Source organism: Saimiri boliviensis, chromosome 5 (assembly GCF_048565385.1).
Source record: "Saimiri boliviensis isolate mSaiBol1 chromosome 5, mSaiBol1.pri, whole genome shotgun sequence".
Taxonomy (NCBI): domain Eukaryota; kingdom Metazoa; phylum Chordata; class Mammalia; order Primates; family Cebidae; genus Saimiri; species Saimiri boliviensis.
In genome coordinates, this window is record NC_133453.1 from 58,978,085 (window position 1) to 59,122,263 (window position 144,179).

A 144,179-nucleotide genomic window follows, 5' to 3' on the forward strand; every position below is an offset into this window, starting at 1 on the left:
ATGTACATCAGCCTATTTCCTGGTTTTCTCTTGAACTTCAACCACTGGATGGAACTTCTTTACACTATTGTTTACAGCTTCATTATTCCAGCGAACAGGCAAGGCTGAAGAGGAGGCATTCTGGAAGCTGAAATAAAGAAGTTATATTTATACGGCTACGTGCTTAGCCTCTGGTTCTGGAAAATCCACCACACCTCTTCCAAAAAAAAAAGGGTGGGTGGGGAGCAAAGAAAAGTGAAAACATCTTATTATTGGCCTGGAGGAAACACGGAACTAAAAGAAATCCTCAAGAACTAGGAAATGTGTGATTTTTCTCTTGAGAAGAATGTGTATGATGTTGTTCCCGCCACACCCAGAATGCTTCTAAATTCAATTCATTCTTTCAATTATGTCTGGAAATAAGAGTCATCCAGAAATGGTTAGACCAGCTCTCCAGTGTAAAATCCTAAAAGAATATTTATATTCTTTTTAAAATAGGGTCTTGCTCTGTCACCAAGACTGGATACAGTGGTATGATCACGGCTCACTACACGCTCGACCTCCTGGGCTCAAGCAATCTTTCTGCCTTAGCCTCCCAAGTAGCAGGGACTATAGTTGTGCTCACCATGTTTGGCTAACTGTAGAGACGAAGGTCTTGCTATGTTGCCCAGGGTGGTCTTGAACTGGTCTCAAGTGATATTCCTGCCTTGGCCTCCCAAAGTGCTCGGATTACAGGCATGGGCCACCACACCTGGCCCTAAAATAATTTTAAGGCAGCCATGTTGCTTAATTATAACTAGATGTCCTTAAATAAATATGTATCCATTGTCGGTATTGTTAAATTTTTAAAAAAGAAATATACTCACTTATTTCTTTCTTGGCAATTAATAAACTTCAATCTTCAGAGCCCAGAGACAAAAACAAACAAACAAAAAAACAACAAAAAAAGATGCGACACAACCTATTAGCACAAGCAAAAACAATGTTCTAACAGTGAAGCTTCATACTGCACTCAAATGTATAATTATCCATACAATTTAAAACTGTATATTTTACTGCTTTAAAAAAAAAGTCTTTCAGACACTTTACCTGCCCATTGTTTCACCACTAAGTAAATTTTCCTTTCACTACATTTCTGCAGTTGTTCATTGTTTTTAGTTCAATTACATAGTTGAGAAAATTCTGGCCCAGAGAAGTGAAGAGAAAAAGAATTCCTCGCTACAGAGCAAGAAAGCAAATAAGGCATTTGAAAGCTTATTCTATTACAGGCTGGTGGTTAAATTAATTAAAGTATTCTAGCTCTGGAATTCAGTATTGTAAAGACTCAGCAGTCAGATTTAAGATATCAATTATTATTGAAGTGTTTTACTCACAAAGAAACTATTGTGATAAATCAATGACCATAATTACTCCAAAAATACAACATTTAAAAGTTGTGATCTCCATACTCATTTCTTTCAAGAGAAAGTGTCAAAATGTGTCAGGCCACAACCCTTGGTAATTGGTTTTTGCATAAGTGTAATATAGATTTTATTGGATATGTTCTACGGATGGTGATTTTAAAGATTTCCCAGTAGAATCCCAGCTTTAGAACTAAGGCTGCTGTCCCTACTGGCAGAAGCAGCAGGTACCTGTGATTCTCAGAGAAGTCACTAGCTTTTTTGGGGGGGTAGGGTGGGGACGGGTGTGTTTCTGTGTCCTCCTAAATCAGTCTTCTAGTTCCATTCTCCCAGGATATGCTGCCATGTCCTAGACAGGGAATGACTCTTCTGGACATGTCCAAAATTGCAGATTCTAAGAAGAGGTGGCTATTCAAAGATCGGTCCATGAGCATGTTACATAAAATGAATCTAGAGATGTGGTCAGAGTACCTGTGCACAATACATTCAATCTTGAAAAAAGAATTTACAGTAATATTATGGAATCAATACCGATATTCCCACCACCACAATCAACCAGTCTTTGTGATCTTGGCTTCCCTGAAAATGTTAAGAAAATAGAGACAAGTCTGACTTAGAGAATCTGAGGAAACTTTATTGATCTTTTTATCCTTCCAGCATTACGAGAGCAGGCAAATACAATGTTTTAACCCAATCAAGCTCAAAGGAATAAACCTTTTTTCCAAACCTAAATGGGCTGGATGTTTCCTCCACATTATAGCACCCTCTCCTAAATCAGCCTTTATTCACCTCCATGTCAATGATAACCCACAACTCAGTGCAGGATGGAGATGCTTTTGCTGTTTCTCTTCAGAGGTCCTCACCGGAGTGTTCTTATCTTCTTGTAGGCTCTGGGCATCCTATGATATTTAACACTCAATGCCTCCCAAATGACAACCACAGAGTTACATATATCCTTCTTTGAAAATACATGAAGAGAAAAAATACATTTCTAGCTAATGACTAAGAACCCTCTAACAAGCTGCAAGTCAAAAGAAATACAAGTGATTTCTAATGTTAGTTAACAAAACATATGATATCAGAGATGCTATTCTCTAGATACAGACTTCAGAGATACTATATTCGTGGCAATATTCTAGCCTGGCCTTAAATAAGAAAATGCTGTTTTAGCAAGGTGCCTGAGAAGTATTAACCTGGGAAACAACATGAAACAGGAAAGGTGAACAACATGAGATTTAAAATTCTATGGTCTCCTAAACTTACTTCATTGAAAAGCCTTCCTTCTGAGCTTAACTAACATTAGCCTACCTAACTTTTAAATTAAAATCTGAAAAGTTTGGGCCCATGTTTAAATGTGCCAAACCACTGACCCTTGAAGAACACCACAGGGGGATGATCCCACACGGTGCAAAAACTCACATATAACTTTTAACTCCCCGAAAGAAGTAGCCTACTGTGGACCAGGAGTCTTACTCATAACAAAGTTGATTAACACATAGATTAATATCTACATGTGTTTTATGAATTCATAACTATTTTTTAAAATACTTCTAAGGTTCGTGGTTTGCAAGTTTTTTCAGATTGTTAAAAATTTCCAAAAATTTTCTGATACATTTATTGGGAAAAAAATCTGCATATTAAGTGGACCTGTGCAGTTCAACGCTGTGTTGTTCAAGGTTCAACTGCACTTGGAAATCTTACTGGAAACCTATCACTATAATAAAAATAAAAGCGAGTGGCACCATATGTCAAACTGACATACAGTACTTAACCCCTCATTGTGTGTACTTGCCTATGCCTGTAGTGTCATTTTTTTGAAGGTACTTACATATAGCTAGTGTGTAAGCTAAAACACTTCCAATACTCAAATTCAGAAAAAAAAAAAAAAAAAAAACTCAAAAAAAGTATAAAGTTGCCCACTCATCACTGAATTATTTTGAACTGAGCAGAAGGCTCAATCTCAGTACTGCCAAATGCTCTTAGGCACAGAAGCAATGCACCATCTGTCTTGAAGCACCAACTATATCAATTCACATTTAAAATACTGGTGTGCCTAGCCAAGTATCTTAAGCAATCCATTTTCTGATGCTTGATTGAAACTTAACACGGCTAGCAACAAGGTTACATGCATCAATACTTTCAACTGCTAGCAGTAAAATTATAAAAAAGTCAGAGCACCAAGGAGTTGTAGTCCTATGAGCAGAAAACCTTGAAGAAGTCGGTGAATTAAGGAAATGTTCTCAATGAGTCACTATCGCTTTCCCTGAGGAAATATTTTTCAGTGATAAACGGAATTGCTGCCATTGGGAAGAGTGACTCTGGTATTTTGCTACAAAATGAGTACTTCCAAAGCTCCTACTGAAATAGACGCTGCTGCTTCCAGGGAGTACACTGATGTAATAACAGAAAGTCAGCCTTCTAGGGAGTTTAGAGTTTATTCAGTAAACAACCGGCAACCATTGAAGTTTAAGCAGGAACTATCCTGATAAAGTGTTTACTCTGGGAAGATTAATGTGATATTAGTGTGAAGAATGGAGTTTTATGGATGAACAGAGGGTAACTTTAAAGGTTCCTTTAGATAAGGAATAACTAAAGGCCTGAATGAGACAGTAGGAGTGGAAGGAAGAGAACAAAATCAAGACATGATTTCCTTCAGAAATAAGAAAAAAAGCAACTACAGTACCAGTCTATATGCAACTACTAGAAATATTCTAAAGCAAGCTTATCAAACCTGTGGCCCACGATGGCTTTGAATGAAGCCCAACTTTCTTACAACAGTATGAGCTTTATGCATGGACCATTTCTTTAGCTCATCGGCTACCATTACAGTGTCAGTGTATTTTATGTGTGGCCAAAGACAATTCTTCCAATGTGGCCCAGGAATGTCAAAAGATTAGACAACCCTGTTCTAAAAAATATTTATAATCCGCTTACAAAAGAAGAGTCATATCCTATTTTTTTTCAGATAAAAAGAATAATTGGGCTTAAATGTACAATAATTACAACAAAAGTATCATTCAGCAAGACCCAATCAGGAAAAAAAAAGTTTTCACTTCGAAGTATTTCTTAACTCTTGACTTTCTAAGTAAAGTAGTTGAGCTAATTAAAATTCCAACCTCTTTGCTGACCAGTTTTTCAGAGAAAATAAGCACAAAAAGGCCCCACTTCTTACCTATCAATCTTGGGAGGCAAGAAGTCAGGAAAATAGCAAGGAAAGGTATGCAGAATAAAAGGTATGAACCTTGGTCATAAGCTGTGATTGCCCTATGGATTTTCTGGAAATGAAACCTGATCTTCAGATTCCCTGCTTACAGAGTGAGGTGCCATGCAAAGGGGGAGAAGGCTTGTAACTGAATCTTGCCAGGGGACCAATGATGGAAGTGAGGATCACAGAAACTGGTGTCACTATGTCCTTCTCTGACCACCACAATCCATAAAATACTCAGTTTTCTAGTGTTATTTTTCCTCTAGCAAGCTCAGGGACATTATCTGCCACACCATCCACTGAGGCTTTTTCAAAGCTCTGTGTCCTTGGACATCTCTCTTCCTGACTAGACTATGATGATCTCCTTGGGAACACAGTGTAACTATCGTTTGTGTCCAGCATTTAAAACAGTATTAACTTTCCGCAAATAATTGAATTTCGCTAGTCCGGTGTCAAGGCAGATTATTCAATGACTTCAGGAAAATCTTGAAGTGAAACAAAAATTGATTCAAGAACAAACTTCAATGAAACAAAAATCACAGTGCTAAAGATTCAAAGAAATGCTAAAACATAGCTGATGAAAAAGAGTAGCCGTATCTGAGCTGATATGGAAATTTTAATTGCATGCTCCTTAACACATTAACTATGAAATAAATGAAAGGCTCATCCAGGTAGACAACTCAATCATTCGTTTGACAGTAAACGACTAGTTACTCTGCTGGACACTAATGGGTCACACAGATATATAAATTTGTGGTCTCCTCATTCACGCTTTCAGCCAATAACATGTTGTTTCATGGAGGGGTAGAAGTGACCAAAGAACCTTCTACTAACCACATCTACCCCTCAGTCTGACCTACGCCCTTGTCCTCTGCAAATTCACAACAGGCCAAACATCCCACTTGTGCTACATCCTATCCCCTCCTGCTTATCTAGGGGAACTGAAGAATTTATGAATGACAATGCTGCTCTAAGTGCTGGATGCTGCGCTTCTCAATGACCCGTCAGACCGAAAGACAGATGTCCACGGTAGTGCACAGAGCTTTGAAAACACCCTGAACAAATGAGGTAGCAGATAACTTTTTCAGGGACACTCACTGTCCCTCCTCCCCTACACCATCGACTTCCCCTCCTCTAATCTTTCCCATCAAAATACTGTAATTTCTCCCATTTTAAAGAAACTCCAACTACTCCCCACTTCTCTATTTCACTGCAAAATGGTCAGGAGTCTCCAAGTTCTCTATTCCTTGTTACTTTCTTCAAGCTTTGATTTCACTGCTCCAACAAAACTGTGCCTATAAAAGTCAACAATGCCTATGACTCCTAAGTTGCTAATGGCTATTTAGGCCCTCATCGTATTTGGCTCATCAGTAGTATCACAGGGCGGTAGACCATTCCCATGTCCTTTAAACTTTTCATCTCCTTTTCAGGTTCTTAAACTCTACTGGTTGTCCTTTCACTTCTTGAGCATTCCTTCCTGAGTTTCTTTGCTGACTCCTGATCTCTCCTCAGTCTCCTAATGCTGGGAGTGCCTAGGCTTTTCTTTCTAGCAGCACTCCTTCCCTTGAATGAGTGATCATAGGTCTCACAGCTACAAACAGCTGATGTCTCAAATATACATCCCTGGCCCAGAACTCTTGAAAGCCAAATTTGTACATCCAGTCTCGCACTTCCATTTGGATGTTTAATAGGCATTTCAAACTTAATCTGTCAAAAATTAAGCTCATAATCTTTCTCTGTATCCTGCTTCACCCTCAAGTTAATGACACCTTGGTTAATGACAACTACAGTCTTCTAGTTTGCTCAGGCCCTGAAGCTTAACTCCTTCTTTACATCACATATTCAATCTATCAGCAAATCTTCTTAGCTTTCTCTTTAACTAGAACGTGACCTTTTCTTACTACTTACACTGCCACAACCCAGGCTGAAGTCACTGGTATCTCTCACCTGGATTACTGCATTAGTCTCCTAACTCATCCTCCTGCTCCCAAATCCTTAACCTCACACCAAGTTTTTTCCCTGACTATAATCAGAGACTCTAATAAATCATGTCCTGTTGCTCTTTGGCTAAAAACAGCTTCCAGTGGTGTCCCATCTTATTTAGAATACTAACCAAACTCCTTAAAATGAAATACAAGACTCTATGTGATCTGCTCACCTGTCATCTTCTTGACTTGGCTTCCTATTCCTCTCCTAGTTGCTCACCTGCTCCAGCCCTCCTAAGAATTTGCTGCTTTTTGAACGCATTGGGCATGCTCTTGCCACAAGATTTCTTAAGTTGGTATTCCCTCTGCCTATAATACTCTTTCCCTATGTGGCTTATTCCTCACCATCTTCAGCTCGACTCATCTTTTAGGTGAGGTCTTCCCTGACTACCCTTGTTGTAACTGCAATTCAACCTCCCCTTTCTTTGTCCCTCCTGCCCCGCGTATGCATGCATGTGCACGCACACACACACACACACACACACACACACACACACTTTACAAATTTTTTGGCCTGTCTCCCAGCAACTGAAAGTAAGGGCAGGGATTTTTGTGTGTTTTATTAACTGCTAATCCTAAGCACCTAAATCAATATTCCAGTGTACACAACTAATAACATGTTGAAATACATTGGATCCCTCATTTTTAGGGGCTCATAATTGAGATATATGTATACAAGCAAAACACTATATGTGTCATTAAAAAAAAAAAAAACATGGAAGAAAAAACACGGGGTCTCATGCATATTTAAAATGACCTTCACCATTTGAGAGTTGTGCAACCACAGCAAGAGTTTAGCAGAAGGCTAAAAAGTGCTCTTCAAACAATGATAAAGGAATCGGGTAACGGGTGCCAGCGAAAGCCCTATAGCATTATCCCCTCATACCCTTTATTCCGTTAACGATTACTCTTCGTCATCACTTTGTAGATGACAACTTGAAATGCTCATATAAACACTTAAGTACCCAATCTGAATCACTAGAGAATTCCTGACTCTCCTTACACACCTGGGCCCCTAACTGTCAGAACTTCTGAGTACCACACACCTCTCGGCAACCCATTCCTCCACAGATTTCCCTTTCCCTTCTCTTGAATTGAAATGGGAGCAGCCAACGTATCTGAGTTTGCTAAGCTGACTTAAGAATATTCATGGTATGAGACAAAATAGAAGTTGCCGAAATTATACTTCTGAAACTAGGGTGCTTCTTACCCAGTTACCTTTCCATTCAACCTACTAGCAAAGAAAGAACATGGGGCAATACAGAAAAAAATGACCATGTGCCTCTTCATCCTATTCCATTTCCCTTTCTCACAGAAGCAAGTGAAAAACACACATGCACACACAGAAAACAAAGACTTGAATAGTAGCCTAATAAATGACTTACAACACTCCAGAGTAGCCCCTTCCACCTTACCAAATGGTACACTAGTTCCCATGCCCTAAAATATTTCTCTTAAAAGATTTTCTCAAAGGCCATCAGTTTTCGTTTCTTTACAGATCTCCCTAAAATACTGCAGGCAGATACATGTTATTTAGTTGTCTTCTTTTTACCAATAAAAAAGAATAGAAGAAATATCAATTAAGACAGCAATGATTATGAGAAATTATGTAAACTTTGTAAGACAGAAAGTATTCTGGAGAATTTAAGGACTTTTAAATATAAGATTAAGTCAGTCTATTTTAAATACATTGTCATTAAGTAGGTTATATGAATAGCCCATTGCTATTTCCCGTATTTCAATTCAACAGTTTCAATTTAACAACTTAAATATATGAGGCACTGACCACATACAAAGCACTGAATCAACATGGGGAACCAACAAAGACATGACTGATACGCTTCAAATGGTCTCTGGATAAACCTATGGAGAATACTTCCCATGATATAATTATCATTCACTCAGCAAATATATATGATGTTACATATTGGAATAGACACTGAGTTAAGGAGACATGAAGCATAGATATTAACTTCCAAAAGCTCATTATCCAGAAATATGGATATGGAATAAAATTGAATAAAATGCCAAAATGCATGCTGCAAACATGGGGTACTAAGAGGAGTTTAAGAAAGAATAATTACATTAAAAGCATTAAATAGTATTAAGCATATTCAACATGATATATAAAGTAAAACTTACTAAATATTATACTAATATTTTCATTGCTAACTCAGCAAGAACATCTGTTCAGTTTCTTATTCAACAAAAATGGAAATACATTAACAAAGATGTGTTGTCCTCTGCTAATATGAGGGAAAAGTCTATCTCAATAGAGAAATAATACACTATTTAAGGATGTGAAAATGTATTCATCTCTGTATGTACCACACTGCCAGAAAGAACTTTGAAATTAGCAAACACATAGTATTTGTAGAGCAGATAAACTCAGGGTGAAGATCAGCTAAGGAGTTATACAGCATAACCACCTTTCATGTCCCCCCACCGCCTTCCAAAAAGAAAAAGGAATAATAATTCTTGGCTTTAGGGCATACGTTGTCGAGGAAGGCACCTGACTTCTTGTTGGCACTTGGGAATATGCATATGCTTGATTTCCTTTTATTATTTCTGATGTTTGTGAAGAAGGCATCTCAGAGAAACAGACCAACAGGTACGCGAGGACAGCATAATAGAAAGGTTTCCATCAAAGGAGCTGGGCTTGACATAAACTTTAGGTATTGGAGATTGGAGGATTTGGGGGAAAAATTGCTTTTAGTGACCTGTGTTGGGAGGACTTGAGTAACTGGCTCTAGCCTCACCAGATTTCAACAAGGTAACCTACAGATATGAAAACAATGTGAATTGAAATTTCTGTAAATACATGTCATTGATAATATCTATATTTGTCAAACAATTCCTTTTGCTATGCATTGGAATATTCCAGAATATATCCAGATATATTTTAGAATATACCCAGGACTAGGTTCCAAAGCTCTTCTGCCTAATCATGGTTTCTCATGTATAGTTAAATTAACAACAAAGACTATCAAAGATTACTTATACTGTACTTGTGCCCGAATTAATCTATTGCTTTTTTTTCTTTTCAAAACTTAGCTTTTCAATATATGATCTTATTAATATATTGGATGCTGCCATTTAAAAATGACCTTGGGCTTCCTGTGTCACAAATTACTAACCACAAGAAGCTGAGAGCCCAGCAGGAGGTAAACTGAAGTTAAGAGAGACACTGCTGGAGTTCCAGGATATTCTCTTAAGAGAAATGCTTATGGGTTTAGGAGAACTCATAAGACAGGAAGAAAAACAAGTGAGGCTGGTGTGCATATGCCTTAGATATGATAGGCATACATCTTAGAGGATCACTCCTCATTTCTAATTTAACAACATTAATTCCGTTTGACAAACACAAAGGCTTTTAACACTACCTATTACTGTCAGCAATGCAGTTATAAATGCCACTCCCATTCATTGTACAGCCATTTTAAAAGGACTACCAGTTTACTATGTAGAAACACGCCATTACACACTGCAGAGATATGCATTTAAATCACTGAAGAACTTTACAAGAAAAAGTTGATAAACTAGTTAGAAAAATTTTATTTCATTTCAAATAATGTGTATCTACTAGAATGTAATTGTAATTTTTATTTGGCTATTACCTGAGAAAATTTAGTAATTTATTTAAATATGAAACAAATGAATTTATCTGTATGTTTTATTTACCTAAAATAAAGACCACGAACTGGAATATAAGTAGATAATGTTTATGTAGAATCATTATCTCACTCTCTTAAGACAATTTATAAAAATTTGAGAAAAATAATTGATGTTTCACATCATGTCATAATTCTGTCCAAAGACCACAATGTAAATGTTAACAAAAATGTGTTAATGTACTGCACTTACATCATTATAACGTAAGTTCCTATCTAAATTCACAGGACTGATACTGACTTAAATTTTACCATACAGTCGCATCCTTACATGGTTGGAAGAACATTTGGACAAGTTAGTGGGGCTAACTACAAGTTCTTTAAGTATGCATCAGAAAACAATACCTTAAATTTCGTATTAGAAAGAGTGGCATACACATGGTCAAATTGTAAGCATCACATGAATTTTATTCCTGTGATTAAAATTTCCTTATTAAAAAAAGGCAATGTCTAGATAACTAAAACAGCCGTTTTGAAAAAGGTATTCCATTAAATGCTTGCTTTACTTATCAATGTAAATTTTCTGATGTGGTTACACAATATATGGTTAAATAAGTTTAAAATAATATTGTTTATCTCATTTTCCAAATTAATAAAGGGAAATCAGTGATGTTAAAAGTATTCCTATGACAAATCACTACGGGAGAATACAAATCTACCTACCTCATATTCATTGCAAACAGTCATATTTTGTAAGGTTCCATTTGAGACTAAAATAAAATATTAAAACAAAGACTTGCTAAAATGCATTACTGTACTTTATAATTTCCAGAAGTTATCATCTACGAATATCTACTTTCATAGGGAACAGTTATAACTTTTGTGTGTGAGTGTGAGTGTGTGTGTGTGTCTGGGTGCACGTGTTCAATATAAAGTTGTGATGTTATAAACAAAAGCTCTTTGCCTAGTGGGAAACAATGGAGGTGCAGGGGGAGAGGGAGTATTGTATTGGCTGTGTAATATCAAGCAAGTTATTTACATCTGTGTACGCACACTGCCAGCTGTCAACTGAGGATCATCAGTGTCTGCTCTCCTAAAGCTCTTTAGGTGTCTCCAATGAGGTAAGGCACATCTGTGACTGAACAGTGCCCTGGCATGCAGTAGCTCTCATGTCAGAGGTTCATCTATCAATTTGAACACCAAGATACTATTAGTCCATTTCAAAGAGTAGCCTGTTCCCTCTAGAGAAAGCAGGACAAGAGCAAGAAAAATTTACAAGATTGAAATTATTGAGCTTCAGGGCTAGTAGAGAAGAGGCAAATGATCAAACTGACTCTTCTGTATAAACAAACTAAAACTCTAAGAGTTAAAGTGTCTTATTTAAGGCCACAATGGTAGTCTGTGAAAGAGATGCAAATATTTTAAGTAACCAACTCCCTCCACTTTATCCCAAACCAGTATAGAAACAGCCTACAAGTCAGCAAAATAGGTTGGTGGTGGTAATGAAGCTCATGGTAACTAAAGGAAGTCTAATCATAGCATCCCTAAACATCCTAACATTCAGTATGATAAAAGTTTTTCTAGCACCAAGACAGAAGTTTATTACTCTAGGATGCAGAATGTACAATTTTGGCAGTGGAGGAAAAACTACTTTATACAGCTCACCCATGGTTGATTTAAAAAAAAAAAAAAAAAAAAAAAAAAAAACCTTATAGCTTAATAAAAGGTCTCCACTTTTATCACATTGACTTGGACTCCATTATAGATTATTAGTTAGGTTTTCATAGATGTAAAGTCTGAAGTATTCAAAATAGTTCCTTTGCATGGTGTTCCTCTGTAATAGTGTTGGAGGGCGAAGTTTAAGTGAAAAAGAGATATATAAGTGTAATTTTAATTTTACTCTAAGACTTCTGACAAACATTCAAGTAGGAGTCTTCTAGTGATGCACGCAACTACACATTTCACTTATCTTGAAGCAATTTTTATGTTAATATTTTCACTCTATACATTTTAAGATGATACTTCATTTCCATACTGAAGACCGACCGGAGAAGACACTTGGCCCATATACCACAACCTTGGCTATATGACCAGAGATAACTGCCTTAGTCATAGGGAAACAAAACAAATAAAACCACACACAATTATACTCTGTTTAGCAAATCTAAATATTGCAAAGTAATTCTAACTTTCCAAAAATCTAACACTTTACAATTACAACTAGGAAGAAGAAATTTAACCTCTAAAACATCTTACAATTTGGCATTTTATCCATTGAGAAATAATATCACATCTGTACACTAACACAGTTCTATTCTACCCTCAAGGCAAACAAAGATTTCTGTGTTCAACTCTGCCTCTGGCTATATTTGCTGGCCACTTGCCATAGTAAGAATGGTTATACACACCATGAAAATTCAAGAGCAGGATTAGAAGTAAAAACTGCACCATAAGCTAGCTACCACTTCAAAGTTACCAACTGACAATACTGCCCAATGCTGAACAAAAAACACCAATTTGGAAGCAACATGTTCCATAAGACATTACCAGACTCCTAAGTGAGTGAGCCAGGATTTCATGTTCTTTTTGGCTTAAACATCGTATTATCAAAGTACAGTGTTATGTGTTTCAGACCACTGGGTTAAAATCCCTTTTTGAATATTTAAGGTTATTCTTTCAATAAAACACATTTAATAAGATTTTAAATGTTTTCAATTTAAGAACCGGTTTATTTGTGCTAGTCTGTAGTAGTCAATCTTCATAGCCACATTTTTATTTCATCAACAATCATCTCAGACACACCTTCTAACAAGACTGACTTAAAATATTACGACAGGAAACTATGCCTTCAGGAGCATGTTTATTGTGTTTGAGATGATACATCAGGTGCTCTCTGAGCTACAAAGGGTAAAAGGAAATCCTCTCATTACAAACTGACAAAGGTAAAAGGTAAAACATTTTTCACAACAGCATGAACCACATACTCAGATCTGGATTTAATACAAATGACATAATTCCTAGTCATCTACAGCTACTTTTATAACTTCATACAGATAATGAATTAGGCTAAAATGCACTATAATATTTGGTAGACTTCAGGACCAGTATCCTTAGTACATCACAAAATACATTTTGATATCCCAAAGAAGCAAGACTTGCAAGTAGGCGTTTTAAACATAACTAATCTACAGCTACAAAGTTCTACTCTTGATAGCATTTACCTTTTTGGGGAGTCTCCCAGGCTCCAAAGGATAAAAGCAGAGTAGAATCAGTATAACATATACACAGAAGTCCGTATTGTAAAGGCTATAAAGATTTGCAGCACAGTGAGAAGATGCCTTCTGCTCCTTCACACTGCATACAAATTATATGAATTATGTTGCGTATCTCTTGGTCCACTGTCTGGCTATCCTGTCGTGTTCTGCTCTGTTGGTCAAATACTGAGTGGCTATGCTTCCAACCAGAGGATCCGCTGGAAAAGTGGAAAGAACATTAAAAGCTATTTTGTGGTATCTTCTTCAAAGTATAGTTCTAATAGTCTACTAAAATGAAATGCTTATTTTTCATCAGTATCTTCTGTTATAGATAGATTTTCAAAAGAAAAAGTTTAAAGTAACATAATCATATGTATATTTTAATATTCAAGTTAGGAATACCCTCTTCAGCAAAAAAAAAAAAAAAAAGAAAGGAAAAGAAAAGAAAAAAATTGAATTTTGAGCTGTAGAGCTACATTTGATTTTTATAAAAGATACGCCTTCAATAAACAAAAACTATTTTGTAATTTTGGCCTTTCATTCAACAATGGAAGTATGCTAGGTGGTTATATTTCTGCTTGTGAAAAGTTGAAAATGGTAATTTTTAGATAAGACCCCAATATTACAATACAATGCTGCTTCAAATAAAATGCTTCCTTCATCTGTGCCCAATATGACTCTAATCACTATCCATAGTTCCACTTGAAAACTTACTTGCCATTTTGTTTTAAGTATAATTCTGAACTAGAGAGTGAATCTGACATAAATTTTTATTTTGATTTTTAAGAAGAAAAAAAATATGTACATATGGTACAATATTTTAATTAGCCAGTAAAAAGAAACTCTTCCTTCCTGACTCCAACTATCCAGAATTTTCTTTCCCTGGAAAACAATTGTTACAACATTACTTTCCAGAGTTCTTACACGCATTGACAAGCATTTAGAATATTATGTTGTGTATACGCATTTTTTTTTTTTTTGAGACAGAGTCTTGCTCTGTAGTCCAGACTGGAGTGCAATGGCAAGGTCTCGGCTCACTGCAACCGCTGCCTCCCAGGTTCAAGTGATTCTCCTGCCTTGGCTCCCCCAAGTAGCTGGGAATACAGGTACCCACCACCACGTCCAGCTAATTTTTGTATTTTTAGTAGAGATGGGGTTTCACTATGTTGGCCAGGCTGATCTCAAACTCCTGACTTTGTGATCCTCCCACCTCAGCCTCCCAAAGTGCTGGGATGACAGGCATGAGCCACCGTGTCTGGCCGTGTCTATGTATTTTTTCCATTGCTTTTTATATTTAATAGATCTTGAAGATATTTTCCTATTAGTTCATATAGAGTTGTCACATTCTTTTAAGAAGCTACTTCTATTAACGGGCATTGAGGTTATTTCAAATCCTCTGCTTTAATAAATGATACCACAATGAATATCCATCTCTATCTATTGCATATGTATCTCTGCTCAGCACAAGGTAACAACTGTAACAGTCTTTAGTGACTTATCAAATACTTAAAAAAAGGAAGTGAACTTAAAAAAAATGGCCACACAGTGAAATAAAATGTGTGTGAAATTTCAGGTCTAATCATCACTTTATCAAGTCAGTTACCCAAGTTTCTAAAGTTCACATGTGGCAGTTAGGCATTTTTTAGAGTTATGAATTATACACAAATGATTTTATCTCTGAGTTGTTATAATCTAGTTCAAGTCTCACTATCATAATATCCATTAATACTATGCCTAATATAACTAACTAATTCAAAAAGGAAGGGAGAGTAAGAAACCCTTCATTATTAAAGTAGTTGCCTAAAAGCATATGGCAGCATAGAAGAAGCAGGAAAAGGAGGCATCGGTGTCAAAGACATTGCTTCACTCTTGTTAGATGTGGTCTGTGCACCGACATAATTTTAAAAGCAGAGATTCCATTAATGATGGTGACAAAATAACTACAAAGTGCCACGCTATTAACAAATTAAATGAGGGCATTGAGAAAATTTGGCCTAGTCTACTTGAAATGGCATAGGTAATTTCCTCACAAAATGTTTTATGCTGATCTTATCTATCAATAGCATTCACCTCTCAATCTACATTTCAAGCCAACTAAAAAAAAAAAAAATAGTGTGCTGGATTTTGTAGCCTTAGCGTATGCGTCAATAAATATTTGCTTACCAGGGTTGCAGTCTGTCAAAAGGGAACAAATAGACAGCAAAACCTTTGAAATAGTCAAAGCGGGGCTCCAGTTGTCTTTAAGGATGTCCAGACAGATGACTCCCTGACTGTTGATGTTGCAGTGATAGATTCTGGTGCGGAAAGTAACCTAAGCACAGTCACATTAAAAACAGAAGGAAAATCAATGTTTTATTAACAACTAAAACACTTAAAAAAAAAAAGAAGGGTAATATATCATAGTTGAATCTAAATGATTTAACTGGAGCTAACCTTAGATTAAGTTTAATAACAAAATTAAATAGTTTTATTTGACTCAGTTGAAAAAAGTTTGTTTTTACTCTGTATAGAAAGAACTAAAGTGAGGAACTGATCAGTTATACTTAAATAACTGATACAGTAATTCTATTTATGTGTGTGGGTATGTGTGTTAGCACACACACCCACATCATAAACAACTGTGTGTGTACATACACATACAGAAAGACAGAAAGTGAGGAAGAAGAGAAATGTTTTGGTGCCAAAGGTAAGAGAAACTGATGACGATTTTTTTAAAGCATAAAAGTTACATCAGTTTCTTAGCTTAAAAGATCAGTATCAACTCAGCTAATTTCTTACCAAACATTAGAAAATATTGGAGGATTTAGAAGGTTAGTAAAATCATTTACACTACCTGCCTTTCTGTTTCTTAGCCTTTCATTTCTACACCTGGTTCACTGTCTTGTTAGACTAAATTATTAAAATAAAATAAGCAAGGTTTGTAGCTACTGGATAAAGGAAACTAATATATCCCTGAAATGTGTAAGAAAAGAAGGTAAATCATAAGAACAAATACTACCAAGTCCCAAAATAATCACAAACACTAACTGGATAGTTAATTCGTAACTGGGAGTTGCCAAAGGAAAAAACAGACAATTTCTGATCATTTGACACTGTAGGGTCTGTGAGCACAAAAGCGGAATCTGGGAAGAAAACATTAAATGCTCTCAAAAATGTCCTCCTGAAAAGAATGCATGATGGCGAGGGGTGGGGGAGCAACACACAAGTTTAGTAGAAGAGGAAGAGAGCATGCCCCTCTGCTCTGACCAATGCAGCATATATGAGTTACTTGTGAATATACGACTCTTAAATTGTGGTGAGGTGAATGAGACGAACTAAAAGTGTAAAATAAATACCAAATTTCAGAGTTAGTACCAAGAAGAAAATGTATAAGATTTCACTAATAATACTCTTATATTGATTACATGTTAAAATGACAATATTTTGAATATGTTAGGTAAATAATATATTATTAAAATACCCTATTTCTTTTTACTTAATGTGGCTATTAGAAAATTTAAAATTATACAAGTAGATTTTACTATATTTCCATTAATGCTGCTCTAGAATACAGAAATAATGTATGTTCAGATCACTGACATGACAATACACGTGATTTACAAATATAGTATTTTCAGCTATAACTAGTGAACAGAATAGCATTCATGAACAGATTTCTATTAAACTTTTATCCTTCAAGAAGTTCACCATTTTCCAAACTTCAAAAATATTTAGCACTGTAGAGAAATAATTGTTTCAAACACCACAATCACACCAGAAATCTTATTTTTCACTTGTCCAACTATAGATCTTAATAATGCTTAATACTATATATCTTAGCAACAGAGTGAACCAACACCAAAGAATCAGAAGCTTAACATACTGCAATTTCAGCGGAAAACATGCTAAATTTATAACCATTAGATGAATCAAAATTATTGATAATCATATACAGTATTATAGTGTGAAATTCTTATATTAGTCAAGTTCCACTTTCCATTAAAAGGTGTCCAGAAAAATTTAAGAGTCGTCTTCTGCAATTAATCTTCTGCCATATGCAAAAAGAATTTCAAGATCTTAGATTCTGATGGGACCACACAGTAAAACACTTTACACACTAATAGCTGTAACTGATAGTAAATACCTCCAGGTGTAAGGGACCTTGCTGTTTGTGATTTGGGGTAACTACCACTAGATGGAACTATTGTTACCTTGTTAGACAATATCATCTTGAGAAATAATCCTCTTTTATTCACAAAATACACCCTTTTTTATGCACATACATACATACATACACAAAGGCTATATAAATTTTAAATGTTATAAATTGCAATATAAATTTTAAAAACATAGAAAGAACAAAAGTTACCATGTTGAAAAGAAAAACATTTTACCACTGTTAAGGGCTAAGGACTTGAAAATACACTTTCCCCTCTATGTCAGACATCTGTGTTTCAGGAGCATAATGATACTCTATGCTTAATTCCAGCGGTTTTTACCTGCTGGCTTGACCACTGTAGACACAGAAGTTAGGGGAGGAAGCCACTCAAGTAATTGTTATATTTAAGCTTTGCAAGGTTGAAGGTCATTACAAGGCACAACTCACCCCGTTCTGTGTTATCCACCTAATTCATACTTCCAATGAACTCAGAGCCAACAAAGAGACAGAAGGTACTCAGGCACTCTGTTTCCATTACTACATCATACTCACAGAGGGTACAAAATGAGTTTACTAAATATTATTAGTTTCCCTCTTCTTGGCTATGAAGTTTTTGCTTATCTATAAAGATAAGGCATTCAGCACAAAATTCACATTAAACCCTTCTGGAAGCTGTCAAACAGCTTTACTTTTTATCCTAATAAATACCTCCATTAATAATACCTTAATTAACTATTAAGATATTTTTATACATCAGGACAATTTTATACTTATGAGGGAAAATACCCTATGAACCTTCATTAATACCTTCATTAATAACACCTTATGAAGGTATTAATGAAGGTTCACAGGGTATTTTCCCTAAGTGTAAAATTTATCTGCTTTATTGATGTGCAAAGTATAGTTTTATTTACAATTAAGAATTAAACTGTCTGTTGATTACAAATTATTTGTGAAAGGAGTCAGTTACTTTCAGTTTTAAAATTCTTGATTACGTGAGTTTCCATATCAATCCATGAAAAACAATGAGATAAAAATAACTGCATCGACACACATTTAAATTCTGGAATAACCAATTTTGAAGGAGAATAATAATTATTAAAGAATGCACTTCTAGCTTCTTACCTTTGGTGGCTTAAATGGATAATCTGATGAAAATGTGATATCCAGAAAAAACACACCACCTTCATATACAGAACCCGGTGGACCAAGTATAGTTGACCTCCATTCATAAATGTTATCTCCTTTAGGCCCAGCACTATTTAAAAGAAATTAAAAATCAGTATGTACATATATTAGCAATGCATGTTAATATAATAAAACCAGGTAAGTATTAAAGGTAAATTAGCAACCCTAGAGAAATAAGTGAAATAAGCATAAAAGAAATAAGCCCCAATGTGTTTGCACATGCGTGTGTGTATGAACTTATTTGGAAACATTACAAATTTACAGAGGAAATGCAAGGAAAGTACCAAGAAAGTTGGTGTTGCTTTGCTCAGTCTCCATTAGCATTCTGCCCCTTCTGCTCCTCTCTCCCACTGTAACACGCACCCCTCTAGCCCTGCAAGCGTGCACAGAGACATGCTTTTTTCTGTGTCATTTGAAAGTTACACATATCACAGCCTTTTCCCCATAAATACTTCAGTGTGCATTTCCTAAAAATAATTTCCTATAAATCAAAACACAGTTTTAATTTCAGTAAATACATTAATAGAATTCTTTAAACTACAATTTGTATTATAATGCTGTCAAGTGATTCTGTAATAACCTTTAAAAATTAATTTTCCTCCAAACGCAGGACTCAGTCTTGGAACCATGTATTTCCCGTGTCTTTATTCTCCTTTATTATGGGTCCTTTCCACCTTTATTTAAATTTTATAACATTAACATTTTTTGCAGAATCTAGTCATTTTTTAAAAAAAGTTTACCATTTTGAGCTTGCCTGATGTTTCCTCATGATTAGATTCATGTAACGCATTTCTGGCTGAAATAATATGTAAGTGATGTGTCCTTCTCAGGGTATCACAGATCTACCTACCTGTACCTCACTGGTAATGTTAAATTTCATCATCCAGACAAAGTACTATCCAATTTTCCTACTGCATACTTACTTAGTATCTTTTCCCTGCAACCAATAGCAATCCTTGGGCAGACACTTTAAGACTAGACAAATATCCTGCTTCTCATCAAAATTTCTTCCCAGTATTTAGTATCTGTTTGTGATTGCTATGGTTTGATTTGTCCCTGCTAAAATTCATGCTAAAATCTGACCTCCAAATGTGGCAATGCGGGGAGGTATCTGGGTCAGAGGGGTAGATCCCTCATGAATAAATTAATGCCCTCCCTCCGGGATGAGTACTCACTCTAGCAAGAAACAATTAGTTTCCAAGAGAACTCGTTGTTTAAAAAGAGTCTGGCTTTCCTCAGTTTCTCTCTCTTGCTTCCTCTCTTGCTATGATCTTTGCACATGATGCTTGCCTTTCCACTTTCCACTGTGAATTGAAGCAGCCTGAGGCCCTCACCAGATGTAGACAGATGCCCTTCAAGTAAACTGAATAAATATCTTTTCCTTATAACCTACTCAGTCTCAGGTATTCTGTTATAGCAACAAAATCATGATTGTTTACTTCTAGAACTTTCTCTACACTTAATAGTTACCCCTTGAGACCTTTCTCCTGACTGTACGTATAGAAGTGTTATTGGTATGGTCTCATTTTTTGTCCCAACGCTTTATAAGTCATTACTGCCTTTAATTATTTTGATGCCCAAATTATCGTAGATTTGGCCAATGGAGAACACTTTCAAAATGACTCCTATATCCTTGCAACATGCTAGCATCTTTTTTTTTCTGAAGCATTTCCTTCCTTTGTCATAAAGAATCCCATCCTTGGAATCAGCCTTTCTCCAAAGAGCCCGGGTTCCTTTCTGTGGGAATATTGTCAGAAAAACCAAGATCGGAGTCCTAGGTGCTACTAAGTCTTAGTTACGTTTTGGTGCAATGTGCTCAACATCATCACTTTATAAAATACAAATGAGATATAATTCAAATAAAATCTAAACTCACAATTACTTGTTGGTAAGGTGACTCTAATATGCCTTAAAACTCTTCTCAAATTCATTTTACTGCCAGTTGGTAGAAGAGCTTGGACTCTCCACACCCAATTCTTAGTTCTCAAATGTGCTCTCTTCTCACTTACCATACTATTTGCCATAGTGAGGGAACGTATTCTCTTACCCCCGTCCACAAGGGGGAGTAGCTTCAAAGGCAAGAACTCAGCGCCGAACCTCCACCCGTGTCTCCATCCGGGAACTTAGAGGTCTTTAACTTTTGTGCCCGCGGTAAGAAATCAAAGATCAATCACCCAGGCAGAAGTTTAAAGGAACTCCTTTCATAGGCCAGAAAACTTAAACGGGGCAGGAATTACTCCCAGGTTAAAAGTCCCCTTCTCTCTCATCCAGGCCGGTATCTGGATCCTCTCCCACGACCTCGTGGGAGCTCTCGTGCACGCGCTCGCTCTCTCGCGCGCGGGCTCGCTCGCTCTCTCTGCCTAAATAAATCACTTTTTGAAAAACTCTCTGGGGTCCGATATTTACTCAACTGCTTACCGTGCGGTGTGTGTGTGTGAGGTGGGGGGGAGGGGAGTTCTTCCCTCCCATTCTTGGGTGAGGGACCAAGAGTAAGTAAGAACACATCCTCTCGGGGAGCTGAGCCTCCCCGCGACCTAAACCCGGTCTCAACAGGACAAAGTGTACATTTAACTACTACAGCAGGATAGTAAATAACTTTTCCTATTGTCTTGGATTAAACTAAACAGAGAAGCTATAGTATTGTGATTACTTTGCTATACCCAAAGACACCTAGCTTAAGGCAAGTAAGGGCTAAAAATCCAATCCTAAAATCCAGGCAGTAATGGCTACCTGTCTGGAGTAAGGGGCCTCTTCTCGTTCTCATAAACGTACCATCTGTTAGTGAAAACATGGAATGAGAAGGGAGGGGGTCAGGAAAGGACATGAGCAGCTGCAGGACTAAGTCCACTCTATTTTAAAGAAACCATATTAGAGGTTAGCAGATGACTGACATAAACTCTGTCTCTGCCTCTTTCCAATGTCTTGAATCATTAATTTTTCCTTCTCTGGTGAGTGATGCCAACAAGAATCCAACAATGCTGTTTCTCCCAACTTTATTATAATTTTTAAATCTCTTATTTCTCTACCCCTTCCAGCTTCCATCTCAATCATCTTTCCTTTAAAGCAAAACTCCTTGGAAGTTTTATCTACACCTGCTATCTTCAATTTCTCTCCTCCATTGTTATTTGAACTCTTCCAAACAGGCATTTCCTCCTGTTACTCCACTGAAACAGCTCTTATCCAAGGTCACCAATGATCTACCTAATCACTAGACCCAATGATCATTTCTGAATCATCATATTATTCGACTGGTCCAGCAACATTTGACACAGTCAATCACATCCTCCTTGATACATATTCTCTTTCATCCCTAGAATAATATACTTTATTAGTTTTCCTACATTTCCTGACCCCTTTCTCACCCTCTATTCCTATTCCTTATCTCTCTAAGCTTTAAATATTGCCAGTCCTCCAGAGCTAAGACCTAAATAAACTGTTTTGTTATCTTATGCAGTTTTATGGCTCCCAAGGGCACCAATATGCTCTTAACTTCCACATCTGTAACTGGCCTAGATTTTTTCACACTGCAAGACAATGTCAAGAGAATAAGAAGACAGGCAACAGTCTTGGAGAAGATATTTGTAAAAGATACATCTGATAAAGAACTGTTATCTAAAATATACAATAAACCATTAAAACTCAAGAAAATGAACCACCTGTTTATAAAATAGGTGAAATACCTGAACAGATACCTCACACCAAAAATGAACAGTTTTTTGTAAGCTTATGAAAAACTGTTCAGCCTCATGTCACTGGGGAATTTCAAGTTAAAACAAGAAAAACATACCACTACACACCTATTAGAATGGCCAAAATCCAAAACACTAAAAACAAATGCTAGCAAAAAATGTGGAGTAACAGGGACTCTCATCCATTGCTAGTAGACAATACATAATGGTACAGGAAACGCAAAATATCTAGATTCATTTGTATGCATCTGGATGTCCAATTTGGAAGGCAGTTTGGCAATTTCTTAGAAACATAAACATCTTACCATAAGATCTAGTAATCACACTCCTGGGTATTTACCCAAATAAACTGAAAACTTATGTCTACACAAAATCCTGCATGCAAATGTGAACAGCAGCTTTATTTATAACTGCCAAATCTTGAAGGTGACCAAGCTGTTCTTCAGTAAATGAATGGATATCTAAACTGCAGTATTTCCAGACAATGGAATATTATTCAGTGCTTAAAAAAAAAAAAAGATGAACTATCAAACCATGAAAAAACATGGTTGAAACTTAAATGCATATTACTAAGTGGGAGAATACAGTATGAGAAGGCTACATACTGTATGACTCTATCTATATGATATTCTGGAGGCAAAACTATGGAGACTCCAGAGTATAAGTATCAGTGGTTGCCAGGGGTTACAGGGGTGGAAGGGATGAACAGGCACACACGGAGGATCTTTCAGACAGTCAAACTATTCTGTATGGTATGACATGGTGGATAATGGCATTATACATGTGTAAAACCCCATAAAATGTACATCAAGAGTGAACCCTAATGAAAACGAGGGACTTCGCATGATAATGATGTATCAAGGTAGGTTCATTGATTGGAATGTAACAACTATACCCCTGGACAATGATAGAAGGGTGGTTGTATGTCTGCATGGGGGCAGAAGAACAAGGGGTTTTCACTCAATTTTACTATGAACCTAAAACTGCCAGGAAAAAAGAGATTAATTTAAAAAAATAAAAATAAAGTTTAGAACAAGCAAATATATATATATGTGTATCAAGCAAATATTTATATATTAAATATTTATATATTAAATCAAATATATATACTAAAATAAGAAGTCAATGTTTCTCTAAGTATTGGTTTATAAAAAGAGTTACTAACTTGTATAAACAAGTATGTTCCAAAAATTTGTTTTAAAATCAGGTACTTTGGAACTTAGAATACATTTTGATCACAAAAATAAGGTGGATTAAATCCTGGTCCACAAAACTTACATAAACGATTTCTTCCATAACATTAAATAAGGTACTGTGTATCTGTGGTAAAAAAATGGTGAAAAGCAATGCTATATTTTATTTATCATGGTAAATGGTTAGACATTTTAAAAATACATAACCCAGAGTGCCTTCAGCTTGACCACTCTGGCTCTCAAAGTTCATGTAGTTGGCAGGTAGTCACTCTGGGCTCTGATCTTTTCCTACTCTTTCAAACACATCTTTATAAACAAAGGAGAAAATAGATGTAAAAATAAGGAAATTCTGGTCACAAAGAATGAGAGGAAAACAAAAGGATTATTCCTGCTTAAAGGGTGCTGAAATGACCAAGAAATGGAAGACAGAGGAAATAACTGTAAAGGTGATGGTGAGGTGTCCTGTACACCGGAAGGCACCTGGAAAGCCCACCAATCAGCCAGATAAAAGAGATGTAAGTGACGGGGGATGAAGATAGAAAACCAACAATCCTGCACGATGTGCACATGTATGGGAGACGGGGGGAGGGGGAGGTAAGAATAAAAGAAAATCAAGGTAGGAAAGTGACCAGCAAGCATTTCACAGCAGATAGGAAAACAGAGACTTTCCTGGAACAGAAGAGGCAGAAGAACAAAGGAAATAAAACAAGAAATCTACCCTGGCCTTAAAAAGTGAGCAGACCTTTTATCAAAAGTGGTAAGAACTAGATCCTGATATGATCAGAAACTATAAACCAAGAGGTAAACAAGAAAGGAGAATTTCTGTAGCTATTACTAAACAATAAAATAACCGGCCAATGCTGATGGTGTTAAAATGTGTGAATGTCAGGTGTTCTACTGATAAGCGCCTGCATTGTTAAGTTTCAGCATTCAACCATTTTCAGATATTTTTAAAATTCAGAATTTCTGAAAAGCAATGAGCGTATACCTTGAAGAGTTGGGTAGACAAAGATATTTAAATGCCACACAGACTCCAGCAAGCTTGTCTAACCTGCCTTAGCTTGCTGCCGCTGTTCTCTTTTGTGCTACGCTTTTAGCAGTCTAAAAGCCATGGTGTTTAGTTTCTGGCCTAAAGTGATATGAGGAAACAAGGATGAGGAAGGGGCTTTACTGGTTTAACCGGAAACAGAAACTTCAAGAAACTATGACCATATTTTCTCCCCTGGACACCCCTGCCAAATGTTTACATTAGTTCTTGACATCACCAACATGCTAATTAAATGTGAGAATTAGTTACACCTTAATGATTATAACTTAAGCATTACATTTTTTATAGGATGTGGCTGTGTCAGCCACCTTTCTTTTCTACAACCTTAACAATTAGATAAGATTCACTCAGATTAATAACATGGCTAATGAAAGGAGACATTTCAGCACTATGATTCTGTCATAATTAAGTTAAATCACACAATTTTTACATTGTGCCAAACTATACGGAAATATCTCAGTGATTCAGAAATATCTAGTGTCTGCAGACTCTATACGAAATGATTTTATATAGAAAATGTATTTTTGACTTAAAAACAGAGATACGAAATTTCAGGTAAGATGCCATCCCCCATAAAAAAGAAGCAATCTAAAAACATAAAGAATAACAATTATAAAATGAGCTCATCTATTCACTATAAATACATTTAAAAATAAGTTACATACAAAAGTTTATTCCATTAAGTTGGATTAAGTACTGTAATAGTCATAAGAATATGCATGCATATTCTATTGCAAAAAGTATGCTTTAGAATTCATATACTTAAATTGCATAATGTTAAAAATTAAAAACAATCACTATTAATATCGGTAAAATAAGCAATAATACGACTTTTCCCACAATGAGGTTATAAAGTTAGCATCTCAGTATGAGTACAGGGAGATTAGAAAGAGGAGTCCTTAAATTAGACCAATCTTTAGAAAAGACTGGAATGAGTTAGGTAGTTAAGATTATAAATAAGTTCATTTATAAATGAACTTTTAAATAAGTAAGTGCATTATAAAATAAGTTCATTTACAAATAAGTTCATTATAAACATTTGTAGGTCAGTAATGCACATTTCAGGGATAAAGATGGGACTCGGTAAGTATACCTGGGTTCTAAGAAGAATATTAAAAATACAAAGATATCCAACCTAGCATTGTTTAAAATACTGAACACACGCATAAAGTCAATGTCCACCAATAAGGAGATAGATAATTATACAGCAATTAAAATGAATGACGTATATTTTTCAGCAAGGGATCTGAAAAATAATGCTAAGTGAAAAAAGTTAAGTTGTAGGATTAAACATGTAATTGAATACCATTTATGCAAGTTTTAAAAACACAAAAAAGATCCCACATATTATTTATTAATGCATACATACACACTGGAAGTATGAAAACTTACACAGAAATCATGGACAAATAATACAGGATAGTTATTGCCTCTGGGGAGGAAGGAAGAGGAATGAGACTGGGAAAAAAGTATGAAGAGACTTCAACTATATGTAGTTTTCATTTCCTTTAAAAAAATACGTTCAAGCTAGAACATATGAAAGAATTATTATTACTTAAGCCTTATCTACTGCTGTACACTGAAACAAAAAAGAAGGATGTTTCAAAGTATACCAGAGTTCTATTTCACTATTAACATAACTAAAGAAAGAAAGAACATTTTATGGAGTGTCAACTCTAGGCCAGGTGCTTTATATCTTATCTAACTCGGTAGCAGTAATCCTGTTCGAATATTTTCATCAAAATTTCATAGATGAGAAAACGAGACAGAAAGGTTAAGTGACTTGCCTAGGGTCATATATGCAGAGCTAAGATTCTTTTCTAAAATATCTTCATCACAAATTTTAAAGCAATAAATCCATACAAATATTTTTCATTACCCAGCTCCTGCCAAAAATTAAATGTTAACAGATTCAGAAATAAAGGTATCTAATGACGTACTAAACGTGATTCTGTAATGGCTTCTACTCTACAGACATTTAAATGCTTCATATAATTTGGATTATTGATCCTCTGTTCCATCTCTGTTTTAAGTGTCTACTCTAAGAGTCCTTCCTGAACTTTAGGGATCATATTTCTGAAGAGAATCCTGTTGAACAAAACAGCAGGTGACAAGATGAGTTTTAGTTTCTTTATGTTTAACACTTAGGATATGGGGATGGGAGGAAAAACAAAATGATATTAAACTGAAGTTTTTAAAGAGTAGAAGAAAACCCACAAGGTTTTCTTCAAAACAAATATGGTCATTTGCATTAAAACTCTATGCTAGAACATAACTCTTTCCTGAAACATCTTCGGTAACTGTTCAGGAAATAGAGATCAGAGAGTACTGTCCTGTAAAGAAGTGAATTCTTTTCCTAACATTTGTATTAAGTAGATTCTGATTCTTAAGTTTTTGAACCATTCTTTACCAGCTTCACATCTTTTACACAAAGTACTACAAATGCTTGTGTAACTTCTTGGCCCTTTTGTAAATTACTGTGATGTGGCCGGGCGCGGTGGCTCACGCCTGTAATCCCAGCACTTTGGGAGGCTGAGGCAGGCAATGAGGTCAAGATAGAGACCATCCTGACCAACATGATGAAACACAGTCTCTACTAAGAAATACAAAAATTAGCTGGTGGGGTGTGCCTGTAATCCCAGCTACTTAGGAGGCTGAGGCAGGAGAATTGCTTGAACCTGGGAGGTGGAGGTTGCAGTGAGCAGAGATGGCACCACTGCACTCCAGCCTGGCACCTGGTGACAAAGCAAGACTCTGTCTCAAAGACAAGCAAACAAACAAAATTACTGGGATGCTTCAAAGTATGATTTTTGAAACCCACTCTTCTTTTCATATACTGAGGGTATGGCAAATAAATATATTTTTCTTTGTGTCCAGCCCTAACAACCTTCCCATATGGTCTACAGAAAATAAGTAGTATTTATTTTCATAGTCTTTGGTTTAAAGGAATTAGATTGAACACAAATTTAAATTAGCTGGGTGTGTGTGCCATATACATACAGAAATTGAGCCTGCAAAACCATCTTCATTAAAGAATCAATAACTATTTCTGGCAGTCAGGTGTACATATGAAAATACTGATGAAGTAAAAAAATTATTTAAGGCATCTGCCTAAAGACTTCTGTCTGCACAGATAATGCAATAATGCTTTCTTGATCTAGTAATTACCATCTAGTCTTTCTTCAAAACTACTATAAAGTTTGTGCTTTGTCTACCTTAAGGCCTATTATGACATTCATCATCCAAATGCAGTCAAGTCTATTGTGTATAATCATAAGAAACATTTCGTAAGAGAAGAATTCTGGTACAGGTATTTTTCATTGCAAAGTACTGTACACTTATCTAAGTGTAGGTGAAATATTTCTAAAAGTACAATCGTATACAAGTGAAATAATTTAAAACACACACGCAAACACACATCCAAGTAAGTCCAGTCAGTTAAACAACATTGTAAACAACAACTATGGACCAGGCACTGGGATGCCAAGATAAACTGTGGGTGTGGTGAAATTAAACATCAACATCTATAAGTATATTGTCTTTAGCTAATACTGTGGTCACAATTTCACACTTAAATCCCTTGTTTTTTATATTCACATTCATTGTGGTGTATAACACCAGACTTAGCTTAAATACCTACACTCAGAAAGTTGTTCTGTCCAGAATATCCTTGATTTCTGTTAATGGTGACATAAAGAGTATCTTTATTCTCTGAAGCTTCTCTATTCCCTCAGCTGAAACCTCCAAAAATCTCAACCCATCACCCTTTCTTCTCCAAGTCACCTCTATCCTCTCTCTCAACTGAATTCTATCTTCACTGCCCAAGAGAGAGAAACAAGGTAATGTTAAAAATGAGTTGCTCATTTTAACATCATCATCAGTGGTGGCTGGGGCTTAGGAATATCCTTAGCATGCATAACAAATTTAATTATATGAAGTTCATCAAATGCTAATGGGCATGTGTCAACTAGGCTGAGAACGTAGACAACTTCTGTAAATTTTTCTGAAGGAAAGCCATACTTCTATATTGCTTTCGAAACTTCAAAAACTGTTCATAAGTGGACAGTTGTTATTCCTGAATGTTTTCGAAAAAAATCTTATTTATTTAGGTCGAAAGCAATTAGGAGTTCACAATTTATTAGGGAAAGATATAATACAGAAAATTAGGGTGAGAGGAATGGCTGGGGAAATAATACAGAAAAATAATTTTACTAACTAAAAGGGTAGACCTAGGTATGTGCTAGCAGGTCCAATGATTTTATCTTCCTATTCTTCTCCCCAAGAATGGCCTCTTTTTGGTAAACGTGTAAATTCTTCAGTAATCTCTATTACACCAACCAGGAAATGGTATTGCTTATGAATCCATACTGTGCCTTGTGAACATATGAATTCACTTTGAATTAAAAGTATTTACAATATACAAAATATAGTACTTGTTAGATTCAACAAAGAAAACATTCATTCACTAAAGAGTTGAGTGTCTACGATTTGGGGCTAGGGATCTGTACAAGAAACTAAAGATACAATGGAGATTAAAGCCTTGCTGAGGGTATAGATCTTAATCAAATAAACTCACAAAAAAATATAAAACAGAAAGTGCTACAAAGGCGAGGCATTCTTTGTTGAATGCCAGGGAAATGTTAGAGAGATAAGGGAAGAGTCATAGAAAGCCATACTTAAAAGATTATTTGAAATACCCCGTGGGGGTTAATCAGGAGAAAGTGAAAGGGCTGGGACAGAGGACTTCACAGCATATGCAAATGCCCCGAGGCTACTGGGAACAATGTCAGTAGCAGGGCCTGGAAGGACAATGTGGCAGAAGCAAAGAGAACATGGGAAGCACAAGGAAACATGACCTGATGAGGGAAGCCATAACAAATGTCTTGGCAGGAACTTGTCAGGCTACATGAAAGATACTTGTCTTTAGATTAAAGGAATAGGCAGCTATCAAAAGATTTTAAGCAACGAAGGGAAGTATTAAACTAATATGGACATTTTGCAAGGCCTCCTCAGGTTGCTCTGTGGTGAATGGTCTGGAAGAGGCCCAAGGGGCTGTGGGTGGACCACTGCAGTAATCTAGGTGAAAGATGATGACAGACTAAGGCCATACCAGAGACAAAGAGGAGACACTTGAGAGTTATTTACGAAGTAAAAGCAAAAAAAAAAATTAAGCAGACTTACGTTTTGAAATAGGGCAAGAATAGCTTACAGTTTTTGGATTGTAAGACTGAGATAATGAATGTATATACCATTAACTAAGATACGGATGTTGGAAAAGAAAGTTGGTTTTGGACACACTGGGACTAAGAAGTTTTTGAGATACTCAAAAGATAAATATGCCAGAGACAGACAAATAAGGTAGAGGGGCCTGGTTCTATAGATATAAATTTGTGAGACCCTGATACACAGGTCCCTAATGTCCTGCAGGTGAGATGGGCCAGGCTAGGCAAAGAGTACAGAGTAAGACGGCGAGATGATGCCTAAGATGAGACCACCACACCTGAGTCCCAATACTGTAAGTCAGACCTGTGACAGGTGTTTAACAGAGGGACAAAAAAGTAAATGGAAACAAAGCAGAGGAAAGATTAATTACATGAAGAGATACGGAAAGAAGTTGGGTTTGTAAAGTGTGTTAGAAACTAAAGAAGACATCGTCTGGTGATGTGGGGATCATACCAATAAACTACAGAAGCTACCTGCATGTGTACACCAGCAATATAAACTAACTCTTTCTGGAAAAACAGAGAAGGAAATGCTAATCGTGGTTACCTCAAAGAAGGATGTGGTACTCTGGAGTGAAAAGGAAACCTAGTTTTCACTGTATACTCTTTCTACTCTGAATAGTTTTCTGTGTAATTTTTAATTTGAAAAATAAGAGAAATGGAGGCCCAGTAAGACAAAACTAGGGCTACGGCTGAAGCACTCGAGAACTGTTGCAAAGGCACGACAGAAGAAAATCTAAACCATAAAGGATTTTTCATAGGCAGAGTAATTTCTATGATATGCTTTCCTGTCAAACCCCAAACTGGAGAACTCTGACAACACAGACTTCCTAATTCTGAAAAATCAAATTATGAAGAGCTTTCAGATATCTTAGCTAAGATTACTTACCCCTTCTTAGGTATCTTCCTTCCCCCATTCTTTGAACACTGTACAGTTTAAGGGCTCATCCAAAATTCAGGCCATTTTGCCAATATATTATAATCTGAATTACAAGTTAACCATATGTGACAGAGCATCTTGTTCTCATTTTCTACCTTTAAGACAGGCTATGATTAGGTAAAATACAACAGTTGATAAATGTGTCAAGCTCTAGTCCAGTTTATCATGAAGCTTAAACTAAGCATAGATTCTAAAAGCACCCATTTGTTCATTAGTTTTTTTCTGTACGTTTTGCAGTTTGATATACGAGGGCAGGTATGGAAATATATCTTCTACCAGGAAGTATTTATGTTTTGTGCTACATTTTTGTTCAAACCCTTAATGCCTACACAGAATCCCTGACCTGCAAAAGACTCAAAATTCAACAAATCTATTTCCTGCTTATCTTTGGCTTTATGGAAGATCTTTTTCCTTGATGGACAATGTAATTACAATGGTTCATAATACAGCTGGTACATATGTGAGGTACTCCCAAAACTCAGTGTTAATGATTCACTCTTCTAACATTTACTGATTATCCACCATGTACGAGGCACTCGTGGGTACTGAAAATACAGTGATGAACAGAACATACAAGGTCTTTGCCCTCACAGTGATTATGCAAATACTGAACTAACAACACAAAACTATCCACATAAAATAATGCTGGACAAATACAAAGTCACTTAAATAAGCAGGCTATATTCAAAAGAGTGTAGGAAACATAATACTTAATAAACTGATTGTTGTCTTTTTTTTTTCTGTCCCAACTTGTGTGTGTGTGTGTGTCTGTGTGTATGTATGTATTCCCATCAGTTAACACTGGTTCACTAAAGTAATAAAGGTAGAGGGAGCAAGAGAACAGCGTGGAGAAAATCTTGCAGGTTATTCTAATGAGCAACCTTCTTAAAAGGTACTAAGTTAATTGATGTGTGGTTATGACATCTGAAACCACGGGTCCCAAACTTGGCTGATCATCTGCGGTGTTTAAAACCTTGCCCAACACCAGGTCCCACCCCTAGAGATTCTGATGTGTTAATCTGGGGCTGGGTTTGAGCTTACAGAGGTTTAAAAACTCATCAGGTGATAAAATGCTCAGCCATGATTCAAAACAACTGGAGATGGGCGAGAGCAGATGTGCAGAAAGAATGAGAAAAAAACAGAATGAAAATAAGAAAGTATTCCAATCCTCAGATATGACATAATTGCCTGGGCTTTGTGACTGTTACTAGTATTGTGCAGAAAGCTGTAAGAAGGTATTATAACTTTTGCCAAAACTCATTAACATTTTTAAGTTGTGGTGAATTTACTAAGGTAATGCAGCTTTGTTGGGCTCAGCCACAAGCACGTAAGCCTTCTTGGAAAACTTCCCTATCATCACCTCAAAAAGTTGTAATGATAATCAGCATAATGTAATAGTTTTTTAAAATTGATCAAATGAGAAAATGTATCTACAATCTTACTCATACACAGCATAAGTAATTTTGCCTATACATTTGTCTTTAAAAAGTAGATTATGACAGTTTTTTTCAGCTCTTCCTGCTGTACGCTTTCTTGCCATTTCCCTACACCTCTTTCCGATTATAAAGCAGCAGACTTAAAAGCATAAACACTAGTAGTGTATGCTATTTGGAGAAAGGTAAAATCTTATTTTAGTATCTTGTATAAACATTTAGTAAGTTCTCTGACTTTAAATTCTGGCATTTAGAAAATTCTACATAATAAGAAAATAGGAAAAATATTATTCATTATCATTAATTTTAGAACATTAACCAGTGCACCACTGACATTATATGACTACTATGCTGTAAAATACTCTTAAAACAGAACTGAACAGTTCCTGGAGAGTACAGTAAGCTAAATCAGAAACTAGTAGGGTAATTAGCACTTTTAACATACTGGTTAATATAAGAATCATTCACAGGGACTTTAGGAATTACGTTGTCATTTATAAGTATGCAAAAGGTGCATTAAAAAGATCAATACACTAATCTAGTGACATAAAAAATTATATCGGCATAATAGTGGAATTACATCACAAATCTTGAAATTATAAAAAGTAGTTTCTACACAGTAAGTTAAAGCTGAATCTTCCTTAGGATAAAGCCTTATAGAAAATGTAATCTATTAAAGTAAACCTTCATTCCATCACCTCTAGTATTCTCTACTACAACTAAAGACTTTTTTTTTTTTTTTTTAAAACTTCTATCCCTTATGAGCTGGGTTTGCCCTGAAGTTGTCTTTGGCATCCTTCTTGCTATACATAATACCATAAATAATACAAACTATGCGTATTTATTGCTTAGAGACTTCATCCTGTTTTACATAAATGTCGATTTCTAAGTCTTTAGTTGTAGCACTATATATTTTGTACTATTCACTTTTTAAGTACTTATTGAACATTATACTTTTCTGACCAACCATCACCTCAAACTCAACAAAATCAATATAATCTTTAACATAAAACCTGGCCCTGCCAAAGAACAGAAATTGTAGTACTTGGGGAAAAAGGTGGAGGGACAGTCATGCTCAAATACTACTAGATCGGAGGAGAAACACTACTTTTTAAAGATTCCTAGCCACATGTATCAAGAGACATTTGATCAAGTAATCCCACATCCAAGAAGCTATCCTAGGACAAAAAAAAAACAGGTATGAATGAAAGATTTTGTATAAGGAGGCTCAAAGCAAAATAATAATAGTGGAACTCAAAATAGTTTAAATGTCCAACAAAATGATAATGGTTAGATCACTTATGGTTTTTAATCAACCATGATGTAGGCACTGAAAAAAAAAAATCAAGATTCTGAACACTGTTTAATGACATGGAGAAATGTTATTGACAGATTAAGATAGAAGAGTAGATCACAGAACTATACACACAGAGTAGTAATTATATCACATAAACGATTTGTACATGTGTATACAATATGTCTGTGTATTTTAAAAGAGGATGGGTAGAAATAACAGTGGTTGGTTATGTCTATGGTGATTATCGTAAATTATTATATTGTACATTCTTGTGTTTTTGTCTTATCAAGCATTCTATAGTAATTCAGGTTAAGTAACCTTTATCCAATTGCTTAGGACCAGAGTGTTTCCTTTTAATTTTATTTTATTTTTATTTTTTTGATATTTTCTGTGCATGAAACAGGTTTGTACACACTAAACCATCAGAAAGCACTGTATCTCAGCCACCCATGTGGACAATCTGGTTGGCTGGCATCATCATCATTCCTGACTCCTGAATATATATGCTACTGGTAAGTGCTCATTTTCTTACATTTATTCACATATAAGTATTTAGCAAAAAAACAGAACATACCATAGATATAGTGAAAAAATGTGCTCATGTTAACTTGTGGCATCATGTTGGAACTCAGAAAGTTTCAGGTTTTGGAGCATTTCAGATTTCAGATTAGAGATGCTCAACCTGTTATACTTTGATTTAAAACAGTTTTTTTGAATAGGCATTTTCTTTTTCCAGTTGCACAGCCATAAAACTTGACTTTTAAGCTTCCTTACTCACCAGACATCCTGAAAGTTCTTCTGAATAATCTTTCTTATAAAAATAAAGAAGCAATAAATTTTATTGAAAAGGCTTGGAAATCACACAAGATCTAAAATCTGGTTGCCTTTACCAGATGTGTGATGTTGAGTGAATTACTCAATGTTTCTCCATCTGTATGTGATGGCACCTGCCTTTGGGGTTAATAGTGAAGTTGACAGCTCCTGTTATGTAATTTTCTTTATCACTACTTCCAACCCAGATACTTAGCGCATTTGACCTGGGATTCAATTATGGATGTTTAGAATTGACAGGTCTTTACATGTCATTTAGTATGAGTCCCTGGTTTTACAAATGAGGAAACTGAGGTCAGGTACTTGCTCAAGGCACAGAGCTAGTATGTGGCAGAACATGAATTCTAACCTGTTCCTTGACTTCCAGTTCCTTGACTTCCAGTTCAGCACTCTTTCACCAGCATCCTTAGAAGACTCCTCAGGACTTTGCTGCCCATGCCATTTCTGAACTACCAACCTAATGACTACTGCCCTCTTGCAATATTCCTTATCTGAACTCAATTAATAAATAGAAAGGTCTTCCCTAATACGAAAGGGATTTTTCCCTCTTTTTGAACTCATACAGATTGCTGTTTGGCTTTTTGACTAGGTCACACTAATGGAGAGCCAATCAGAAGAGCATAGACACTTAAAGTTAAGTCAGAAAATATGAAACATGTAAATAGCCCCTGAAGGGGACAGGATATTAACTGATGTTTCACAATATCCTTGAATTAAGAAGGAACAACTGAGCAATGCTCAGTACATATTCTCTGATTCCTAAGGCAGGCAAACATTAGTTTTCAAGAATCTGGAAAGCTTAGAATGACTGATGGGGATAGGGCAGACTTAAGAGTTGTGACAATTAAATGCAATGTGATCTCCTGAAAGGGACACCAGTGAAAAAACTAATAACGGCAAGAGTTTAGTTAATATTAATTTGCCAATATTAATATATTAGTTTCAACAAATGCAGAAGGCTCCACAATAACATCCTCATTTACACTTGCTTTCCATTGTCTAAATTAGGATATATGTTACAATATTTTTATAATCAACAGTACTAAGGTCTGCTGACATGACCCTCCACACTCTGTGATGGCAGGGATGAGGTGTTTTGACTCACACTCCACTGCTCTTCCAGACCACACCGCCTCCTGACAGTGGTTTGGTAGTCATTCAACTCACCTAGTGAAAGCACTGGCCAAAAATACACTTGTATTTGACAAAAGCTTACCACAGTTTTTGTGAGCAGTGTGCAACATCACACCTGTAATCTCAGCACTTTGGGAGGCTCAGGTGGGTGGATCACGAGGTCAGGAATTCAAGACCAGGCTGGCCAACACGGTGAAACCCTGTCTCTACTAAAAATAAAAAAATTAGCTGGGCATGGTGGCCGATGCCTATAATCCAAACTACTGGGGAGCCTGAGGCAAGAGAATTGCTTGAACCTGGGAGGCAGACTGCAGTTAACCAAGGTAGGGTCACTGCACTCCAGCCTGGGTGACAGAAGAGCAAGACTCCGTCTCAATAATAATAATAATAATAATAATAATAATAATAATAAATCCTTATGTTGCACACTGCTCACAAAAAATCCTGACATCCATTTTAACAATTAAAGTAGACCTATAATGATCATCTATATAAAAAGTAGAACATTTTAAGCTTCCATTATTGTTCAATGCCCCTATGAGGAGAGGTTTGAGTGCTATTTGACACTCTACATGAAGACTAAAAATCTATCTTAAAAAGAAAAAAAAAAAAATCCCATGGATCTTTGAAGCATTTTTTTTTTTTTTTTTTTTTTTTGGAGACAGAGTCTCACTCTGTCGCCCAGGCTGGAGTGCAGTGGCGTGATCTCGGCTCACTGCAGCCTCTGCCTCCCAAGTTCAAGCAATACTCCTGCTTCAGCCTCCCAAATAGCTGAGACTACTGGCATACAACACCATGCCTGGCTAATTTTTGTATTTTTAGTAGAGACGGGGTTTCATCATGTTGGCCAGGATGGTCTTGATCTCCTGACCTCATGATCCACCAGCCTCAACTTCCCAACGTGCTGGGATTAAAGGCCTGAGCCACCCCACCTGGCCCTGAAGCATTTCTTTAGAGAAAAGGAAATGTACTGAACCATCAGAAGGAACCTCCGAGTCTATTTACGAAAATTCAAGTCTTCTTCTAAGGTAAAAAATTAGCTCATTTACTGCACAGTTTAACTCTCTGGATCTAACAATATGACAGTAAAGAGAATGATTTTAATAAAATTCCAGGAACTGTTCATTAAATTACATTTTAAATTATGATTATTTTGAATGCCACAGCCACTAAAAAGTGATTTTCTTTGTCATCACACTGAACCATTTTTCCAGTGTTTTTTACCTATGATCCATCTGAAATCTCTAGTGATTACCCATCCTCATCCTATAATTTATAGTATACCTTATACTAAACAGAAATTACATTTCATTCTAACCTGAGATGTTTAGATGTTATAGTTCTTTTATGTATCCCAAAGCAGCCAGATAATGCTTTCCACTTGACAGTTACTCAACAAATGCTTGTTGAATAAACATCAACCCCAATAGAATACAGTGTGGCACAAAATTGATTCTATATAAAAAATTTTCCTATCCACTAATGTGTATTTTATGTACATCATAAGCCAGGCACTGTAGTAGGAAAAAAGGAATAAATGCCATCTAATCGAATGTATTGTTATGAAAATGGCTAAATGCAATACAGTGTAACATGTGCAGAACTAGAGACAGTTCAATGTCCCGTGGAAGGATGAAGAAGGATGTATCAACATTAACTGGGTATTGGGTATATCAGAAAGCTCTATGAATGCATGACTATAAAGCAATCTTCCATTTACCCACTAAGAAGAACACAAACATTTTTTCTTCCCCAATTTAAGTATATAAAGTTTTAGGAATGTCAAGGAAACAAATGGCCACTTAAAATACTTATTCGTTTAGGTATAAATATTAAAAATCACCCTATATAGTAAGTTATAAATACAATCAGCCCTCCGTACCACCCATAGGTTCTACATACACAGATTCAATCAACCATAAACAGAAAATATGCAGAAAAAAAACTAATAAAAAATAATACAATTAAAAAACCAATACAGTATAACAGCTATTTACATATAATTTATATTCTATATTGGTATTAAAAGTAATCTAGAGATTGAAAGTATACCAGAAGATACCACAATATACATAGATATTGTGACGTTTTACATAAGGGACTTGAGCATTTTGAGGATATGGTATCCATGGGAGTCCCAGAACCAATTCCCGAAGGATACCACAGGATGACTGTAACATCTTCTCTATAATCACATCTTATTAAAATTTTATTCAACTCCTAGACATCAGTGTCTTTGTCATTACAAAATTATTGAGATGAATTTTTTGACTCTGCAATTGACACTATTAGAAATTTTATCATAGCCAAAATTAGCATTTGTACACTTGTTTAGTTTGTAGCAATGGGAGTCTCACCATGTTGTCCACGCTGATCTCAAACTTCTGAGTTCAAGCAATCCACCCACCTCAGCCCAAAGTGTTGGGATTATAGGCGCAAGCCACCACACCAGTCCCTGTATACTCTTAAGACAATGTTTGTACATTTGATCTAAAAGTATATTCATTATATCTTCAATGTAACCATGTATTGTATTTTGCAAATGGTTTTAATCAGCTTTGTTGAAGTATAATTTATTTATAATAAAATTCACCATTTTCAAATAAACATTGGTAAGTTTTGAAAAATGTATACAGTCCTGTAACATCACTACAACCATGATACAGAACATTTCCACCACCCTAAAAATGTTTCCTCATGTTCCTTTAAAGTCAATGTCCTCCGTCCCTATTCCCTACTCCTGGTAACCACTGATCTACTTTCTGTTACTATAGTTTGGCCTTTGCTAGAACGTTGTATTGCAGAAGCATAGAGTACATAGACTTTTGCTACTGGATTATTTTATACAGCATAATGCTTTGAGACTTATATATGGTGTGTGTTTGATCAGTAATTCATTCCATTAGATGGATATAGCACCCAATTGCTCAGATGACAGACACTGGGTTGTTTGCAGTTTTTCACTATTATAACCACAACCATATCAACATTAACATACATCTTTGTGTGAACATGTTTTCATGCTCTTGGTAAATGCCTAGAGGTGGTACTACTGTGTTATTGGTTTCCTAAAGCTGTCATATCAAAATATCATAAACTAGATGGTTTAAAACAATCGAAATTTATTTTCTCGCCATTCTAGAGGCAAAAAGCATGAAATCAAGGTGCCAGCAGAGCTATGATCTCCGAATCACCTAGGAGAGTCTCTAGAAAAGAATGTTCCATGTTTTTTTCCTAGCTTCTGCCCTTGCAGGGAATCCTTGGCGGTCCCTGATTTGCAGCTATATAACAACAATCTCTTCCTCTGTCATTATGTGGAATTCTCTGTATTCTGTCTTCAAAAGGCCATCTCTCCTCTGTGTCCCCCTTAAGAACACAAATCCTACTGGATTAAGAATTCCCTACTCCAATATAACCCCATCTTAAACTATCTATACTGCAATGACCCTATTTCCAAAAAATGGATCACATTCTGAGGTACTGCAGGTTAGAACTTAAACGCACCATTAGGACATTATTCAACCAGTAACACTGAGTCACACATATGTGTATAATAACAAAGTGCCAAACTGTTATCCAAAGTGGCTGTCCATTTTGCCTTCTCAATGGTAATGCATGAGAGTTTCAACTGCTACATATCCTTCCTAATACTGTTTTTTTAAAATTATTTTAACCTTTCTAGTATGTAGTTGTATCTCATTGTAGTTTTAATTTGCATTTTTCTAATGACTAATGATGTTAAGCACTATTAAAACAGCTTCATCAGTACATGTCTATTCAAATCTTTTGTCCATTTTAAATTGGTTTGTCTCACTATTAAGATGTAAGTCTTGTATGTTAAGACTTGTTTGTTCTGGATACAAGTCTTTCATCAGATAGAGGTTTTGAAATTATTTTCCCCCTTTCTGTGACTTGCCTTTTCGTTTTCTCAGCAGCATATATATCACTATTGTCTTCCACCACCACATCTTGTTCCACTTAAGTTCCTCAGGAGCAATAACATATACATAGAGCTGTCATCTCCTTTGATAACAATGCCTTCTCCTAGAACACCTCCTGAAAAAAACTGCCTGAGGTGGTTTAACAGTTAACTTAAAAAAAAATAAGTAGAAGGAGTACATTCTAAAATAATAAAAAGTACAGTAAATACATCAAGCAGGAACACAGTTGTTTATTATCAAGTATGTACTATACATAATTTTATGCTCTATACCTTTATACAACTAGCAGCACAAGCTTGTTTCCACCAGCATCACCACAAACATGTGAGTAATGCACTGTTCTACAATGCTACAGTGACTACAACCTCAATGAGGCGATAGGAATTTTCAGCTCTATCATAATCTTAGGGGACCACCACCATATTTGCGGTCTGTCGTTGATCAAAATGTCATTATACAATGCGTAACTATGGATGATGTGAGGTAACAATAAAGGTTCAATACAGTAAGTCTTCACTTGACGTTGTTGACAGGTACTTGGAAACTGCAACTTTATGTGAAATGACATATTCTGAAACCAATTTAACCATACGCTAATTGACATAAACAAGACTTAAGTTCCTATATCATTATTTCTGGTCACAAAAACATCACCAAAATTTACTGAAGACCAAAATATTTCTAATATTAATAAGCACTGAAATAAATGTGAGCTACATATATAGTTAAGAAAGATTAATAAAAAAGACTATCGTTTACCCACTTATTCTAGCTCAGGGTGGAGGGTAGCTGATGAGTTCCAGCAGTCCAGGGCACGTGGTGGAAACCATTGCTGGACAGGATGCCCCTGCATCACAGGGCACACTCTCCCATAACCCTCCCCCGAACTCATTCACTCAGCTGGGGACAATTTAACACACAAATTTACTTAACATGCACATCTCTGAAATGCGGGAGGGAACCGGAATGCACAGAGACAGCCCATACAGACACAGGAGAAGCAGCAAACTCCACACAATGGCCCCTGCCAGAATCAGTGTTTTTCCTCATGAACATTATAACTACAACACAATGTTAAATGAAACATTATTCAAGAACCTTCTGTATACTGGGTATAGATAGTCAGTTATTCTAACGCTTCCTGTTGAAATACTTTCCCTACTGAATTACCTGGCATTTCTCCTGAAAATCAACTGACAATTTATGTGTGGATCTATTTCTGGGCTCTTTACTCTGTTTCACTGATCTATATGCCCATCCTATCCCAATACCACACTAATTTTGATTACTGTATGTTTATCTAGTTAGTCAGAATCAAGTAGTGTGAGTCTCCAACTTTGTTCTTTGTAAAAATCAGCATGTACAAGATGTTGCCTGTTGCCTGCTGTATCCAGGTCCTTTACTTGTCCACTTCAATTAGAAATCTGACATTTCAAACATATCTGGAAACTTAAGAAATCCGGATTATGACTCTACTGTTTGAAGAATGTACTGTACTGACATCGCTTACCACTTCGGAGGCTTACTTTAATATATATCTATAGAGTCCAACATCAAACAAAATAAATCTTAAATTCTAAGACAGCTGGCCATTAAATTATGAATAAAATTCATCATCAGCCTGTATTTCCTATTATGTGATCTTCCTCTGTTCCCACGGCAAAAACCCTTGGGAACATATGAAGTACGACTATATATCAGGGGTGTCCAATCTTTTGGCTTCCCTGGGCCACACTAAAGAAGAAGAATTGTCTTAGGCCACACATAAAATACGCTAGCACCAACAACACCTGATGAGCTTCAAAAATTGCAAGAAAAGAATTGCAAAAAAATCTCATGTTTTAAGAAAGTTTTCAGATTTGGGTTGGCCTACAAAGCCATCCTGGGATACACGTGGTCCACAGGCCATGGGTTGAACAAGCTTGTTATATATTATTATTAATATATTACTATACACTATTATTAATAAGCTTAGTATTACACATTTCTACATGTTTACTAACATATAATATTACTACTAAGATAATATGTAATGCATCCACTAAGAGTAATATACATGACTGGTAAGAGCAGTATTAGCAATAGCTATTACTATTTAAAAACTCATATTTTTTATAAATACATTTTAAAATAAAAATCAATAAAATGGTTATTATTTCCATTAAAATGACAAAAGCTGCATTTAAGTTCAAAAGGAAAAATTAGTAGTTCTTTCAAACTACTGCAACCATAAAAGGAATAGTTCAAAAAAGTAATATACAACTATAGCCCTGAATCATGCAAATCAAAGTATTACAGGTGTAGGTTGTACTTCGTAGGTTTCACTTTTTACAATTCAAAATGTTGTTGTCCCTTATATAGAACGCATGTAAATATTAAAACGAAAGTTATTCTGCTATAACGTATATTAATTTTAAAATATGAACACTAAAAATAAGGCACTTAAGTGATTTGAATAGTTTACAAGTGACATGTACATTATATATATTACATAGTTTTCCAAGGCAGATTTTACCACTTATCTCAATAGAATCAACTAAAATATTAGTTGTCTTTCTCCTTTCTCTAATAGTTCCTAAATTAAAAAGTATCAAACTAATTCTTTCCAGATGTTACTATTTCATATTCTTCAAATACGTTAACTTTTTAAATTCTTCAAATTTTTCAGATTCTATTTTTTTCCATTGCTGAAATCATTTCACCTGTTGAAAGCCATATTTTGCTCTACGAAACTTTTGTTCTTCTGAAACTTTAAACAGAAATAAAATAAAACTCAATATACACACTAATGTACACACTAAACTTTAAGCTAGGTGTAAAATGGTATTGTGACATGCTAGTTCCAGGAAATTTCAGACAGTGTTTGATAATCCACAGTTAAAGCACTTTCCCATTAATTGAAATTAATGGACAAGTGCTTTAATTGAATCAGTTGGGAATAAGGAGGCATATTTAAAAATTAAATTTTTTCAGCTTTGTTTTCTTTGCATGTCCAAGTTACAGTGGTAAAATTTACTTTTTCAAAGAGATTGCAAATTTTTCTTACTTAGAAAAAAAGGAATACCAAGTTAAAATATCTAGAGTTAATAATAAAGAAATGGGTCAAACGAGACACTACCAAATAAGAAAGTCCTAAGATATAAAGAAGATATTCAATAATACTAAATGACTCAAATGTTTCTTTGAAACTTCATCATCTTATCCATACTATCTACTATAGAGGTTCCTTTAAATAGGGGCCATTTGAATAAGTTAGTCAAACGACTTTTTTGTAATCCATATATATGAAAGGATAAAACATATTTTTATCAGATTGAAGCTTGCTCTCCAGAGGAAAAAAATCACTAATTAGAAACTAATGTCAAATGCATTTTATTTCATGCAATTGCTACCAGGTGAGTAAGACCATATTCTATTTTACGTTTCCTCTGAAATAATGATGTTCACTTTAGCTTTCATAACATAATACTTCAACAAAAAAAAGTTAATTTTGTCCTCTAAACTCAAGATAAGCTAAGCATAAAATCTGTTCAAAGCGAGACTAGAAACTTCTGCTTCTTCAGAGAATACAAACTTCAGAAGAGCAATCATCCACAGTTTTTGGTTTCTAGGTTTTCCTAATGGAGCACCGCCCTGAAGCTGGTTTTCCATAGAAGAAAACATTTAGATTATAAGAACAGGTCACAAGGCATTGCCAAAATGGCATTTGTGAGCCTAGCAAACTTTTTGAGTTAAACGGAAACAACTGGTCACTAGTCTGGAAACATTTAAATGAGGAAAGGAGCTGATTGAAATTAAACTATTTCAAAATCATTGTCTTATAGGAGAGTGAGTTAAGGTATTAACTCAAGACTTCTTTTTAAGTAAGCACAGTAAAATTTCAGAAACACTAAGAATATAGAAATAGTGTATATCCTCCAAAAATGGGTGTAAAGGAAGAATGGAATTACAAGGAAAACAAAACAAAACACCAAAACTAATAAACACACAAAAAGTCCTCAATCAATCACAAAGGCAAGGCAAGGAGGAAGGGCACAGAAAAAGTGAAAAACAGAAAGCAGTAATAAGTAAATGGTAATTAAAAACCCCTATCATAATGAATACAAACGAATCAAACTCTTTAAAGACTGTCAGACTAAATAAATAAAAACACAGAGTAATGTGGTATTTTAAAATAACAAAAAAAAAAGGGGGTAAGAACAAATGCTACTAAAACACTGCAAGCTTGCTTTACATAATAAAATAACCTCAAGGTACAGTAACATGGCAAAGATTAGACAAATACACACATTTTAAATATCTTGTTTTGTTTTTGATAACCAAGGGGAAAAATAAAGAATATCTGAACCACACCATAAATGAATGTGATTTAATGGAAATGTAGAGAACCCTATATATAATAATTACAGTAGAGATTTTTTTTCTCGGGCACACAGGAAATAGGTATAAAACCTAGCAATACATTAGTTCCAAAAGCAATTTTCAACAAATTTTTTAATTAGTAGAAAAGATTAAAAAATCAATATTGAGAGGTAAATGTAGAGCTTTAATGCTAATATTATAGGAGAAAAGCTAAAAAGTAAGCACCCAATCTAAAAAGTTATAAAAAGAACTGCATAATTAGCTCAAGCAAATAGAAAATGTAATAAAGGTAATAGTATAAACGAGTGAAACACAACACAAAACAGAGTATCAACAAAGACTGAAATTTTTTTTTAATTTTTGGGTCAAGACTAATAAAACATACAAACCTTGTGAGAAGACTGAGAGAAAACAGAAACAACAGACATAAAAAAAATAAACAAATGCTCTAATTCCTAGAAAAATTTAGCTGACTAAAAGGAACAGACTGTGAATACTGGTTATACAACAGAAATAGACTGGTAGTTAAATTTCTATCTTTTCCCTACCTTATACCAAATGAAAAACCACCAGGTCCAAATAGTTTTATAGGAGACATCTATCAAATTTCACGTAAGAAATCATTCCACTCTTAAAACGCCTCTGAGAATAAAAAATAAAAAATAATTTTTTTTTCCTCTGAAGTCAATATTTAAAACAGGCTAATTAGGTGTAAGAAAAAAGTTAGAAGCCAATCTCAAGTCATGAACATTTATGTAAGACTCTTAGCAAAAAATCACATCCAAGAGTGTTCATATTTAAAAAGGATAATATATATTACCAAACTGGAAACGCAAAGTTAGTCTGACATTAGAAAAATATACACATTCAATTTATCATATTAATAGATTAAAGCAAAACCAAATGATTATTTCCTTAGTAGATAGTATTCGTTAAAATTTAATGCCCAAACGAGACTTTACGTAAGGCCACCACCACCAACAAAGACAACCAAAATACCTTCTTGGAAAAATAGAAAAAGAAAGTGACTAAATTAACTGATAAAGAGTACTTCTTCAAACACCCACACCAAACATCAATATTAGGGATGACAAGTTTATACCACTCCATTTGAAATATGGAACAAGAAAGGAAGCTCAATTATGTCTTGGTAGCTGTTCTGGACAGTACAGTAAACTAAGAAACAGAACTAAAAAAAAAAAAAAAAAAAAAATTGTCTACATATAAAAATCAAAGAATGTATAAGCAAATTATAAGAATTAAAAAGAACATTTATACAAGGTTGTTAGATATGACAAAACATAATTTTTAAAAACTGAAGTTTTTAGATGATAAAATTTACAATTGCATAAAAAATATTAAACACCTAGAAATAAATCTGGCAAAAGATGTACAGTATGTACAGTATTTGTAAAAATCAGAATTAAAGAAATCCTAAATAAATGGGACTGATATATTATGTTCATCGAAAAGAATATCCAACATTTTTAAGAATTCCACTTCTAATTTCTCAAATTCCATAAATTCTAATTGAAACCACAAGAATACTTTTCAAGGAATTTGATAAGCTGATTATCATTTTATATGAACGAGTCAAGCAGCTCCTAATAAAAATACAGATACTTGTCATACTAGTATCAAAGACTCATCAGAATTACAGTAAATAAAACTATCATATAGTATTTGAGCAGAGATAGACAACCTGATGAACACAACGGAAGAGCCCAACACAGAACCAGGCAAAAAAACAGAATCATGAAATGACAAATGGCACTCCAGCCACTGGACTAGTCAAGAAGTTACTAAAACAGATAGTTATCCATATGGAGAAAACTGAGATTGGAATACTACCTTATGCTGTTCAAAGAATCAATTCCAAATAGATTTGAAATAAACATAAAGGGCAAGCCGTGGAAAACAAAATAGAGGTATTATCCTTAAGAGCCTGGGGCAAGGAATAATTTCTTAACCATGACACAAAAAGTGTTAATCATGTAAGAGACTGATACATTTAACTACGATTTAAATTCAGTTCTTTTCACTAATATACCAAAAAAAGAACCAAGTCATTAACAGAGACAAAATTTTTGCAACATATATAAACAAAATTGTTATGTCCACAATACATAACAATTCCTAATAAAACAAAATCAGGGAAGCGGGGAGAACAAATAACAAAAAATAAGCATTTCACAGAAACAGGAACGCAAGATAAACATAAAAAGTGTTCAGCCTCATTAGGAAAATGCAAATTAAAACCATGATGAAATACTATTTTAATACACATAGATTAGGAAAAATCAAGAAGTCTGAAAATTGTCAGAGCTGATAAACGTGTAGAGCACAAAGAACTACTGCACTTTGCTGGTAGAAATGTGTATCAGTGCATCACCGATTTGGCATTATCTCGCATGGTTGAATATGCACATCCTCTGTGAGACTCATCTATTCCACTCTTAGATATATAATGAAAGAATTTACTCACATATACTAGAGCACATGTTCAGTAATCTTCACAGTAGAACTGTTCATAACGACAAAAAATCAAAACAAACATGGAACAGCCAACATAGCCTACTATAATGCATCCAAGTATATCCACACAATAAAATCATATAAAGCAATGACATTTAACTATAGCTACATGCCAAGACTCAAATAAATCTTAAAACAAGATTCAAGAGAAAAAAGTATAATTATATAATAATTACATTAATATATAATTACATTAGGTCATATATAATTTCAAAATTAAACAACATACACTGTTCAGTAATACATTAAGAAACTATTATTTTTATAAGAAGGAAATGAATGCATCACATCTGAGTGAAGGGAAATAGGGTGACTGAATAGGGACAGACAACATATACAGAGATTCAATAATACCTTCTAGTTTCTAAGCTAGGTGAGAAATCATCAGTATGTGTGTTACTGTTATGTTTTACAAGATGTTATATGTATTCTTTTCTATGCATTATGCAGTACATGATTGATGATAAAAGTATACTTATGTAATAAAAGGATATACTTTTTTCTGTACTATCAAATGACTAGGAAAGCAGAATGCTACCGATGTTAGAGTGACAGCTGGCTATATTCACTGCCGATACTTGATTTTTAAAATGACACTGGCAGAGAATTTGGGCTTTTCTGTTACTCGCAAAGATCTTTAAAAGATTCAACATGTTGCAGCACTCTTGCTACTCACAATTATATACTGTTTTTAAGGGCCTTCAAATAAAAAACACACAAGTTTTCTAGTCTCCATAATGCTCGAAAGACAAATGTTTTAAAAACTCTACCCATAAATAAATTATTCTATTTTTAAGTCTCAAAAATTAAATAACTTCACATCTAAGAATTCCTGGTAAGATATTATTTAATGTGTCAAATAGTTCCTATTTCAAATTTATTTAGCATTTTTACTTATGGTTAGCCATGATGCAGCTACCAAGTCCCTTACACAGAAAAGCAAAAAGCAGGATATTGTAACTATAACACTTTCCCATACTTGTTGTTGTGGTCCATCTTTTAGTCAAAGATTTAATTTATGCACATATGCACACACATAAATATACAGATATATATTTTAGATATAAATTTATATCTATAAATATATAGATATAATAGATATATACATTACAAATCCAAAATTCACTTAAGTTATAAAATAGAGACCCTTTATTTAAAAGGCTATATACTATATTTTAACAATAGGTACAGATAATTTAAGAAACTAAGTAAATTTTTAATAATGATCATTAAGAATATTCCTAATAGCAAGGTAAATCAGAATAAATAATTTAGATTAGAATAAATTAGAAAAATAAGTAAGATACTCTGTGCAATTCTCTGCACAAATTTTTTTACTAATACTTACTTTCATGAAGAGACATTACTTTCTTTAGCTGGTAAGTAAAATCCACATTAAAAAAAATTTAATGCAAATTGCCTGAGTAACTGGTTATGAATCATATCTTTATGATAACCATAGAAATTACACAAAATATTATATGCACAATAATCAAAGTTGGAAATGAATATCGATCATTAACTAATACAAATTTACTGATGATATATGTTCAATAGATGTAATATTGCCATTGGCATGTGTAAATTAAACATAATCATACTGACAGGAAAGTTGTATTCAGGTAGTCCAGTTGAAATAATGAAATCTATAATGGTGGAACAAATCTCGTACACAAAAGGGCCAGAGTCAAATATTTAAATTAATGACATTACTGAAACTTGAAGAACATTAACTAATCTCCAGCTAATCCCCATTATATACTGCTTTCACCCCTCTCTCACTTTTTTCCTCAGCCTTTGGAAATCATGTATCAAGGTTTTGTTTTTGTTTTTTTTTTGAGACGGAGTTTCGCTCTTGTTAACCAGGCTGGAGTGCAATGGCGTGATCTCGGCTCACCACAACCTCCGCCTCCTGGGTTCATGCAATTCTCCTGCTTCAGCCTCCCAAGTAGCTGGGACTACAGGCATGCGCCACCATGCCCAGCTAATTCTTGTATTTTTAGTAGAGACAGGGTTTCACCATGTTGACCAGGATGGTCTCGATCTCTTGACCTTGTGATCCACCCGCCTCCAGCCTCCCAAAGTGCTGGGATTATAGGGGTGAGCCACTGCGCCCGGTCCAAGGATTATTTTTTTAAAAACCGGTTGAAAGATCGAAGAACTAGCTCACAGAAAATTCAATACACAGAGATGTCTCTGCTCTACCTTCAGACAAACAAGATAGAGAAGCCAGCAGGAATCAAAATGGTCTATGAGAGACTACAGTTGTTTTTTTAAGAGAAAGGAACTCAAAGAGTTACCAACATTTTATTCATTATCTTCTGAAATTGGAAAAAAAAAAATCAGATTACAAGAAAATGCCAAGACAATCTATAGAATATGCAATCTATATTCGCTGTACTAAACAAAGTATTAGCTTCAATCATTTTTTTCAAAATTTAACTTAATCTTCCAAAGGATTGCTTTTTTCAGCTTTTTCTGCTGTTTTAATTAAAACTATTTTAAAAGTATTCATTATCTCAACACATTTGATTCTATAGCAAAAGCCTCCCTGGATCTACTGTCATTGTATTAACTGCTCCGTTGACCCTGCAAATGAGATCAAATTGCTTCATGGTATTATTCAAAATTTAGCATATTTTTTGAACAACATTAAGAAATATTTTTACACTTTTTAGATTACATGTTTATGTGCAAATTTCCATAAATCCATTGCCTGTTCTTTAGAAAACTGCTTCCATATAAAGTACAACTATCTTACAGAGTTTTAAAAACAAAAAAGGACTATACACTGACATTAGAATTGTTCTTATAGAAGACTAGGTATGAACTCAGATTTTTTTTTCTCTTTTAAGTCTAACAAGTTGTCACTAAAATGATTCTTCACTGCTAATATATGTAGATATGACTGCAGAAGATAATAGCCAATGATATGATTCAAATACAAATTAATATAATGGCCCTGTATGTCCCTCATTTCTAAGACAAGTCTAGTAAGACAGGAAAATGGTCACTTAAATGTTAAAATAAAAGTGTGGTATTTAACACTTATGGTTAACAACTATTAACAACTTAGACAACTCTTCTAAAAGAATACCCTTAAATGTCATGTATCTCAGGCAATTCTACCTGTTTTCACAATAAACATGAAAAGAAACTATCAAAGTTATCTTACCTAACAAAGCTGAATTTATTTTAACATGAAGTGTCAGGGAAAAAAATAGGTAATATCTTCAATGACAAAATCAATGTTATGATAATGTGAAAATTACATTTATTTGCATAGTGGTAATAAAAATAAAAGCATTTCTAGAAAGCAAGACACTTCACTGTCTTACATGCTATGAAAAGCAAGGTTTCCGTGGTCTATTTAAGACAGGAGGGTAGTGGATATGATTAGGAATTCAAGTATAATTGTGCAAAGTAGTCTGATTTCTGGATAACGTCAAGACCCACCCTAATCCTAAACTTATCTCAAACGACTCGTGCCCCTAGAAATTATTTGCTGTTTTTTACTTCTTGAGAGTATTTCCAACTTTCATTCCAGAACCTATCCCCATATGACAAACAAAAGCCACATGAAAGGCTTATAGTGAATTCTAAAAACTTTTATTTACAATTTTTTAAGTTGTCTGTCCTGGCCAAGAGATCTCAAAAGTTCCTTGGCAACTAATCTATTTTTATTAATAGAGTTACTGTGAAGCAATATAACATACCAGAAAATTCTACCTTTGAAGCTACTGCATTTGAATTACTACAGTTCAAGATGTATTACCTAAGCTAAAAAAAAAAAAAAAAAAAATCCTTATTTCTGTGATGCTGGAGATCACATATTTGGTTTTTAGAGTGTATAGTTTTTCATTTATAAAGTGGTAACATCAATACCTTTATAAAAATAGATTACTCAAGGACAGAATCTAGATGATGAGCATGTAAGCAGTCACTAAAATTTTCAGCTTTACTGTATGTTTACACATTTTCATAATGTTAGAGAAAAAGATTACTGTAACACTGATTCATATCTACATAGCACATCACCATTACATCTTTATAATCATATATATTAAAAGTCAAGTTTGAAAATAAATTTAGAAAACATTCCAAGCCTAATTTACAGCTGTTACAATTTTAACAAATTTTTTACTAAAATTACAAAAAAATTAGCTCAGCATGGTGGCACGTGCCTATAATGCCAGATACTCGGGAGGCTGAAGCAGGAGAATCCCTTGAACCAGGGAGTAGGAAGTTGCAGTGAGCTGAGATCGTGCCACTGCACTCCAGCGTGGTGACAGAGGAAGACTCCATCTCAAAAAAAAAAAAAAAAAAAAAATCAAAACAAAGAAATTCAAGATAAAAGTATCTAAATCTATTTTAATTTGTAAAATAGTAACTTAACCCAATTCATTTTCTCACTATTCAGTGTTAAGTCAATTCTCATTATTTGGGGATTTTGTGTCTGTGAATTCACCTACTCCCTAAAATACAGAGACTGTCAGTCCCTGATGTTTCTACTTAATGATTTTTAGATGTTACGATGGATTTATTGTTTCTACTGAATGCATGTGGTTTCTACTACATATGTATTGCTTTCCCACCATCATAAAACACATTAAGTGGAACCACTGTAGGTGAGGGACTATCTGCTCTATTACCAGCATTAAACGGCATTTTGACTTCCAATAAGGGCTTATCAGGACATAACCCCATTTTAAGTTGAGGAGCATCTGGTATTTGTAAACCAAAAATCGATACTAGGGGGCTTTTCAAGTCATTTGCAGACAAGTACAGAGTGGAGAAAACTTTGAGTCCCAGCTGAGGTTGAACAAGGCAGCACTCCCTCTGTTTGAGCTCTCATTCTGTAAACATGTCTCTCTCTCTCTCTCTCTCTCTCTCTCTCTCTCTCTGTGTGTGTGTGTGTGTGTGTGTATGTGTGTGTGTGTTTTGCAGCCTACTTAGTACCATGCCTTTTGCATTTTTTGTGCTTTTTGTTAGTAGTTTTATTGTTTGAAATGGTCCCCAACAGAGTGCTAAAGTGCTATCTACTGTTTCTAAGTGCAAGAAGGCTGTGACACGCTTTACTGAGAAAATACATGTTAGATAAGCTTCCTTCAGGCATGGTTATAGTGCTGTTGGACATGAGTTAAATGTTAAAAAAACCAACAATATACATAAAAAGGTAAGATGTCTTTCAGCAGAAACATTAAAAAGGTTATGTATTAATTTTTTAACAACAATGCTCTGACTAGAAGATCAAAAAAGATAATCCTTTATTTCCCTTAGGAGTAATGGTTCAGTATTCACTAATTCAGTGTTTGACAACTTTATGGAACATACCACCACTGAGAATGAGAATCAACTGTGTTTATTTTTTCTAAATGTTTGATAAATCTTCCTGAAATAGAGAACTAGCAATAATGCTAATCTTATTTTCAAGACTCTTACCAAAAAGGTTAAATTTCCTATAAAATAACTATTAACATTCATAAAAAAAATGGCAGTCTATGACTCCTCAACTTAGACTATGTTTGCCATAACAATATTAATCAGAGGACATCAAAGTTTACTGCTCCATTTACGTTCCAATATTACAGTTAATGCTATTTTATTACATCTGTACTGCATTTTACAATTTCTAAAATGTTACATACATTATTATTTTACCTTCACACTTGTAAGCCAGGGAGCAGTTTTTACCCTTAACAGTAAAAAACTGACCAAAAGTGAAAAATTGGTGATTTCACATATAAGGGAAGACTAAGGTCAGGGATTCCGAGGACTTTTACTCTAACCTTTTAGATGCATTTAAAAATCACTTAACAAACCAAAACCCAGAAATATTTTCCAACCTACATATCATCCTTGAAAAAAAGATAAAAACAAATAGAAAGTCTGCAAAAGTGTTAAGAAATCCACGGGTCAAAAACTACTAAATTACTTTATATGGTTCCATGACTATAGACATTAATAAATATAGTATATTTAAAAGAAAAGTTGTAAACAGAAGAAAAAAGGAAACATTGTAATGGGGAGGTTATCTGGATAATCAATTTTTAAAACTTGGATGAAGAGAGAAAAATATATCTTGAATAAATATACAACTTCACAAGGAAAAACAATACTCCATCAGGATTAATATCTTATTTGTCAGCAAAAACATCACAATCTTGACTAATCTCATGTTTTGTAGTCGCATATGTAACTATATGTGAAGGTCCACAAAGACTGGTATATTGCTGTAGCAATTACCTCCTCCTATTCCTGTAAAACACCTTTCCCTTAAATAATTATTACTTTTCACATATAGTCGTCTAAGAAATCATTGACAAAGATGTAATAACCCTTTCATTGGTTTTAAATGCATACACAAATACTGAAACATGTCCAACTAAAATACTACAAAGGAATAATAATAAAATTCCCCTTTTCTATCCTCTACCATTCCCTAACTCTTAAAAACTTATTGTAAAAATGTAATCTTCCTAGTCATCTGCATCCATATCACTAGATTTACTTATGTCAGGGAAATCCAGATATAATGAGATGACTTTAAAGTTGTCTACTTCTTATGACTACCTTTTTTTTTCTTATGCATTACATATGAACCCCATTTTAACTGTTCACTTTCTTTCCCTTGGCTCTATATAAAGACTAGTTTAGGCATTCCCTCTAAATCTACACTATGACTTTTATTTAATCTTAGAAACAAGAAACAAAGAAGTATTTAATAACATTTGCTCAGCAGATAGAAAAGTGATAGTGGCATTATGGAAATGACAATGAATTTAAAAGAAAGGAAATAATTCTAGTTTTATTATTATTATTTAAGATCAAAATCTTTTCATCAACTGTTACAGCTTGAATTGTATGCCCCTAAAAGATAATGGTGAAGTCCTACCCCTAGTATCTCAAAATGTGAGCATATTTGGAAACAGGTATCACTGCAGATGTAATTAGTGAAGATGAGGTTATACTGGAGTATGGTAGCCCTTAATCTTTATGGCTTATGTCCTTACAAGAAGAGGAGACAGATAGGAAGAACGCAGCCATGTGACAATGTAGAGTAATGTCAAAATCACAAGCTATTACAGACAAGGAAGGATGTTCCCCCTACAGGTTTCAGAGGGAGCATGGCCCTGTCCACACCTTATACTGGAGAACTGGCCTCTAGATTTGTGAGACAATAAATTTATGTTCAAAGTCACCCAATTTGTGGTACTTGGTTATGGTAGCCCCAGGAAAATAATACATCACCTTCCCACAAAAACACATAGGAAATACAAATAGAAGCAGAGAGTAAAACAGTAGTTGTCAGGGGTTGAGATAAGGGGGAAATGGGGAGACACTTGTCAAAAGGTACACAATTCCAGTTATGCAAGATGAGTAAGTTCTGAATATCTAATGTACAGCAATGTGTCTAGAGTTAACAATATCGTACCATACACTTGAAATTTGCTGAGAGAATAGATCTTATTAAATGTTCTCAACACAAAAAAAGAAAAAAAATTAAAAGAAAATGTTAAGTATGTAAGGTGAAGGCTATGTTAACTAGCTTGACTATGGTGATTATTTTATAATATATACATATATCAAAACATATATATCAAAATAACAAGCTGTATACCTTAACTACATATATATTTATATTTGTCAATTATCTCAATAAAGCTCACTTTTTATGTTTTAAAGAAACTAATAGTAAGTAGACTTTAAATCACTGGTACATTGTGTTCTCCAATGAAAAGAATTTTTGACATAATTACAAATGAAGCTCCCATCTCCTTAGAATTCTCTATTTCTATTATTCCTTGAAAATGCAAAAAGAAAATAAAATACATACTGTGGTTTCCAAAGTAACAAGATGAAACAACCACCAAGTTAAAAATGATACTGAACACTGAAATTTTAAAAGTTGATAGTTAGAAAAAAGATTAATGCAAACTTAATATGCTTCAGAGTGACATTTACGGACAGCACATTTTGAGCACTGGCTGTCTATCAACTTAGAATTTCAGGGACCCATATTCTCATAAAATTTAGAGCTAGGTCCTGAGCAGTGGTTCATGCCTGTAATCCCAGCACTTTGGGAGGCCGAGGCATGAGATCACTTGAGGTCAGGAGTTCGAGACCATCCTGGCCAACATGGTAAAACCCTGTCTCTACTAAAAATACAAAATTAGCCAGGTGTGGTGGTGCATGACTGTAGTCCCAGACACTTGGGAATCTGAGGCTCAAGAATGGCTTAAACCCGGGAGGCAGAGGTTGCAGTGAGCCGAGATCACACCACTGCCCTCCAGTCTGGGCAACAAGAGCAAAACTTGGCAAAAAAAAAAAAAAACAGAGCTAGAAAGGAACTTAAGAGTTCTAGTATTTCCAACTTCCTTACTTTATAGTGAAAAATCTGAGAGCATGGAACCTAGATCTATCCTGACATCCAGCCCGGATAACTGTTTATGAGGAAAATAACACCCCCCATATAAAAGGCATGGGCTCTTCTAGACGCTCCAGACACAGAAGAAAATAATTATACATGTTTTTATTATACTATGGCCATTTTTTAAGATGTTACCAACTGTATGAAATCAAAGATGACAAGTACTGGTGGACTGCGAAAGTGTAAGGAAAAACCCCTAACTCCTTCAATTAAAATTACTTCCTTTAAGCTCTTCAGAATCAGCTTACTAGTGAAAAAAACACACACACGTACATGTAGAAAAAAAAAAAATTGAAACAAAATGCAGAGAGATCAGCAAATAAAAAGGCCAGTTTTACTACTATACTCCCCTGAGTCCTTGGGCACAAAAGTTAATAAAGAATAAATTATCTCCACTGAAAGTAAGATAGGTTTCTGCACCCAGACAGATATACTACACAATCTTAGGTCAAATATATACGTATACACAGATAAAATACTATCCTCTTAGGTCAAATATATATGTATATACAGATAAAAATATTAACCACATGAGTAAACGTAGGTGCTTGTATGTGTGAATGTGTATTTATGTATACATGTACATCACCAGAATGCATTCCTCCAAGGTGGACAGAATCTCTAAATATAAGTAGTGTTCTTTTTATTTTATTGGTATAAATTGCTACTAGAGTATAACCATTTTATATATTCAAGATTATTCATTTTAGAAGGTAGCCAGCAAAACACCAAGAAGAGCAAAGAAAATGAAAAGTCCGTAAGGCATAAATGAAACCAAAGTACAATCACTGTTGCAGTCTCATAATGTAGAGCTAGGTTAAAAACTACAACAAAAACAAAATCAGGGTGATCTTCTAGGTAGAAAGAGAAAGCAGAAAGTAAAGACACTGTGTAAAGAAATACAGACAAAAGTGAGTTAAGCTCAGAACACTGAGTTAGAAGATGATGGCTGACATGATGCTGGGATTCCTCTAACCAAAAAGTCCTGCAGCAACAAGGCTCTAGTCAATCATTCCCTTTTAAAAAGCATCTTAAATCCCCTATCCTATAGTTAGCCGAGTCCCATTTTAGTTCAGAGCTAAAAGACAAGGCAAGTCCAAAATATACTAGATCTAACTATTACTTAAACAAATTAGAAAAAGAAAACTTTATGCTGTTGTTAAATAAGCAACATATGACACTTCTATATATAGTTAAAAAAAAAAAAAAAGGGATCAAAGGAGAGTCCAGAGTAGGAAGGCACAGATGAATCCAGTCTAGAAAAAGCTACATTTCGCAAAAGGATGGTATGTATACTACTGCATTTCCATGAGGTGACTTCAGACAGTGCACATACACAGTCTTCCCTTACAGAAACTGCTCAGATTGTCACATCTGTAGTCCAGTTTCAGAAGAAAAAGTGTGGGCTTAATCCAGGAGGGAATCATGCTTGGTTGTCCTTCTCTCATACCCCTAACTCAAAAATTACCATCCCAACCTCAGATGCACCCATCTCTAAGGCTTCATTTCTGAGGCCCCTTCACTGGTCCTGCTCTAAACTTGCCCCACTGGCTCCTCCTGGACTTCAGCCTTCACCTTCACACATCTATTTCCGGAAGTCCTGACCACTGTGTCCCACTTTAATGTAAACTTCCAACCCCTGTGACTCTTCCATACTTCCCAAACCCCATGTCCTTCCTTCAGGCACTAACCTTCTCCTCACTCCCAGGGAATGTTCTATTCTCAGTCTCAGGCCCTTCTATAACCCGGGTTCCATTCCTGGCCCAATTCTGTCACCACCTCCAGTTTTCTTTTAAATCAAATCCAGCTGCTTCTCACTCTTCATACTTTGCCTGTGATAAGTTCTCAATCAGATGGGATCAAATTGCCAATCTCACGCACAATTCTTTGAAGTTATGGCATTTCCAGGCTCTGGCTTCTAACTCCAAGAGATTCCCTCTCTCTGGGCCCTTGGTCCCTCCTATATTTCATACATATCCACCCCACTGCCTTTCACAGAAGGAAGAAAGAGTGCCCTATCTTTTCAGACTTTCATACCCATTTTATGCTTAGTTTTGCTCTTGTTTATCAAGCAGTTTCCTTCTAAAATAAATTTAAGTAAAATATATGAATACAGATTTAAAGAAAAATCTCTAGTAAATCATAGTAGTTTTGACACTGATAGGGTGACAGTTGTTAAATCTGTACAAAAATGAGGTTTCGGACACACTGATGCTGTGCAAACAATTCCAGCTCAAGTCTACTGACTTGAGCTGGAATTCTACCTCCATTACTTATAAGCCAGGTAATAACTGTTGTTACCTAAGCTAAAGTGTAAAATAGGTCTGACACAGGCAGCCTTATAGGGTGCTAGATATTAAATAAGAAATGTTAAGAAAATGACACTACCTGCCACATAGATGGTGCCCAATAAACATGAGTTTTTTCAGACCTCTAACTCCAAACCTATCATTGTATTGATAAAGACAAACAGCATTAGTCAAGCATGGTGTCTCATGCCTAAAATCCCAGCACTTTGGGAGGCCAAGGCAAGAGGCTCGTTGCACCCAGGAAGTCAAGACCAGCCTGGACAACACAGTGAGATCCTGTCTCTACAAACACATAAATAAATAAATAAATAAATAAATAAATCCCCAAAAAGGTATAAAGAAGGTAAAGAAAGGTTAGTGCCTTGTCCAGGATCACAAAGTTAAATCAGTGGCAGCTACAGGGTTAAAACTCAGTTTTCTGACACCAGGCCCACTATATTGTTCACTAGCATTTATTTCAAGGTTTGCCATATGAATGCTAGAGGCAGCATGTGGTTATTTTATCTTTCTAAAGTCTTCTACAACTTTATAAAGCTAGTTGAATTGAGCAAATTTTAATCTTTATTGCTAATTACTCTGGTCTCAGTTTCACTGCTCTAACATGCTCTATGGTACTATACAACAGAATTTGCTGGTGAGAAGAGTACCCAATTTCTAGTTTGGACACTTGCAATATAATTAACTGTAAATTACTGAGTTAGTGACTTAAGACTTGTGGGTCTTAACTCTCATATATGGGACAAGGATAGTGTGATTATACTCTAGTCCAGGTTTCTGTGCTTTCTTTTAAGTACATCTCAATTTTCTGTTACCATTCTGCTTTGATGGAATTTGTGGGGTTTTTTTTTGTTTGTTTGTTTGTTTTTTAACATTGATTATTGCCTAGGGACTTCCTAAAACCAATTAACTTGCTTTTATTTCATTCTTATCTGTTACTATTAAAAATTCAAAGTAAAAGCTGGGTGTGGTGGCTCACACTTGTAATCCCAGCACTTTGGGAGGCCGAGGCGGGTGGATCACGAGGTCAAGAGATCAAGACCATCCTGGTCAACATGGTGAAATCCCGTCTCTACTAAAATACCAAAAAAAAAAAAAAAAAAAAAAAAAATTCAAAGTAAAAAATGCTCTTTATCATATAATGAAAATTATTCATTTTTCCAAGAATTCTGACATTGTATTTTAATACTGCATTTCCTCCAGATTATACTTTATCATTTATTTAACCACTTTGTCTTTTTAGTAAGTAAAGTCTTTTTGTTTTTCTTATGTCTTTACCGCAAAAATCATTTTTGTCCCAAAAAACACTGTAGTTCTTGACAAAATGTTCTAGATGTATTGAAATTTTTAAAAAATTCAAAAAGAAAAATTTTTTTAAGTCACCAATTTAGTTCACAAAGAACACAAATAGGCTACATACTGAAGTCTGCATACTAAAATGGCCTAGTGTGACTACATGCAGACTTAATACACAGGGCCATAAACACCATTACAATTTATAAATAGGTTTTTGCATGTCCTGAGTTTTATACTAAGTTCACATGTATAGGATTATACCCTTTTTGCTCTCTCCAAGATCCTTACCATAAACATTTAAAGGTGCTGAGAACCCTTCCATCTTAAAAGAAAAAAATATGTATTAATTAAGAAGAAAATACCCTTTACTTCATTTTTCTTTGCAGCTATTGGCCTCAATCTCTCTCGCCTGCTTGACCAAACATCTTAAGAGCTGCCTTGGCCAGCCACGGTGGCTCACATCTGTAATCTGAGAACTTTGGGAGGCTGAGGTGGGAGGATCACCTGAGGTCAGGAGATCGAGGCCAGGATGGCCAACATGGTGAAACCCCATCTCTACTAAAAACACAAAAATTTGGGGCTGGTGCAGTGGCTCACACCTGTAATCCCAGCACTCTGGGAGGCCAAGGTGGGCGGATCACAAGGTCAAGAGATCGAGACCATCCTGGCTAACATAGTGAAACCCCATCTCTACTAAAAATGCAAAAATTAGCTGGGCGTGGTAGCATGTGCCTGTAGTCTCACCTACTTGGGAGGGTGAGTCAGGAGAATTGCTTGAACCTGGGAGGCGAAGATTGCAGTGAGCAGAGATTGCACCACTGCACTCCAGCCTGGTGCCTGGCGACAAAGCGAGACTCTGTCTCAAAAAAGAAAAAAAATTTGCTGGGCATGGTAGTGGGTGCCTGTAATTCCAGCTACTCAAGAGGCTGAGGCAGGAGAATCGCTTGAACCCGGGAGTCGGAGGTTGCAGAGAGCCTAGATTGTACCACTTCACTCCAGCCTGGGCGAAAGAGAGAGAACTCCACCTCAAAAAAAAAAAAAAAAAAAAAAAAAAAAGAGCTGCCTCACCAGGCATCACCATTCTCTTCCTTCCCACTCACTTTTCATACCATTCTAAACTGATTTCACTTCCACTTCAATAATACAGTGGGAAATTATAGTTAATAATTTATTGCATATCTCAAAGTAGCTAGAAGAGAAGATCTGTAATGTTACCAACATAAAGTGTTTGAGGTGATAGATATCCCAATTATCCCCACTTGATGATCACAAATCATATAAAAGGTATCAAAATATCACATGTACCCCAAAAATATGTACAACTGTATCAATAAAAATTTTAAAAAATAATAAAACAACTCTGCTGAAGTCACCTTCAAGAGATAAAATCAATAAGATTATCCAGTACCAAACTTACGTGACACACCTATGAAACATTTTCTACCTCAGGTTTCCATGACAAATAATCTCTTTGTTTTCTTCCAATCTCTGAGGTCAGTCCTTTTCAGCCTAGCCTTCTCTAATCAATCACTAAAAGGTGACATTTCCCAAAACATTTTTCTCCTCTTTTCATCTTCTCAGTCTACACTCACCTAAGTGAACTTTATTCATACCTATTGCCATCTATACACATAAAATTCTCAACTAATTTACAACCCAGGCTGCTTCTCTGAGCTGTATCAGAATGTAGGAAAACTAGTGACATTCCATTTCCACTGAATATCCCTCAAGTACCTCAAACTCACTTTGCTTGGAAATGAACTTAAAATGTTTCCCCACCCACCACAACCACAGAAAATAAAAACTTCCATCTTCATACCCTCTGGAATTTCCTATCTGAGAATATGTCACTGCATCCATTAATACTCATGTCAGAAACCTGGGGATTATCCCTGACTCTCCATTTCCTTCACCATCCACACCTTTTCAATCAATAGATGCTATCCATCCCTGGCACACCTTTTGTAATATCTACTTCTTACTACCTCCATTTCCACTACCACCAAATCCTTCCTAGGCTACGAGAAACATGTTACTGATCTCCCAGCATGTGCTCTTGCTCTCCCTTCTGTAGCAAACTCTATTTTTCAAAAATGACCACATCGATGCTATTGGTCCAAATGCTCTTCCAGTACCTGGCCATTCCCCATTAAGAAAGACGGTCTATTTCTCCTCCCTTTGAATTTGGGTGGAGCTTTCTGACTACCTCCACCGAAAGCAGCAGAAGTGATGGTGTATGACTTCCAAGCCCAGGTCAAAAAAGGTAATGAGGCTTTCAACTGCTGCACACATAACACACCACACATGAGCTCCCTCTTTTCTACCCACTTCCCCTGCTTCAGAATATTTGTTTTTGAAACCTAGCCATGAGGTTTAGAGAAGTCCAGAGTACATGGAAATGTCCCTCCCTCCCTCCCTCCCTCCTTCCCTCAGATCACTTACTCTAGAGGAAATTAACTGTCACTTTATGAGGACATTTAAGCAGCCTACAGGTAGGCCAACATAGCAAGAAACTAAGGCCAGTTGCCAACAGCCAGTGAGGAACTGAGACATTCTGCCAACAGCTTTTTATATGACTGAGCCACCTTGAAAATAGATCTTCCAGTCTCATCAAGTCTTCAGACAGCTACAGCCTGCTGACACCTTAAATGCAATTTCATGGAAGACCCTGAACCAGAACCACCTAGCTACCAGCTTCTCCTCTCCCAAACTCTTGTCTTACAGAAAGTATGAGATAATAATGTTTTCTATTTAAAGCCCCTAAATTGTGGAGAAATTTGTTAAGTAGCAATAGATAACATAACTCCTATGGATCACTATCATAATACCCAGTATTTTTTCTTTGTTGCACTTAACATATTTGCAATTTAAAAAAATTAATGTAGCCAGCCAAGGTGGTGCATGACTATAGTCCCAGCTACTTGGGAAGCTGAGGTGGGATGATTGCTTGAGTCCAAGAATTTCAGGCCAGCCTAGGCAACATAATGAAACTCTCACGTAAAAAGAGAAAAAATTAATCTGCCTATCTTCCTGATTCCTTCTTAGAAAGCAGTATATGGGAATGAACAAGACCTGACTTTGCCCACTGGTATATTCTAAATACCAAGCAATGTCTAACACATAGTAGGGAATCCAAAAATATTCAATATGACAAATACCAATACTTACATATATCTCTAAATCCATGTCTATACATGTGTTGGATAATAAGCTTTAGTCTAATGTGTGATGTCACCAAATGGTTTAACACCATAATTCAAAACCTAGATTTTAATTACAACTAAATATCTATATAATGACAACTAGGTGTATGGGACACATGTATATTTCAAACTATTAATTTGCACAGAATATACTGCACTCATTTTACTTAGTCAGACAGTCCAAACCGGCTTCACACACAACACAGAGCTTACTTTGTAGCCATTACATGTTAAATCTCTTGTGTGTTTATGTGACAATGTGTGGTTGTCAAATAAATGACTCAAAATCAATTACACTCACACACCTAAATCCATGAGTGTTTATGTGTATACCCACCTACCTACACACATCCCTTGATCTTTTTTTTTAAATTTAAAGAGCTATTAAAGTACCTAAAATACATAATGATCTAGAAAATAATGTAAATAAGACAGCATTCATTCAAATGACAACTGTAACTGACCAATACCCTGTCAACTGCATAAGACAAAATATTTGCTTGAGTTTTATATTTGAAAATTTACAGAATATACTAGTACATGTATACTTTGTTATACATATAGATTTGTTGAAACTAATCAGTGTTGCTAATCTATTAAGTGTTGATGCAAGAAAAGGAACATGCATACTATTCAAAAATGTTATCACAACCAACAAAAATCTGGAGTTGCTGACCCACATATTGCCCTCTCTCAAAAGCAAGTATCCATTAACTTGTTTCTTCCCCACCTAATACCTAAGCCATCTACATTGCAGTAAAGCAAAGCAGAGCTGTGCTTCCACATAAAATGATGGTTTAATTATCAGACACTAGAGTGACAGGAAAATATGATACATTCTATGGAGTCCATTTTGCCTAATAACCTCACTCAAGAAAATTTAAAACAAATAAATAAAAATCACCATAATTAAATAACTGGAAAAAATGTTAACAGTTCATCCCTACCATTTGCTCTTCCTAAAAGTAGCTAAAAGGAGGACACATGGTTCATTCATTTTCAAAGCCAATATAAAAACAATAAATAATGATATAATCCAATGTCTGTAAAACTACTTGCCAGAGGACCTCAATGATTAAACTGATACAGATCACACAAGGTTGGCATTAAGCTAAAAGTTAAAAAATGGAAATGTATTACCTAGCAACTAACAGTTAAAATGGCACTTCTACACTATCATTCTTGTGCAGCCAGTGCGTTATTTTTCTTAAAATTTTTTGGCTTCGTTTTGATTTTGGTGCCCTGGGAAGAGCACTGGACTTATTATATAGGTCCTTCCCTCCTTATCAACCCCCTCTCTTGAACTTTGCCATGCGATAAGCAGCATCCTAGCTCTTGCAAGGATCTTCTTAGGCCCTGCCAGCAACCTGATACTAGATTTTCTAGCCTCTAGAACATGAGCCAATTAAATCTGTCCATTATAAATTACTGTTTCAGGTACTCCATTATATCAACACAAAACAGATTAAGACAGGACTGAAGCCTAGAAATCTGAATTTTTGTTCTGGCTCTAACTAATTAAAAAAAAAAAAAAGTCAAGACCTTGTACCCAAGTAACCTAGTCTCTCTTTAATTTTATTAAGTGAAGAGCTTATATTAGGTAAGTCTGTGAAAGCTCTGGCTGTTGTATGATGTGAAGTTGAAGCTGGCCAAGTCTTCAGCAGGAAGTTTTAATTCAAGGCACTCACTAGTAAAGAAATCAGTAGGTTCATTTTTGCAAAGAGGTACTCAACGCCCACATAAAAGTCTGAGGCAGATTTGAATGTTGTCAATAAACATAACACATCCATGTTAAAAAAAAAAAAAAAAAAGGATGATATAACAAAAACAACCAATGGTAGGTAAATATTTTCAACCTTCTGTAACATCAGACCTCTTCTTAGCAAAGATTTTTGTCCCTAAATCGATTTCATCAGCCATAGGGTGTTTTAGTTATTCTGAAATCCCACCAGAAAATACTGTTTATACAAATGTAGAAAAAGTAAAGTGTAAGATGACATTTGGTAAAATTCTGCTAGCTACTATTTTCCTTTTGTACCTGTGAAACCCAGTTCATATGTAACTTCTGAATCCATTTTTGGTAGCCATAAAACAATTACCAAAATCTAACTAAAACAGTGCCAATCCTGCTAGAATTTTTACATCATAGTAAGCAGAATGTTCAATCTGATAGAAATATTAAAAACCTGCTTAGTCTATTCAGATCATCTTTCTTACCTAAGAGAACACAGATTCAGGTAGATAGGCAGAACCTAAAAATACGCAAATATCCCTTTGATTTCTCGGATTTCTTCTACAGCTAGGAATATCGACTACGATTCTTCATATTATGAGACTGACACGCTGCCCACTGCACTAAGAGGGTGACTTGTACACCCACTACTTTTATCTGCTAAAGTGACCACCTCAAAAAAATAATCCTTCAATACAGAATATGACTGACAAGAAATAATAGTATCACAGTAACATCAGTAACGTATTAACCCTGTAACCAGCTCTGACACACGTGAAATTAAGCCTTCTGCTGATTTATCGGAATAAAAAAGAACTATATAATGACAACAACATTAAATAATAAAGCCTAGTACAAATATATATTTTCCAATTATTACACCATTACAGTAGGAGAAGTAATATGAGGAGGACTTTCATCTTATTTTGCCTTCTGGCTGGTAAAACATTTACTGTAGAGAAGAACGAGTGAAAACTTCAGGTGACTAGACTCTGTTTATACTGGCAACCACATATCTGGCTAGCATAAAACAAGGCAGAAACAGTATTTAAAATATCAGAATACAAATATGTTTGAAAATAAATAAAGAGTAAAAAAAGTATTAAAAAAACTGGAAAAGTTAGCTTATCAAGAAAAACGGGCTATACATTAATAATAGGAAAAGCATTTATAAAGCATATAGCTAAGTGCCAATGTGCTTTATTAATACCACCTTGCAATTCTAGTTATCAACAAATCCATAAAATAGTACTTTTTACATTTCAGAAAGGACTAGTATTAACTTGTACTTTACAGTACAGGAGTCAGAAGGAATTGCTACTATTACCACTTAAGGAGTTAGAAAAACAAATACTAAAAGAAACAAAATCGTATGTTCACTGACCTCAAGCAGTGAAGTATTTATTTTTATGTATACACCAAAATATATTTTAATATATTAAACAATATAATTATATTTATGATTATTAATATAATTTGATATAATTATATATTTATAATATAATTTAATGATTCAAAGTTAGTTTTATAAAGTGTATAAAAGATCACTTATTTTTCAGTTATTTGTTTTACAGTGTGCCCAATCTCTTAGTATCAAAAAATATTACATGCCTAGGGAAAACATCATATTAGCATTAATATTAACAGTTACTAAGGAAGAAAATCTGGGACTAGATAGAACATTCTAAAGTAGAAAGACAAGTGACAAAATGTAGAAGAGCTGACTAGAAGAAATAACTTCTGTTACCTTTTATTGATTTTATACAATGGCATCTGTTTATGTTGTTTTAGAATAACCGTCCTTAGCACAGATATATTTAATGCATTAAGATCCAATGATGTTTCATTCAACTAATTTCACAGTCCCATGAAAAATACAACAAATTACAGCCTGGCCTAACAAAGAAAAAGCACATACTGCAAGGGAGAATCATGCTCACAGTTTATAAAATTATTTCAAGCTCAGCTCTAAAGAAATTAAACCATCACTCTCAGTAACTATTTAATGTTTGCTTGTAGGATGCAGACCTGACTTAAGCACACCCAGTGCTCTTTGACCTGCTTTAAGCATTCCCACTGACATTTCCCTTAACTAACCCAAAGCCACTAAGGAATTCCTCCATCCTCCTCTTACCACTAGAGACTCTGCCACAGCCAGGCCTAATTCCTCTCTCTGCTAGAACCTGAGGCTGTCCCCAACAATCCCCTGAGCATGGCTTGGAACAAGGAAACCTTCCCTTGCCCAATCAGGACTGGTATATAAATATCCAGTTGGACCTCAGCCAGAACTAGGAATGCATTTTCCCCGATAGTCAGCTTCTATGCATACAAATGAAACGTCTACGACCACTTTAAGAACAACTTAAAAGACTAGTGCAGTACGGCAGTTAAGAGCATGAACTCAGGAGCTAGACTGCCTGATTTCAAATCTTGCTTCTACCTTTTACCAACCATGTGATCCTAAGGAAGAACTTCTCTCTGTACCTCAGTTTTCTCACCTCAAAGTGAGGATAATATTCATAAGGCTGCTTTGAGACTGAGAATATTGCCTGCCACATAGTAATTGCTCAATAAGTATTAGCAGAATTATGTGCACAGCTTCCATCCAAACCTCATGCAAAAGAAACAAAACACCATAAGCAAAATAACGTACCCTAATTGGCATACCCATATGTCTACACTGCAAAGACCCCATAATGTCATAGCTGGTTATTTTATCACCAAGGCCAAAGTTTAAACTGATTAAACCTCAATACTTTTCAAGTCATACTTTGTAAAAAGCCAGATTAAAAAGACAGTTCAGAATACAAAGTATTGTATTTGTTTGGCTTTAGTTTGAGTGGATGCTTGAAGAACAATTAACAAAATTTTCCTGCAGAAACCTTCCTTGATAAGTGTTCAAGATTTCATCCAATATATTAGCTGCTAGCCACAGGTAGCTATCTACATTTAAAATAATTAAAATTGAATTATAAATTCAGTTTCTCATTCACACTAGCAATATTTGAAGTGCTCCATTCCCTCATGTGGCAGATATCAAACCCTTCTACCATTGTGGAAAGTTCTCTTGTCTAGCACTAGCATAGACAGAAACCTTCAGCAGCATCTTTGGCTCTACTGGCCTCCATTCACTGTTGTGTCCCCTAGACAGGGGTGGCAGAAAGAATACACTGGTGTTCTGCCCCTTCCGGGATGGTAGAGCTGGAGACCAAAGTTCAACCAATGGAAGGTCAAATGGACCAATTAATTCCAGCTCAAACTTGCATATCATTAGAGAACAATGATCTGTAGCTATTTTCCCAGGTACTTCCAAGCACAGAGAAAGAAATAAAAGATAATCAATTATATTTAGTTCAGTTTTACTTATTCCCACTTCCCCTTCTTTCCCTGAGTCCAGTCTACTCTCTTATATTTATAAAACAAAAGTACTCACAAGGTCTGATTACCAGTAGGGAGCAACATGTAGGGCTAATTGCGTGGAAAATATGCTAGCCATCTTTCTCCCCAGGCCATAGCACCCACTGTACAGATGAGAGAAAAGGATAAGGGAGCAAGCTATCTTAATGAGGCTCAAAAGTTCTGAAAACCTGAAGGGTCACTTCTTTCTCTCAGCTTACTCAAAGGGGTGGTGGGCATTAGGATCTGATTTATCCAAATTATAATCTCACAGTTAGGAAATCACAAATAAAGTCACAACAGACTGCTAAAAAAAATATGATTAAATTTGGGTCAAAGGAGTTGGAAGACCTATGAAGGACTGTGGGATGAAAAGAGACTGAGACTGCATGGTTCAGAATATTACCTGCTCAGAAATGCCACAAGCTAAATTATTTGTTTCCTAACATTTCCAATGCAATACCTTGCTAGAAAGATTAGAATATTTACTGTTTGCATAACACAAATGTTTTGGGGTTGGGCTGCTTTACAATGAAAAAAGCCCAGAGAGGGTTATCAAATTTAGCAAATAAAAATAGAGAAAAATCTCTCTGAATTCTTTCTTACAACTACATATAAATCTATAATTATCTCAAAATCAAAAGTTAATTAAAGAAAAATAGAAATTAGTCAGTTAAATTTGAATTTCCGTTAAACAAGGAATACTTAGCATGTTCCTAATATTTAATATGCATATTAGTATGCTCCACGTACATTTGGGACAAACTTACAAAAAATTATTGTTTAATTGATCCTAAGGAAGAATTTCTCTCTGTACAATTTTAATTAGGTATCTTGTATTTTATCTGGCCATCCTAGACCTAGAAGTATTATCCTTCATGGAATCTGAAAAGGCAAAGGTGGAGAGCAACAAAATCTGAAACTAAAAACAATATGGATAGAATACATATACAATGGAGAGGGAGGTGTGCCTTTAAAACAAGTGAAAGTATGTCTATTTAAGCAAACTCTGTGCCCTTAAATCTAAGGCCAGCACAAGGGAATCCTGACAGGGAAATTTTTTCTGCACTATTTGTGCTCAGTTCTAGCTCTCACTGTTTGTTCATTTTATCCTGGTGACACGAATCCTGACCTCACAGACTTCTGCCTCCTTTCCCTCTCCAGTTCTGCCTTGCTGTCAGAGTAAGGGACTCTGGAAAAGCTTCCCAATTCTGTTCCTGCAGAATGACTAGGCTTGGACCTCCTCCGTTCCAGCTATGACAGCCTCCCAGCCCTCAGCCCATAAACTGCTGTTTATATCAGTAGCTCTTGGCTTAGCTATAACTATACGCACGACGCACAAGCCAAAATCTGGGCTACAGCCTCTTCTAAGAAATTGCCAGAAGCAGTTCAAAACTACCAGTTGAGCTTTAACCAACACATAAACCTGTGTTTGATAAAGTCATCTGAAAAAACTAATTAGCTCAACGCTTTATAAATATCCTCGCCATTTCACAACTGAAACAAATGTAGCTTCAGATTCATAAAAATATTAAATACACAGATATACAAAAGGTAAAAGCTATAAGCATAGGTCTGTTAAATAGAAAAAAAATATATGCAACTATATAACTGTAACAAATTATTCAATAGATAACAGGGAATTATAAACCAGAGGAATCAAACCCAAATGTCAGTAAAGTGCCACACAGGTAATGTAAATTAGTTAAGTGAGCCATCGTAATAGGAAGAGGTAAGGACTATGGAGAAACAGATAACGCCTATCACTACAAAAAAGATACATACTGATTTTGCTACTCAGCTTCAACTTCCCTTACTTAACTTGTGGTAACCCAGTTCACCTTTGTACCCCTTCTCATAGTCTATATGCTTCCAATGGAATCAATGCCATTCCTATCTTGGGGATAGAGCAGTAGCCTAGGCAATCACTATATAGATATAATATACCCAACTGGAGTTAATGAAATGCATTAGACTTCTGACAAAAATCTAGGACCAAGATTCACACTATTTCACGCTGCATCTCAATCTGAAGGACATAGTTGGAAGGTACTTCCAGTTACCTTATGATCACAAGGAGAAAGTCTGTCTAATCATGGAGTCAACTAAGAAGAAGGAGAGCAAGCAAATGGAAAGGTAAGTCAGACGCTGACAGCATGCCACATGCCAAATCTACTCTGACTTTATCAGTTATGTGAGCCAACAAATTCATGTTCTGCTTAAGCCAATTTGGTTTGAGTTGTATGCCACTGCAAACAAATGAGCTCTAATACAGGGATTCAAAGTCAATTTTTAAAAGTAACTTACACACACACAGTGTTGAGTTTGTCTTTTAGGCTGACAGCATGCAAAGTATATGCAAATGTAAGTTTTGGGTTTTACTTAAAATCCTTTCAAAATATTTTCTTGGTAAGACATTGTCTGTCTGAAGATTTATCATACAAACACTAGCCTTCAAAATTGCATTTGGCAAAAGGCCAAGAAACAACAAAGGCCTTGGCTGTCACTTACTACATTATATATATATTATTTTTATTCACAATATAGGAGGCTATGATGCCTTGGCCTCCTTAAAAAGAAACAAGCTGTAAGCACATGCAAAGGACACATACATAAACTGACAAGTATTCCTGACATTAAACATATTTAGCCCCAAATCAAAAGTTACTTAACACAACTGTATTGTTTAAGCTACAGCTAATCAGGTAGTTAATTTTTTGTGTACAAACAAGAAATTTAAAATATTAACATTATGTTACCAAGTTTTACAACTAAAACTACTACACACTACACCACTGGTTTCAACTCTAAAAACTGTAAGTTCTTGAAAGTTACTATGAGTCGATTAATCTCAAACTCTGTATAATAGAGAGGAAAGTGAAGAGAAAAGCAAAGTATTATGCTGTACTGATTAATTTAACTTCACAGTATTAGGTTTTTCTTAACTCCCTACCCCAACCTCGCAAAGACCTTCCTGCACACACATTTACACCAGATGCAGGCAGTGTGATGAAGAGCATGATCTTTTCAGACAGAACTATGTCTGAATCTTGCTTCCATTATTTATTAGTACATCTTTAGACTAGTTACATAATTTCTGAAGGATTTATTCTTCTGATTGCTAAAAAGATGATAATATCTTCCTGGGAGAATGCAGAAATATTAACAATACACGTAAATTACCTAGAATAGTACCTACCACACTGAACAAATAATGCAGTTGAAATTATATTCAAATGGACATATATAGCTACAATTAAGTGACACTTGTAACAATTCCTCACATAAGGAAAAAGTGGCAATGAAAATGTCCATGGCTAGAAGTCTTAAGAAATACAGTCTGGTTCCATAGTGTACTACGTGCAAATAAATTTTGTTTTATAAAGTTTAATAGTATTCAAAGTCAGTGTTCAAAACAAGCAAACTGACTTACAACATTCGGGTACTGAGTAAAATCACAATCCCAAAATCCAAAAACTAACTACATCTTAAAGTTTCTATCAAATAAAGTCCAATTGTACTTAGATTGTTTTTACTTCTCAGGACAGAGTCATCCCTCCTGGAAGTTCTTCAAAAGTAGACATAAATAATTAGACTTAAAGTTATTTACAAAGTACTTCTAGAAGTGTCTCAGGTAAGAATACCACATTTGCTCATTAGAGGTCATCTGAAACATAAGTATTGCTAATGGTAAGACTGTCTATAATGTGATAAAGCAGTTATAAATACATTATTAGCTCATGTTTGCTTAAAAGCTGTTAATATAAAAAAATTAAAATCATAACAAATAACATCTCATCTTAGATCACCAATGAAAATATACTTAGGTTAACATAAGTTCCTTACTAAATAAACTCCATCTGGGAATACTAATCAAGCCAAATATATTATACTTCTTGTCACAAAAGTGATGTTCAGGACATACCCTCCATTCTCAAAAGGAATAGAGAGACTCGCAAAACAAAAAGCACACACGTTCTCCATAAGATACCAATAACAAAAACACACGGGCAGAGAGATGTGTTTCAAAAACAAAAGCCTTTAAAAAGAACTCTGCCTTTTTGTACGGGGTGTTGAGTTTTCAGACCTTTCACGTCTAATTACCTCTGGCCAATAGGGGTTGTCCATCTTTTTACAAGCTAGGGTGTGTCCCAGTTCTTGAAATCTATGCACACTTAAAAGAGGTAAGAGAAAACAAAAGATAATCCATGATAAGTGGAGGAACACAGAGCAGCAATTGTAAATCTCTGCTGTCCAGCACAGTACTCACTAGCTACCTGTGGCTATCTTAAGCCAGTAAAAGGTGGTATATAATTTTAGTGTAAATATACACTGGGTTTCAAAAACACTGTACAAAAAAATTGTAAAATAGCTTATTAATTTTTATATTACTTATGTTAAAATTGGTAATTTTTCTTATTTGGGTTTTAACATTGAAATTCACTTTTTCATTTCAATTTCTAATGTGGTTACTAGAAAACCAAAAATTGGGGCCGGGAGCGGTGGCTCAAGCCTGTAATTCCAGCACTTTGGGAGACCGAGGCGGGTGGATCACAAGGTCGAGAGATCAAGACCATCCTGTCAACATGGTGAAACCCCGTCTCTACTAAAAATACAAAAGAAAAAAAAAATTAGCTGGGCATGGTGGCGTATGCCTATAATCCCAGCTGCTCAGGAGGCTGAGGCAAGAGAATTGCCTGAACCCAGGAGGCGGAGGTTGCGGTGAGCCGAGATCGCGCCATTGCACTCCAACCTGGGTAACAAGAGCGAAACTCCGTCTCAAAAAAAAAAAAAAGAAAACCAAAAATTACTTCTTAGGCCATTTCAGGCTCCTAATCACCTTTATTTTTTTCTGCACTTTTCTGCCTATTCCTTCTCTTGGGTTTAAGCAAACCTACTTATCTGGTGCTGTATGAATCCACCCTTTCTCCAAATTTTCTCTTTTATTGTATTTCCACTTGTTGATGCCCCGACCTCTACATTCACAGATGGGGATGGGGAGGTGGAGGACTTCAGGGACTCAAGGTAAAACATAATTGTACGTTTTTTTTCCCCAGCCATTTAAGAAGCTCGATAATTCTACTTTCAAAATGCAAGCTCTCAGCTTTCTGGAGGCTACTCTGTATTTCTCTCCTACCTCTCTTTCTGAATAAGTGACATATTTTACCTAATTTCATTTCCTCATTCCAATTTACATTAAATGTAGTAATTCATGTTTATAAAACTCTAGAGCTAGAAAGGAACTCTGGAGTTCAGAAAACCACAAATTCTTAAGCATTCTTCTGAAGCAGTGGTTCAAAACTTTCAACAGGTTTTTGAAATAGTCCAAGTAATGCAATCTCGCCCAAGTTGTTTCCAATGCTTGCCTCTTTAACAGTCAGCATGAATTCATATTCTCCATCCCATCATAGTGAATCTTAATATCTTTATTATTGACATGACTTAACGATGCGTAACATATTCTTTGTAATGTTGGCGCAAATTACATCAACATTACAGTATGATCAGTATTTGATGTGTGTTTAAAATTTTGTTCCTTTTCAAAGCACAAGAATTCTTACTTTACATAACACAATTTCAATCAATGCCTTTATGATTTGCTTATGAATTTAAAAAGTTATTCTTTAAGGTCTAATCCTGGCCACCACACTATACAACTCTAGGGACACCATTTATATTATACTTACTCTGTGTTGTGCTATGCTGGATACGGAGTACAGTGTGAATGGTACCCCCAGGAGTTGTACAATGGTAATGCTCTAGATTCAAACAGTAATATATATGCCCACTTTGCAAAGTTTTTCAATAGCTTGACCCCTTACAACATATAAGATTTTCATCCATCTTGAGCTTAAATTATAAAAGTTGTGATTAAAATTTTTTAAATCACTATTCATGTATTCCAATGTCACTTAAATAATCTTAACCTCATGTTTTAGAAAGTTACTTTAATAGATTTTTAAAGAGGTGATTTATAATATACTGAGTCATTCTGATCATCTAGTGAACAAAATTTTAAAACTGTATGTATGTCTGGAATCTAGTATGTCTAGATATTGGGTGAAATGCTAAGAACAAAAATTGCAAAAGGCATCTGAAAACACAAAATCATTATGAAGCTGTATTAATATTCTTTATTCTGTACTACTGATCATTGCTATCTGTGGGCCAAAACCACTTTCAAAAATATATGTTTGTATTTTAATTGGTTCTAATACTTCAAAATGTTCTTTCATAAACATGCCTGTTTATTTGGTCATATAACAACTGCTTTTTATATAATTATGTGTAACATATACCAGGTACATAATATCTAAAACATTTAAGAAGATTGAAATGGGATTATTATTCACATTTCTAAGAGTCAGAGGAGAAAACTTGCTCAAGCTTTACAGTTACTCAATTGTGAAGCCAGGACTTGAACTTCTATTCATCTAACCCCAAAGCCCTTTATCTGAGTCATGTGGATTTCCTGAATGTACAACAAGGTCTGTTTTGAGTTTTTTGTTTGTTTTTTTTGAGGATGGGGGCAGGCGGTACCTATAACGTGGGGCAGTGGGGGACAGAAAATAAGTATGGCAAGGATGTGGAGAAACTGGAACCCTCATAAGCTGTTGGGAAAGTAAAATGGTACAGCTTTTGTGAAAAGCAGTTCAATGGTTCCTCGCAAAGACAGAGAAATTATCATATGACACAGCAGTTCCACTCCTAGGACTATCCGGTAAAGAAATAAAAACACGTATTCAAACAAATGTGTATTCATGAATCCTTCAGAGCAACACTATTCACAGTACCCAAAAGGTGAAACAACCCAAATGCTCACAACTAATGAGGAGATAAAATATACCAAATGCTTTTTTTGGTATTGTGGTATTTCTTGAAATGCTCAAGTTTTTCTTCGTTAGCCTACTGTGTGGTATGTCAGAGTATTGGGAACTAACTTTCTTTGTGGTCTTGTAATACCCTTTGTGGAGGAGTATTACTTCGCTTAGCATAAAAAATAAATTTGACCTTTAAAATTTTAATATTCTTGTTCATCCGTGAGATTAAATAATTGTTATTTAGCAGTATTGGAATTATGCTTGGGGATTCGTATCACATTTGCCTCAAAACAAGCTTGAGGTAGCTTCCCATCTTTTCTTATGCTCTAGAAGAAAAGATACATAGGCCATTTATACTGCTTACACATTCAAAACATCTTATCTGCAGATCTATAGAGAAACTTTTAAAAACATTAAAAAGTATAAATTGAGGCAAGTTATTTTACAAATAACCTAGTTAATGTTTTCAAATAAATTATGAATCATCTGTTGATTATCTGAAGGAACTGCTATTGAAGATTTTTTTGTTTTACTTTTTTGGATAAAAATGTATCTGTTGCTTTGAGCCCCTTCAAAGTTGCATCTTATTATGTTCTGATTTATTTCTACTTTCAGCTGTTTGCACTAAAATTTGATGCTTTCTCATTAAGTCTTGAACTACACACATGCTCACACACAGGGCCTTAATATTCTTGTATAGACTCCTTCCCCACACATTATTACCAATGGTTATTTTGCATTACGATGTAGGTAAATTATAGAGGATGCTTAGATTCAGAAATGACAAGTCATTAAAATCAAGTAGGTGGCCAGGCGGAGTGGCTCATGCCTGTAATCTCAGCACTTTGGGGGACCAAGGCAGGCAGATCATGAGGTCAGGAGATCAAGACCATCCTGGCTAACACGGTAAAACCCTATTTCTACTTAAAAAAAAAATAATACAAAAAATAAGCCAGGTGTGGTGACACACACATGTAGTTCCAGCTACTTGGGAGGCTGAGGCATAAGAATCACTTGAACCTGGGAGGTGGAGGTTGCAATGAGCAGGGATCATGCCACTGCACTCCAGGCTGGGTGACAGAGCGAGACTCAGTATGAAAATAATAATAATAATAACAAAGTAGAAAACGTGATCTTAACTGTTCTTCTACACCTTCACAGAGGATAAATGGTATTTCATCATCTCCCTCTGCCCCTTCCCTACTCTCTTTATCCCACCTAAGACCACTGGTCTCAGTACTAGAAAGAGTACTGCTTCTCATACTACTACCTCAATCCTTTTATGTGCTTCTTAAAATACACGCTGACAGGCCGCACTTGGCTAACTAAATCAGAATCTCTGCTTTGGGTAATTGTTGATTATAAGAATCTCCAGATTCACCATGTCCAACCAGAACACCACCAATTTATAGCATGAGGGTAAGGTGAGCCTATAATTTATCATACAAACTTGGGTATTTCTAAAAGTGAAAGAAAATGCTATTAATATTTTTGTCAAGATAACAGATGTCAACCAAGGTGTATGGTCAAGCAGTGTTGCTGTTGTGCTCTACACTTTGAGAATCTGGCTAGTTTCAGAACTACTTTCAACTAAGTTAATTAAAATTATTACCAAGGTTAGTGCTATGGTATTTTATTGAGATGAAAATATAAAGTAACGTAAGAGTTGTAACAGGTCCTAGTGTCCAGTTCAGCTTGGAAGAAAGGGCACATGATAAGAGGCAGTAAGTACCAGTGAATTAAATAGTAGTACAAATGTCTCTCAAAAGACCCATGTGCAGGAAAGGCTTCACAAAAAGGATGTAACATTTGAAATAGGCTTTAAAAGATCACTACTACTCGAAGGATGAAAGCCATCACAGGCAATGAGAGAGGTAAACAAAGATGCAGAATCTAGAGAATCCAAGTTTTACTCAGGTAATAGGAAACAACACTTTTGATGCAACATAGGACTTTTCTACATAATGGAAGAAAAAATAAAGATGAGAAAAAAATAAAAGTAAATTAGGAGAGCCAAATACAGGCAATTTTGATGGACAACCACTGGGACTCTGAGGGAAATCCCTCACCAAAAAGCAGCTGTGATACAATGTGGCATGAGAGCCTAGGAGAGATAAGGAGGGATAAACGACACCGGGGAAAAAGAATGGATATCACAAACATGAAGAAATAATAAAAGAGAGTGGGAGAAAGAAGAGACATTTCAAGTACATCATAAAAGAAGATGGAACTAAAGAGAAGGTGGGCATATAAAACAAAAAAGAAACTAAGAATAAGTCATATGAAGAAATACTAACAGCGAATATTACCAAATAACCTTTCTAAAATAAAATAAAAGAGGAAAAGCCAGATAACAGAAAGATGAAAGAAATAAAAGACACAAAAGTGAGATGAAATAAACAAATACAGGTGATAGATAAATAGGAAGCTGGATAGTGGATAATAAGTAGAGAAAGATAAGAGAATTAAATAAGCATAAAAATACCTTAGAAAAAGGAAGAGGTTAAATGATCGAAGAGAGATTAGAAATAAGAGTAAGGATAAAGTGTAGTTTGAGGCAATGGACTAACAGAAATCCTTTTAAGAACACAAGTTTTCCTGTAAATGAAAAAAGTTATTATTAATAATATAAAGACAAACAGATACAAAGAGTCACATATGTAAAATAGCCACGTGTACTTACGTACACATTAAGCTCATGAACAAAGTTCAAATTTACTATGAGAGTTCAGAATTGTGGGTGGTGTAAAAAGCAAAAGGCTGGAGGAAGAAATTTTTTTTCACATATTAGGCAATTACATATGCAGTAAAAATTACATAAATTTGGTCATGATACATTTTATGTAAGAAATACAACCACTACAAATTATTATATATTACTCAAAGTAATGTTATATAAAATTAGTTTGTTACAGCATTATGATTTGCTATCACTGCAATGTGCAGTCTAGACTCGTAATTTGCAAGTCCAAGTGATAGTCCCTCCCCTCCAAGACATGTGGAAATGGGAGGAAGAAGCAGGTTTTGGTGGCCAGAACATGGCATTTAGTCAGCAGAGTCCAAGGATGTTCAATGTCTTCCAAGTCAAAGCACAATCCAGTCAAAAATAACTAAAATGCCCCTGATGAGAAACACTAAGCAGACAAAGGAGGCTGCCTCTTACATATTTAGATAACAAGGTTAATTTTTAAGTTCAATTATTGTGACAAATTAATTTGATTCTGATAAAGGTTTGCATTCTACTTTAATCTAGCCCCTCAGTTTAATTTGTAACTTAAAAGAGACCTATAGTTCTAATAAAGATATCCAGGTTACCCTAATGCCAAGACTTAATTATCTCTGACAACTGACAAGGAAGTGGCTTGGAGAATGTCATGTTTGAAACAACAGCTTCAGCAAGTATTCGGTTTTCAAAATAATACCTAGAGCAATGCTTAAGTTGAATGCATGCACTAGCATTGTTTTACACCAAACAGCTCCATATGATTTTTATCCTCTAAGGTTTCCTAGAGCAAAGCAGTTTCAGCTGAAGTTTTTTTTTTTAATTAAGAAGTTCTATAAAGATGGTAACAGCAATATACTGAAGTACTACAAAGGGTTGAAACACAATTATAAACTGACACTCATTCTGAAAAGGATACTAGGACACCAACTCATTATTTTGAAAAAGAAAACTGGTAAACAAGTGAAAAAATTAAGCACATATCCTACCTATACTCTGTAACTTACATGATTAGGTAACCAAGTAGGAGATGAGAGTAAGTTTCTGTTTAGAGCGGTATTACAATGGCTAACATCACCAAAAAAAAAAAAACAAACCCAAAAAAAAACCCAGATCTTAGGTGTCTTTTGATAGAAAGGCACACCACCAGGACTTTTGTTTTGTTTGAAAAAAAAATCCAGCCTGAATTTGATCAAGCCTCTTAATCTAACTCCCAAATATAAAAGAAACACTAAAGATGAAGAACTATATTAAACTACACCATAGAAATCCAGTAAGCAAAGCAGACTCTAAGAAACTCAGCCCAGTTTCTTCAATAAATAAATTGTAAAAATGAAGAAAACACTGAGGAGAACTTTATAGATCAGAAAATATTAAAAGACATAACCAATCACAATGTATCTACAATTGACCATTGAACAATGCAGAGATTACAGGCACTGAAAACCTGAGTATAAGCCAGACCTGGTGGCGCAAAGCAGGCTGAGGCAGGAGGACCACTTGAGCCCAGGAGGTTGAGGTGGCAGTGAGCCATAATTGCAACACTGCGCTCCAACCAGGGGAACAGAGCAAGACCTTTTCTCAAAAAAAAAAAAAAGAAAGAAAAGAAAACCTAAGTATAACTTCTGATGCCCCAAAAACTTAACTACAATTAGCCTATTCTTGACCTGAAGCCTTACCCATAACAAAAATATTTTGTATGCTACATGTACTACATACTGTATTCTTACAGTATAATAAGCAAAAGAAAATACTAAGAAAATCATAAAGGAGATAAAATACATTTACAATACTGTATTTATCAATATCGTAAGTTATCTGAAACAGCAGGCACTTGCAGCTACAGTCCTCAACCTACAGTACACGTCAAGCAATTCAACTTTTTCTTGTAAAGTCATGACTTTTCTCTGCTTCTTGGGAGCATTTCCAGGATCACTAGTGTCACTTCACATGGGTCCCATGGTGTTATTCAAGGGTTACAGTACTGCACTATACACGATAAAATATATACGAGAACCAAATCACTTTTTACTGCAATATACAATTTACTGGAGTGATAAACTGCTTACATAGAAATGATCCACGTCACATAGTATTTTAAGCAGATACTTGCAACACTAGAGCTCACTGCAACAGCAACAAGAAGTGGCTATAAAATTATTGCAATACAGTATGTACTACCGTTAATATGCAGTTATGATTTAAGCATCTTTACATTTGTTTACATTTCTCTTGACTCCAAATGACAACATGTATGGTCTGAAAATGTTTGTGTAAGTTTTGATAATAGATTTGTGTATATTTTATAATAGATTTGTGTATATTTCATAGCAGAAATGATAAAACAGACTAGTATCCACATGTATTTTATGCATTCATGACAAGCTTAACTTTTTCTTAATATTTTTCACTATTTCTAGGCTATACCATTCATCTACAAGTCTTTTAAAACTGTAAATTTCTAAACATTTTTCCAATATATTTATCGAAAACAGTTATGTATAAATGAACCCACTCATTCAAATCCATGCTGTTCAAAGGTCAACTGAACTTTATTTGGATCTTCATTCAAATAACTGTGGGGAAGGAAGGACAACACCCATTTGTAAACCTAAACAATGACTGATGAGGGAGCTACTGAAAATTTTTAGGCATGCTGACTGCACAATAGATAAGTTAAAAGGAGTCATATTTTTTGAAAGTGCATAGTGAAATACTTGCATGTTTTAAGATATAGATGAAATGTCTGAGATTCGTTTTAATGTAATAATGGGAAAGTGAAATGGATGGGGTGTAAATAAAGCCAGATTCGCTATCATTAGGAAACTACACATATATGTAGGTTCATCATACCAGCCTGTTTACTTTTATGTATGTTTCAAGTTTTCCAAAATTAAGAAACCTCAGCAGAAGGGAAAAGCGATAATTGCAACATGCTTATTTTAGGGTTTTCAAAAGAACAAAATGAGTATTTGGCAGTCTTCTAATGGAAATGGGGATATTAAGCATCTGGAAAGATGAGAAAAATGTCTTTTTAAATTTTACAAGAAAACTGGTGTAAATATAAAATGAAGAAAAACTAAAGGCACACTAGTTAAAACTGCCATTGAATTCCATATAGATTACATGCCTCTGAGTTTGTGTTCAGAGCCTTCAAATGCCAGGTTTCTTCTCATTGTGATACCAGGTAAATTTAGTACAAGCATATATATCACAAATCTAACAAATAATACCAATACCCTAAGAAACAAGTATGAAGCAAAAATAAATCATAAAGCCAATGCCTTATGGTACCCTCTACATTCTGTGGTTGCTACTGTTTAAATTGAGAAGACTACAGAAAGCAATAGCAAGCCATAAAAAATATGTAGCCACAATCTTCTGAGATCGATTCTCCTGGGGACCCTGAATAAATGGATTCTTGACCTACTAAAATTTAATGTGAAAAAATGATCCATTTGTAAAGGACTTATAAGACTGTAAATGGCCAAACTAACTACAAATAACCACCCTCAGAAAGGGAATGAACAGTGTTTATAAAAACTGAGACGCATGGATGTAAAGGGAGGATCATCATGATGATTTATAAGTGAGGGAAAATAAAATAAAAAGGTAACAAAATTCATGTTTCCCTAGGCCTTTCATTGAGACCAAAAGATGTGGAACTATACTCCCAAAAGCAATTTTGGACTAGAGATGTCTTTATTTTTCCCCAGACAAGCTGGAAGTTAAACAGAATGACAGAGTATATTTGCTCTGGGACATTAAAGCAACAACAACAACAAAAACTCTGGAATGGCATAGCTAGTCCTAAAGCCTCCAAAAAAGGCAGACTAAACCTCACACAAGGAACAAGCGCTACAATACGGCAGTTCCTTTCAAAGCTTCATTTGTTGCAAATAACCATAAAGTTAAAACAATTTATTATATACATGAAGGACCAAAAAAAAAAGAAACTGGGATTTTAAAAAACTGAATGACCCTAAGAACCTGATCCTTACTATTGATATTACTCTATCACCACCTATCGACCAGCACATCCAAAACAGAAGTGATACACACACACATTATGTTATTTCCCTATACACCCTTATAAAACTGATAAAATGTCAACAGAGATAAAAATCTCAAAGAGTTAGAATTTAACTTTAATATTGCATTTAGACAAGAAGGCACAGATTTGATTCATAAAACTCAATAATGTCATCAATTTAAAATGAAACACAGAAATGTAGCAGGTCACCCTGAGAACATTAGTTCGGATTTGCAAAGTGGGCCAGCCCCTCTTCCAAAGAGACTCATTGGAAAAAACAAATCCTAGTCTGAACAACATAGTGAAATCCTGTCTCTACTAAAAATACAAAAAGTTAGCCCGGCATGGTGGGGGGGTGCCTGTAGTATCAGCTACTCAGGAGGCTGGGGTGGGAGGATTGCTTGAGGCCAGGAGGCAGAGGTTACAGTGGGCCAAGATCATGGCAGTGCACTCCAGACTGAGTGACAGAGTAAGACCCTATTTCAAAAAAAAAAAAAGAAAGAAAGAAAAAGCCAATTCCCATACTAATGATCACAAGTTTATATAAATTCACAAGTACAAATTCACAAGTTTAGGAAAAACTGTTTAAATAAACTATGAAAATATATAAAATAAGACAAAATAAAGAGGGATCTAATATAAATCCAAATTTCTGCAAAAAAAAAAAAAATCAAAGCTGGTATCAATATTGAAAGATAATACATATTCATATTACTGAGATGTCAGCTTTAAAACTCCCTTAAAATTCCATGTGATTGGAGCTTTTTCTCACAAAACACAAAAATTCTTATCTGCAAAGAGATTTTTTCCAACTTCAAAGCAATTCATAAGCCTGGAGTGCTTCATAATACCGCAGAGAAAAAAGTAAAGATAGATTTAAAAGTTACTGCTTTGCCTATAAGAAAGTGATACATAAAGAACTACATGGTAGAAAACAAAGATTTACCTTTTCCATTATGATCATATTCAATCCCTCACCTTCTTCTTACAAGGAAAGAGAACAAGACAAAACAGCTGACTACTTGTGGAATGCTCCCTGAAAGTAAAACACTTCTGAATGATAATTTTTTAAAAAATAAGCATAGGAAGCACCTGCCATCCCCAAGCCAAATTAGGAAACTCTCTCCAGTTCACTGTCTGGAACCTTACTTGCCAGATTCTAAAACCCTACAGGAACACTATTTTGGATCTTTGAGAAATAAGCAAATGAATGAGATATACTTACACTAAGCATGTACTTACATATCAAAACTCTGTCTTCTTTTACCAGATTTTTCAAACAGCACTGTACAAAACTAAAAATGCTTTCATTTCAAATCAACAACTAGGTTTTTGCCCTGGATCTGTCATATATACACACTGCATGACATTTGGCAATTTTCTCAACAACACTCACATTCAGTTTTGAAATCTAAACAAGAATAATGATATTTACTTCATAAAGTTGTTTTGGGAATTAAAACAAAATATTGTTTCTTAGGTTACTGTACAGTGGAACCTAGTACAGTGCCAAGCTGGTACTCAATTATTTCCTCTTTAAGCTTTTGAAGTGAGAGTGAAAGTCACCTATTCATAGAATAGACAGTGTATGTGTATGCGTGTATATCTTCTTTGTGACATGGAAATTGGTAACTCACTGAATATCTGTATACTCCTCCACATTTTTCAGCTACTTTACAGTTACTCTACACTGGTGACTAATTCATGCCTTGCTTCTAGACCAAAATACTTGAAAGTTGCCACAAGACTCTCCAGGTGTATGTCAGAGCTACAGATACACAGATCCAAGTCAACACAGAGAAGAGCTACCCAAGATTGTCCCTGGACTTATAGTGGACTTCATGTGAATGAGAAATAAATCTTTATACAGTTGAGCTACTGAGCCTTCCAGGTTTGTAATCACAACACAGCCAGCAAAATTTAACGTCTCCTTTTATAGCCTAATTGCACTTAAATGCTGCAAGGCAAAATGCGTACATAAAAATGGCAAGTCTTACGTTTAAGTATTAAGGATTATCTTCCTTTCAGTGTAATACTGTGTATCTAGAATGAATGGAATGATTAAAAGACAGTATTTGAAAGCAAAGTGGAAAAACAACCCAGTATACAAACAACTTAAAAAGAAATGGATATTGATAGTTTCATCTTAAGATAAAAGAACTCTTAAGAGTCTAAAAATTTTCTCTAGTTAAGCATACAAGTTACAAAACAAAAAAAAGCAACAATCCAAAAATAACAACTCAGAAACCAAAATCAGCTATTAGAAAACAGTTAAAAAAGAAAGCAAAGCAAATAAGAACACCCTTTCATCATGAGTAGTAAGTAATCGCAGTCATGGTCACATAACAGAAGCAGCAGAGCAGTCCCAGCTTATCCATGCAGTTTCACTTCCCACAGTTCCAACTACTCTAGGTCAATCCCAGTCTGAAAACATTAAATGGAAAAATTCCAGAAATAATTCTTAAGTTTTAAATTGCACCTCATTCTAAGTAGCATGATGAAATCTCACACTGTCCTGCTCCATCTCACTTGGACTTGAATCATGCTTTTGTCCAGTTTACTCAAAATGTATATGCTCTAGCTCAGGAATGCCCAATCTTTTGGTTTCCCTGGGCTACAGCAGAAGAAGATGAATTGTCTTGGGCCACACATAAAATACACTAACATTAACGATAGCTGATGAGCTTTAAAAAAAATGGCAAAAAAATCTCATAATATCTTAACAAAGTTTATGAATTTGTGTTGGACCACACTCAAAGAAGTCCTGGCCACCATGCAGCCCACAGGCTGTGGGTAGAACAAGCTTGCTCTAGTCACTTAGTAGTGGTCTTGACTATCAGACTCTGCTATAAGAATCAGGAATCGGTTACCAACTATCTCAGTGCTTATTTTTAAATAACCCTCATTTACTTAACGATGGCTCCAAAGCCCAAGAGTAGTGATGCTGGCCATTTGGGTATGCTAAGGGGAAGTTGTTAATCTCTTACTGTGCCTAATCTGTAAACTTTATGTAAACATAGCATAAGTATGTATGTATGTATGTATGTATGTATGTATGTACGTACAGGAAAAAACACAGTATATAAAGGGTTAAATACAATCTCAAGTTCAGGCATCCAGTGGGGGCTCTTCAAATATATTCCCCACAGATAAGGGGGAACTATTCTATAGGGCCATAACTGCTTATCTAGAATTCTAGAATCCCAAATACCCAGAAAAAAATAAAAATCAAAGGTTTTTTAATAAGATTGTTACAAAATAATCTGGTAGCAACCCTAAATCTGAATTGACTTGAAACTATTTGTAGCTTCTATTTACCCCACTTGTATGAATATTAATACATTTTTGGTGTGGAAACAGTAATGTATAGAAACGGTAATGCTGTAGAACACAGTATACAAAGTACCACAAACACATCATATTACCTTTCTAAAATGTAAAAATTTCTGCATTCTGAAACACATCTGGCCCCAAGGGTTTGAAATAAAGGACTGTAGACTTGTAAAAATAGAAATAACTTCTGTATTGTCATAATGATGAAAATAAAACCCACATGAAGAGCACAAATCTCTAACCTTTGTGTAATTCAATGTCAAACTGAATTTTGATGATTGCCCAGTGTTATTTCTCCATGATGTTACTTTAATACTCCTAGTAGAACATAATAGATATAACCAGCCTAAAGCTAGATCATGCCGGGATATAATTAACTGGCACCAGACCTAAAAGAAATAAAAATACTGCTGTAAGCATTTCTGGTTTCAGAAGACCATGATTTAGCAGGTACTTAAGGTAGCCATTCCTACGGTTTCGTATGAAAAATAGCAGACACATACGTCAAATAACGTAAGATGCATGTAAACTATGCATAGAAGTAGCAAAAAGTGTAGGGGAAGGTGTAGATGAATATATTAAGGAGGCATCACTAATAAGACAGGAAAACAGTCAAAAGCAAACTATTCAAAATTTCAAGAAGCAAAGTACAGGAACAAATATCTATAGCAAGATCTCTCAGCTTCAGCACTAGACATTTTGGCCCAGATAATTCTTTATTTTGTGGGCGGGGGGGGGGGGGTCTGTCCTGCGTATTATAGGGTATTCAGCAGCATCTCTGACTTCTACCTACTAATGTCAGTGGTATCCCCCTTCTCCCCTTCTCCCTCAGTTATGAAAAACAAAAATGTCTCCAGGCATTACCAACTGTCACCTAGCGTGGGGGCTGGGGAAGGACAAAAACTGCCCCAGTTGAAAACCACTGATCCAAATGCAAAAGAAACACTAAAAGTTTGAAGATGTTTCAGCTTCAGGATTCCAATAAAATGCCCAAATATACTTACCTGTCAAAATTGGTATGGAAAGAAAAAAAAATCACTTTCTATTTCTCTAGATTTACAAGTGATTTAATTATGTTTTTATCTCATACTGATAGGAAAGAAGAAACTGAAAGGTCAAGTTCTTCCTTCTCAAGCTGAATGTCCTTGCAAATCTATGTAAGACTTGTTTATTTTCCTGACAATTAAATATATCCATCTGTTGTTACAGCGACTCATTTAAGGAGAGAATAAGGTACTAATTGGTTAGAAGAGGAATACCATTTGCAGCATGTAGCTGCAAAGTAACCACATAACTTTTTTTAAAAGCACATGCTGTTTTCACCGACCTTCTAATTACATTATTGGTATTGAACTTAATAGATCCTTAATAAAAATGTGAAGTTTAGAGGGAAGAATATTATTTTCAATTGGTCACTCCTTTGGAAAATGTTTCTAGTCACATAGAATACTGAGTCTGTCTGCTACACGGGCATGTATGGAGAAAATAACTAGGCCTACTGTGAGTATCAATTTCCTTTTATAAGCATAAACAGTAGCTAGGTAACCTTTGGATAGGTTATTAAATATTACGTATCATACTTATAAAAAAGGTAAAGAATATATCGGATATTTAATAAATTTTCCCTTAAGTAATTGGTTTGCCTGGAATTGCTATTTATATGTCAATTTGAGAGACTTCAATTTATTAACAGACCTTCACATGCAAAGCACCATGTGAATGAAGCAAGATACAAAAAAAAAATAAGCCAATCTCTCCCCTCAAGGAACACTCTCTCTTGCAGAAGGTAAACAAATATTATAATACAGCATGATAAAAGTACTTTATTACAGTTTTGTTGAAGAAACTATTGGCTTATTGAAAAATAAAACATCAATTTGCTTTGATCACAAACCATTTAAAATTATCAGTAACTCCCAAGTCCCCAGAAAAATCCTCATGATTTTTGAGGTCTATGCTGATGCCAAAATGAATTTATTAACAATAAAACTAACAATAAAACTATCTATCTGTAGATGATCACGGCACAGTGGGATGAAAAATACTTTGTCAGAGTAGTTCCGTACTTATCTATTTTAAAATCAAGTTTCCAATTAAGATTTAATTTTTATAAAGAAGGGGTTCCAGGATCTTTTTTTTGAGGAGTTAAAAATAAAAGGACTAGAAAATTAGTGAGACACAATCTTGTAGTACACACTAAGTAAAACAAAAACAATTAAATGTATTAAGAAGAAAAAGCAATCTATCTATATGTGTTAGTTTAAAACCAAGTACTCTATAAGCAACCAATAAAGCTAATATAAGGATCACATGTTATTTCAATTATTACCTGCTTTCATATGCCAATTAGAAAAAAGCTTTCAAAATTTCTCCATAGTTCACAGACAAGGAAAGAATGCTTTGGGATTAGGTAATCTTAAGATACAGCAATCCAGAATGTGAATTGTAACAACTACGGATATAATCCCATTCACAGTAAAATCACAAATTCTTATGGTAAGATACTTTAAAAAGGAAAAACATAATCATTAATCTAAAAATGGTTTATTATACGCTACTGGATAACCACAATATTCTCTATTGAATTAAGTATCACTAACCTTATACATATTCCTTTAAAAAGGATACAGTATTTGTTCATCTATGCCCAAAGTTTTTAGACTAATTTCCTTTTTTACACAAGTTCCTAGGAACTGCTTTTACTGACAGTAAAAAACAAATTTCTTGTTATGTACTTGTACTCAATAATCAGGTGATAAATTAAAATAAAATTATTCTTACAGTAAGCTGTCCATGCACCGGAGAAAGTGCCAGCAATAGTAAAGGCACAACACTACACTGTCTCTACACAACACTGTCTCTCCCTTGTTTATCTTGCTGTGGCCACTTTACTGACTTAATTTACACTGCTACAAAACTTACACATATTAATTCATGTAATCCTCACAATAACCCTATAAAGGGGGGGTATCATTTTAATCCCCACTTTACAACTGAGGAAACCGAAGAACAGAAATATTCCCAAGCACATCTAAGGTAACATTGCAAATTAGTGGCAGAGCATGGATCTGAATCCAGTCTTGCTCCAGTACCAGCACTTTTTACACCTACTTATATATACAACTCAACAGGAATCTTGCTAAATTCAAATTATGGGTTGGGGGTTGGAGGAAGCAAGAGTCTGCATCTCTAACAACCCTATCTGTGATGCAGATGCTGATGGTCAGCAGATCACTCCTTTAAAGCAGCAAAGTTCTAGTCTACCCTAGAAAATGATGAAAGTGGTAGCAACCATCAGAAGAAAGTAGAATTTATCCTCAATTCAGCTTATAAAAAAATTAAAGATTGCCAACTACTGATTTAGAAACAACTGCTATTTTTATGATTTCACTTTTTAATTTTTAAAGAAGTTAACAAAATTACCTGATCTCAAGTTTTGCTAATCAATGTATTAATACTATTACCTTGAAACTGTAATACATATCCCCCAATATGGCCTTTCCCACATTAAAAAACTATTTATTAATACAAATACCCACGAATATCTTCAGAACAGATACAACCTGACATACTGATGAATATTTTAAGAGTGTATATTTGTGCTTCTTTCTATATGGAAAGAAATTAAGGGTAAGTTAGAAATCCAGTATCTTTCTAAACTTCTGCTATTGCACAAGTGCTGACTGTGAGAGGACAAGGACACCCTCTGGGAAAAAGATGGAAAGTAAATGTCTTAATAACACATCACTAAACAATTCTAGTCAATAATTCTCTCTAAATACAAATAGGGAAATGCCCATAACACAATTTCCCTTCACTCTCAATGATGTATCAATTATTTATAATCTAATCTATGTAAACAGCGTAAACTGAAACCAGTAAATAAATATATCCCTATGTTTAGTACACTATGGCCCATGGCCCTCGGCCCTCCAATACCTACAACCTGAAATAACACCAAATCACTGGAAATAACATCATTATCAAAGTTTTAAACCATCGGGAAAAGAAATATCAACACTATCAAAATATATTAAAACATGTATAAAGCCATGCACGATTCAATTAAATCTATCCTAAGATCACCCTGGATGTTATGTACTAGACTGAACTATATACTAATTAAAGAACATTTCATTAATTAAAACATAGGAAAGGATTTTAGAGAAATCAACCCAGTCTGAATAATTTTGGTTTTGCTGAGTTTTCTTGTATTTCACTCAACTTTTTCCTGAATGTACACAGATAGGCTTTACATTTCTTCCTTAAGGAAGAATTAAATCTGTCATGTACTTTGACAAGCTTGTAAAAATCATATTCAAAACTGTAATGGAATTCTGCTTAAATAACTACACATGAAAGCCAAATGTATTAGGTTTCATAGATCTCAGGCAATACGAAGTCACATATTCTAGAATTTATGAATATAGATTCCATTTTTAATTACAGCATAAATTAATAAATTCAAACTGTACAATCACCATAAAGCTAAAATTCTCATTTACGCACTTGTGAATTAAAAGGACATAACACCACAATCTGTCACAGATCTGACATGAAGGCAAAAATACAATACAAATTCAGGCTTCTTATTTATCAAAATTCTAAAACACCTCTATTAAACACTCAGTATTCCAATTCTTACTCAAAGACAAAAACTAGGTCTTCTTATACCCAAAAGAATCCGAAGACACACAAAGTATCTGGACATTTTACTTGTGAGGCATATGGAAAAACAGTGCCTCCAAATAATAAGAAACAACTTACCCTGGGTCCCTACTAAGACATATTTTATGTTTGTTTTTCACATATACAGCCACACAGAAACTCATATATTAAAACCTGAGAATTGAAAGATGTCATTGGCAAGAGTTAACAGTCATCACAAGGTTGTGACAAGGGAGAGCAGGTATGAGGTGTTCCATGTTATTGTTCACAGAAAGCCCAAAGTTTTGATGTTTCACTAGTCTAATCACTAAATGAGAAGCATTATTTCAAGGACTTAAATGAAATCTGGTTTATAAAGAGAAAGAAAAGTGAAACCTCCGATCTCATTGAAAGAGTCTACTCCCTCTAAAATAATCCTCAGTGACCTTGAAGAAACATTCCCAGGGTTAAACATGTAAAGCAGATTTCTTTGGTAACTGCAACATTAGGCTACCACTCTGAGGGCACTCAACACATGTCTACTAGGCTCTCTAGATTTATGCACGTACATTAGTTTGTTCCATTTGCAGAAAATCAACAGAAACCTTTAAAAATGTTTGACCTTACATGCAATTTTAAAACATTTAACAGTTCTGAATTGATAGATCTTTACATCTTTCATAATGGGAAATATCAGAATACACTCTGCAAGTTAAGTGATTCTTCCAGGGAGCAAATTTAACTTGACCTCCCTAAATGGCTTCAGATTTGACACAACATTTAGAAGGCTGGAGGGAAAATACTTTGATTTGCTTGTTCTCTAAAGCAGCATTGTTCAATAGAAATATAATGCAAGCCACATTTGTAATTTCAAATATTCTAATAACCGTATTAAAATAGTAAAAAAGTGAAGTTAATTTTAATAACATTTTATATAGCCAAATGTATCCAAAACATCATTTCAATATGTAATGAATGTATTTTTTTAAGTCAATGCAGTATTACACATTCTTTTTGTGTACTAAGTTTTCAAAATCCAATGTATATAAATTTTACCCTTACAGCACATCTCATTTTGGACTAGCCACAACTGAAGTGGTCAACAACCACATGTGGCAGGTGGTTACATTACAGGGCAGCACAGCTCTTAATACTTTGAGATCTGACATACCACTATCTCCTTAAAATTAGTTTACATTAGTGCATCCTATCTGAACTGAAATTACAAATACAAGCAAACTGTTCATTCACTGGATAAATCAGGATCAAATCACCTTATCTGAGGATCCAGTTAACATACACAATAAGAAGCAATTGGATTATACCGTATTATATCACAAGTAGACTTCAGAGATAGGTTCTGATCATCCCAAGTGAATACAACTTGCAGCAGAAATACAGGTTAAACACAAAAACATGTTCCTATCAAACCATAAACTGCCTTATTTCTTGCAGCCACTCACATTATTGAGCACCTATCTCTACACAAATGATCTATAATATTCTTGTCTACGTGTGTTGAATTTTGAAAGCCATACAGTCTTCATTAAAAAGAACAAAGCACTATAGAAATGAAATAACAAAAATTATTGGAGAAAAAATTATCAACCAACTACTTTCAATGTATCTTATACCAACCAATAATCTTAAATTCATCTACCTGAGTCCTACTGAAATGAATTCCCCCAATTCCAATTCATTTACTGCTTTTCATACACATATTCCAACTACCAAAATTACTAAAAATTTCCCGAAGCAATTAGGACATCTGCTTAAAACGTAAATAATTCCAACAATGCCCTCTCTAAAAAACGAGGACTAAAACCATTAGCTTAGCACATAAAATCTGTCCTGAAGGCAAGTTACTGAATAAATCAAACAGAAACAACTATATGCTTGTTTACTGCATTTACATTTTGTAACACCACATTCAGCAATGTGGAAGGTCAGTTCAGATTGCACAAAAGCAGTAAACTTTAAAGCTTAAAAAAATTTTAGAAGTTTCTTCAGTATACTTCTCAATAAACACGCTCTGCAGAAATACATCAGAACAAAAATCAGTACCATTCATACGAATCTCAAGCACAAAATCAGTATATTCATAAATCCACAATGTATACTTATGCTAAAAAGTATTTTTTCTCCCAGTTTTATCTAGTTCACCTTCTACAATTTTTGTTTAATGCACTTGCAAAGCTGTAAAGAAGCAAACATTGTCTCCTCTCCTGCACACATACCCGCAGAAGATACACCAATCTCTTCATATTTTTCCATAATTTTAAACCAAAACAACAAAATTCATTTCTTACCTGCAATTAGGAGGAGGATCAAGGGTTATTTCAGCTAGTTCCTTTTGAATTCTGTTAGTGAAATGAGAACAGACAAAAAGGATTTGAGATAGTCTACAGAATAACCAGGGAATTACACTGCCCTCTACCACCATGCAGTTAAATGCAAGGCTGGCTCTGCCTTCAGTAATGCTAACATGGCTGCTTCCTCTTTGTTCTCAGAGGCATAACCCAAATCCCTTAACAGAAACTTTGCAGCTTTTTTTCTCACTTGCTCCTGCAAATAAATAAGTCATTTACACTTGATTTGAGAAATACTGCCCCACTAGTACTCAGTAAAGGATATAATACCTATTTCAAAACACTTTTTACCCAAGAAATTCTCTTTTCAAGCTTATATGCAAATGAGACAAAAAGGGAGGAGGGAAAGCACTGCATTATTTGACAAGGACTTCAAGTGACTTTTACTGAGGTAAAAATTAACAGGCTACTGCAAGAGCACATTCATAGTCCTTACGACATTTTAATCTGTCCAAAAAAAGTTTAAAATTTACAAATATCTTTATTAGTGAAAAACTTTCAAAGACTACTTGACATTCTAATTTAACCATTTCTGTTTTCCCTGATCTTAGGTACAGCACTTAAATTTAACAAATATTGGGAGAAAGAGGACAAAACATATAGGCCTGAGTTAAAGGGGAGAAAAGCAGTTTTCTGATTTGATTTCAATTTTAAGATGCTTTCAAAACTTTAGATGTGAAGGATTTTAAATTATGTCAAAGACTGGTGCCTTTCAAAAATATTCTCAAGTTATTAATAATTCATTACTGAAACAATAATGGTGAAAATCCATAGAAAAATAAGATATTTCTGAATCACCACAGAATGCAATACTTGATCACTTTTTATATTTTTTCCTTTAGTTGTGACATCAAAATTGGTTAATGCTGTAGATATTATACGTTTTACATATAATTACTAGAGTTCGTGGATATTCCACTACTACTACCATTGATGGGAGTCTCACTGACAGAATTTTTTTTTTCTCCAGCAGAAAATATAAATCAACAGGAAACAAATGATCTTTCACTTACATCCAATTAAACATGTTTCTCCTGCTGTTGAGTATTAACTTGTCAAGCACATCCACAAGTTTTAGAGTGAAGAGGCCCAAGGACAATAAAAGTTTTCTATCACCAAGTGACACCTCAAATTGTAAAGGGCTACTTTTCAGTTTGATTTGCCCTCACAAGCACAGGGAGGAATAATCATAATTTAACCACGAAAGTTACCTGTGATGCACGATTTAAAGTCATGTTTTGTAAAACTGTAAGCAGATCTGCAGCACAATTTTAAATCTGCTTTCAAATATAGCAAAGCACTGAATTTGCTAATTTCCTAGCAAATATGATCATTTCCGATAATTAAGTTTCATGAAGAGAGGCATTGCTAATCTCTGGAAGTGTCAATTTCATTAAAGATTATGACTCATAAAAGGAAACATCCCCAAAGTACCATCTAATTTGGGTTCACCAAATTTTCCTTACCAGCTCCTTAAACAATGTGTCAATGTTAGTCTAATCTCTACTCAAGGACACTCTTAACTGAAGTTACCAAAGTACAGAATAAGTTTGCTTAAAAATATAATTCTAGTAAGGCTGCTTACATACCACCTAAAGAATGACAATTCATTCAAGCACAAATAAACTGATACTGAAGTAAATATTTCTGAACTGTTATTGATGTAAAACCAACAAAAGCATCCAACCACCTGGAAGACAACCTGACAACGTGTGCTGGATCCTTCTTAGACACATTACCTTTTAGCACTAGTGGATAACTTAGCAGTGGTTTTGCTAGAGAGTTTGGTGTTTTTCTTCTGCTGGGTGGCAGAAGGTTTTCTTTCTTCTTGTTCTTCAGGCTCTGGAGCGGCTGGGTCTCGCTGGTCCGCATCTGAACTGCCACTGCTGGTGCTGGGGCTCTCATCATCGGACCTTTGCCTATCACTGGACATCTTGGTGAAGTTATCTCTTGGAAAACTTTTAAAGAGAATGGGGGAAGCAGGGGAGAAAATGTTAAATCTCGGAAATAAACCAACAGCATTTTCTTCTATTCATCTAAAATCGCATTGTTGAAAAATGAAAAAGCTTCAAAAGTGTTCACATTTAATTCATCGTACAACAAGGGTACAGGGGAGGTGATGTGTCTCACAACGCCAGCGTTCAGGGATTTGCCGAACTCAAGTTAGAAAACCCACTCACATTTTCTTCCATCCCTTGGACAATCTATCAATTGTCTACTTTCTCAGAAGGCATGAAACAGATTTGCCAGGGAACTTAGGCAACAAGCATTAATAACATATGACACACTGTAAATAACAGATCTCGCTGAAAAATGTTAAAAAGTCACTAATAACGTCTAAATATTTACACACTGACATTGGTCAAAGCTACCAAATTCCCTTTCCGAAAGGAAAACACACCCTGTTAATCGCCCATATGCTTATTTAAGGTGGTGATTCCTCCTCAGTGCACGTAAAGCCTTTAAACACAGCACTTGGAAATTTAAAAATCAACTAACGAGCTGCCCTAGCTGTTTCCACGGCCAGCAGCGAAGATTCATCCGGCCAAGACCGAGCTGCCACCCTGGGAAAAGCAGAATTCAAACTGCACCTTCTGCAAAGCTCCCAATGCCACCGAGGTTCCTCGCTCAATTTTTACATCACGGACCGACATTTTGTCCAAAATAACGAAAAGAAATTAAAGACCCAAGGGGAAAACAAACAAACAAACAAAGCCCCAAGAAGTGCAACAAATTTCCGCGCCCGCGGAGGCGAGCCGCGGCCGGCGGCGGCGGCCACGCAGCTCCGCGGCCCTTTGTGGGGAGGGCCGCGCGGGGGCCGCGGGCAGCGCTCGCCGCGCCGGGCGCCAAGTGATGCGAGCAGCTCGGCCGGCCCCGCCGCGGCTCGCGGACACCGGCGGCGCGGGCGCCCGGCGCGAACAAAGCTGCCCGCCCCCGCCCCCTCCCCCACCGCCGCCGCCGCCGCCGCCGCCCCGGCCGCCCCCCACGCGGCCCCCCGGCCCCGCCGCCTTACCTCGGCCGCCCGCCCGGCCCGCTCGCGCGCCGCTACGGTGTGGGGGAGGGAGAGAGAAAAAAACCCTTCCTTAAGGAAATGGAGGCAGCTGTGGGGGGGGGAAGGGGGGGGAGGGAAAAAAAGAAGCCGAGGAGGCTCTGGCCGGGGAGTGTGGAACATTGAAAGTCGGAGGGGGTTGTGCAGTGCCGGGCTCCGGCCGGAGGGTGGCGCCGCCCCGCGCCTTCGGAAAAAACGGGGGGGTGGGAGCTCGGCTGGGCGAGGGCGCGAGCTCCCGGCGAGGCGGAGGGGACGCGGGAGACCCCCGCGCGCTGTGGCCTCCCGCCGCCGCCGCCCGGCTCGGCTCCTCCCGGCCGCGCAGTCAGCAAGTTCCGAGGCAAGCGCGGGGGGGGAGGGGCGGGCGCGGCGGCGACGCGCGTGCTCGCCGCTTGCCTGGCGGAGGGACGCGCGCCGCCGGCGCCCGGCGGGCGCGAGCTGTTCCCGCGCGCTCCCGCGCGCGCTCTCCGCGCTTCCCCTCACCCGGGGGGTGCACGCGTCCGCCCGCGCGCGGCCAGGACAAAGAGCGCGGCGGGGACCCAGCGGGCTGGCCCCTGCCGCCCTTGGCCGCGGAGCCCGTGCCAGAGAAGGCGGGGGCGCGGGCACCGTCTCGCGGGGCCGCTGTGCCGCGGGGTGGCTTCCGGCCTGGGCCCGCCTCCGGGGCGAGGCTGCCCATTGAGCTACCCGCGTCCCCGGGCTGGCCCCATCCCCTCCGCCTGCGCGAGGGCCGGCGTGGCTCCCGGGGCCCCGGTACCTGCGCAAGGGCCCTGGCGCGTGGTTGGGAGTCCCCCGCAGCCCCGGGAGACGGGAGACTAATGGGTGTTGTTGAGGAGGCCAGGCACGCAGGCGGAGAAGAGCTGCCACTTGCCCCTCGTGTGAGCTGGAGGAAGGGACAAGTTGGGGTCCTGGGCATTGAAGATGGTAGAAGGCATTTGGGGATTAGGAGACCAACCTCTGTTTCTTTTTGGCTCACAGCTTGCAACTATCGCTGCCAAAGGGGACTGTCCTTCCGATGCTTTGAAACCTTAAAAATCCAACACGGTGATTAAAATGTCCTGCTCAACATTCTAAAAAGTGAACAAGAAGAGTTTGGGGTTGCGGGGTGGGGACGAGAGCTAAAGCGTGACACTTTTTTCGGGACTCTTCTGTCTTGCCCATGAGGTGCCAGTTCTGGAAAGAGAATTCCTGAGTGATGTTGGGTCAGAATGTCCACCCAGAAGAGCTTTAGGTGGAGATAGTGACAGTTTTGTTTGTTCTGCCATTCTTTTTGCTGTCTCCAGGTGGACTCTGGTTTTTACCCCGCGGCGCAAAGTAGCTAAAACACAAAAACTTCCTGTTTGCTGCCCGGACCTTCTCCAGCTACTGAGAACTTGTTCCAGTGATGGAGCCTCAAAGGAATTTGTGGATTCCTCTCCCACAAGTGTCCAGGGGCAGGGGTGCTGTGAGAATGTGCAGTTTACAGAGGGAGTGAGAATGGCAGAGTCAAAACAGATGTACCAGTTAAGGGAAAGAAGAAAAGACTGAGTGAGCCAACGTATTTGCTTATTATTTCTCCTAATAGAAAACTTTTGGTAAAGGCTTGCTCACAACTCTAAAGAGTAAGTTACATTTCCACAATTTTCCAAAGACACAGTCATTCAGATAACTTTATTGAGGGCCCTATGTTGCTAGGTACTGGACACACTCTCATTCAATTGCTGTGTGCCTGAAGCCAGGTCTTTACTCTGTGCTAGGAGCTCCTAGTCCAGAAGGGGAACAGTTCATTAAAGTTCAATAGATTCATAAGGAGTAAGGATATTCCACCCAGAATGAACATATAGAACTTCTCGTGTCTCAAAAAAGAGCATGGTCTATGTGTGGACAATCATTTTTATTTGGCTGGGTCAAAGAGTGCTTGTGGGAAAAGCTTGTTAGCAAAAATAAAAGCAGAATTTTCCTCCAGCTTTACACGATGTAATGTTACAGCAAAAGCCAGCCAATTTGGAGTGGAGCTTTGCTTTGTTTGGAATGGGGAGACATAAAAGGAAAGCTATGTTAAACGTGGGTTCTTTTAGGAAATTTAAGAACACAGAAATAGCCTGAAAGTCCAAAGGCCAATTGCTAATAGGATTTAGTCGGGTGAGGAGCTTGAGGGAGAAAGACATTTGCTTGTGTTTTGGTAACATCTTCTATTATTGGGTTGAATAGCAAGGACAAAGTGTATTCTAATTTTCGTTCTACCCAATTCATATGACCTCAGGCAAGTTAAGTTATTTCAATTACTCTTATGTAAAAGGAGATTGTATTAAGGGTTCTAAGTCCTCTCCTGCTAAAAAGTTCCATGATTTTTTGGTGAGTTGAAGTCATAGAGTTTAACTCAACATTCACCCAACAGAATATTTAGGACCTACTAACTGCTTGGGAAACTGGAGTGAAATATGGGTCATGCTCTTACCAAACTCAATTGTGTAGTGGGGCAGCCAGAAACCTAACCTACAGAATGAGAAGTGCTATATTAAAGAAGTAAAGAGAATGAGAATAGAGCATTATTAATCATCAATTAATTAATGATGGAACTACTAATATTAATTCAGGTTGGAGTTGTGGGGCATGACGTAAAGATCAAAGAAGGAAACATTAGATTAGTCCTGGAGAGATCATTAGGACCAGTGATAACGTAGATAATATAAGTAATACTCTTGGCAAAATACCTGGAACTTGAGTGTTCAGTAAAGAATACCTATTGTTAAAGTCACCATAAAGATAATGAAGGGCTCAATAAGGTTAGGGACAGTAGTGGCCTGCCCCCACAATGTGAGGTGCCTGGCTGCCTTCATTCAGCTGACTGAAGGGGTTATTCAAATGATTCCAGCTCACAGCTCCTCTCCCAGGTGACATGGCATCACCTCCATCAGAGGTAACTTGTAGTTCTAAATCATTTCTAATGTTTAGCTCTTCCTGGCATGACAACCTGTTTTGTAATTAAATTCTCTCTCTCTCTCTTGTTTTTGCTATGTCAATCCTTGAAATTAGAAATCATGTTTCATAGGCACTCTTAGAAGCATATAAATTTGACCTAATGCAATTATTTCATAAAATATATAATAAAAAGGGCCCTTTTCCCATAAGGTCCCTCAGAATAGTTCCACAAGCAGACACCAGCTACTACAAAAAAGATTGTTTCCTCTCAGTCTATTTTCTTTTCTTTTATTGGTCCTGCCAGCCTCTCACAACCCTGAGAATGGCAGCAGTAAGAGGAAAGATACTGAATCCAATTGCAATAGATACTACAATGATCATCTCTTGTCCCCTTATCCACCAAATGTGACAAAAAGAGAGCTGTCTAAGCGCAGATACCGCAGGCCCCAGAATCCTTTAGACCTCCCTAGTTTGGGAGATGCTTTTCCTGAGCCTTTCAGTGAGTCTCAGTGTTATCTGTTTACATAACTGAGAGTATGTATAACCAAGACTTTCACAGGATCTATAACTGTGTTACCTAAGAAGTTTCTGAACTGAATGATTATGTAAGCTGGGGTACAGACCTCAACTCATCCACCATGGCCAGCAGCATCCCTCACACATAAAAGATGTAGAATAAATATAAATTTATTTTGCTGATTTTAAGGTGCTTTGTTTCCTTCCAGTCAATAACTTTTCTCAGTATCCCTTCATTTTTACTGGTGGTTTCTGATGCTTTCCAGTTACTTGTATCCTCAGTTATCTGGCTAAGAATTTTCCTCTTTCTACCCTTGAAGACTGGATTGGTTTACTAGGAAGGCGTTTCTTGGCTGAGCTGTAATTTACAAAGCCTTGTTTGTCATTGTTAGTCCCAGTGCCTTTGGACCTCCAGAATCCAATGTGCTGCTTGACATCTAGGTGCGCTCACACTGCATCCTGGGGGGAAACCTGCTGTGTGTCTACCAAGCTCTGGGCCCTGGAGATGGAAAGATGCATAAGCCTTGGTTTGACTTCAAATACTTCAGTGATTATTTTCTGTGTTTCTCTTTTGAGATAACTCTAAGGAAAGGTAAATACGAAAAAAGCTCATGTCATGGTAAGGAGCTTGTACACGTGAAACAAAACCATGAGCACCTTAGTATGTCAAAAGGCATTACAAAAAAAATTTTAAAGAAATATTTATCTAACATTATAAAAAAAATTTAGCCTTGCTAGTTATTCAGAAAGGAAAGTTGAAATGAAACATCTATCAAAATAACTAAAACAATTTTTAGCTATTATAATCATTCCTGGCAAATTGGCTTTTAAAAAAAAATCCCTTTGTCCATTTCCAGTAGCAATGAAAGTTTATACAATGTTTCGAAAGCAATGTGGAAGTTTTTTCCGGGGCCTTAAATGTGGCTATACCCTTTGACCAGATTTCTGCATTTCAAGAAATGTACTTTAAGGAAACATTCTAAATGTGTGAAAAATGATATTGAAAAATTGGAAATGTCCAATGATATACAAATGATTATATAAACTGATTCACCCATATAATTAAATTTGCGTTATTAAAATAACAGTTGTGAAAAGCAAGCTAAAATATGAAAACAGATTATGATAAAATACACTTGAGGATAGATGTTTGTCTGTTTTAGTCACTGTGAAATCAGAGCCTGCCTCAATATCTCTCAAGGTACCCAGCACAAAGTAAATCCTCTATAAATATTTATTGAGTAAATATGCACCATATTTTTACAATAAGCAAATTTAAATTGTCTGAAAGGAAAATATTCCAAAAGGTTGACCAGTACCTAGATTTTGGAGTGTCTATGAATGTGAACAACTTTATTTTCATTTTCCTATATTCAGTATTTTTCTAGTTTTCTTTAATAAGCAGGTACTACTTTTACGAGGTGAAAAAAGATGTGAATAAATGCAGAAGTGTAGATTTGGCAAAAATGCATGCTGTTTTGTTGTAAAAAACTGTTACGTTTTTTAAATTAAGTTCTTACATAAGTTAAAAGAAATGATGAAAGTTCAAACAGTCTGTTTTAGAATTTGTCAAGATTTTAAAGTTTATGTAAGAAAAAAGAGAGGAAAACAATTTTAAATCCTGAAAAAGCCATGTGAAGAGACTCCACATTAAATAAAACAGTAAGCTCTGGCTCAAGGACAGATAGATCACTGAAAAAGAAATAACTAAATATTACACAATTTAATTATGTAACAAATGAGATTTTACCTAAAACAGAAAAAAGAAATATTATCCAATAAATGACTGAGATAACTAGTTACCAATATGGAAAAAGTTAAAATCATGCCTTATATCATACATCAACATAATTACAAGTGAGTTCAAGGGTTAACACTTTTAAAAGTCACAAAGAAAATTAGAATTTGAGTACATAATACAGAGAGAGTTATGATATACTATGCTAAAAAGCAACAAAAAAAATTACAGGAGATGATGCATTTGAGCAGGTACAAAAATTGAAGCCTCAATATGCCTCCCTAAAGGAATCATGCACGAGTCCATGTACCAAGTTGAAATCATAGGGTAGATAAAATGGTTTGGATAATACTATGAATAATAATTAATATCTAGGCCCGGCGCGGTGGCTCAAGCCTGTAATCCCAGCACTTTGGGAGGCCGAGGTGGGTGGATCACAAGGTCAAGAGATCAAGACCATCCTGGTCAACATGGTGAAACCCCGTCTCTACTAAAGTGCAAAAAATTAGCTGGGCATGGTGGCGCGTGCCTGTAATCCAAGCTACTCCGGAGGCTGAGACAGGAGAATTGCCTGAACTCAGGAGGCGGAGGTTGTGGTGAGCCAAGATCGTGCCATTGCACTCCAGCCTGGGTAACAAGAGCTAAACTCGGTCTCAAAAAAAAAAAAAAAAAAAAAAAATTAATATCTGTCACATATAATTCTGAATAGGCATATAAAAATATCAAAAGTTAAAGAACATATTAGAAATTCAAAGTTATTAAGCTGTATGTAAAAATATTTATCTTTGCCTTAAAAAATTCTAAGAAATGTATATTAAAATAAAGTACTACATACTTGCCCTCTAAATTTGCAAATCTGAAAACTATGTAATGCCAAATACCTGGAGGAGTATTATGAGAAGGGCACTTTCCTATACTGCTGATGGCATTTTAAATTGATAAAACCTTTTTGGGAAGCAATTTGGCAATGTGTTACAAGAATCATAAAAATGTTCATACTCTTTTAACCTAGTAATTCTACTTCTGGGAATCTATCCTGAGGAAATAACCCAAAATATTATTTAAATGCTATAAGCTTGACAATGTTTATCCCAGTATAATTTATGCTATATAAAAATGGAAACCACTCAAACTGTCCAACATAAAGACTATGCTTGGTAAATTATGGTTCATTCACTCGATGGAATATGATACATGAATATAAAATGGTGAGTAAAAATATAACTAACAGTTTATCAGTTCCTCCTTGTTGATAAATCCTTTTCTTTGAAATCAGCTCATGTCCTACTTAGTTAAAAAGACTAAGAAAAGTGTCATGCATCATTTTTTAACTTATATTTTTACTTAACATTGTCACTTAGATTTTTCTCAGATGCCTTACAGTATCTTCTGTAAAATCAGTTTAAATGTATTCTTTCTGCTTCAGAAAACAAAGTTGTATCCATGATGGTTGAAAAATTTTTATAAAAGAGATTTGGAAGAAATGAGCAAACAATCATTTTCAAATAAATAGACTGATTGCCTGTGATTCTGGCTACTTCTTCCATGTTGCACAAATGGTTTTCTAATTAGAAAAGCCTCAATAAGGAGCAATGTGCTTTCTTTTGGGGCTGCAAATAAAGTAGCTTAATTTGACATGATAATCAGGCGTATGTGCCAGTTGAATATCTATATAACTGAAGCAGTAAAACAAAATATTTTTACAGAATATTTCTGTATCAAGAGTAAGACTTTTAGGTTTTTTAAGGTCCATTTTAAAGGCTCGTTATAATTTACAAGGATCTCAGAAATCTTTTATGCCTAGTAAAATGTCAAAGTGTATATGATTTTAACTTCTCTGGATAATAATATCCCAAAATAACTCAGACAAAGTAAACATCGTAGAGTAATCAGAATGAGTCAAAAAAATAGTGATAAATAATTTTCAAAAAGAATATATATTCTGTGTGGTAGAGTTAAGGAACATCTCCAATTTAGATTCATAAAATAGTGACCACTTAGTATCAGTACCGATAATCCAGGAAAGGATGTTGCAGTAGTAGATTTTCTACCAATGAAATTAAGGATTAGAGACACTAAACGACTTCCCTAAAGTCTTAAAGGTAGCTCTTGACAGAACTGTAGAGAGCAGTTTGGAATTCTATGCCCATTCTGCTATACTGTCATATCCACCAGGGCAAAGAATCCAGTCTCCCAAGTCAACAGCTCCTGTAGAGACTGTCAAAAGACTGTCATCAGAAAGTTATTTTAACTTTAACAGTCTTTTTGCACCTTTGTTCATAAACATGAAAGAGACCTTCTCTAATATGGCAGTATAAATTCAGTAATCCTGTTATCATCATTCATAACATCTTACATATTTTTGATAAGACTTATCACGATTTATAAGTAAATATTTATGTGATGATTTCTGCAATATTTGTCTCCCCCTCCTAGAAGGAAGGAAGGTCCCATATCTATTTTTTGTGCCTAGGACAGTACTTGGCACATAATATTTAGTAAAATAAATCCTGAATGATGACCAAGTTACCTTCATTCACAATCAGAGAGAGCCAACGGAAGGAAATGTTATGGAATAATAACAGCAAGAAAAATTATCCTTTTACATTGCTAATATATTTATGGATTATTATATACTAGTTTCATTAAAGACAGCAGAGGCCAAGCATACAGGAATTGAAAGATATTTGGAGAAATTAAAGAATAATAATTTCATACAGTGAAATAAATTAAGATGTTTGGTATATGGCTCTAACCTCTGAGATAAATGTCAGGGAGAACAATGACCACATTTTCTCACCCAATTTCTAATAAGACCATGGTCAGAGAATAAGTACTGGACTATAGGCTTATCTTCTTTTCTAAAAGTACAGCAGGGCAGCACAGTTTTTCTAACCTGCTTAATAAAATGTCTTCACAGAAGAGATCAAGTTATGTGTTCTATAAAGCTAAATTCTGGCAGTTAAGATTAAAATCAATCACCTCAATCAATCTCAGACTCATTGGCAGAGCAATTTAAAAGAACTGATGGAAAGTAAAAATGTTATACATTTGGTCCAACTTTCTCTACCACTTAATCAAAACATCATGGTCACTGACCCAGAAACCCAACATCTTAAGTTTAAGTCTTAGTTATAATGCTTCAGCCTTCTAGATGCCAGTTTCTTTATCAGTAAAATGAGTAGCCTTAAAGTCCTTTCCAATTCTGGAATCCCTATGATTTATGCTCTTGTTTAAAAAAATAATGTTGAACACACTGAATTAACATGGTTGTTAGCATCTTTAAAAACAACAACAACAAAACTAACTGTGCTTGAAGGCATCAGTTACGCTAGTGATGATTTAAGGCCAGATGTATTCACGAGTCGATTAACTATTAAAATTCAGTTTAGCTTTTAAAAATTAGGATGTCTTTCTTATGTAAAGGATATCATAACCAGTGCCACATTTCCTCCATTAGTTTGGCTGTATGAACATATGTGTGTCCAAACCAGCTGTCAATTTAAGTGGGGAAAAATATGCCAGCAATTCGAGTTGTTTAGAATTTTGTAAAGAAAATAGTTGATGTCATTTCTCATTTTTAATAGAGTTGTTTATATCAGGTGGGATTTCCACTGTCTGGTTAGATTAATTCTAAAGTTAATTTTTTTCTTCTTCTTCTTAGAAAATTTTCTTTAAAAACAAAGTTATGACTACCTTATGGCTACTCTTGCTGTATGTACAAAAAACACTCATAAAACCGAACTTAGGAAATATAATTATGTATATATCTGAGACTATTTATTCATATAATAAATGTAATAAAGTCATTGTAAAGGACAAAGTACAGTGCTTGAGGAAATATGCCAAACAAGATATGAGGATCGTTTAAGAGGGAGGGCCTCAAGGTCTAAAAATGGGCCTTCCTACCTAAAAAACAATGGCTGAATTTCATTCACCTATTCTTTAGGTAATAAGTAGCCTCTTGGAATTGTGTTTTGCTGCCTTCCAATGCATTAGAGGGGAGCCCAGAGGATATGAAGAATGGATTTATATACTGATTCAGCAAACAAATATTGAATAACTATTCAACAAATGAAAAAAGCTATATTTTGTAATACCTACTCCTGCAGAGAGAAAACTGTATTTCTGAATGTAGGTGACATGTCCATCAACACCCACATATGCATACACACACGTGTATACACACAGAGCAGTCTCTGAGAAATAGGCACTGGTTGAGTCGATAGAAAACAAGTTCTATCTTAGGATAATTATATGGTTAAGTAGTGGCAGTTGAATTATTTTCACATTGTGGTAGGTTATCTTTTTTTAAAAAAAATAGAATTCAGAATTCAGCCTTTCAGCTGGGATACTTCAGATGTTGGACTCACTCACTCACTCCCACCATCAAAGTTGTATCCCCCGTGCCTAGCACCCTGTTGGAGCTCAGTAAACATTTATTGAATAAATACAGCAAATACTTCTATAGCAGTCACTGTCTTTTGTGCTGTCTTTTATATACATTGACTCAGGTAATACCCCCCAAAACCCCAAATTATTATATATTGATAAATACATATGAGGAAACTGAGGCACAGAGAGATGAAAGCAACATGCCCAAGGTCATGTTACATGACTAGTAAATGTTGGACTGCGACATGTTGGATTGTGCCCCAGAATATGCTCTTGGCTGCTATGCTCTGCCATATCTGAAAAAAAAAGTGGCATTCCAAGTGAAGAGATGAGAAAGAGGGGAAGAAATTAACAGTATCATTGGCCCCACAGTGGCGTGAAAGGATTGAGACGTCTAGGACAGACTGGAACTGCTGACAGTCCATGAAGAACACGGAAGTGCTGTGGTTTCAGGCATCACCAGGAGGTTCCTTTTGGACATTCTTTGGATAGTGGGATTGACAGTGACTGGCCAATAAGAAAGAAATGTGTAAAGAAGCTCCTGTAAAAATCAGAAACAATGCGTGGTCCTTCTGGGCAATTTTTCTTCTACCAAACTCTCTCTAGTTCATTCTCTTTCTTTATGACAGTCTCATTTTTTTGTCCCCTTCCTCTGCTATCCCATTTAGCCTGTTATAATGTTGACCTAAAATTTAAAATATTTATTAAATCAAATGTATATATCATCACTCACTCTCCACTCTATCAGAGGAAAACAAGTTAAGTAAATTAAAAACAATTTCTTATTGGTGAGAAACATGCAGGCCAGTGACTCTTAACAGAAGAATAGTGTCCCCAAGTGGACTAAACTTTAAAAAATCAAGAGACTATGAAAAATAAATCTTGGTACTCTGTCACTTCAATATTAGAAGAGATGGCCAAATCTTAAATACGAACCATTTCCTATTAAAATTTAACATTTTATTTTACATTTTTTAAATCCCCAAATTTAGATTTAGGAGCATTGATTAGACTCTTCACTTTATAATGGGAACAAGTTCATGTGTGCCTAACGTAGGCTGAGGGATAGTTTATAGAATGCTGAAATCTCTGAGTTTCTGTAAAGAACACTAAATCACTGATAAGCTATATTTGTGCATTTAATGGTGAGTATATAAACACAATTGTTAGTTATTTAAAGGTGCTATCGGGAAAATTCGCAGCATCACCAGGCATCAGTGCTTACTGTGGCACAAATAGTGTTTGGACTAATGACTTAATCTCAGTGTACTTATTCTAATTAATCAGAGTGCAAACATATATATATATATACGTATGTATGTATATATATACACATATATACATATATATGTGTATATATGTATATATGTGTATATATATACATACATAAATATATAAGTGTGTATGTGCACAGATAGTCAATTTGGTACAAGAACAAGCACTTGTTTGTTAAAGACACTACAGATGAGGACATTGCAGCATTCTCAACCACGTAACTTGACAAACCCAAGTAACTTGAGTGCTGCAAATAATAAATAAGTTAAAACCAATATCAGGGACTGACATTAGGAGCAAGTTCACAGGCTCTATGTTGCCTAACTGTAATGTGTTTTAGTGTGGTGTGTGCAATGTAAAATCCAGACAAAAAGGATCCCAGTTTAAAGAGATTGATTTGGGGTGAGGAAAGGTGATACGGTATTCATCTCCACACAGCTTCTTAAAACTGATTTACTGCAGTGGCTTGCAGAAGTAACAGATGTTTATTTGAATGAATATTCATTTGCTGACATTAAGTCCCAGTAGATGACACTTTCCTCTTAAGAGGTCATATTTTCCTTTTGCAGAGTATTTGCTATTGTAGTTGCCAATTGTCTGTTTAGAAGGCATAACACCAAAGGAGCTATGTAAAGTGGAGTATTGATGTATGATCTGAACCATAGGTAAATGTACTAATTAGAAACTGCAATAATGGTAGATATAAACATCATAGTGACTTACCTCACTTAACTTTCTTGACAGAATCATGACAGCTTCTCATCAACCAATCATGACTTTTCTTTTAAATTATCTTATTAGTACACCACTTGAGCTGGAAAAATATTTATTTAAGAAAGAACATTACAAGTAAGTCAAGTGACTTAGAAACCAAATAAATAATTTTATTGTAAAGAAGCTTTACTAATTATAAAGTTCTATGTGAATAGAAAGTATTATTTGGGGGTCTAGCTGCATTTCTACCACTTATTATACAAAATCTTACTTTCTTCTCTGTATATTTTTCAAGAAAACAGTAATATCAGAAGTACAGATAGCCTGTTACAATTGTTTGTTTCATTAGTTCATGCATTGGGGCCAGTTTATCATACCTAAAGTTACTTTGGCTCTGCAGAAGATTACTTTGGCAGAAGTTTTATTAGTGTATCAAATTGTCTTTTAAGAAACTTGGCCAGGATTACTGCCCAAGATGGCAAGTTATAAATTTTAAACCTTTTTACTACACACTCCCACCCATGCCCCCAAGACAGTAGTACTATTGGATTTTATGGTCCTATTATCCAAACACAAATTTCTTATAGAATTCTAAAAACAAATAAGATAATTTTAGGAGCAAAGTTATAAGAAAAAGATTTGGTTATATTTTTTTGGTTCATGAAATGCCTAGAGTATTTGGCAACATAACTAAGTCTCCATTATCTATAGTGTTATAAGAAGATACATAACATATACAAAGAAATCTGTAGCTAAGTCAAAAATATCACTGTTAAGCTATTTGAGTCAGCCTTCTTTCTCGAACAGACAGATGTGTTTTATATTATCGAACTCTTCATATTAGTGGTTGTCAAATTTGGCTGCACAGTAGAATCATCTGGGGATGGTTGAGGAGCTTTTAAAAATCCTGATGCACAGGCCATACTCCCAGTCAATTAAATCATATTCTCCGGGGTGAGACCCAGGCATTAATATTTTTTAAGCTCTCCCAGGTTATTCCAATGCATGGTCAAGTTGAGAATCACTGCTTTACACAACTTAGTGGTAGGGATGTAAAGAATCAGTGATGGAAAAATAGTAAGAAAATAGTATATACTTGCTAAATTAAAGAATGAGCATTAGTGATTGTTCAAATTGCCACAGACCAGTGATGTATATATAGAAAGAGCTTATTGGGCTGTTTTTTTCTGATTCACTGAAACATCCTAACTTCAGTTACATCTACTGTATGAAAGAATATATTTAGATTATATAAGTGTGATCTACTTATTGACTGAAACACACCAGTAAGTCACTTGCCCCTGTATTTTTATCTATAATAACTATTTTTTTCTGTAGATCTCTTCTGTGGTCATATAAGAACTATTTTTAATTTGTTTAGTTCTTTCTCAAAAAAGTGGTTTTGAAGTATAATATACACATTATTGTGTAATCATGAGGCAAAATGAATAATTTTCAAATGGGTAATTGGAGTGGCAGGTGTCCTTGGGAAATGGATTTTTAAGCCATTCTCAATTTAGGGAAAAAAGATAAATCTATGTTTCGTGCTATTACTCATTAAATTATGTTCATTTTCACAAAGTACGTTTTCCTGAGGTATCTTAGAGTTATCCAGTAGGAAAAATGAGTTATAGTAGAAATACAAATATTCTCCCCAACTTTAATGTAATTTCAGTAACTTGTACACTGAAAGTTGAATGGTACACTGATTCGACTCAAACAAACCAGGACTCAAAAAACTAGCATGTTTTGCCTCCTCCTAGCATGTTTCCTGGAGCATATCACTTATCTAGTCTAGGGTTTCACTTTTTTCATCTGTAAAAAGACTGTATTTATATCTTCTATGTAAGGTTGTTAGTTGTGGGTGATTAAATTGGGAAAATATTGACAGTGTCCTTACTATACTGCCTGGCATGTAGTAAGCCCTGAATAAATGGTAGCAATTTGTCTGTATTCAAACAGATTTTTTGAAAACCTGCTTTTTTCCCCCTGGGAATATATGTCTATTTTCTATAACTACCCATAGTAGACCTTTGTCATTCATCAGGGCTATAGGAAATCTTTGCATATACTTAAATTTAGGCATCAGGTGGCAAGGAGAGTCTGTTTCTGCATCAGTGTACACTCATGGCTGTGAGTTGAGTGCATAATCCACCAGGCTCATTCACTAACAGGAGCCCTCTCCTGTGCAACAGACAGGAAACATGTGCAATGTGTTTCCCAGCAAAGCAGAAATCATCGCCCATTACCGACCATCTCAGTTACTACTGAAGAATGGGAATCAAGAATCATCATTTTCTAACAGTCTTCCTAATACATAATGATATTGATTCTAACATGCGCATTTTAACATCTCTGAAATCAAAATATACCTTCTAATCAATGATGTCTTAAATCACTCTCAGCCAGGCAGCATTTGTGATGTAGTTGTCATTGCCTGTGACTGCATGAACTTGGCCATAGCTCTTCATATTGCTATGATATATGATAAAAATATAAATCCAAGTAAGAAAATTCTTTCAATAAACATAAAATAACAACTCTTGATTAAAAAAATAAGTATAATTTAACTGGCTGGGACTTTTCTTCCATAGTGGCACATAAAATAATAATGCATCTTAGAATCTAATTTTTAATTTCATTTAATAGTGGTCTATTGTTTGACAACAAATTTTCTTAGAAGTTTATAAAATAATGATGTGTTTTAGAATCCAATTTTCAATTTTATGAAATAGAGTAAAAGCACATAATTTTTAAGATTAGTCATATTTGTCAAACTGTTGACTATGATTGTTAAATAAACTCAGAATCATTTTAATTTAATAATAAATATTTTAAAATGGAAAACTAAAGCAGAAGTATAGAGTCAAAAAAGGAGATGTGTTTCAAGGACTCACTTGCTGTTGCTGGTGTTGATGCAGGAAGGGGCTGTAAAGTAAACAATGTGGGAGGTTTCTAGAAGCCAGAAAAGGGAAAGAGACAGTTTCTCCTCTAGGGCCTCCAGAAGCAAGTGAACTTTCTTCTGATGAGACCTATCTTAGGCAACTTAACCTACAAAACAGTAAGATAATACATTGTTGATGCAAGTTTGTGGTAGTTTGCTACATCAGGAATAAGTAACTAATACAATTAATAAGGTAGAAAAATTCTTGTGATTATCTGCATTCAGTAGATGGTTACTAAACTTACAAATTTAATAGACCAATAAAAGTTCCAAAGTGCTGGAACCAATTACTAGCTTCTAATTTTACTGCCTTATTCTAAATGTATTGCTTAAAATTATAACACAACAATAGCATATATCATTTTACAAGAGAATAATAATATAAATATAACACATAAGAGCAAATACATAAATTTAATTTTGACAAAACTCATTACATTGTCTTTATTTTTCTCATTTCATCCAAGGACCACTTATAAATATCCTATACCAATCTCATTCTATGGTCAGGCATTTGGAAACTATATACTAACTGTGTTTTGTTAATTTTAGTGTGCAGATTTTGGAGTTGCCTAAGAAGAGGGAGATTACCATAAGAACAACAACAAAACATCCTCAGATTATAAATTCCTGGTAAAGAATTCCCAGGGGCCTGGATAATTTTATTCAATGATAACATTATCATTACTTGCATGGCAACATTTTTAATTCCCCCTATCTTCTCTTGCTATGTATCCAAAACATGTTGTATTAGTTTCCCATGGCTCCTATATCAAACTACCATGAAGTTGGTGTCTTAAGTAACAAATACTTATTCTCTTATAGTTATGCAGGTCAGAAGCCTGAAACGAGTTTCACTGGGCCAACATCAAAGTATTGTTGGAGCCGGGCTCTCCCCAGAGGCTCAGGGCAGAATCTGTTTCCTGATCTTCCAGCTTCTAGAGCTGTGGTCCTTGCACTCTTTGGCTCATGACCCTGTTACTCCTTCTTCAAAGCCAGCAGCATAGCATCTTTATTTATTTTTTTAATTTTTATTTTTAGTTCTGGAGTACATGCTCAGGATGTGCAGCTTTGCTACATAGTAAATGTGTGCCATAATGGTTTGCTGCACATGTCAACCCACCACCTAGGTATTAAACCCAGAATGCATTAGCTATTTTTCCTACTGCTCACCCTCCCCTGACCTCATCCCAGGAAGCATCTTTCAATCTCTCTGTTGAGATGGTCACATGGTCTTCTCTCTTCTATGCCAAATCTCTCTCTGCCTCCCTCTTAGGAGGATATTTGCGATAACATTAAGAGCCCACTCATATAATCTAGGATAACACTCCCATTTTAAGATCCCTAATTTAATCCTGTCTCTAGTTTCTCTTTGGCATATAAGTAACATTTACAGGTTCCAGGGTTTAGGAACTAGATATCTCTGGGGACCATTATTCAGTCTACCACTTATGCTTAGTTTCTGTGTATTATTACATAGCTGTTGTATTTTGTTTACATTTATTCTGAGTTATCCATTAAAGTTGTGACACATTCTAAGGTGTCTAGATTTTGGAGAGCCACGTCTATCACTATGAAAAAAAGGGAGCTTATAACACAAGTAAGGGTTTTGATTAATATAATAACCTATTTCTTGTGCACAGTGTCTTTTATAGAAAGCCTTCTCCTAGGTAGTAAGTAAGAGCTACTGGGGATTATGCCACATTGATTTTGGAACATTCTCTGAAAACCCTAGTGTAAAAATGACACTCAGACTGCTAGGGCAGAACAGCCTACTGAGAACTCTCAACAGATGCTCAGGCGCCCCTCCCCCCGTTTCAACAGCTTATTCCTGAGATCAGCTGTCGCTGAGGCATATACAAATATAATTTAAGAGAGCTTTGAGGGCCTCTTCTTCCCTTCTCCAAAATTGCTATCAGGCAGCTGGAGGATCATTTGCACTGTGGGGAAAAAGTTATAACAAAACAAGTTGGCAAAACCAATTCTGTGGTGGACATTGGCCATTCTGTTCAGGCCATTGCTGTTGTGGTTTGGTAAACAGTGTCTGAGTGACTGTCACATATGCAGCAGCCAATTAACTGTAAGGGGGAATGTGGATGTAGGGAAGATTTGTCTTTATCAATTCCTATTAAATAAGACAAACAGGCCAGGTGCGGTGGCTCACGCCTGTAATCCCAGCCCTTTGGGGGGCCGAGGCGAGTGGATCATGAGGTCAGGAGATCAAGACTATTCTGGCCATGGTGAAACCCCATCGCTACTAAAATACAAAAAATTAGCCAGGTGTGGTGGTGCGCGCCTGTAGTCCTAGCTACTCGGGAGGCTGAGGCAGGGGAATCGCTTGAATCCGGGAGATAGAGGTTGCAGTGAGCCAAGATTGTGCCACTGCACTCCAGCCTGGAGAAAGAGCAAGACTCTGTCTCAAGTAAATAAATAAATAAATAAAAAACAAAAAATAACACAATGTCTACTTGTCTGCCTAGAAAAGGAGAGATATTCTAAATCAATGGTTTCGGATGCAGTTTCAGGTGCTATGGAATTCATAGGCACCTTAAACAAGGATACCAGGGTGAATGAAATAGAACAGACCCAGCTCTGGGTTATATGTATCCCAGGTTTACCCAGAGCAATCTCACTTGTATCTGTTTTACTTATTTGGGTTCCATGTAAGTTTTTGTTTTTAAAAATGATTCAACTAGTTTTTTTTTTTTTTAGAGTAAAAAGGAACTCTAAAGGAACATAGGTTATTTTAGCTCTTGGTTTTGTAAATACATGGATTCATGCATGCAGTGAAGGCATATGGGGAATACAGTGGTTAAGAACCGAGGTGTTGGAATCAACAGACCTAGATGAAAATTCTAGCTGTAAAACTTGAGTTGCACAATACTGGGTTTGTTTATTTCAACTCTTAGTGACAGACTGACCCTTGCACATCTACGATGGTGCTAATAACTGCCTACTTTCTCACAGGGCTTTTGTGAGGACTAAAATATATCTTACTAGTGAAACTTAGTCCATTTAAATGTAGGAACGACACAAGTTTACATGCCATCTCAGCTTGTGTTCAATATTGGGTTGGAGATTGTATTAGTCTGTTTTCAGGCTGCTGGTGAAGACATACCTGAGACTGGGCAACTTACAAAAGAAAGAGGTTTAATGGACTTACAGTTACACATGGCTGGGGAAGCCTCATAATCATGGCAGAAGGCAAGGAGGAGCAAGTCATGTCTTACATGGATGGTAGCAGACAAACAGAGAGTTTGTGTAGGGAGACTCCTCTTTATAAAACCATCAGATCTCATGAGACTTATTAAGTATCACGAGAACAGCAAGAGAAGACCTGACCCCATGATTCAAGTACCTCCCACTGGGACCTTCCCACAGCATGTGGGAATTCAGGATGAGCTCTGAGTGGGGACACAGCCAAACCATATAAGAGATTATAGCAGCACAAGAAAAAAATGTATTAGGGGTAAGAATAAGAAAGAGAAATAACATTGTCATTATTTGCAGATAATTATCAACATAAAATGCCAGGAAACTCTACAGAAGAGTATGATAACTTAGTGAATGAGAGCACAGACTCTGGAGCTAGTTAGCTCAAATTCAAATATTGACCCTGTTCTTATTACCTGCTTGACGTTGAGCAAGTTTCCTAAGTACCCTATGCCTCTGTTTTCACATATTTATAATAATAATAATAGTACACATCTCACAAATTACTTGCAACCCCAATTAAAATCCTGACTTTAACCATGGTGTATAATCTGATAAGCCAACTCTAAAATATGTATGAAAAAGAGAAGACCTGGAAACAGACAATTTTGAAGATGAGCAAGTTGAAAAATTGTGCTGTACCAAGTTATCAAGACTAAAAGCTATGTTAAACCAATATGGTGCCAGTGTAGGGATAGACAAATGGGCCAACTGGATAAACATAGAGCAAGGTGTAAACAAGCTAGTTGCTCAGATCAGTGGGGAAAAGACAGACTTCAATAAACAGATTGAAATCCTACCCAATAAATAGGGATAGAGCTGCAAGGACAAAAGCCAGACTCCTGTATTACTTAGTAGCAGTTCCCAATTCTGGGATTTCGTGGGGGAAAAAATAGTATTATCACTTACCTTATACACAAAATTAAACTTAATTAAGTAGATTAAAAACCTAAGTGTTAAAACCAAAACTTTAAAACTTCTTGAAAAATATTTACAAATTCAGTTAAAATGAAAAACTTATTTTATCAAAAAATATCACAAAAATTAAACAGGCAGCCCACAGCCAGGTAGAAGATATTTGCAACAGCTATAAAAAATGACTTGTAACTCTACTATCTAAAAGTCATTGAAGTCAACAAGAAAATGACAAAGAATTCAATGGAAAAATAGTCCAAGGTGATGAGCAGGTGATTCACAAAGGAGGAAACACATCTGACTAATAAATAAAAAAATCTTCAGTCTCACTAATAATCATGTCCAATGTTACACAGAAGGAAAATGGACTATTAACTCTGAAGCATATGCTTGTGTAAGTAACAAAGCCTTGTACAGAAAGATGCACCATACCCTTAGAAAATGGTCTGAGAGATACAGTCTTGCCTATTTTGCCTGTTTCACAGAGTAATTCTGAAAGGAGAATGAGATAATAGATATAAAAATATTTTAAAGACTTATACATGCTTTATAAATCATTTATTACAACCTACATCAAAATGGAAATAAAATTAATTCTTGGCTCTAGTTCTAAGGGAACGGGTTTTGTGTAAATTCAGAAGTTCCTAGACTTATGTCTAGAAGGAAGTTCTACAGAAAGAGGTCCTTAAAGTATGACACCAGAAGACTCATTCCTGTCAGGCATCTATCCTTCCCTGCCATTCATGGGGACTAGCCTATTTTAAAATGAACTAGTCAATAAAGAGCTAGCTAACACCTGGAAATAATATTAATAATACACAAGATTTTAAAACACTTTACCCTTATGTTTAAAAGGAGGAAGGGAAGTGAGGATACTACTTAAATTCTTTATCAGATAACATTTCCAGGCTGATACTAGAGTCATGTGTTGTCTAGTATAATCTAAATGGTTGTGTTTCATATTTTCCATGTGGAGCTTATTTTTAACTTTTTAAAATTATAGAAGTACTATTTATACATGGTAGGATAAAATTATTTACATAGAATGAAGGGGCCAAGATAAGCATGAATGTGTCACCTCTTTAGTTCACCCTCATCAAATCCAAATAATTCAGAAAATTTAATAACATTGCTATATTACAAAGTATCATATTGCAACAAAGAATACTGATTTCTGTATTTATTTGAAATGGGAAATGATCACATTTCTTAACAATATCAAGCATCTGAAGTCCTAGGAGCAAATGGGGATCTTGAAAGAAAATTTTGAGCTTCCAAGGCAGAAGACGTATCTTCAGTTGCCTGACCTTTTTTCTCGGTGTTTCCACATTCTTTTTTTTTTTTTTTTTTTCTTTTTAACTCTATGTCCCCACCTCAAACACAGAAAAGAAACCAATCTATCTTTTATGGTTATATGAGAAACAGCAATACTAATTGGAAAAATGTCAGAATATTGATAATTTTATAACCCAAGCTATCCCACGGTTTTTCAGAATGTTCTCACAGAAAAAGCATTTACTACCGCTACGACTGGCTACAGCTGCCATTATTACTGATACTCATATGATAAGAATAAGACTATAGTCTGAGGAACTGCCATTTTCTAGTTGAGCATTTGCAATGTGTCGTAGGCTTTGCCTGCATTTTCTCATATTTTTCTCACTAGATATGTAAAGGCTTACCAAAAGCAAACTGAGATGAAAGATTGTAAGTAACTAACTTATGGTCACACAGTAACAGCTGAAGCCTACGTGTGGAACCAGCTAGGGATGCCAGTAGTCAGTGTTTTTTAAGCATTAGGCCTAACTGCCTCGCAGTCTCACAGACTTAACAAAGGGAAGTTCTAGAAGCACACTATTCTCCATTAGCAACAACTTTTGTGGTTGTTAATATTATAATATAATACTCAAAATTATTTTTAAACCCTGTACTGATGTAAAAAAATAACAGATTCTCAGAATAAAATTAATCCACAAAGATGCTTTGAAAATCTACTTCAGAAAGCCGGCATAATTGACAATCTGATAACCTTACACATTTCCTGAAGTCCAAATCTTGCACTCCAGTGCTACTTTCGCCTTCAAGTTTTACTCTCACTTTAAAATTGTGCTGGGACTTTTCCAAGGGACTACCCCATATGTACCTAAAAATGTGTCTAACATGAAAATCATTTCTTCTAACAATACTGTTATAAATCCCTACTGTGTCTTGGTGTTCTGATTTTTCTCTTTATTCAACTTTACCACAATTTTTAATTATCTATTTATTTGTTCATGCATTTTTTTCCCCTCTATCATTGAAGTGTTAGCATCAAGAGGGCAGCATCGGGTTTATTCACACAAAATTCAAAGTTTTAAACTCTATCTCTACTTTGTGCTTTGACACACATCTTGCTTCTGCTTGAAATATTAATAATTTTCTCATGTTTTCCTTTATTTGACTAAATTCCATTTATCCTTCAATATCAGACATGACCTCTAAAGGTAGCTTTCCTTCCAAAGCCTCTTCTCTGTGCTAACAGCACCCAGGGCCAACTGCTATTTCTGTCAATTATTTCCCTCTATTGTAATCATTATTGGTTTGTCTAGCTTAGACCTTAAGTTTCTGGAGGGCAGAATTAGTAACATTCCACTTGTTATGTCTATTCTATCTGGTATAACCAGGGAATGCCTGGTCATAATAAGGACTCGACAGAGGCTTTCTAAATGCATTGAGAAATTGAATGAGTGAAGGGGTGAATGAACCATGTAATAGATTCCAGACACATGGCAGTTTTTGATACTTTAAGATATAAGCATGTAAGGGATATTACACCTAACAGATACTAAATTGCTAACATTTTCATTTTATTTTATTTGCATTATCAGGAATTCCATCAAGATTTTTGAAGTAAATTTACACATGCCACACAGAACACAATGGGGCATGGTAGTCTAGTCAGGTTAATTACAGAAATCTCCATTGAAAATAAGACATAATGATATATTTCTCCACTTAAGGCCAAACTTAACATAGCAGCCCCTTACTTAATCCCCAAAATATGGTTGGATAAATTTCAAGACAGAGAGAAAGCCGATATACTCAATGTTGTAACATTTATTGCAGTGTAACAAATTACCACAAAACTTAGTGGCTGGAAACAACAAATATTTATTACCTCAAATAGTTTCTGTGGCTCAGGACTCTGGGAGTTACTTAGCCAGATGGTTCTGGCTCAAAATCACTCATGGGGTTACAGTTCCACTGTCAGCCAGGGCTAGAGTCTCCTCTGAAGTATCCACTTTTGAGCTCAGTCACACGGCTGTTGGCAAGCCTAAGAATGTCTACTTCCAAGATCATTCATATGTGCCTTTTAACAGAACTGCCTACAATATGGTGGCTGGGTTTCCTAAGATCAACGAAACAGAGGGCAAGATTTAAGAAAGAGCAAGAGAGAAGAAGTGAGAGTACCAAGAAAGAATTTGCAGTCTTTTTTTGTTAACCTAATGTCAAAAGGAATATAACATTGCATCTATCACACTGCATTTGCCAGAACTGAGCCACTGAGGTCACCCTATACTCAAGGGGAAGTGCTAAACAAGGTGTGAATATCAAGAGGTGAGGGTCATGGGGGCCATATTACAGGCTGCGTACCAAAAACATATTCCCTGTACTTCAGATATATTTTAAACAGAAAAAAATAGCAGAATATTACAGGTAAAATTGCACAGACATTTAGGTGATGAAATCAAATAACAAAGAGGAAAGACCTTAAAATGATATTAAAACTCCATGTTTAAAATGAATTCATGTTATGTAGAGGTGGCTTTTGAAGCAGCATATTGTGGGTACAGCTCATCTAACAGTTATTAAAATGGTCATTGCTATGCTTATTTTGGAATTAGTGTCAGGTTAATGCCCTGGTTGTCAACATAATTCAGATTCCTCACCAACAAAGTATAACAAATGAAAATAGTCATTTGCTATAGTTATTGTCTACCTTTTTTTTTTTAACTATTATCACTGGCATCATTTGACTTTTCTTTTTAACTAAAGAGGAAATAATGTTATTTTAATTATTGAGTTAACCATAGTGTACTTACAAACTAACATATGTCTCTAGATGATTCTATGTGATTCCTTAAAATAAACTAATAGATAAATTAATATAACCATGAAAATTTAACCTTCTACCTCTGTTTTGCTTTAATGAATAAATATTAATTTAGTTAGGAAGAAAAGATTTTACATCTCTCATAGCTTGAAAAAACAGCAAAAAAAAAAAAAATTATTATCCATGTCTGAACCATGGCAGAAATTTCCTATTCTGATTAAGGCAATTTCATGCTATTAATTTTATTTTATTTTTCATTTGTATGTAACAGCAGAACTAGACCTATAATAGGAAAGGCACATATTCATTACTTCTTGTATCTTTTCTTAAATCATGGGTTTCTAATTGAATACCCTTTAATATATAAACATCTCAGGCTAAATTCTTTAATTCTTTTTTACAGAGATCGATTTTTAGTTTTCCAAACCTCTGAAACCCTTGGAAAAGGGGTGTGGTGATGGGCAGAGAGGAATGCTTAAGGTGAAGAGGGATCTGTTCCAGCCTCCTAGCTGTTGGTAGTTCCTTGGCTTGTGGCAGCACAGCTCCAGTCTTCACATGGCATTCTCCCTTCCTTCTCCTCTTCCCCTCCCCCGCCCCGTGTGTGTGTGTGTGTGTGTGTGTGTGTGTGTGTGTGTGTGTGTGTCTGTGTGTATCTCTGTATGTGTCTAATTTTGCTTTTTATCAGGGCAGCAGTCATACTGGATTTGCAGTCCACTTTGCTCCAGCATAGTAGCTTCATCTTAACTAATTATATCTACAATAACTGTATTTTCAAATATGGTCACATTCTGGGGAACTAGGGATTAGGATTTCAATGCATGAATTTTTGAGAGAGACAGTTCAACCCATACCAAAACCCTAGGAGTCTACTTGAGTCCTTTGGCAATGATGAGCTGGTAAGTAAAGATTTTTTGTGTCGTGTTACTGGTTTTTCTGTTTTCTTTTAGTCAGGAAACTGACATTTTTCAACAAGTCTTTTAAATAAATGTTTCCTAGTTGCTGTGGGTATTAGTGACTGAAGGGGCTCTCACCTGGAGGCAGAGAGGGCTGTAATCTAGTACATAGTCTACAAAGAACTTCATGATCAGACCACCTACCTTGCCAGCCTCAGAGCAGGCCATCCTCTGCCCTCTACCCAAATTGGCTTTGCCTCAGCATCACGCATGCCCCAGGTCCTTCCCCCCTCGGTTTCTTTCAGCACTTTGTTCCTTTATGCCTAGGTTGCTGCCTCTCTCTGCTTCACTTAAGGCACTGCTTCAGAACCCAAGGTAAATAGCACTTCTTCAAGAAATCTTCACTTGAGTCCTCCAGACTAGATCTGTCTCTCTAGTTCTTTGATGTTATAACCCTTCTTTCACCTGTGAAACTACCACAATTGCAGTTGTATGATTAATTTTACAACTTATCACTTACTCTCTGTTTGCCTTGTTAGACTATAGAAGGAGAGACAGTATTTATTCTAAAATGTTGTAGTATAATGCCTCGTACAGAGTAGGTCCACAATACATTATCTGTGGTATAAAAAACTGTGCTAGGGTGAGAGCTGTGGGAAAAAGGACAGAGGAAAGGTTTAGGAAATGTTCTCACTTAGCAACTGCATGTGGTGGGCAAGGAAGGAGAAATCAAAGATGGCACCAAGATTTCAAGTGGGAAAGAAAGATAGTACCACTGATAGAAATGAAGAGGCTACAGGAACTAGGTTGGAAGCCCCATTTTTGACATTTTAAACATGAGAGACAAGTAAGTAGAAATATACACCAGTTAAATATGTACCCGTTTCTACTTACATGTGAGACAAGTAAGTAGAACTAGGTACCAGTTAAAGAAAGAAAGGTAGGTATTTGGTTGATATGTGGTTCTTATGCTGGTTCCAGGAAACTCTCACCAATCACTGTTGAGGGAAGTGATATTCTAACTTATTTGGTCTGCATTTCCAATACATATTTACAGTCATTTTTCATATGTGTAAGTATTTTTATTTTTAAAACATTCCCATGTAAGGTAGATAATTTGGACAATAAAAAATATAAAGAAGATCTGGTAAGACAGGTACACATAGTAGAAATTGGCTTGCGTACAAGGAAAATATGTAAATTGATATAACACTTTGGGATGACTATTTGAAAATGCAACATAAAACACTTAAAAAATAAAAATGGCAATATATCTCATATTGGATCATTTACATGTTTTGGAATTCATTCAAATGAATTAATCAGATTTGTGTACATGGTTTGCTTAGAAGGATGCAGTCTCTTTATATAATTGTGACTGCTGCATGGTTAAGTTTGCATTCAGTAATTTTTAAATGTTGGGTCTTATTGTATTAATAATTTGAAAATTCAGGTCATACTATGTATACTGTTTCAAACTCTGCTTTTGTCACCCTATCTTTGACCGTAAAAGTACATTAGGTTATGTTTCAATAACTTAATAATTAGGTTATTTTCATTTCTCTTTTATAATTTTGCTGTCCTAAACAATTCTGTACATAAAGCCACTTTATCCAAAAGTGGTGATCATATGTGAGCACAAAGTCCAATTGCTATGACTTTTTAAGTTTCTTGATACATTACCAAACAATCTTCCAAAAAGTTGAACTAGTTTATACTCTTACAAGCAGGATATGACATTTTATAGTGTCACCGAATTCTGGCCAAGTTTAATGATATTTCTGGTTAGATATTGGTTACTTACTGGGCCCAGTCAATGTCAAACAGGCATTTGTCTGAACTTTCAGAAAAGAAGAAGGAAAGGAAGTCATCCTAATCACATACCTATCATTAGTGAAACCAAGTTTAGGGTAAACAGACTTAAACCCATATAAAACATATTTGAGTCTATTTATGCTGAGTTAATTTAAATTGCATGTAAGTATAGCCTAAATATAGAACTAACATATCTCTTAGAAATGTCTTGTTAACTTCACTTTTATTTTTTTCCTAGAGAACTGTTTAGTTTTTGATTGAGGCATTATAAATACTCCTTGTGCTACACTGAAATATAAGCATCTCAACTGTCTGTGTTGATCTCTACCTGATTATTCTCCATTCTTTACCTCACTAAGAGGAGACAATTCAGCAGTATCAACAGTTTGTCAAAAGGAAACTATTGTGAGAACACTTTTCTTCCGAAAGTGGAATTCGGATTAAATAATGCAGTGGTCAAACATTCTATGAAAGGATTATTCTCCAATAAACTGTTACATATTATTTCATCAAAGATGTTTTTAAACTGGGAACATAACTTACTGTACTGGATTTGCTGCATTTGAACCTATAAAAAGCATCTTTCCAGATAGATAAAGATGCCATTTTCTAGAATACAAGCATATAATGTGGGGCAATTTGGAGAAAATCTCTCTACCACTCTCGTAAAAATTATGTTCTGAATAGAAGAAGAAATTAAGTACAACAAAAATAGAGAAAGACATAACGGAAATTGAAGATTACCTTAGAAAAGAAGCAGAATCAGGAAGAATAAAAAATAACTATGTTAAGGTGGTTGATAACTCTGAAATTAAAATTTAAGTTGAAAAGTTCCTTACCTTTGATTGCCTGGTCGAAGTTTAAAATTTTTTAAATTATGCCCCTTCCTTCTCCTTAAATGCTACTAAAATTAATCTTATATTCATGAACAGATTTTATGGGATCATCAATGACAAGTGGTTTTTTTTTTTGCATGGATAGAGAAATTTGGCTTAGAAATTTGATTATACATGTTTGAAAATGGCTTGTGAGTAATACATCGGTTTCCACTTAAACATGAGGTTGTGATTATATATGTATTTGCAGATGTGAAATTTAAATATAAAATCTACTGAGTGACACAATACATTATGTTAAAACCCATAGCAGAGTGAGCTTTACCATTTTGAGACTTTGTCATAGGTGTTAAGAATTCACCGGTAGAGTCAATTCTAGTTTTTGATGGAGTTTAGATTAGTGTGGTATATAGTCTTAGTTGTTTAGAGCTGTTATTAAAAATATCATAGACTGGGTGGCTTATAAACAAGACGTTTTATTACTCACAGTTGTAGAGGCTGGAATTCCAAGATCAGGGCAGAAACATGGTAAGACGCTGGTGAGGGTCTTCTAGTTGCAGACTGCCATCTTCTGTATCCTCATGTGGTGGAAAGCAAGCTAGCTGGCTCTCTGGACTCTTCTTATAAGTGCATTAATCCCATTCTTGAGAACTCTACCTTGATCCCAAAGACCCAGCTTCCAAATACCATCACACTGGGATTAGGTTTCAGCATATGCATTCTAGAAGGACACAAACATTCTGTTTATAGCAGGTGTACACTGTTACTTACCTAAGCAATATTTATTTTGCTCGTCATCATTAATAATAAGTTCTCATTTTTTTTCAAAGCAACGAAGTGCATCACTAAAAATGGTGACCTCCTGATACTGCCTGGCATCTAGAATAAGTAACATAACATAATTCTGCCAGAGAAGCAAGTGGAAGTTTGCTGTGGATGTGTCAAAAAACAGAGACATTTGTTTCTCACAGTTGTGGAGGCTGGGAACCCAAGATCCGGGTAGCAACATGGTAAGGTGCTTTCCTAAGAGAAGCAATTTACTCCTTAATTCTTCAATCTTATTCTTTCTTGAAACTTCTGTGTGTAGTGAACCAACTCATGACCATGGGACTTAACAAGCCTGATACGGGTGGGTGGGGTGGAAGATGCTAGGAGCTTGGGTCCCTAATGATGTCAATGTGCAACTGCCCAAGTCTATACTTCTCCCATCTAGCTTTTTAAAAAAAGTTATTTAAAAGCCCTTCTATTTAAGCCACTATGGTAGGGTTTTCTATTATTCATAGCTATTTACCTTCATAACTCATACAGTAACCAATTCCCTTATACATTCATTGTCCTTTGACGGCTTTGGTGGACAGTGCTAAGTACTTATGAGAGAGAGATAGTGCTTTATTGAAAATAGTGAAATGCTTCCATACAATTTGTAAATTTCCCAGGTTTTCCAAGTGCCAGACCCCTTTCCAGTGGTCCTGGTTACTCCCCTGAGGCCAACTGCACTTCCCACAGTTCAGCAAGGAATAAATCAATGACAGGCACAGGAAGGTGCCTCCAAAACCTTACTCTACATAAGTATTTCCCAGGCCTTAATTTTGTTAAATATCTTAAATGTTATCCCAGATGAAACAACATTTATTCATAAGGACAGCATCAATGATATTTTATATACTTTAAACTGTAATAATATACACTATGTACTGAATATTCATGTAGAAAACTTTCAGAATTTTCCTCTCTTTGAATTTTAACCAGATACCCATGAATTCATTTTTCTTTGTGGCACAGAATCTAAAAAATGAATGTCTTTTGCTCAGTGATGGATCCATCAATGCTTTTCTGGTTTTCTATGTCCAAGGTTATTTAATCCTGTGCTCCAGGAACTTGCATCTTGGTCAGGCCTCCTCATCTCCTATCTTCTATCTTCTTAATGTCTTAACCAAGGTACAGAGAAAAACTTGGATACTAAAATGGGAAAAAAGCTTTGAGTCATCTGTATTTAATATACTCATCATCATAAAGCAGGCATTTCTTACTCTTTCCAAATTCTCATTTTATGTGGCCTCAGCTCTTCCTATGATAACTTCAAGCCAAAGAACATGTACTTGGCTTCCTTTCTTTATCCTTGCAGATGTTACAAGAAGGTGGTCCTGAGGCCTGCATTTACTTTTCTTTTTTCTCTTCTTTTTAAACTTTGTATGCCTTCATTGGTAAAGAAAAAAATCTTTATTTTACTTCTCCACCTTTATTTTATATCTAGTCTCTGTTTTCCACTCCCAAATCTTAGTATTCTTAACTTGATCAATGGAAGAGCTCATCATTGCCTTAAGATTTTAAAATATTTTAAGTATCATCTCAGATAACGCAAAATTTATTCATAAGGACAGCATCAGTAATATTTTATATACTTTAAACTGTAATGACATATACTATATATTTAATATTAATTTACATCATTTTCTTGTAGAAAACATTCAGAATTTTTCTCTCAGTTTTACCAGATACCGTGGGTATCTGGTATTTAAAACATAGGTATCTGGTTAAATAATAGAAGATACCATTATATTAGAATGGAAATTATCAGTCACTGAATATGTATACAGAAGGAAACTTTATGATTGGACAAAAATAGAAAGAGCTTATTAAATTCATTGAGCTGCTCAGTTAGATAACATTTGAAAAATTATTTTAAACTGTACTATAATATATGTGTTAAAAAATAGACTTTCTTAAAAAGGATAAAATAGCTTATAAAAATATGAAATTACCCCATACAGAGATTTTGTTTAACTCATTAATTAATGAAAGAACCAGTAGACATTACAATCAGTTCAACAGATAACTTACAGTCTGAGGAATACTGAAATAAATATATAAATAGATGGAAAACTGGCAAAAATCAAAAAGGCAATTGTCCACACACAAATAATCAATTGCATTCTACCAGATACATTGTGCATTTCTATGGACAGGAATTACTTGGATTACGATCAGTTATTTATAAGTTAATTTCTATGTCTAAAAAGTTGGAAAATAACCCAGTCAAAGACAGATAGAGATAATCAGTAGGTGTATTAACTAGCTAGGACACATCACATGTTTCAGTCTTTTATAATTTTTTCCTTACATGTGTGACGTACTGAAGTATAGCCAAAAGGTGGTGCTCTTTCTAGATTCCAATCCTGGGAACTGACTTAGTGGCCTTTTCAAGGAGAAGGTAAAAATGAAAGTGGGCCGGGCGCGGTGGCTCAAGCCTGTAATCCCAGCACTTTGGGAGGCCGAGACGGGTGGATCACGAGGTTCAAGAGATTGAGACCATCCCAGTCAACATAGTGAAACCCCGTCTCTACTAAAAATACAAAAAATTAGCTGGGCATGGTGGCACGTGCCTGTAATCCCAGCTACTCAGGAGGCTGAGGCAGGAGAATTGCCTGAACCCAGGAGGCGGAGGTTGCGGTGAGCCGAGATCGTGCCATTGCACTCCAGCCTGGGTAACGAGAGCGAAACTCCGTCTCAAAAAAAAAAAAAAAAAAAAAAAAAAATGAAAGTGGGACAGAGTAGGGAGGGAGGACAACTTTAAAGGACAAGACTAGGAAGAGTAAGAGTGAGGCAAATTGTCCTTTCCCACCCTACTTGGGATAGTGTTAAGAGCTTGATCCCTAGAGCCACACACATGGTTCAAATTCCACTGCTGCCACTTAACACTTAACATGTGTGTCACCTATTGGACAGGTTACTTAGTCTTTTGAGACCTCAGTTTCTTTATCTATATAATGAGATTATTAGTAGCACCTAATTGATAAAGTTGCTGAAGGGGTCAAATGTGATGACTTAGTAAATGCTTAGCATAATAATTAGATTGGCAATGTGCTGAAGAATATTACTTATCATCATTAATATTTTTGTCACCATTATAGTTGTCCTTTGAATGAAACCAATATGCTCAAGCTAAACCAGCTCAGAAATTTATGATATCAAATTAATTTTTGAAATTGCTTTATTGAGGCATAATTGGGCATACAATGAACTGGATATATTTAAAGTATGCCACTTGGTAAGTTTTGACGTGTATGTACTGTGAAACCACTACTATAATGAACATATTCATCACCCCCAAAAGTTCCATCATGACTTTTTATAATCCCTACCTCCCATTGTTCCTGGCTTCCCATACCTATCCCCAGACAACTAGTTATCTGCGTTTGTCACTAAAGTTTGCATTTTCCAGAATGTTTACTAATGGAATAATATAATTTGCATTCTTTTCTCATTAGTGTCTGTCACTCAGCATAATTATTTTGAGGTTCTTGCATACTGACGTGCGTATTAACAGTTCATTTCTTTTTACTGCCATGTAGCATTTCATTATATGCATATACCATGGTTTTCTTTTTTTTTTTTTAACCCATTCTGCTGTTGGTGGACATTAGAGTCCCATTTTTGGCTATTACTAATAAAACAAACATAAACATTCATGCCTAAGTATTCATATAGACAAATGCATTAATTTCACTTGTGTAAATACCTAAGATTGGAATGGTGGAATCATAAGTTAGGTATATGTTTAATGTTTTTAGAAACTACCAAGCTATTTTCCAAGTTGGTTGTATAAATTTTCATTCCTACCAGCAATGTATGAGACTTTCTGTTACTCCACATCCTTGTCAACACTTGGTATGATCAGTTTTTAATTTTAGCTATTCTAACAGTTGTACAGTGACATCTCATTGTGGCTTTAACTTATATTTCCCTAATGACTAATGATATTGGACATCTTTTTATGTGCTTATTGTCTACTTCTGAGTTAATACAAGGTGTTTTGCTAAAACTATTGTTGGGCTGTGCTGGGTGAACTATTCATGTTTGATATACTTCATCTAGTCCAAACTTATACCCCCAAATGATAAAATGTAAAAGCCATAGACAGAATGCAAAACATGTAAACATTTTCACGGTCTACAAACAGAAAGATATGTAAATGAGTAAGCAGGAATGAATTTGAAGCCCTGATCGATGATGGGCTTGGAAACAGAAGTAAAGGATGCAAGACATTTTCCACAGATGGGGAACCAGAGCCTGTCTAACAGCTTGGAAAGCGACATCTTCTACTTAGTTCTGTGAAAAGAAGCTAAAGAATGAAAGATTGTTGTTGCCCTCCTGCTTGCTGCTGACCTACTGCCTGGGGATCACAGGAAGCTGTAAGCTAACGAGGCAAGAGGACTATGATTAGGAACTGAGTCAAATCGCTTTCAGGACCCAAGGCCTGATTTTTTTTTATAAACCCACAGGTCACAATAATATAGGAACCTCAAAACACACTGCAAAACTCAACTCTGGATCTGAGGTCTGAAGGAGTAAAGAACAAATATAACTGGGATGGGTAGAGGAGAGAAACTGAGAATAAATCCAAATCAAAAATTCAAACAAAACCCACCTCTCAAAATGAACTTCATGAAAGAAGTAATAATAAAAAAGACAGCCAAAAGAGAAAATAAAAAAAAAAGTTATGAGAAAGCAAGACAATGAGGAACCATGAAATAATAATGATAACAATCACCATGATAATGTTTAGTATGTTTTAAGCACTTGACACTTACTTAAAAGAAAAGCCAAGAAAATCATCAGGATATAAATTCACTCCAGATAAAATCAGTTTTATGGCACAATATGACAAAGACTTTTTAAAATTTTTGATTTTTTGAAGAAATAAAGGAAGAAATTAAAATCATGGTAAAGAACAGGATGGCATGAAACAAAATATGCACATAAAAGAACAGAGGGGGCCAGGTGTGGTGGCTCACACCTGTAATCCCAGCACTGTGGAAGGCAGAGGCGGGCTGATCATGAAGTCAGGAGACAGAGACCATCCTGGCTAACATGGTAAAACTCCATCTCTACTAAAAATACAAAAAATTAGTCGAGTGTGGTAGCATGTGTCTATAGTCCCAGCTACTCGAGAGGCTGAGGCAGGAGAGTTGCTTGAACCCGGGAGGCGGAAGTTGCAGTGAGCCAAGATCGCACTACTGCACTCCAGCCTGGCCAACAGAGTGAGACTCCATCTCAACAACAACAAACAAACAAACAAAAAACCCTGGATAGGAAAAAGGAGAAGAAATATTTAAAATAAAAATCTATGCTTGCAATGCAAAATACAGAAGACGGATAAACTCTAGCAAGATACGGCAAATTGCAAAGAATGGCCATACATCCTTTGTAACTCCTTCCATCAAAAGGTAGAGTCCATGTCTTTACTCCTTTAATTTGGGCTAGGCAATGTAACTAGATTTAGCCATGGATCACTAGTGAAGGTGATGCAAGTGAAGACTTCAAAGGCACTTGAGCACTGGGGTATTATATACTTTTGCTGCTGGGAACACCAGAACCATCCTGACACAGAGCCTGGGTTAGTTTCCTGAGTGGTGAGAGATCATGTGGAGTGAGAGGTTCAGTCCCTTCAGCTATGTTAGAAACTCAGCGATGCACAGACGCTCACTGACTGGAGGGTGAATGTAGTTGTATGAGCAAGTCCGGGCAAGACTAGCTGAGAAAACACATAGTCAACCCACAAAATCTTATTTCAAACCACCAAAGTTTGAAGGATTTGTTAGGCAGCAATAGATAATTGTTACCCTGAGATAATAAAAGACAGAATTAGCAAATGAGAAGATACTATGAGGAATTCACCCCAAACACAGATTAAAACATGAAAATGTAATGAAGACATATGGAAGGAAGATGTAAATATTATTATGTTATTTCTAACAGAAGTTCCAGAGAAAGAGGATGGAGGGGACGGTGGAGAAGTAATATTTGAAGCAATGAAAATTTGGAATTTTCCCAAACTGAACAAAGTCATCAATAGTTTTAGCTTCAAAATAATCAAGGAACATTTTATAGGTTTAATAAAATAATTTATATATAAACAAAACTTCACTATTCTTATAAGCTGTTTGCATATTAACTTGAAAAAAATGTGAATTCTGCTCAAATCAAACTGAAAAAGGACAGTTTTTCTTTTTGTATTTCAGGTTTCTTAAAATTTGACAAATAACCAGTATGATGCTGGGGAAGGTCTCCTTGTAGCAAGTGTCTGCATGTTAAACATGCTTTGTTTTTGTCTGTCAATCTTCCCTTCTTTTAGGAGTTAATGCTCCCACAAACCATATGATTTTGATGGTCTCTGCAACACAAATCCTCAACTTCTACTCTAGCAGGGGAGGACATATGAACCACAATATTCCAAACAGGGTTTTTCCCTCCTATAAATTTTAAACTTCAGCTAAATTCAATATAAAAATGCCTTACATTCTTGTACTGCACATCTATAACATATCTTTATTTCATTTACAGTACTTGGGGTGGGAAGAATAGGCACGTATGTACTCAGTCCACTATTCTGTTCTAATCGTCCTTATGTACTCGCATTCTGCTTAAGTTATCCGTTTTTTAAAACAGCAGCAGATAATCATCGTACTACATATTAGATCTCCAGACCTTATTTATAACTGAAAGTTTGCACCCATTGACAAAATTTTTGCCATTTTCCCCACTTCTAGCCCCTGACAATCATTCTACTTTCTGTTTCTTATGCCTTCAATTTATGTAAATTCCACATTAAGCAAAAACCATGCTGTATTTGTTTTTCTGTGTCTGGCTTATTTCATTTAGCATAACATCTAAATTGGTAAAATTTTCTTTTTATAAGGCAGAATAATATGATATAGTTGAAATTTTTTAAGAGAGTAGATTGTAAGTGTTCTTACCACATACACATCCCCCAGTGGAGATGATTTGTGAGGTGGCGGATATGTTACTTAGCTTGATTGTGGTAATAATTTCACAACGTATACAAATATCAAACATCACCTTATAGATCTTTTTTTTGTTTGTTTTTAAGACGAAGTCTTGCTCTGTCACCCAGGCTGGAGTGCAGTGGCGCGATTTGTGTATCTTGAATATATGCAATTTTTATCTGTCAACAATAACTCACTAAAGCTGGGGGAGAAACCAGCAGCAGATAAAAAACTATATTTAGTATGAGGAAAAAGCCTGCTAGAGATAGTTCTATGTGCTATTAGCAGCATTTAAGAATGACAAATTGGAGTCTGATATTAAGGGAAAAACCAAAGAAACCACACACACAGAAACACACACACACACAGACACACACACACACACACACACACACACACAGCTTAAAATGGAGACACTGCTAATCAAAACACACATCAATGGAATGCTAATACAGGGTGATGTATTTGCGTTAGCAGACTCTAAGGGTATCAACATATATATGCAACATAAGTATAAAGTGATAATTGTGTAGGTTTTTCAGGCTTTTTAGTTAGCATATTATAGCTGTATGGGTCATCATGCCACTTTAAAATGTTATTTTTGTAGTCTGTGTCTAATAAGGCAGGAAAGTGACAAATCTGCCTATACATTTGTAAAAATAATTCTATCAAAACAAAACTTTCATTGTTTAAAGTAATAAACACTCATGTGTAAAATTTATTCCATACAGACCCGGTATTTTATTCCATTAGCTAAATTGTGATGGTTTAGATATTTATAAATATTTTTTGCTTTTTTTCCCTTTGTCATGCTCAGGTTTTCATAAAAAACACTCTAGAGTCCCATGCTAATAAAAATAAAATGTTTTTCTCTTCTTAATATGGTATATAATGTTCAAGGGAAATTTCTCTTCTCTGTGTAATTCAGAGTAGTTTTGTTTTTCAAAAGGGAACTGTTTGTCCCAGTAAGTTGTTTTTATTTAATGCATTGACTACTGATTTTTCTGAGTTGTAAAAATATCAGAGCCTAATTATTTTTGCTGCTAGAAAATTTTGTATAAAGCGTTCCTCAAATATCCTCTTTCAGAAGCCTCTAGAGTTATGCTTAAAATTGTGCTGTGTATGGACTACTTTATTATATTAAAAAATAAAAAGATAAATAAAAGCCCAGAGATCCCAAATTAGTTACCTACCCAGGCTAATGAATTTAATAGTTACTTGGTACTGCCTTTCTTTTAAAGTAGGAATGAAACTCCTATATGAAACTCTAATAATTTTCATTTTTTCCCTGCTTGAATATTTCCAGTTATAAGGCATCTCATTTTAACTTTATCCAGCTCAAATTGTTAAATATTATGTTGCATACATATATTGAAGCAAATTAGGTCTCCCTGTAGTTTATACTATTGCATGCACCATAGTTGTTTTTGTTGGTTTTTATAGATGAGTTCTGAACCTATTTGAAGACAACAGTATTGTTCCCTTTGTATAGGTCTTCATTTGTGTAAAATAAATTTTTCTAATTTCTTACATAGCTACCTTTAAAAAATAAAGAAGAAAACTAAGCTTTCTTCTTTCCTCCTATGTTCATCCATCCCTCCTTTCTTTCTAATTCTTAATTCAGTCCAAAAGCCACCAGTGGAGCCAATTAAGGTAGGGGTGTATGTGGTAGAGAGAAGAGTGATGACCTAACACAGGTGTGAGAGCCTGGGTGGGTGAGGACACCCAAGTCTAGCTACAAATGCAGGATCAAATGATGTCCTAAGGCCTCCCTCCACATCTTGGCTTCCAAGCAGTAGCAACATGGTCACTCTCACTTCAAGCTTAAATTCAAACAAATGAGTGGGAATTGACTCTTAATTCCATCCCTTAGTCAATATTTGTGACTGGGAATACAATGATTCATTGTTAATCTTGGGTTTTAATTAATTTTATCCAATCAGTGGACAGAAGAAAAGAAAAGGAACAGAGGAAAGTCTGGATCTTGTTAAAAGGAGAAGGAGAAATAGATCCTGGGTACGCTAAAACAATAGATGTCCACTTTGGAATAATTTGAGGTTTTGCCTAATGATATTATATCTAGACTTTTAAAATAAATACGTATTTCTCACCATAGGATCATTCTGTAAATACTCTATTTTGTGTTTTGTTTTTATTTTACTTAAAATCAATAATAAACATTTTATTTTGTCAATGAATATCCTTTTAGAAAATCATTTTGATGGATACAAAATATTAATTTTATTGAGCAGTTTCCTACTTTTGAACATGTAAGTTCTTTGCATAGTTTACTTTGCTAAACAACAACACTGCAAAGATTCTTTGCATACATCTCCTTGTGTACTTTTCTAAGTATTTTCCCAGGATAAATTTCTAAAGGTAGAATTATTAGGTCAAAGAATATGTCTGTTTTCAGTTTTTTCTACCATTTGTAACTACCATTTTTCATTTAGCATTTGATAAACACTCAATATTTGTTGACTATCTCTTGCCTGCCTACTCCAGTTTACCAAGGCCTCATTTTATTAGTGTCAGAAAGGAGTATATTACTCCCAATATGTATGCAGATGTTATTGGCACCACTACTTCCTTGTTCTGAAGAGTATTTTTTTCTACTGCTCAAGATTGTGTTAATTTGTATAGTTAGCAATACTGATATTCACACCTTGTATTGTGCCCTCCCATTTTGCCAGGGTTGCTCTGTGTGACCAATAGATTACAACAGAAATTACAGCATGTCACTTCTAAGATTCATTTATGAAAGACACCATGGTTTCTGTCTTGGTTATGCGCTCTCGCTCTCTCGCTCTCTCTCTCTCTCTTTCTCTCTCTCTCTCTCTCTCTCAGATCACTTAACTCCACAAGAAGCCAGCTGCCATGTTGTAAGAACAATTAGGTAGCTCATAGCAAAGCTCATATGAGAAGGAATTGCGGTTATTAGTTTAAGATCAGCAATGTCCTGAGACCTGCCAAAACCCATATGAGTGAGCTTGAAGTGGTTTCTCTTTCTGCTAAATCTTCAGATGACTGCAGCTTCAGCTGACAGAGAACTGAAACCTCATGAAAGATTCTGAGTTACAACCACCCCTGGCCATTCAGCTAAGCTGCTCTGGGATTCCTGACCTACTGTGAGTTAATAAATTCTCATTTTTGTAAGCTGCTAAGTTTTAGGTATGATTGCCACAATGCAATAAATGACTAATATTTTCCATATCTGCTATAAGATTGAATTTTCAATAAAAACCTTCCCAGAAAGAAAACTCCTGACCCAAATGATTTCACTGGTGAGTTCCATCAAACATTTAATTACAAAATAATATCAAACTTACATAAAAGTTTTCAGAAAATAGAGGAATAAAAGATAATTCTCAATTTATTTTTGAGGCCAAATAAGGCTGTTATGAAAATCAGGTGACATTACTACAAGAAAAAAATTATAAACCAATTATCTCTCCAACCATAGATGCAAGAAATGTTAATAAAATATTATCACATCAAATTAAGTAATATACAAGACCACAATATATCCTGACCACGTGGGATTTAACATATAAATGCAAGATTCTCTTGACATTCAAGAATCAATGTAATTCAAATTACATTGTAAAAGAGCAAAACAGAAAAGAACCTCACAATCATTGTAACACATGTAGAAATTGTATTTGATAAAGTTTAGTACCTATTCATGTAAACAATTCACAGAAAATTAGGAATGAATGGAAAAAATCATTAATCTGATGGAATGCGTGTATGAAAAGCCTCCTATTTAGTGTTGAATTATTAAAATGTTCCCCACCCCCAATTCTATTCAATATTGTGCTAGATAGAAGTTCTAGCCATTACAGTGAGGCAAGAATAAAAATGACACAGGATTGGAAAAAATATAAAAAACTATTTTGGATTAATATGATTCTGTACAGAAAAACCTAAAAAATTTCCAAAAATCAACAAAAAATAAGTAAATGTAATATGCTGAGAATCCAACATCAATGTACATAAGTCAAGTATTTTTGTCTAGAATAGTAGAGAACAATTGAAAAAGGAAACTAAAGAAATGTAGCATTTGCAGTAGCATCCAACAACATAAAATTCTTTATGTTGACAGAAAATGTGCAGAACTCTGAACTAAAAGCTACTGGACACTGTTGAGTTCAATTAAAGCAGACCTAAATAATGAAAAAAGATAGAACATGTTCTTGAATAGAAAGACTCAACATTTTTAGGTATAAATTCTTTCCAAATTGATCTGTACATTCAATGAAATCTCAATATAAATAATGGCAAGACTTTTTGGAAAACTGACAAGCAGAGTCTAAAATTTGTATGGAAAATTTAAAGAACCTAAAAGAGTTAAAATCATCTTAAAAGTGGAAAAGTTTACACTACTTAATTTCAAGACTTGTATAAAGGTACAGTGATCAAAACAGTGTAATATTGGTCAAAATATAGACAATTGATTAATGACACAGAATAAAATTCCTCAATATACCCATCTGTGTGGTCAAATAATTTGATGCCAAAGGACAAAAGCAATTCTATAGGGAGTAATGTTTTTTCAACCAATGGTGTAGGAACATTCAGATATTCACACAGGAAAAAAATGAACATGCCTATTTCTACCTACCCCATACCACACACAAAAATTAATTCAGGAGGGAAATGGCCCAGGTGTGTGTTAGCAAAAAACTATTAAATTGATGGTACAGTCTGCAATATGGACGCATCTCAAAAACATTATGCTGAGTGAAGGAAGCCAGCGTCTCCAAAGTGCATATTGTATGTTATATGAAGTTCTAGACCAGGCAAAATTAATCTATGGTAATAGAAATCAAAATAGTATTCTTTTTGGGTGGGTTAAATGTGTAGAGAGAACATCCTCGAGATATAAATACTCTATATTTTGAGAGGTGTGTGGGTTACATGAGGTGAATGCATTTGTTAAAACTGAACAGTATCCTTAAAATCCATACATTTCACTAAATCTTAATCATACATCAATAAATTTTAAAATATGCATACATTTAAATTGTTCTTCTTCTTTAAAAGCCTTCTCTTTATCAATTCATTAATCAGCACACTTTGAGCAGAGCAATTCAACTGCCAATCAGAATCTCTGTGCAGTCAATGTCTGTCCACTGTCTCCAAGAATCTCCTGAGCTACCTGATCATGCTAAACAAAGCTGTAATATATCTTTTAACACTTCTGAATATATTAGCCCAGTAATTCTAATGTTACTGATGGGATTAGATACAAGTTAGATTTAAGTTTTATAAATATTTAAGTGTCCCATTTTTCATGCTTATTTTCTCCTCATTTCTTATAATTTGTGCTATAATTATTTAGCTTATTCTTTAACATATCATACAGTATCTATTTCCTGGCAATTAGAATTTTATTCCAAGATGTAAAATATACGGTATATTAAAAAGAACGACTAGAATAGGAGTAAACATAGAATTCTTCTAAACTGAATGGCAGTGAGTTTGAAGAGGAATATTAGAGGTGGGAACTGGACAAAAGAGAGACTAAAGGAGTTAGGGAATCATTGGCTGAAAAATTCAGAGGGTGTGTCAGGAGCTGTCCGAGGTCTGAATCAGAGGCCTCAGGCAACCACTTTTTCCACAGCGGTCCCCCAAATGATACAGGTACTATCGGAAAGAAGTCTTTATTTACGTTAAGTCTATGACAAACCTCTTCATCTAGAGAAGCAATTATGGTAAAATATTATCTAAAATATTTTGGTAAAATTATGGCACAATATTGTCCAATTATCAAAAAACGAGAACTATCTTATGGAAGGGCCTGACTTAATTAAAGTTATCTTAGTAAAAACATTTCACTCTATAATTTCTGTATAGATTTCATTGTTATGATGGTTCAGAAATTAATGAGAAGCCTTTAATTCCATCATTATCTGTTGGAAGCAAGTTCAAGGGTATTTGCATACTACAGACAATGCTGTTCAGGACTAAGCAAGGGATGTTATTTTATAAACTTATTATCTGATGATGATGGTGTTTATGATGACAACACTCAGTGTTCCTTAAGTTCTTAACAATGCCAAGTAGTATGGAAATATTTTCCATCGATTTATTTAAATAAATCTTTAAAACAACACTAGGATATGGTATTGTTGTTATTACTGTTTTACAAAGAAGGGAAGAGAGCTTCAAGAGCATGATAATACACTTTCAATGTTACTCAGCTAACAATGGCTGAGCCCAAAGTGTTCCTTTTAACCAACATGCTGTGATCCAAAGCATTCAACTGCAAGTAATTGAATGCTTATAAAGTTAGTCTTTTCTTTTTAAAAATATTCCACTCATTACACGTTGCTACTTTTAATATCCTTTTTTCTTAAGGCTCTTTATTGTTTATTTGTGACAACATCTTCAAAGAACACAGGCAGAAATCTTATTTCTATGTTCTTCAAAGTAAAATGAAGCTTTACAAGAGGTGGATTATCAGTGAAAATAAACGACAACATTCTCTGGCAATAAAAGTAATGAGATAGACAGGACAAAAGTAATGACATCCTCTAGCATAATCTTGGCAGAAAATAACTAAAGCACCTTGAAAGAGATAAATTGTTACAAAACACTATTCTTGTCTAATATGGATTGACAGGGAATAACAGGATTCTCTAAGAGGATGGCAGCCCACAGGCCCATATGCTTTCAAGGGATCAAAGGGACTGACACTTCCTGCCAGCCCAGCTAAGTAGAAAGCAACTCATTCTCTCCAGACAGATATTTACCCTAAGATATTATTTCTGGGAAAGAGAGTTTATTTGGGAAATACGACAGCAGTTTTTTCCTACACATTCTATCCACTGTTAGAATAAAAGTAGGATGAGGGAAAACCTACCAAACCTGTTCTTGGAATCCAAATCATACATAAATCTTTAGCAAGCTAGGGAACTTGCACTATTCCATAACACATTTGTTTTATGTAGGCTATGCTCAGCATTTGACTTACAGATGATCATTTTTTTCTATTAACATAAAACTTTTTAAAAGTTTTGAAGTTTTTTAAAAAAGTTGTATAAACCCAGTTTATCATCCACCAAAATAGATTTTAATAATCACCAAAATAGATTTTTAATAACCATCTAGAAAGCAGAATAAATAGCTTTGGCAAATTTAGATGTTAAATAATAATAACATCCAGGAAAAAACTATAGGAAAAAATTTTTATATTCATGGAGATGAAGAACACTTTTCTAAGGATGACAGGAAATCCCGAATCCATGTGGAAAAGATTTATTTGATTACATAAAATTGTGAAAAACTACTAAAAAGTCAAAGACAAAGGAAAAACTAATGGAAACAACTTTTACATCCAGTATTAATTCATTACTTACTGTCCTTAATAAAATAACTCTTATAAACGGTTAAGAAAAAAATGACATTTGAAACCGTAAAGTATATGAACAGGCACTTTAAAGAGAATGAGATTTAAATGGTTATTGAATATATGAAAAGATCTTCAGTCTCACCACTAATCAAAGGAATGCAAACCTTAACATCAGTGAGATCTCATTTTTTAGTTATCAGACAGACTTACATTCAAAAGAATGACTGTGTTTTTTGATGTTGAGGTATCAGAAAATACACTATATCCTGTGTCATGCTATATCCTGTGGATGTCAAATGATACATGGGGGTAAAAGAGAAGAATTTTGTCAGTGTCTCTCAAAATATAAAGTATGCATATTGTTTGACTCATTAATTTCACACCTTGGAATTAATCTTAACAGTAACTGCTTTAGAATGATAAAAATATTCCTATACATTCTTGTTCACTAGAATACTGCTTACAACTTTTATGGCTGGAATAATCTGAGATTTATAGAATAATTTCAAGAATAACTCAAGAATATACCTTTTACTCAGAATGCTCAAATATTAACATTTCATAACATTTGCTTTATTCTCTTTACACACACACACACACATGCTCACACACACACACACACACTTTTTGTTTCCTACACAGATACTCTTTATCCCTAAATACTTCATTGCATATTTCCTAAAAAGTCTAGAATATTGTCACATATTCTCAGTACATTTATCAAAATTAAGAAATTAATACGGATACAATATTTTTCTATAGAACTTATTCAGATTTCTTTAATTATCCCAGTAATGTCCTTTATAGCAAAGAAGTCTACAGATTGTATTCATTGATTGTCTCTTTAGTTTCATTTAATCTGGAAGAACTCTGTTTCTTTTTTTGTATGTCATAACATTGCCATTTTTTAAAAAGTTCAGACCAGTTATTTTGTAACTTGTCTCTACCTTTAGGTGAATCTGATGTTTTCTCACGATAAGGCTCATATCAGGCATTTTGGCATGAATACCCCAGAAGTCAACGTTGTGTTTTCCTCAGTCCATGATACTAGGAAGCACAATCTACAGTTTTGTGCTTTTACCTGTGTATTACCTGATCACTTGGTTAAAGAATTGCTCAATAGGTTTTTCTAGTGTAAACATACCATTTTTCTCTTTATAATTTATAAGTATTTATGGGTAAATATTGAAAGATACAAATATGTGGGTATCTCTTAAACTTTCACCTTATCATTTTAGTATCCTATAATGATGTATACCTAAATCAATTATTAGTATGATAATTGCCAAATACAGATTTTCTAATTCCATCATTTCTTCTACATTTATTTGTTTACTTTCTACAAGAAAGATTTTAATTTTTATCTATTTATTTTTTCTTTGTGTTAATATGGACTAATGGATTTTAATTTAATTCAGGAAAAAATCTTTTATGAGAATTTATTAACATAATAACAAATACGTTATTTATTAAGACATAATTTTTTGGTGCTCAAATTACATCAGACTTGGCAAATTTGGTCTGCTTTAAGCTAGCTTATATTTCCTCTGGCATATCCTGATCATTTTTAGGACACCTTCCTGATTTCTGATACAACAAAATGGTCCAGGGTCATTCTCATTGTCCCAGCTCTGGAATCATCCATTTTCCTGAGGAGCACTGGCTTCATTTAGTGGAGAATCATATTTAAAAACCAGAACCTTTGTAGTATGTATGTGGAACACTGCACTTCGGTTTTTATAGTTTTGCTTTTTGAGCATCATTCTTAGAAATAATTTAAATGTTTATTAAATACTATAAAATTGTTAAAAATAATGAGGAATCTATTGTAGTGATGTGGAAGAGGACTATATCTCTCTCTCTATATATATATAGATATAGTTTATTTCAAATATTATATATAAGTAAATGTTCATTCAAACAGAAAAAGTTTAAAATCTGAAAGTTTACGCACTAAACTACATTTTTTTAAACTTCTGTCAGCAGGATAAGAAATATGGTGAAGTTTTCATTTCTTAATAGGTTCCTATAACTTTTTTATATAAGGCATTTACCTTTTAAAAATTTAAACATGTAAATCTAAAATAAAAAAATACAAAATAAAACAACAAAAACAGTTCAGGTGGAAATGGCTTACAAAATAATAAAAGTAATTTATGAGGAAGTTAGGGAAATGGCCTCACTATATATTAGTAAAATTGATAGAATTAGTCCTCATTAGTCAATTAGTTTATAATAATTGCCTCAGTCAGTAAGTCAATTTTCTCTAAGTCTCATTTAGTAGCCTCATCAGTTAATTCTTTTATCTGTAAACAAATTTTCATTTAACTGGGTAAAAACTTGTCATCATATTTCCTTGTGAAAACTAGTCAATACCTCTAGGGTGTGTTTCACATCCATGTGGCTGACTCCTGATTTCAGCTGAAGCTCTAAGGGGTGGTTCTGTGCCAGCTGAGGCTCACCCTATCTTGGCAGTGGCCAGCCCAGATCACATGCAGCATGCTTCCACACTCAAACAGGGAAGAGTAAATGCTATTTTGTATAATATGCCTAAGGAAGGGCTTCGGTAAGGTGATATTTCAGTAGACGCTTGAATTAAAGTGTGCAGATAGCTTGGGAATAAGCTTTTCCAGGAAGAAAAGCAAATGCAAATGCCCTGGGGCGGCAGTATGCCTCTCTTATTTGAGGATCAGGAAGGATACCAATTTGGAGGGTAGTGAGCAAGGGCAAGAGTGAGAGAGAAGGTCCTAGAAGAAGAAACACGTGAAGGAGAACAAGAAGTTAACAGAAGCGGAGGATAATGAACATGGAGTTTATCTTGTGAGATCAGATGAGAGATGATTTAACTTCTATTTTCAAATGATCCCATTGGCTCCCATGTGTGGAGTATACAGTGCCTAAAAACCAGGTGGAAGTGTTTCAGTAGGAGCCTATTGCAATAATCCAGATGAGAGATGGATATAGTTGAGACTCTATTGATAAAGGTGGAGACAGACTGTGAGTACGATTGGAAGGTAGAGTTCACACAGTTTGCCAATGGGATATGGCTCATGAGAAAAGAGAGGAGGCATGGATGACCTCAAGATATTTGTGTAAACATTGAGAGAAAGGTAATTTCCATATGACATAAAAAATGATGAGAATGGAAGACTCAAGAGAAATTCACATGGTGGGTTTTGTCATGTTAGGTTTGAGGCCCTTATTTGACATGTAAGAGAAGGTGTTGAATACATGAGCCTGGAGTTCAGAGGAGAGGCTGATGTGGAACCTTTACAAGGTTCACGAGTTGTTCGCTCGTGGTTTACAAGTTGTTTGTTGTAGTTAGTATTTAAAGTCACGGGATTGGGCCGGGCGCGGTGGCTCAAGCCTGTAATCCCAGCACTTTGGGAGGCCGAGGCGGGTGGATCACGAGGTCGAGAGATCGAGACCAACCTGGTCAACATGGTGAAACCCCGTCTCTACTAAAAATATAAAAAAATTAGCTGGGCATGGTGGCACGTGCCTGTAATCCCAGCTACTCAGGAGGCTGAGGCAGGAGAATTGCCTGAACCCAGGAGGCAGAGGTTGTGGTGAGCCGAGATCGCGCCATTGCACTCCAGCCTGGGTAACAAGAGCGAAACTCCGTCTCAAAAAAAAAAAACAAATAAATTAAAAAAAATAAAATAAAAAAAAATAAAGTAACGGGACTGAATGAGATCACCTAGGATGTAATTGTAGATAGTATAATGGAGAGGGGTCCCAGGATTGACTCAGGAATACTCTATTATTAAGAGTCAGCTTTCTCACTTTTGTCTGGGATGCTGACGTGCCATCCAGACTGAGGAAGACCCAGAAATATTGGGGCCATGTGAGCCATGGTCACGGCTGCAGAGTAAAGCACCGGAAGCACCCAGGAGGCTGTGGTAATGCTGGTGGCATGCATCACCACAGGATCAACTTTGGCAAAATAGCACCCAGGTTACTTTGGGAAAGTTGGTATGAGGCATTACCACTTAAAGAGAAACCAAAGCTTCTGCCCAGCTCTCAATCTTTACAAACTGTGAACTTTGGTCAGGGAGCAGACGCGGGTGAAGGTTGCTATAAACAAGACTGGAGCTGCTCTCATTGTTGACATGATCAGGCAAACAAAAAGTTCTGGAAAAGGAAAGCTCCCAAAGCAGACTGTCATCCTGAAGGCCAAATTCTTCACAGAAGAGCCAAGGAGAGCATCAAGGGTGTCAGGGGTGGGGTTAGAGTCCTGGGGGCTTGAAGCCACATGAAAGGGTGTCCATTAAATGCTAACAATTGAAAAAGAAAAAATTCAGCTTTCTGATAAGACGGATCTGCCAAGCCTTAATTCACAGAAAACGCTAGCTCCTGAAGATACCAAGCCTGCATACCTTGGAGCTGCTGCTGCTCAGGATGTTGCTGTTCTCGAAGCAGAGAAAACACACATGGCAAGGCATGAGCTGGCTCTTAAAGCTTGCACTCAGAACACACATACTCACTTCCATTCTTATTTCATTCAAACCAAGTTTCACAGTCACTTTCAAGTGCAGCAGGAAGGGAATGTATAATCGTCCCACGGGAAGGGGCCTGTGGTGAGGAGCATCACAGGGAGGGGAACTAGAATATTCGGAAACAGAAATGTAGTTCACTACAGGAAATAAAAATATGGCATTGGAAAGCTTTTGTTTTTCTGTCTAATATAACAACTGTAAACTACTGAATTTTTTTTTTTTTTTTTGCTTTTCTTATCATCTGATATCTTTCTCCATTTACTCATAATGCCCAATGAAGTATGTCTCAGCAGCCAAAGATCCTAATTAAGCTTTTAGATTCATCTTAGGGTTAATCCCAATTGAGAGTAAAGGCAATTTCTAGAGCTGGAGCCACTGATATTTATTGTTATTGGAGAATTCTTATCATGGGATCCTTCTGTAAAAAGTTCTTAAAATTTTTTCCAGTTGAAGACCTTGCTGTTAGCTTTACCTTCATCTAATACCATGTATTCCAGACCTAAGCTGCCATTAACCTCTGCCTCCATATCTTCTTTGAACTCTTCTGATAGAATTTTTTTTTAAAGCCACAGATTTTCTCATAGTTGTAATGTAATTAAAAGAATACATGATGTATTTAAAATGGAAGGAGATCTGCCTTCATTGATGTTCTGGTTCACTGATTTCACTACCTAGCCTTTCACTTGAAGGAAGTAATCAACCCTCTAAGAATAATCTCATCTGTACAATTGAAATAGTTACACCTACTGTATTAGTCTGCTTTTACACTGCTATAAAGATCCTAGTTGAGACTGAGTAATTCATAAAGAAAAGAGGTTTAACCGACTCACAGTTCCGCAAGGCTGGGGAAACTTACAATCATGGTGGAAGGGGAAGCAGGAACATCTTATGTAGCAGCAGGCGAGAGAGCTCATGTAGAAAGTGAAAGAGGAAGAGCCCCTTATAAAACCATCAGATCTAGTGAGAACTCCCTCACTATCAGGAGAACAGCATGGGGAAACCACTGCCATGACCTAACCACCTCCCATCGTCTCCCTCATTTGACATGTGGGGATTATGAGGATTACAATTCAAGATGAGATTTGGGTGGTGACACAACTAAGCTGTATCACGTGCCTTGTAGCACTGTTCTGAGGATTGAATTAGATAGCACATGTAAGGTGCTGCATAAATTCTGAAGGAGAAGAAAGTTGGTTCATGTGGTTGTGGCTATCATTCCAGGATGAGTTAGGAACACGCAGTCATGCATGTTATTGATTCTGGAATGAGGGAAATAGGAACGGGCCTTATGAGGTCCCAATATGCTGCTTTTATTAATGTTTTTCAGTGAAGATACTGTATGATGAAACAAATCAAAAGATTAGAATCTTCTAACAAGCTTGTCTGGGATCACCATACCAAGTACACATAGGATCTGACCATAATAAAATAAATGTCTCCTGGTCAAGGTTCTAGTTCTGTATAGTCTACCACTGGGCAGAGCGACTCTGGTAGAAGCAGTCTTTACATTGGTAACCCAGTCTCTAGTTAGTATCATAGTAACTGGTAAGCTTCTGACGTAACTAACCTACAATGATATGGACTTATTTCTTCATGTTAAGATTCAGCTTTCTGATAAGACCAATATGCTAGGCCTTAATGCATAGAACATATCAGTTCCTAAGGTTTCAAGTCTGTAGACACTTGGAATTTAATAATTTTTATATATATTTTCAAAATTTCTACCACATGAAATAATAATTCTAAAATACTGGCATGCCAGAAATAATAGTAAAAAAACTTAACTGAATAACATTTTACTTTTACAAAGACCTTTTCTATCCCATTTGGTGCTGTCAAGGCTTTATCCATATGAAATGTGTATGGACTGAGAAGAGTATTTCTCCAGTTTTTTGCTTAAACCAAAGAGGAAAACATCTGGTCAAACTCATTTATAACTTTCTCTGTAGTATGAAGGTATTCTTGGCCATATTCTTGGCTAATTTGTTCTTGCCAGTAACTCAAAGGGTATAAAAATGTAATAAATCAGGAAAGCATCGAAATTCTAAAATTTCAGTAAAAACACAGATATATCTCTAACATAGAGACTCTAAAAATGAACTATGGTATGTAATGGGTAAGAGATTTCTTTCTTTTTTTTTTTTTGAACAATTTTTGAGGGTTGGAGATCTGTAAAAGTTGTGATTGGAAAGAAAATAAGGAAAAAGGAATATGAGGAAACAGTAAAAAAAACCTCAGTACTGCTATATAAAGAACTTTCTGATTAATCTCTTTAAAAGATGTAAAAAAAAAAGAGAAGAAACTCAAAAATAAGCACAAATTCAAAAGAAAAACACAAACATCTGGAAATAATGTCAGAAAGATTAAAACCTAGAATACATTTGAGAGTTTGATAAAAGTTGGTAAAAGTTACAAAATGTAGCCTGAGTGACTTTTTAAGTTATGTTTGCAGCAGGAAGAAGAGTAAAAATACCAACTTAGACTGGATACTGAAGACAAATGATCTCAGGTCTCCAGAAGTAAAAATATCCAAAATCTGTTTTGATTCCATATTTGCTACAAAAGGGCAAGATTTCCAAACAATATGAAAAATCAACAAGTTAGAGAAGCAGTCATAGACCAATATATGTAAGGAAGTAATAGGCAAATAACTAAAAATGAATTTGAGTTTCTATATGCAGATGAAGATTCCTGTCAAGATGTCGAAGAAACTTTCATCAGCTACTATCTCCTGTTCAGCAATATTCCAAACCATCATAGAGTCTTGCAAAGGTCTCTGAGAGCTTGGCAGCTAATAATGTCCTTCTTCCAGAAAAATATAAACCTATCTATCATGAAATGGTAGAACAAATTATTATGTAAAGGATTTATATTTAGAAAAGAATATACATTTTTATATGTCTTTTAGGATAAAACATTCAAAAATATTTTATATATTTCACCAGTTATTAGATTGGTAGGAGTGAAATGTTAATATTGGTGTTTAATATTTTTAGAAAAAAGAAATATCTATCATAATATATTTGTGGATATGCTAGTTATGTAAGTGGGATGATAGCCCAGAGATTACTTTTAAATGTTGGCTAGCTTTGTTTATCATGGACACAGTGTATGTCAGCTTAAACGATATTGAGAACCTTCCTTTCTTCCTAATGCTGTCCGGATTTCAATGGCAGCTTCTATTGATGAGACAGAGCCTATGTTTTTTCCTCAAGGTAAACATGGGTCCTGCTAATAGATGTAGTAGTACAGAGGGGGAAGAATTGGGCTATGTTCTAGTCTTAACTGTGCTATTTGTTAGCTGTATGACCTTGCAAGCATCCCGATCTGTAAAACAAACATACAATGATGGCTGTAAGTCCATCATATAGGTGGCTATGAGTTTACATAAGACCATAGTATTAAAAGGCTTTATAAAGAGTATCTAAGCATAAATATACAAGATAAGGATATCATTCATATCTCTGTTTCAATCTGGAATGCAGGCAAACAAGAAAGGCTAGAGGGTTCCCTTTCTCAGTCCCTACTGATCAACATTTTCATCAATGGAAATAGCAGACATAATTATTAGATTCTAAAAGCTTGGCAGTTGTTGACTCCAGATTCAAAACTTTATTGCCCAACTTTATATTTCCAGGCAAAAATATCAGACCAAAACAACAAGATGAAATTTGGCAGGAATAAACGTCTGCGGTCTAGACTTAGAAATGCAAATATATAAGAACAAAATGGGAGGAAAAAGCAATCAGACAGCAGTTCATGTGAAACAATCTGGAGTATTTAGTTGACCACATGTTAATAAGAAAATTACGGAAAATATAAATCCCTTCATTCTGAGATAGTCAGATCATGTTGGCGCAGTCTCTGGAATGTACTAGATATGTGGAAAAGTTACTTTGCTCAATTCAGACCCGCTTCCCCTTTAATTCAAGAGAGACATCTACAATCTGTTATGGAACTAGCAGATGCTGGCAGTGTCAGAAAACTATGATCTATAGGAAATGTTGAAGGAACGGAGACAGGTTAAACTTAGGAATCAGACTAGCGGAAAACCTTAATAGCTGTCTTCAGATATCTAAAGGACTGTCAAGTGTTGTTATAGGGATTATTTTCACTGTGTCATTCCAGAGAGCAGAGCAGGAATCAGCGAGCAAAAGCAAAAAAGAAGGCATATTGTTGGCTCAAAGAAACAACTTTATAATAACACCTCAATCTGTACAACAACCAGAAGGACTGCTTGGTGAGAAAATAAGATCTCTATTGTTGGAGGTTTAAGCCAAGGCTGGCTGCAATGTATTAGGGAATCTATAGAGCACATTTCCGCTTTGGGCTTGTCTCTAAGGTCCTTACCACTTTCAGGGTCTATGATTTTATTAGATATTTGTCTTTATTTCCAAGACTATTATATATCCAAATGTTTATTTTCACTTTTTGCATTGCAAAGATATCAATAGACAATTTGCAGTGGAAGTATATTATTTTTCTGCCCACAGGACATTTTGAAGAAGCTAGTCAACCCTTAAAAATTGCTGATTTACCGTCTTAGTGGTTTCTTTACTCCACGGAAGTAA

The 144,179-nt window shown here is 35.5% G+C and overlaps 1 protein-coding gene across 2 annotated transcripts; it reads right to left on the bottom strand.

The window, feature by feature from the left end:
• Positions 1–13,025: 13,025 nt before the first annotated feature.
• On the bottom strand, positions 13,026–94,295 carry UBE2E3 (ubiquitin conjugating enzyme E2 E3). 2 transcript variants are annotated; one of them, XM_039469988.2, is made up of 6 exons: positions 93,688–94,295; positions 92,414–92,632; positions 90,615–90,665; positions 18,698–18,830; positions 15,598–15,745; positions 13,026–13,652 (listed from the first exon to the last, which is right to left on the bottom strand). In XM_039469988.2, the coding sequence occupies exons 2-6, from the start codon at positions 92,605–92,607 to the stop codon at positions 13,555–13,557; spliced, it is 624 nt and encodes a 207-aa protein (XP_039325922.1). In that variant the 5' UTR covers positions 92,608–92,632; positions 93,688–94,295; the 3' UTR covers positions 13,026–13,554. The 2 variants fall into 2 exon arrangements, with proteins under 2 accessions (XP_039325922.1, XP_010349843.1); XM_010351541.3 differs by lacking the exon at positions 93,688–94,295 and adding an exon at positions 93,266–93,531.
• Positions 94,296–144,179: the final 49,884 nt, after the last annotated feature.

What these genes read in the sequence shown, in the direction of transcription:
- UBE2E3 (XM_039469988.2), bottom strand. Translation starts at nt 92,607, where the DNA reads ATGTCCAGTGATAGGCAAAGGTCCGATGATGAGAGCCCCAGCACCAGC. An exon ending in TTATCCACTAGTGCTAAAAG is followed by an intron (nt 90,666 to 92,413) that starts GTAATGTGTCTA and finishes TTTCACTAACAG; the next exon opens with AATTCAAAAGGAACTAGCTG. An exon ending in ATCCATTTAAGCCACCAAAG is followed by an intron (nt 15,746 to 18,697) that starts GTAAGAAGCTAG and finishes GACTGTGCTTAG; the next exon opens with GTTACTTTCCGCACCAGAAT.